This window comes from Ascaphus truei, chromosome 8 (assembly GCF_040206685.1).
Source record: "Ascaphus truei isolate aAscTru1 chromosome 8, aAscTru1.hap1, whole genome shotgun sequence".
Taxonomy (NCBI): Eukaryota; Metazoa; Chordata; class Amphibia; order Anura; family Ascaphidae; genus Ascaphus; species Ascaphus truei.
In genome coordinates this window covers 72,717,723-72,861,311 of record NC_134490.1, presented here as the reverse complement: position 1 = coordinate 72,861,311, position 143,589 = coordinate 72,717,723, and the positions used below count along the sequence as shown (strand labels likewise).

Sequence of the window (143,589 nt, the reverse complement as noted above, 5' to 3'; positions counted from 1 at the left end):
AGGGGGAGCAGAGCCTGTGTGGGTGTGTGAAGGCTGAGGGAGAGCAGAGCCTGTGTGGGTGTGTGAGGGCTGAGTGGAAGCAGAGGAGCAGAGCCGGTGTGGGTGTGTGAGGACTGAGGGAGAGCAGAGGAGCAGAGCCTATGAGGGTGTGTGAAGGCTGAGGGGGAGCAGAGCCTGTGTGGGTGTGTGAGGGCTGAGGGAGAGCAGAGCCTGTGTGGGTGTGTGAGGGCTGAGGGAGAGCAGAGGAGCAGAGGAAGAAAGGAGGTATAAGTGACAGCATTGATGTGTTTGCCTTTTTTTACCCACAACCAAAACTGTCAGCATTTAATCAGAAGCAAATAACTGAGAGAAACCCACGCTTCAGCTTAATGATAAAACAGTAGATGTATGATGGTGCTGATTTGGTTATGAATATAATGTAAACTAGGGAAAGTATACAACAAAAAACAAAAATGCCCAAAGCTACTTCCAATGTGACAAAAATACACAGTGCAATACCTATATATCTCTTGTAAAAAGGGTCATTTAGTTTAACCCTTTGGCCAAAGCGTCTTAAGCCTGCTGCCACTTACAAGGCATGACCGTAGCAGGTCCTAACACTCACCTGGGTTAAAATTCTTATTTACCTGTATAATTACAGGAAGAATGATCACATTGGATCTGTCGTAACCTGGCAAAATGAAACTGACCTGCCAGCTTGGAAAGTGGGGTGGGGCAAGCTTAAACCTCCCAAAAGCAACTGAGACCAGCTGCACACAGTTAACAAAATACACAGACTCCCAACAAGCTCTGAGAAACCCAACCATTACCACATAATACATAATTATACAGGTAAATAAGAATTTTAACCCAGGTGACATGTATACAGGCATACCCCGGTTTAAGGACACTCACTTTAAGTACACTCGCGAGTAAGGACATATCGCCCAATAGGCAAACGGCAGCTCACGCATGCGCCTGTCAGTACGTCCTTAATAGCAATACCGGCTCCCTACCTGTACCGAAGCTGTGCGCAAGCGGGGAGATTATAGAGCCTGTTACACATGCGTTATTTACATCAGTTATGCACATATATGACGATTGCAGTACAGTACATGCATCAGTAAGTGGGAAAAGGTAGTGCTTCACTTTAACTACATTTTCGCTTTAAATACATGCTCCGGTCCCATTGCGTACGTTAATGCGGGGTATGCCTGTATTTGGTTTGGCTGCCACTAGTTTATAACATAATTTCCTTCCATTTTATTGGAGCATACAGATCTATATTTAAACATCTATGATCTTATGATAATCATGTCATTTGTTCTTACTCGTAGGTCAGGATTAGTTCAAACGGATCCTCTGGGGATCAGTTTCATATTCATATGATTATGTATATTTTCAAATGTATTGTCAATTGCGCACATTGATTCCAGGTGATATATTATTATATAATACCAACTATAACTAGTAGTAAACAACTAGTCTGGAAACTTTGTTTAAATGGTGTCCTAATAACGAAACTGCAATCAATATTCTTAGCATTTTAAATGGTTATCGACAAAATGCTAATTATAGAATTTATAGGTATCTTATGTGTCTCAGAACGGCATCAGTATTACCTGTAATGAGTTTGTGTATTGTCATTTATCATCTCCCCTTTCTGCTATGTGAAGCCAGGTGCCCCCCAGGGCTACTAATCTGCCCTGCCTAACACACAAGACCGGGTAACAGCGCAGGCAGTGTTAGGGTTAATCTCGGCCCCACTGCAGTAAACAACTCCCTATAAGTCACAGGGGGGTGGTCCAAGGCCGAGGTACTGCCCATAATAGGGGCGGCGACCTGGGACACTCCCCACGGCACCAAAAAGGAGCTGCAGCTAAATGTGTTGGTTGTCCCGTCTCTCTCACTCCTCAGTGAGAGAGGCGTGTTCTATCCTCTCCCCTCAGGGGGGTGGGATGAGTTCTGTGCTGGACCAGGGCCTGGTGCCGGGCCTTCCCTCCCGCAGGGGAGTGGAAGCAGCTACCCCATACTCCACCAGGGAGCGTGGGAGTCAGGGATAGACCTTTGGGGCCTCAAGCCCTGGGGGTTGAGTCCAGGGACCAAAGAGAGAAGATTGTGCTGATGCATCCCGTAAGACCTTGTATGTTGTAATATGGAAAATAGCTGAAGCGCTCAAATGCAGGTATATCTCAAAATGATAATAAGCCAGACCACTGTACCAGGGTACTAACAATTGATATAGTACCTATTGTGTCATATAATGGGTACTATCCTCCTGAAGACAGGTGGTGTGTGGTGCAACCCACTCACCATCAGTCTCATTGGCAGGTTCCCCTGAAAAATATGCAAATATGTTGTAACTGAATAAAGACCCACAGTTATGTTTTTATACTTTTTTTTTATACATCTGGGTACCAGGACCCCCAGTATAGGTTACTGGGGGATTGCCTTGTCCCAGGAGGCAGAGGAGATGATAGTAGTCAGCATCCCAGGTGGTTTCTGGAATCCAGAAGTGATGCCACTAGGGGTGGGGACTGCCCTAGAGCCCGGGAGGAAGGGCATAGGTATAGCGGAGCAGCTACTGGTGGGCACAGGGCCAGGGCAGGTAGGGTCCCTACAGGATAGTGACATAGCTCTTTCCCAGACTGGTTTGACGGAGAAGCGACGGTCTGTGCTTGTTAGCTGGTCTCTCTCTGGTACAGAGACATGCCAGTCTCTGGGCAACATGCAGCCTGGTCTGCAGAGGTGCCCCTTCACAGTGGTCTTGGGTCACCAGGCACTGGGCTGGGGGCAGAGGGGGGCAAAGGAGAATGCCCGGTGGCCACGTTGGATTGTGAAGTCCAGATCCTGGACAATGCCGGAGGATAATTTTGCCAGGCCAACCCCTCAGGACTTATCAAGTGCTTCAAGGATGCCAGTAGTGTCCCAGTGCCAGGGTGGGCAGCTGGGTCACAAGGCTCCCATTGAGCAGAGGAGGTGTCATGGGAGAGGGGGTTTGGCCCGGTATTAAAGGGGTTACACCCAATTTGGCCACCCCCTGCTCTCACATGTGAGACGAGGGGTTAACTGGAATAATGTCCAGTACTGTAGTTATGCCCCTGCTTCAGCATCAACTGTGTATCCCCCTGTGAATATGTATTTTTCCCATTCCAGTGTCTGAACCAACACCTACACTGAGATCTATGCGAGAGGGTTAACGGTAATTTTGTGTTTATGGCCCTTTGTCCCTTTTCCCGCCTTTGCAGGCTCCATTTTGCAGTCTCTCCATAGGTCGTCATTACAGCCCATGTAACCCCTATGGAGATTCCGGCGATTTGGGCCCATTTTCAGAGAAGACCTGCAGGTGGCGCCCGAGGGGAGGAGCGGCGGTTCCCCATTGTAATTCAATGGAGCCATTCATTTCAATGGGGATTCCTCGACGCTGACCTCCAGGAACGAGTTGGCAGCCATCCAAACCGCAGAAGCGGATACAATATCTAAAAAAAGCTTTTGATCACACTAGTTCAAGTTCAAATACAATTGGCGTGGGAAGCTTAGGTTCTAGGGCACCCAGGAATAAAATTATTTTTGCCCCTAGACTCTAGGAACCCCCACACTCGACTAGCACCGGGTCCGAGAATTAAGGACCCCCGTAAAGGGTCGACCTCACTACGAGGGTCGCGCCATTGACTCTAATGGTAGCGGAGATCCCATTGAATCCTATGGCGGCGCCGGCCCATGCATTTCCTATGGAGGCGCCGGCCATATTGATTCTAATGGAGGAAAGCCGCGTGGCTTTGAAACGGCTAAGTCCGAAAGTGCGTAAAGGTAAAACCCATATCTCCGGTTCTGTGAGTATCAGAGGGCTGGGATTTTGGTCGCATGTAGTCACTGCTCCGGCATGACTGCATGGCCATTTCCAGCCCCCTCTCATCAACCAAAGGAGTATGGGCAAATGTGAAAATTGTGATTTCCCCATTGACTTAAATGGCGGAGTTGCTCCATTGAAAGCCTATAGCGACGGAGCCCATTCATTTCAATGGAAGAGTGAAATGCAGAGATTTCTTTGAGCTTATAGCGGAGAATCCTGCATTAAAGTTAATAGGGGATTTTAAACTTGTTTTTTTGTATCTCCGGTACTAGGGGTCGTGGAAGGCTGATATTTGGCCACTATGGCAAAGGTCCTTCGGCATGAGGACCTGGCAAATTTCAGCCCACTCAGACCCATAGAACGGATTATTTTAATATGTGTAGATATTAAAGAATATACTGTTTTGCAAGGCTGGTATAAAAGCCCGGGAAAGTTACTGGCTCTGCTTTATGTTAATGTTCAGGAGGGCGACACTTTGTCTACAACAGCCCCCCTGATCAAAGACTTGACCACTCTGATTGTGTACAATAGAGCGGCGAAACGCAGAGCCTGAGTGGTCTGTAAGTGCCATAATTCACACTTACAGACAAACGGGTTTCCGGACTAGATACACGTCTGGTAGACTTTCAGGCGCCCAAGGTTAGGGCATGGGGCTGAAACTCCATATAAACGAGTGTAAGCCCTATACCCAGTGTCTTTCGTGATGTCTTCATTTGAACCTGTATTGCTGAATGAATTGCCAATCCTGTACCTGATTGCTTCATTGTCCAACCCCTAAGTAAGTGCTATTTCTTGTCTGTTATTTGTACCATCTTGTGTGTTCTCCTTCTTTAAGGAATAAACTATATTTATTATATCTAAGTCGTGTTCAATTCAACCCAGATATTTTGTGTATATTATAATCTATCACTAGCTTCGTGACACTTATGCCGTTCAATAGCCTCATCGCGGTCACCCACAAAGATATTCACTGTGATATCTAGGGGACAGATACTGAAATTGCAATTAAAGTAAAATAATTAATCACGTAACCGTGGGCTTCTCGTGGTTTCCCCGGTAAACCGTGTCTTCTTGGAATTTCGCGCCTTGCCAGATACCGGGAACAGTAAATCCTGCTACAGTTTTAATACTGTAAAACTGGCGTTAACAACCGATCGGGTTCGTTAATGGTAACGGTGCTTGATGAATCTGAGGGTGAGCAAGAGACGGGGAGACAAGGTTAGTTAGTGATCGAGTAAGCTAGTAAAATAAGTGTTAGTGATATAAGTTTAGCACATGGAATTAGAATTGTATATGTTCTTTTAATAAAAGTAAATATTTTCGTTTTTGTTGTGTATATATTTTATATTGTAGTTTATTTATTTTTTTGCTCTGTAGTGGTGGGCCATTTCTCAGCTGCATACCCTCTGCACCCATTACAATGGCAGGATCGGGGTGCAGTGACATAGCTGTGTGTAGGTGTCAGGGCAGGAATAGCAGAGGGTGCTGCAGCATAAAGGTGCAGTGACATAGCTGTGTGTAGGTGTCAGGGCAGGAATAGCAGAGGGTGCTGCAGCATGAAGGTTCGGTGACATCGCTGTGTGTAGGTGTCAGGGCAGGAATAGCAGAGGGTGCTGCAGCATGAAGGTGCAGTGACATCGCTGTTTGTAGGTGTCAGGGCAGGAATAGCAGAGGGTGCTGCAGCATGAAGGTGCGGTGACATCGCTGTGTGTAGGTGTCAGGGCAGGAATAGCAGAGGATGCTGCAGCATGAAGGTGCGGTGACATAGCTGTGTGTAGGTGTCAGGGCAGGAATAGCAGAGGTGCTGCAGCATGAAGGTGCGGTGACATAGCTGTGTGTAGGTGTCAGGGCAGGAATAGCAGAGGGTGCTGCAGCATGAAGGTGCGGTGACATCGCTGTGTGTAGGTGTCAGGGCAGGAATAGCAGAGGGTGCTGCAGCATGAAGGTTCGGTGACATCGCTGTGTGTAGGTGTCAGGGCAGGAATAGCAGAGGGTGCTGCAGCATGAAGGTGCGGTGACATAGCTGTGTGTAGGTGTCAGGGCAGGAATAGCACAGGGTGCTGCAGCATGAAGGTGCAGTGACATCGCTGTGTGTAGGTGTCAGGGCAGGAATAGCAGAGGGTGCTGCAGCATGAAGGTGCGGTGACATCGCTGTGTGTAGGTGTCAGGGCAGGAATAGCAGAGGTGCTGCAGCATGAAGGTGCGGTGACATAGCTGTGTGTAGGTGTCAGGGCAGGAATAGCACAGGGTGCTGCAGCATGAAGGTGCACTGACATAGCTGTGTGTAGGTGTCAAGGCAGGAATAGCACAGGGTGCTGCAGCATGAAGGTGCGGTGACATCGTTGTGTGTAGGTGTCAGGGCAGGAATAGCACAGGGTGCTGCAGCATGAAGGTGCAGTGACATAGCTGTGTGTAGGTGTCAGGGCAGGAATAGCAGAGGGTGCTGCAGCATGAAGGTGCTGCAGCATGAAGGTGCAGTGACATAGCTTTGTGTAGGTGCCAGAGCAGGAATAGCTGAGGGTACTGCAGCATGAAGGTGCAGGGACATAGCTGTGTGTAGGTGTCAGGGCAGGAATAGCAGAGGGTGCTGCAGCATGAAGGTGCGGTGACATCGCTGTGTGTAGGTGTCAGGGAAGGAATAGCAGAGGGTGCTGCAGCATGAAGGTGCGGTGACATAGTTGTGTGTGTTTGTGCATCTTCTTGTGACACCTCATCACCCCCCCCCCCCCGCCTCCCCCCTCCCCCGCCTCCCCCCTCAGACACACACCAAACTCTGATGTCTCTCCCCACGCCGGATTTAGCCTGAGGGGGAGCACAGCTCCTGAGACGAGCAAACAGCAGGGCATAGGATATAAGTGGTAATTGTATGGGGGGCACATATTGGTAATTGTCTCTGGCAGGGTGGAGGTGTTTGTATCTGGGGGTTGTAGTGGTGTTTATGTGGAGTATAGTGCTGTCTGTATGTGGGATAGTGGTGTCTGCATTGTGTGTATATTGTGGGGATAATTTATTGTGTTTGTATTGCCAAGGGAGCCGGGGGATTGAGGGAGCGGGTTTGAGTGAGAGGGGGGTAATTGAGTGATAGCAGAAAGGGGAGGGTGAAAAGAGACGGGGTGTAAGAGAAGGAGGGCAGAGAGTGAGTAATTAAGAGGGAGGAAGAGTGAAAGACAGAAGGGGAGAGAAATACAGGTGTGAAAAGGGAGGGCTCGCTAGGCCGCCAACATGGGAGGGGGGGCGGGGGGGTGGGGGACCTGATCAAAACTCTAGTCCTGGGCCCCGGGAAGTCTGCCTGTGGCCCTGCTGACTAACATTTTGCAAACACAAGACAGTGTAAAGGTGATTGGATCCAATTACCGGACATAATGCACCTGTCCCCGGTGGCGTGTATTCAAGCATACTAACGAGCTCGGCTCAGGCATAGCCAGACCGTAATATTTAAGATTCAGGGGCTCCATTTCCGCAGGCTCACTACCACAGGACTGAAGTAAAGCAGATGTGGTGTCTATGGTTAAAAAGGGAGATCAATCACAACAAGGAATTATAGACCTGTGAGCAGTGGCGGACTTAAAAATATGCCACCCGCCCCAGTTTTATAACATCTGGGGGCCATGGCTAGACCGCTGAGGCCCAACTTCCCCATAACCAAGTTCCCGAGCCAATCTCACCATGCCCCCCCCGCCCCCAGACCTTCCCCCCCCCCCTCTGTTTGTCACTCCCCCGCCCCCCCCCCCCCCAACAAAAAACGAAAATGCCTTATTGGATTCAATGTCTGTACTTTAATTGTTATGTGCATACGAACGTAATGTACCTCTATATGTTCCCTGCCTGATTCCAATAAAGGAAAAAGATTGTAAAAAAAAAAAAAAAATATGCCACCCGTAGGCACTTACCTGGTGCTGCCCCCCTCCTCCAACGCCATTTGATGCCACGGCATCCCGTTGCCATGGCAACGCAATGCCGTGTGACATCATGTTGCCAGCCGCGCATGTGTACTGTACGAGCGGCTGGCAAGTTCCGATTGCGCAGGTGCGGGCAGCAAGCACTGATCTAGGCCGCCCCCAAATGTTGCCACTCTAGGCCCGGGCCTATCGAGCCAGATGAGAAATTTGCCACTGCCCGTGAGCCAGACATCAATAGTGGGGAAGCTTCTTGAAGGTTTATTAAGGGATAATATTCACAAATGCATTTTGGATAATAAAATGATTAGTAATAGTCAGCATGGATTTATAAAGGATGCGTAGGAATTTAGACCAGGGTAATGCAGTTGACGTGGTCTTCTTACATTTTGCAAAGGCTTCTGATAGTGCCACGCAGAGGTTAGTGTACAAAATGACGCAAATTGGTCGCTACCAGTGGCGTAGCTAGACATGCGCAGGCCCCCGGGCATAAAAATTTCAGGGCCCCATTAATATTAATACTGACTGCAATTATTTTCTCCCTTCCCATCCTCTCCCTGATCCTCTCTCTCATCATCCCTCTTGATCATCATCATCTCTCCCCCTCCTCATCATCTCTCCCCCTCCTCATCATCTCTCCCCCTCCTCATCATCACTCCCTCAGCTCTCTTTCTCCCGCTCAGCCCTCTCTCTCCCCCTCAGCCCTCTCTCTCCCCCTCAGCCCTCTCCCCCTCAGCTCTCTCTCTCCCCCTCAGCCCTCTCTCTCCCCCTCAGTCCTCTCCCCCTCAGCTCTCTTTCTCCCCCTCAGCCCTCTCTCTCCCCCTCAGCTCTCTCTCTCCCCCTCAGCCCTCTCCCCCTCAGCCCTCTCTCTCCCCCTCAGCCCTCTCTCTCCCCCTCAGCCCTCTCCCCCTCAGCCCTCTCTCCCCCTCAGCCCTCTCTCTCCCCCTCAGCCCTCTCTCTCCCCCTCAGCCCTCTCTCTCCCCCTCAGCTCTCTCTCTCCCCCTCAGCCCTCTCTCTCCCCCTCAGCCCTCTCTCTCCCCCTCAGCCCTCTCTCTCCCCCTCAGCCCTCTCCCCCTCAGCCCTCTCTCTCCCCCTCAGCCCTCTCCCCCTCAGCCCTCTCTCTCCCCCTCAGCCCTCTCTCTCCCCCTCAGCTCTCTCTCTCCCCCTCAGCCCTCTCCCCCTCAGCCCTCTCTCTCCCCCTCAGCTCTCTCTCTCCCCCTCAGCCCTCTCCCCCTCAGCCCTCTCTCTCCCCCTCAGCTCTCTCTCTCCCCCTCAGCCCTCTCCCCCTCAGCCCTCTCTCTCCCCCTCAGCTCTCTCTCTCCCCCTCAGCCCTCTCCCCCTCAGCCCTCTCTCTCCCCCTCAGCTCTCTCTCTCCCCCTCAGCCCTCTCCCCCTCAGCCCTCTCTCTCCCCCTCAGCTCTCTCTCTCCCATGCCTCCCTTTGGCGGGAGGAGATGATGAGAGGAGCAGCCGGTAGAGGAGTTAGGAGTTGCGCTGTGGCAGCAGACACCAGACACCAGTCCTCCCCGGCCATCCTGCTCTGCCTCTGCCTCAAGTGATGATTCTTCCCTGGCTATAGCTGTGCCCCTGGTCGCTGTGTGTGTGTGTGTGTGTGTGTGTGTGTGTGTGTGTGTGTGTGTGTGTGTGTGTGTGTGTGTGTGTGTGTGTGTGTGTGTGTGAGAAAGGTGTTCATAACACCCAGCTATCCAGCTAACTCACCTCCCTGCTCGGCACCAAAAACCATCACACTTGGGGTTGCCAGGTGGTGTCTTCAAAAATACTGGACACAATGGTAAAAGGTGCGACACACTCGACACACTCGACACACTCGACACACTCGACACACTCGACACACTCGACACACTCGACACACTCGACACACTCGACACACACACACACACACACACACCTTTCTCTCCACTGCATGCTGTTTTCTCCTCTCCTTGGGCACACCATTCAGGCTCCTGCCAACTCCTCCTAATTGGCTACATTACCCCAGAAGCAGCCAATCATAATGGAGAAAGCTGTCCAGCCCCCTAGCAACAGTGCTGCTCTCTCCCACGGCCCTCCAAGCTGGTCAGGTCACTATGTCCAGAGAGGTAATACCAGTATACACATACATGTCCAGTATTACCTCAAATTGTTTACTGGACAGAGTATCCAAATACAGGACAGTCCAGTTAAATACTGGACACCTGGCAACCCTAATCGCACTACACCCCAATTACACTGCCACCACATGAATTGAAGGCCTTAAAACCTCAAGAGTAGAGATGGGGGACTTGTTTACCATCACGATCACTGAAAATCTGCCCGACGGATTCGGAAAACAAATCTAAAAACATAATCCCCATCCGCAAATAGAATACGGATTCGCAAATTATAATGGGAGACATGGTATATAAATGGGGTGGCAGCCTCAAGTTCAAGCCATTGTGTTGTAGGCATAAGAAGGGTTCAGCTGTGGGTTAGTTAGGGCTGCTGCTGTCGTACTTGAAAATAGGTGTATCATCTCGGTCAATAAGTCCACGGATCGAATCCTTTCATTATATTTATTCAGAGAAACAGATAGGCAGCATCTTATACGTCTTTCACACGCATGAGCGGGGAACTACAGTCATGATGGGATCCGCAGGGGTGGAGAGCCCAGTGTCCCGGGCCCAGTGGCTACGGGGGGCCGGACAGAGCAGTTGGGCCCAACCTCTGGCAGGGCCTGGTTGCCGGTTCTCTTATTGCCGGGGGTCTCCGGTGCTGATATTAATGGATACCAGATCCGGAGACCCCGGCATCAATCCGATGCAGGAAAAAGGCCTGATTTTTTGTAAGTGCCGTCTCGCCGCTCATCGGCAGCTTCTCACCACCTTCTTGCCAACTTTTTGTGGCGAGGCGACTTGTAGAGAATTCTCCATTCTAGAGCGGCTATCAGCCGCGATAAGCTGATCGGGGCTACTAGAATTGAGCGAGTTTGAAAAGCTGGCAATGAGGGGCGAAAAGTGGCTTATCGCCGAGCGGGTGGCAATTTTTTTTTTCAACAATAAAAAACAGATTTTTGCTCTTATCACCAGCTTATCGGGGCTTACTGAATAGCAGTAGGCTTTTTTGGCGATAAACTGTCGATAAGGGGCTTATCGCTGCTTCTAGCATGAGGCCCTCTGTCCCATTACCAGTAGCACAAGACCAGGAGAGAAGCCAGCCAGGGGGCAGTATACATAGCTGAATCCTATCAAGGGGGTTACACGTCTGTAGCTTGTTGAAAACATTGATGTATTTGAGAGATTCTTTCATAACCCTCTTCTGCCGCCTTCCTCCTCCATCTCCACCCTCCCTCCATCTCCACCCTTCCTCCTCCAAGCTGTACACATTGAGGCCCTTTAGTCTTTCCTGATACGTTGCAACATTTTAGTAGCTCTTCTCTGCACAGCCTCTAATTTATTTATATTTAGAGCGGTTGTTGGTCGATGAGGGGGGGGTCATTGATGAGGGAGAGCTGGTGAGTGAGCTGCGGGTGAGGGGTGGGGGTCAGTGATGAGGGGGAGCCGGTGAGTGAGCTGCGGGTGAGGGGTGGGGGTCAGTGATGAGGGAGAGCCGGTGAGTGAGCTGCGGGTGAGGGGTGGGGGTCAGTGATGAGGGGGAGCCGGTGAGTGAGCTCCGGGTGGTGGGGGGGGGGGCAGTGATGAGGGGGAGCCGGTGAGTGAGCTGCGGGTGAGGGGTGGGGGTCAGTGATGAGCGGGAGCCGGTGAGTGAGCTCCGGGTGATGGGGGGGGGCAGTGATGAGGGGGAGCCGGTGAGTGAGCTGCGGGTGAGGGGTGGGGGTCAGTGATGAGGGGGAGCCGGTGAGTGAGCTCCGGGTGATGGGGGGGGGGGGCAGTGATGAGGGAGAGCCGGTGAGTGAGCTGCGGGTGATGGGGGGGGCAGTGATGAGGGAGAGCCGGTGAGTGAGCTGCGGGTGAGGGGTGGGGGCAGTGATGAGGGAGAGCCGGTGAGTGAGCTGCGGGTGAGGGGTGGGGGTCAGTGATGAGGGGGAGCCGGTGAGTGAGCTGCGGGTGAGGGGTGGGAGCACTGATGAGGGGGAGCCGGTGAGTGAGCTCCGGGTGATGGAGGGGGGGGGGCAGTGATGAGGGGGAGCCGGTGAGTGAGCTCCGGGTGATGGGGGGGGGCAGTGATGAGGGAGAGCCGGTGAGTGAGCTGCGGGTGAGGGGTGGGGGTCAGTGATGAGGGGGAGCCGGTGAGTGAGCTCCGGGTGATGGGGGGGGGGGCAGTGATGAGGGGGAGCCGGTGAGTGAGCTGCGGGTGAGGGGTGGGGGCAGTGATGAGGGGGAGCCGGTGAGTGAGCTCCGGGTGATGGGGGGGGGGGGCAGTGATGAGAGAGAGCCGGTGAGTGAGCTGCGGGTGATGGGGGGGGCAGTGATGAGGGAGAGCCGGTGAGTGAGCTGCGGGTGATGGGGGGGGGGCAGTGATGAGGGAGAGCAGGTGAGTGAGCTGCGGGTGATGGGGGGGGGGGCAGTGATGAGGGAGAGACGGTGAGTGAGCTGCAGGTGAGGGGTTGGGGTCAGTGATGAGGGGGAGCCGGTGAGTGAGCTGCGGGTGATGGGGGGGGCAGTGATGAGGGGGAGCTAGGATTACTTACTCACTTTCCAACCGGTTACCACGTCTTCAATGGGTGCAACTTGGAGCTTTTCCTCATTAAGTGGAAACACCAGCTGATCCGGGGGTGATGGGGGAGTGGGGGGTGCCGGTGGTTCCTATGAGGGGGGGAGCGGGGGCGGAGCCGGCGGTTTTGTGAGCTGGGGGTGATGGTTGGGGTGATAGGCGGGGGGGAGCCGGCGGTTCCTGTGAGCTGCCGGTGAGGGGGGGTGATGGGGGGAAGCCGGCGGTTCCTGTGAGCGGGGGTGATAGTGGGGGTGATAGGGGGGGGTCGGCGGTTCCTGTGAGCTGCCGGTGAAGGGGGGTGATGGGGGGAAGCCGGCGGTTCCTGTGAGCGGGGGTGATGGTGGGGGTGATAGGGGGGGGGTCGGTGGTTCCTGTGAGCTGCGGGTGAGGGGCGGTGATGGGGGGGACGGTTGCCTGTGAGCTGGGGGTGATGGTGGGGGTGATGGGGGGGGGAGCAGGCAGTTCCTGTGAGCTGCGGGTGAGGGGGGTTTTGGGGGGGGGGAGCCAGCGGTTCCTGTCAGCTGAGGGTGAGGAGGGTGATGGGGGGTGCCGGCTGGGAGGTGAGCTGCGGGTGATGCCGGCGAGTGAGCTGCGGTCACTGATTTTGGTGCGCAGGGGTGTGAGGCAGCCGGTGCCTGGCTGTGAGGAGGCGATGTGAGGGCTCGCGCTGGTTGCTGTTTACTGCGTTTCCTGGGTATGTGGCGGGTGGCTGGTGACGGCGGATGCTCAGTGACGTCACTCCACCTGCCAACCAATCATATATATATATATATTTCTTATCAGACATCCCGGATTTGCAGCACATGTTCCAATGGTGTGTGGTAATAGGTGCAATAATGGCAGAACACCTGTATGTGTGGGGGCCAGTGGCCCTCTAATATCAGGGCTGATAAAATGCAATTGCCCCCAATATAAAAATCCACCAGCAAACCCCTGGGGAGGAGGATAAGGGAGAATGAATAGCAGGATGGGAGGGGGCAGAGAATGGTAGGGGGGAGAGAATGATGGCGGGAGTGAGAGAGAATGGCGGGAGTGAGAGAGAATGGCGGGAGTGAGAGAGAATGGTGGGAGTGAGAGAGAATGGTGGGAGTGAGAGAGAATGGCGGGAGGGAGAGAGAATGGCGGGAGGGAGAGAGAATGGCGGGAGGGAGAGAGAATGGCGGGAGGGAGAGAGAACGGCGGGAGGGAGAGAGAACGGCGGGAGGGAGAGAGAACGGCGGGAGGGAGAGAGAACGACGGGAGGGAGAGAGAACGGCGTCGGGAGGGAGAATGGCGGGAGGGAGAGAGAATGGCGGGAGGGAGAGAGAATGGCGGGAGGGAGAGAGAATGGCGGGAGGGAGAGAGAATGGCGGGAGGGAGAGAGAATGGCGGGAGGGAGAGAGAACGGCGGGAGGGAGAGAGAACGGCGGGAGGGAGAGAGAACGGCGGGAGGGAGAGAGAACGACGGGAGGGAGAGAGAACGGCGTCGGGAGGGAGAATGGCGGGAGGGAGAGAGAATGGCGGGAGGGAGAGAGAATGGCGGGAGGGAGAGAGAATGGCGGGAGGGAGAGAGAACGGCGGGAGGGAGAGAGAACGACGGGAGGGAGAGAGAACTGCGTCGGGAGGGAGAGAGAATGGCGGGGAGAAGGAGAGAGAATGACGAGAGGGAGAATGAATGATACAGCATACATGGGGACGCTATTAGACAAATACCATTATAATATTTATTTTGTAGTGATGTCATTTGTTGCATAAATAATTTTTTAATGTGTCCCAGTAAATCTGGTCTGTGTGTGTGTGTGTGTGTGTGTGTGTGTGTGTATATACACATGCACATGCACAGTGACAAGAAAAAGTTTGTGAACCCCAATGATGCTGAAGAGAAAGGACCGAAATGTAAATTCTGTTTGCATAAAACATTTTTCCCCACACTATTTGTTCCTGAGAGTGCCTGGTTTCTATAACTTCTATATATTACTTACCTTCAACGCACCCAGTCAAGTCTTCCAATTTATTACAGCACGTAATTGCTGCTTTTTTGTATATGCTATAGTTACTGTATATTAAGGGAATAAATCAGACACTCTCAGGACTTAAGAAAAACATAAAGGGCTTAATAAAAGATCAACGGTGCCGATCAAATCAGAACCTGTCTCACGAAAGAGCATACTGTATAACAAAACAGAATCTAACAAAACAAGTTATAGGTGGGGATTGAAATAGATCAGTATTAAATATAACTTATCTTGCTGATTTAATAAATTACCTGCAACGGCAATAAAATATTGCCCTGCCCCCTGTTGATGTGGGAATGGTATATTGATGATGTAAATGAGAGTTATAGGAATAAACCATGCTTGGCATTGCTTGGATATGAATGATATGAGGCATAATCAGTTAATACATATTTTATTAACTTCATAATAGATACAATATCTCAGATCAAATGATATAAACGGGAGAAGAGAACTGATATAAGGAAGGGTTTGCGTTGAGACATGTTTTAGGCTGAGCAGAGCCTGTGTGGGTGTGTGAGGGCTGAGGGAGAGCAGAGGAGCAGAGCCTGTGTGGGTGTGTGAGGGAGAGCAGAGGAGCAGAGCATGTGTGGGAGTGTGAGGGCTGAGGGAGAGCAGAGGAGCAGAGCCTGTGTGGGTGTGTGAGGGCTGAGGGAGAGCAGAGGAGCAGAGCCTGTGTGGGTGTGTGAGGGCTGAGGGAGAGCAGAGCCTGTGTGAGGGCTGAGGGGAAGCAGAGGAGCAGAGGAAGAAAGGAGGTATAACTGACAGCATTGATGTGTTTGCCCTTTTCTACCCACAACCAAAACTGTCAGCATTTAATCAGAAGCTGTAAGCTGAGCTTGAGACAAGTCCCCTGCATTACAGCAAGCTCGAGAGAGGAAAAGGGGAGCAAGGGAGAAGGGAGGAGGTCTCAGCTGATTGGTTCATCGTGTCTTGAGAGCGTGACATCTGTGCCATCTCTGCATGTCAGTGTAGCATATTCAGTCTTCTTCACCTTGTTCCTTTCGATTACTATTTCCACGGGTATGGAGTAGCTGACGTCCTTCCTCATGACGTTGATCTTAAGCTTGGTTTTCGCAGGCACCTGCACGGGTATGCTGACCTTAGTGCTAACGGTGGAGCTTGTGCTCTCAGTGGTTCCTCTCTGCACAGATATGGTGTGAGACAGCTTGGTACTCAGTTCTCCAACCAGTTTGAGGCTTAAGGTGGCTCCGACCTCAATGGTGGTTTCATTGCCAAAGCTCATCTGCACTTCGATGCTGGAAGTGTAGTCCCGGCCAGTGGTGTGGGTGAACTTTTGGACAAAGTTGGATTTGTTCATGGCAATCAGTTCATCAAGCTGACTCACTCGTTCGCTCAGCACCTTCTTCTTGTCCCACTGGATGTTCACTGTGTAGTTGGGCTTCCCGGGGTTCAGAGGGCGAAGATAGATCACAGGTTTTTTCAGAGCTATTTTTGAATAAAGTGAGACTTGCTCACCAGCAATAGATACCTTGGCATTGGGGCTGTCTTCCGAGTCGTCGGTCATTCTCCAAGCACCGCTCAGTACTTGCCAAGAAAAGCCACCATTTGTCAGTATCCCATATTTCAAAATGGCCTCCTCTTTCACCACCACACTCATACCGCTGTAGTCTGGCTTTTCGAAGAACTTAATTGCCGGGTTCTCCAAGTTTGCAGAGATGAGCTTCATGGAGGAGATCTTGTTGTCAATGTCAATGCTGCTGTAGCTGCCTTCCTCATAGATACGATAATTACCACCAAAGAGCGTGTCCTCATATGCCACCCAGGGCTGGCCGATGACACGCAGCGAGGAGATGGCATCTTGGAAGTCCACCACTCTCATGTCACTCTTTGAGTCGGTGAGCTCCAAGCTCAGGCCTTGGAAGCCGGGCTTCTCAAATATTATTACTTTGTTTTCAGTCATCTTAGCTGTGGAACAGAGACAACAGGCACTTTAGGTCATTGAGGGAAATTTCATGTCGACGTGAGCAGGTGGTTCCCTGATAGTAACATATGGCACTTCTATTGGTTAAAGGAGCTGCTTTCCTCCTCACTGCGTAGTTATACCCCTCACAATATGCCTAACATCCTGCTGCCATACTCACAACCTTGTTATATCACTCCCTATCCACCTCACCATGTTGCTGCCCCTCCTTATACTCCCGCAAGAAGCCTGACAGTTAAAATGGGGGAGCTTGAATTAATAGCTGCAAGGGAGCAGTATGATATCATAGGCATTACTGAAACATGGTGGGATGAAACTCATGACTGGGCAGTTAATTTAGAGGGTTATTCCCTTTTTCGGAAGAATTGAGCAAATTGAAGAGGAGGTGTAGTATGTTTATATGTTAAACCGGATTTAACCCCTATTATAAGGGAAGATGTTTATGAAGGGAATGATGAAAATGTAGAGACCTTGTGGATAGAAATTAGCAGTGGAGGTAAAAGTATAAATAAAATGTTTGTAGGATAGAGGAAGACAAAATACTTTTGCATATGGAGAAGACATAAGTCATGTTTGCATAATGGGTGATTTTAATTATCCAGACATAGACTGGGGCAAAGAAATTAGAATTACAATGAAACAAAACAGGTTTTCGAGGGTGCATAAAGACAATTACATCACCCAAATTATTGAGGAACCAATAGGGGGGGGGGGGGAGAGAGGGGGCAATACAGCATTTGGTAGTATCAAAAAATGTAGAAGTAATAACAAATATTCAAGTCTAGGAACATTTGAGAAACAGTGATCCTAACATGGTCTCATTTGAAATAAATGAGCAAAAAACATATTACATGTGTTCAACAAATACTTTTTAGAATGGCAGATTTTAATAAACTGAGGACTAATCTACAAGGAATACATTGGGGTGATGCTTTTGCAGGGAAAATGTGGAAGATTAATGGACACGTCTTTAAAACATTGTTAGAAAAGCACACTTACTGGTATCAGTGTATATCCTTCGGTAATAAATATAAAAGAAACACGTTTAAACCAATGTGGCTAAATAAACAGGTAGGGGAGGAAACGGAAAAGAAGAGGAAGGCGTTTAGATTCTTTAAGTCAAAAGGGACAGAAACATCATATCAGAATTATAAGGGATGCAACAAAAGTTGCACAAAGGCAATCAGATTAGCAACATTTTAAACTAAAAAAAGGATTGCAATAGAAAGTAAGATCAACCCTAAAAAGTTATTTAGGAACCTTAATAACAAAAAAATTAGAACATAAATTATAGGACCCTTTCAGTGTGAGATGGGCAGACAAAGTATTGGAGATAAGGAAATAAATGATTTGCCTCTGTATTTACCAGGGAAGAATCAATTGCAATAATAGTGCGCAACAAACAACAAAGAAGCCCAAAGCTGCATCCAATATTACAAAAATACACAGTGAAATACCTATATACCTCTTGAAAAAGGGTGATTTAGTTAAACCATTTAAAGCCTGCAAGCCACATCAAGGCATGACCAAATTTGCAGGTCCTAACACTACCTGATTAAAATTCTTCGTATATGGGTATATGGAGAAATGGGTGGAGTGGGTTCCTGGGTTGCCTTGCCGTTTTGGCTGGTGAGATGAGCACGGCAGCCTGGTCCCTGATAGGCTGTTGTGCTGTCACTTAGCCGCATCGGCACACCTGGGCCCTCCCCTGGGGGTGGAGACTCCCTCCTCCCACTACCTAATCGTCACCATGCTCATGAGGACGGTCTGTGTAGCGCGATCTGGCATCTGCGAGGAGTTCCTGCCCGAGCATGCGCTATCGTGTGTGTTATGGACGCGACACGCAGGGCTGACACGCATGACGTCAGACCAGCGCACGGCCATTTTTGACGCCAATTTTGAAAGTTGTCATTGGTTATTTCTCATGGAGATGGTGTATATAAAGGTATCCCTTGCCCCTACCCCCTTATACTCCTTGATAAAGGACCCCTATGGTCCGAAACGCATAGGAGTTTTTGTTTCACCCTTTTGGGGTTATATTTGCTGAGTGTTACTGAATAAATAGATTTTTATATTTTGCTACCACCTGACTCCCTGGCAGTGCACTGTTTTTGCCTTTCTTTCTCCTGATTAAAATTCTTATTTACCTCTATAATTAGAGGAAGAATTATCGCATTGAATCTGTCCCAGCCAGCTGCAAGAAAATAGAGGTAAATAATTAAATCAGTTTAATTTTAAAACAGACGTGGAACCTATATTTACAAAGGGAGCTAGGTCACAACTGGGGAATTACAGACCTGAAAGCCTAATGTCAATAGTGGGAAAGCTACTTCAAGGTTTAGTACAGGATAATATTCAGGAATACCTCATGGATAACAAAATTATTAGTAATAGTCAGCATGGATTTATGAAGGATAGATCATGCCAAGCTAACTTTATTAGTTTCTTTGAAGAGGTAAGTAGGAATTTAGACCTAGATTATGCAGTTGATGTGATCTACTTAGATTTTGCAAAGGCTTTTGATACAGTGAGGCTAGTGTACAAAATAAAGCAAATTGGACTCGTAAAAATATTTGCACCTGGATTGAAAACTGGTTGAAGGACAGACAACAGAGGGTTGTCATAAATGGAACTTTTTCAGGTTGGGCAAAGGTCGTGAGTGGAGTACCTCAGGGATCGGTACTGGGACCCCTTCTTTTTAACTTGTTTATTAATGACCTTGAGGTTAGAATAGGGAGCAAAGTCTCCATCTTTACTGCTGACACTAAATTGTGTAAGGTAATAGAATCAGAGCAGGATGTAATTTCTCTCCAGAAGGACTTGGATAGACTGGAAACGTGGGCAGGTAAATGGCAGATGAGGTTTAATACAAATAAATGTAAGGTTATGCATTTGAGAAACAGGAATAAACAGGCAATTTACAAATTAAATGGGGATATATTAGGAGAATCCTTGATGGAGAAGAATTTAGGAGTGCTTGTAGACAGCAGGCTTAGCAATAGTACCCAAAGTCATGCAGTAGCTGCAAAGGCAAACAAGATCTTATCTTGCATTAAACGGGCAAAGGATGGAAGGGAAGTAAACATAATTATCCCCAGTATAAAGCATTAGTAAAACCACACCTTGAGTATGGAAAAGATGCGATATGATAGCTATATACAAATATATTCAGGAACAACACAAGGAGCTTTCAAAAGAACTATTCATCCCATGGGCAGTACAAAGGACTCTGGGGTATCCCTTAAGGTTGGAGGAAAGGATATTTCACCAGCAACAAAGGAAAGGGTTCTTTACAGTAAGGGCAGTTACAATTCATTACCCATGGAGACAGTGATGGCAGATACAATAAATATTTTCTAAACAAAGTTGGACATCTTTTTAGATAGAAAAGGTACAGTATACAGGGATATACCTAATAAGTAAGCATGGGAAGGATGTTGATCCAGGGAGTAATCTGATTGCCAATTCTTGGAGTCAGGAAGGAATTTTTTTGTCCCCTTTATGAGATATCATTAGATGATCTTTCACTGGGGTTTTTTGTTTGCCTTCCTCTTGTGCAATATACTGTAAATAAAAATATCTGTCATCTAAATTTATCATAGCTTGAACTTGATGGACATATTGTCTTTTTTGAGCCTCATCTACTGTGTAAACTCAACATCCTGTTGGGGGCAGTAATATGTGAGGTGGCCATTTGGTTAAATGGGAGCAGTTCTATTTATGTTGGGGGCAGTTGTACAGTGAGCGGGGGAAGTTTCTGAATGAGTGAAACCTTTGTAGGGCGAGTGATAATCTGGGGGCATCTGGAAGTCAGTGAGGCAGTTCCCGTCTCACAGGCTGTGCCCTTACTCACCCTCTTATCTGCAACTCCTGTCTGGCACAAGGTGTCCACTTGTCTGGGCATATATCGGTCTGCAACTCAGCTGTTCCTTGGGGAATTTATACCCTGATGCCCCTCCCAGAGAGCGTGGGGCGGAGGGGGCAGTGCTGCACTGTGCGCTTATCTCAGGAGGTATACTCTCCTCCAGGCGAGATCTGTCACAGCTAGAGATGCCACAGCTTGGTGTGTGATTGTGTTTGTATGAGGGGGGGGGTGATGGGTTGTCACAAGGAGATGCACAAACACACAGCTCTGTTACTGCCTTAATGCTGCATCACCCTCTGCTATTCCTGTCATGACTGCTATTCACACAGCTCTTTCACTGCACCGCAATACTGAAACACCCTATACTATTCCAGCACTTACAGCCCCATATCACAATTTAAGAGAAAAACATATAAGGTAGCGCTAATTTCTAAAAAACAATGTCTGGCTGCCTATGATATAACTCTGACCCCAGGTCAGAAAGATGGAGTGGAAAGAGTGTTATATCCCTGGCGCTCGGCACATATATCAAAACATATATAAAGGATATATACAACCAGAATTGATGGCACTGGCAGATCCAATGGAGTACTCCACGTGTTGATGCTCAAACATGGAATGAAAATGAATAGAATAACATAGCGTAACCAAAACAAATACACAAAATCACAATACAAACAACAAATGCAGAGAACAGACAAGTGACTGATAGTTATAAAATACACATTTAATAAAACACAAATATTATTGCTAAGAATGAGAATAAATAGGTCCCACTATTACACTCCTGCTGTAGCTGGAATACCCGCTTACTGGAAGCAAGAAGGTAACGGGCAGTGGATATTCAGAGAGCATCCCCTCTCATCATGGCCAGTCTGCTCCGAGCGTTCCTTTTGGCATCGGTAACGCGCTGTTATTCGGCGTCGGATCCCGGGTGGGGCACTCCCCTGCTCTCGCGGGGACAGACCTCTGCAGATCTGTGGCTCCAACCTCTGTAGCACGAACCGCCTGTAGATGTATAACCGCAGCTGCAGATTCGCGGCAGCAGAGTCTCTAGGACTCAGCTCAGCAGTGATGTACAGATGGTAGCGGCAGATTCGCTCATGCTCTGAACACTGTACTGGTCGAAATCGACACTCTATTGACGAACATCTAGCTGATACTCCTGCTGTTTATCGATTGTATATATCCTTTATATATGTTTTGATATATGTGCCGAGCGCCAGGGATATAACACTCTTTCCACCCCATATCACAATTTGTTACATTTTTGCAGCCCTCTCTGCTATTCCAGTTTTGCCTCCACCCAGCACACTTTGTTAGTGCACCTCTATCCTGCCCTACATCCCCACCACACGTGCACTGCAGGTCAATATAACTCAAGCCCTGGTTACTTTGTTTCACCCTTCAGTATTGATCCACCCAGTATGCTCACATCTCGGGGGACTCTGTGTTGGACCGGGGTATGATGGGTATGAAACATTGCAGGGCCCACTATTAGGGTATAACAGAAATATGTATATTTATTATTTATTTTTTTATGTTATGCCCACTTAGGTGGGGGGGGGGGAGGGGATTGACATGGGAATGGGGTGGAGAGTGGGTGACAGGGGGGGCAAGAGAGTGATGGGGAGAGCAACATGGGGTGGGAGAGAGAGTGACATCTAAGGGAATGCCATATGCAATGGAGATGTCACATGCGGGGAGAGAGCCATAGGGGAGAGGGGGGAGCGAAAGAGACAAAGAGGAGAGTGACATGCTGTGGGGAGAGCCCTGGGGAGGCAATGGGAGAAGTGTGATGGATGGGGGGGAGAGGGGGGGAGAGAGTGGTTGGGGGAAGTGCCATTGGGGGTGAGTGATGTGGGGGTGGAGAGTGATGTAAAGGAGGAGTGACATGTGGAGAGAGAGAGGAAGGAAGAGTGACATGCTGTGTGGAGAGCCCTTGGGGAGGCAATGGTAGAAGTGTGATGGAGGGGGGAGGGGAGAGAGTGGTGGGGGAAGTGCCATTGGGGGTGAGTGATGTGGGGGTGGAGAGTGATGTAAGGGAGGAGTGACATAGGGAGAGAGAGAGAGAGGGAGGAAGAGTGACATGAGGGGGATAGCAACATGGAGGAGAGTGTGACATGGAGGAGAGAGTGACATAAGGGAGAGAGTGATGTGGGGGGAGACAGAGTGATGAGGAGGGAGTGACATGGTGGGTGAAGTGACGTTGGGCTGGAGTGACTTGGGGCTGGAGAGAGAGTGTCATAAGTGGAGTGAGAGTGACATGGTGGGGTAGAGAGTTAAGTGGAGGAGGCTGACATGCAGGAGGAGAGAGTGATATGGAGAAGAGTGATGCAGGGGGAGAGTGATGTGGAGAGAAGAGAGTGACATGGGGGTGGTGACGTTGGGTAGATTGACATTGGGGGAAGCAATGTGGGGGTAGAGAGCATGACATTGGGTAGAGAGCGTGACATGGAGTTATGTGGAGGGGAGAGGGAGTAATGTGTGGAGGGCAGAAGAGAGTGATGGGGGAGTGACATTGGGGGGAGCAGTGTTAGGGGGGAGAGAGTGACATTGAGTGAGAAAGAAAGTGATATAGGGGGGGAGAGTGACATGGGGAGGAGAAAATGACATGGAGGGGAGAGAGTGACATGGGGGGAGAGAGTGACATGGGGGGGAGCGAGTGACATTGGGGGGAGCAGTGTTAGGGGGGAGATAGTGACATTGAGTGAGAGAGAGTGACATGGGGCGAGAGAATGACATGGGGGAGAGAGTGACATGGGGATTAAGTGACGTGGGAAGGAGTGATGTTGGGTGGAAAGAGTGATGTGGAGATGAGGAACATGTAGTGGGGTGACAGATAGGGGGAGAGATTGACATGAGGGAGAGATGGAGAAGAGGGACTTGGGTGGGGGAGAGAAGGATGTGGAGAGAAAGAGTGACTCGGGGAGAGAGTGATGTGGTGGGACAGAGTGACGTGGGGAGAGAGAGTGACGTGGTGGGAAAAAGAGTGACATGGGGGGGTGTGATGTGATGGGAGAGAGTGACATGGGTGAGAGAGTGACATGGGTGAGAGAGTGACATGGGTGAGAGAGTGACATGGGTGAGAGAGTGACATGGGTGAGAGAGTGACATGGGTGAGAGAGTGACATGGGTGAGAGAGTGACATGGGTGAGAGAGTGACATGGGTGAGTGTGTGACATGGGTGAGAGAGTGACATGGGTGAGAGAGTGGGTGAGTGTGTGACATGGGTGAGTGTGTGACATGGGTGAGAGAGTGTGTGAGTGTGTGACATGGGCGAGTGTGTGACATGGGCGAGTGTGTGACATGGGTGAGAGAGTGGGTGAGTGTGTAGTAGAAGGAACACAGGGCACAACAGATTTAGAATATCTAAACTCATTTATTGAGCCAACACAACGTTTCGACCTTAGTGGTCTTTATCAAGTGACATAGTGGCAGTCTTGATAAAGACCACTAAGGTCGAAACGTTGTGTTGGCTCAATAAATGAGTTTAGATATTCTAAATCCGTTGTGCCCTTTGTTCCTTCTACTACTGACGTAGAACTGACAACAGGCTTTTGTTCAAGCACGGGAGCACCGGTAATTGTATCATTGATATACTTTTCTAGGTGTGCAGCATTCACTTCATATGTCTGGATGGGCGAGAGTGCGACATGGGCGAGAGTGCGACATGGGCGAGAGTGCGACATGGGCGAGAGTGCGACATGGGCGAGAGTGCGACATGGGCGAGAGTGCGACATGGGCGAGAGTGCGACATGGGCGAGAGTGCGACATGGGCGAGAGTGCGACATGGGCGAGAGTGCGACATGGGCGAGAGTGCGACATGGGCGAGAGTGCGACATGGGCGAGAGTGCGACATGGGCGAGAGTGCGACATGGGCGAGAGTGCGACATGGGCGAGAGTGCGACATGGGCGAGAGTGCGACATGGGCGAGAGTGCGACATGGGCGAGAGTGCGACATGGAGAAGAGTTATGTGGAGGGGAGAGGGAGTAATGTGTGGAGGGGGAAGAGAGTGATGGGGAGTGACATTGGTGGGAGCAGTGTGGGGGACGAGAGTGACATTGGGGTGGAAAGAAAATGACATGGGAATGGGGGAGAGATAATGATGTGGGGGGGGAGTGATATGGTTATGTGGGGGGGGGGAGAGTGTGATATGCAGAGGAATCACATGATGGGGCAAGGAGTGACATGGGGTAGTGACATTAATGGAAGAATGTGAGGGAGAGAGAGGCACAGGGGGAGTGATATGGGGGGAGAAAGTTAAATGGGGGGCAATGATATAGGGGAGAGTGAGTAACAGAGGGGGCAGAGCGACGTGGTGGGTTGAGAGAATGACGTGGAGGGGAGGGTGTGTGACATGGGTGGAAGAGAGATGGGGGAGTGACACAGGGAGGGGAGGGACATGGGAGACATAGTGACATGGGCAGGGTAGAGAGGGTGATGAGGGGAGGGAAAAGAGCGACATGGGGGAGAAAGTGATGTGGGGGGAGGGAGAGACTGATGTGGAGGGGAGTGCCATGGGGAAGAGACATGAAGGAGAGAGTGACATGGAGTGGTGTGACATGGGTGGGACTGGAAATAGGGACATGGGGAGAACAGAGAGGGTGACATAGGGAGGAGTGACGTGGGGGGAATGGAGCGTGACATGGTGGGCAGAGCGTGACCTGTGATGGAAACAGTGGCATGCGGAGGGAGCGTGACATTGGGGGGACGCTACAAACCAGTGAGTGTGACATGTGTCATGGGGGTCAAACTGTTCAAGCAAAGTGTGAGCACTGGACCCCATGGATTTTAAAGTTTAAATGGATATCAGAGAAACCCATTGGGGTCTATGTACCACCAGGATATTTGTAAACTTATTTCTTTAATTGCAGTGTTATAAAGTAGTACAAACCTTAATAAAATGTGTGTGGTATGCATGCAGGTCGTTGTAGGACTTGTTACATATGATACATACAGTAGATCATTGTCTAAAGTGACACTTGATACACTGCATCATGGTGCATTCCTGATTGATACAATTTAAATTAAAACAGATGTATGTATTTTTTATTTTATAAACAAAAAGAACGATTCCTGCGCTCCTACCAATTAGGCTAAAATAAAATAATAATCTCATGAAAAAGTGTATTTTGTTAAACCCCTTGGCCAAAGCGTTATACGCCTGCATGCCACGACACACGAGACACACGCACACACAGTGAGACACACACACACAGTGAGACACAGGCACACACACACAGTGAGACACACACACACACACAGTGAGACACACGCACACACACAGTGAGACACACACAGTGAGACACAGGCACACACACACAGTGAGACACACACACACACACACAGTGAGACACACGCACACACACAGTGAGACACACGCACACACACAGTGAGACACACGCACACACACAGTGAGACACACGCACACACACAGTGAGACACGCACACACACAGTGAGACACACACACACAGTGAGACACACACACACAGTGTTTTCTGCGATATTCATCCACTTCAGAGGCTGAATTATATCATGGGAACATAGATTCCACAAAACTAACTGTATCCGTTGAATAAACTCAGACAATTCTACCCCTTCTTTCTGTCTAAGGCCCCGGACATGTTTGCTGCGTGCTTGCGGAAGCGTGCTGACGCGCGCTCCCGCTCAGCACTGAGCCCCTACAGCCGCAATTAGAGCAGCTTTAGTAGGGGCTCGCCTACGCTTCCGCGCTCTTGTGGAAGCGCAGGTCTTGGGGGAATTTAAAATTCCCCCGCTTGCCGGCGAGACAGGCCGGTCACGTGAGCGGTTCGCCCAATGAGGGCGAACCAGCTCCGTGACGTCACTGGCCCGCCCCCGGCCAGTGACGCGCCCGCCCCCGGACCGCCCCCTGACGGCTGCTGAGAGCGCTTGCGGTAAGCAACCGCAAGGCCAGGGAAAGCACCCGCTTTCCCTGCGCCTCAGCGTGCCTCAGCACGCCAGCAGGGACCATGGACTCGGCCTTAGACTGTAGAACTTAGACCAGAGTTCGCTTTCGTCCTCTTCTAGGCCGTAGATCCGCATCAATAAGTCCACTACCCTCTGTGCCATAACGTCTGCATTCTGGTCTCGGTGCATTGTCACCATCATAGTGGGGGGAGGGGGGGTCTTAGGCACTCCATTGATCATTGCCTCTTAACAGCTTCGGTGCAAAACAATTCCTCCAGTTCTTTCAGGGTATGTTCCCTCTATGCCTCAAACCCTTCTTCTCCTACGGGAGTGGGTGATATCCCATAGAAAGCTTTGAACTTGCGGTAGTTGTAGGACTGAGTACTGCACTAGGCCGTCCACCAGTTGCTGTAGTGCCCCCCCCAAGTCGACCAGTGACTAGGGCAGTCATGCCGGCAGCTATGGACTGACTCTGGGCTAGCTTCATCCCTTCTAGGGATATATGAGTGGTGTGGGAGGTCAGTCCGGTAAGGTAAAACAAAGAGATGGATTGGCACGAGACTGCAGCGTCCAAAAAAAGCACCCTCAGCTCACCAGATGTCAATGGATAAAAGCGTTTATTAAACTACATAAAAATGAAAAAAGGACAAACAAACTACAAAGAAACACAACCTCCTACGCGTTTCAGGCTCTAAGAGCCCTTTCTCAAAGGGGATAGGTAAGGTACCTCAGGTGTGGTCCCGGACTGAAAGTTACCATGGGTATTGGTAGATCTGGGTATATCAATGGGCAACCCGTGGGCAGGGCTTCTGGGAAATGTAGGGCTGGGGGCCTTATATATAATTACATAACTGATTAATAAATATTAATGAGAAGCTCGGGACGCTGAGGGTGACAGTCAATAAGGGACTGAGAGATAGACAGAGAGACAGAAGGGGTTATTAATCAAGCTGGGTTATGAGTTAGTGCACCAGAACCAGCACTAAGTTCCATTCAAATAAACTGGAGTTAACAACCGTTCGGGTTCGTTAAGTGGTAACGGTGCTTGATGAATCTGAGGGCGAGCAAGAGACAGGCGGAGACACGGTTAGTTAGTGATCGAGTAAGCTAGTAAAATACGTGTTAGTGATATAGGTTTAGCACATGGAATTAGAATTGTATATGTACTTTTAATAAAAGTAAATATTTTAGTTTTGTATTATATATTTTATATTGTAGTTTTTTAGGGGGTTTTGACTGTAGTGGGGGGCAATTTCTCAACTACATACTCTGTGCCCATTAGAATGGCAGGATTGGGGTACAGTGACAGCTACGTGTATGTGTCATAGCAGGTATAGTGAAGGGTGGAAATCATCAAGAAGCGCAAATCATGTGGAAAATAAAAGAAGACAACAAACTTATGGTGCAGTATTGTGTGAATTCAGTGTGGTAAATGGCACGGTTAAGTGTTCAGAATACTCACAAACGTGAGAGGTCAGTAGGCATATAAAGGTATCTTTAACCCATGGGATGAAGCCAGGTGTTGGAATAGGAACCGCGCTGATGATCAGGTACACTGTAGCGATCAGGTACACTTTAACCAGGGGCCCTTTAGGAATAAATTGAACCGGACATAGTGCAGACTGTACATAGGATATTTATAAAAGCAAGCAAAATCCAATCAACTCACATGGTGATGGAAATAAACAGGCATATAGATCACAGTGTGGATCTCTGCAAACCGGAAGAGTGGTGTCTCGACTGTTCCTCTGTTCTTGTATGCGTGTCACGGATGCGTCTCACCGCGGACCGGAAGTGACGTCATCCGCTTCCAGAGGCTCCGGTTTCGTCTTAGGGCATCACTCTACGCGTTTCACCTTGTAGGTTTCTTCAGGAGTGACGCCCTAAGACGAAACCGGAGCCTCTGGAAGCGGATGACGTCACTTCCGGTCCGCGGTGAGACGCATCCGTGACACGCATACCAGAACAGAGGAACAGTCGAGACACCACTCTTCCGGTTTGCAGAGATCCACACTGTGATCTATATGCCTGTTTATTTCCATCACCATGTGAGTTGATTGGATTTTGCTTGCTTTTATAAATATCCTATGTACAGTCTGCACTATGTCAGGTTCAATTTATTCCTAAAGGGCCCCTGGTTAAAGTGTACCTGATCGCTACAGTGTACCTGATCATCAGCGCGGTTCCTATTCCAACACCTGGCTTCATCCCATGGGTTAAAGATACCTTTATATGCCTACTGACCTCTCATGTTTGTGAGTATTCTGAACACTTAACAGTGCCATTTACCACACAGAATTCACACAATACTGCACCATAAGTTTGTTGTCTTCTTTTATTTTCCACATGATTTGCGCTTCTTGATGATTTCCACCCTTCACTTGTCCACGAGGATTGAAAGAGCAGTCCTGCATCAGGTCACAGCGGCATATATCACACGTGGTTGTATAAGTATCACTATTAATTACTTTATTTATGTATTACACTGTGGGTTTATTTGATGTTTATTTAAACCATATACACTGAGCGCCACCAATTGATAAGTTTTTTGTACTCATAGCAGGTATAGCAGAGGATGCTGCAGCATGAAGGTGCGGTGACATAGCTGTGTGTAGGTGTCAGGGCAGGAATAGCACAGGGTGCTGCAGCATGAAGGTGCAGTGACATAGTTGTGTGTAGGTGTCAGGGCAGGAATAGCAGAGGGTGCTGCAGCATGAAGGTGCGGTGACATAGCTGTGTGTAGGTGTCAGGGCAGGAATAGCACAGGGTGCTGCAGCATGAAGGTGCAGTGACATAGCTGTGTGTAGGTGTCAGGGCAGGAATAGCAGAGGGTGCTGCAGCATGAAGGTGCAGTGACATCGCTGTGTGTAGGTGTCAGGGCAGGAATAGCACAGGGTGCTGCAGCATGAAGGTGCAGTTACATAGCTGTGTGTAGGTGTCAGGGCAGGAATAGCAGAGGGTGCTGCAGCATGAAGGTGCAGTGACATAGCTGTGTGTAGGTGTCAGGGCAGGAATAGCAGAGTGCTGCAGCATGAAGGTGCAGTGACATAGCTGTGTGTAGGTGTCAGGAATTGCAGAGGGTGCTGCAGCATGGTGCAGTGACATAGCTGTGTGTAGGTGTCAGGGCAGGAATAGTAGAGGGTGCTGCAGCATGAAGGTGCAGTGACATAGTTGTGTGTAGGTGTCAGGGCAGGAATAGCAGAGGGTGCTGCAGCATGAAGGTGCAGTGACATAGTTGTGTGTAGGTGTCAGGGCAGGAATAGCAGAGTGCTGCAGCATGAAGGTGCGGTGACATAGCTGTGTGTAGGTGTCAGGGCAGGAATAGCAGAGGGTGCTGCAGCATGAAGGTGCGGTGACATAGCTGTGTGTAGGTGTCAGGGCAGGAATAGCAGAGGGTGCTGCAGCATGAAGGTGCAGTGACATAGTTGTGTGTAGGTGTCAGGGCAGGAATAGCAGAGTGCTGCAGCATGAAGGCGCAGTGACATAGCTGTGTGTAGGTGTCAGGAATTGCAGAGGGTGCTGCAGCATGGTGCAGTGACATAGTTGTGTGTAGGTGTCAGGGCAGGAATAGCACAGGGTGCTGCAGCATGAAGGTGCGGTGACATAGTTATGTGTAGGTGTCAGGGCAGGAATAGCACAGGGTGCTGCAGCATGAAGGTGCAGTGACATAGCTGTGTGTAGGTGTCAGGGCAGGAATAGCACAGGGTGCTGCAGCATGAAGGTGCAGTTACATAGCTGTGTGTAGGTGTCAGGGCAGGAATAGCAGAGGGTGCTGCAGCATGAAGGTGCAGTGACATAGTTATGTGTAGGTGTCAGGGCAGGAATAGCAGAGGGTGCTGCAGCATGAAGGTGCAGTGACATAGCTGTGTGTAGGTGTCAGGGCAGGAATAGCACAGGGTGCTGCAGCATGAAGGTGCAGTTACATAGCTGTGTGTAGGTGTCAGGGCAGGAATAGCAGAGGGTGCTGCAGCATGAAGGTGCAGTGACATAGCTGTGTGTAGGTGTCAGGGCAGGAATAGCACAGGGTGCTGCAGCATGAAGGTGCAGTGACATAGCTGTGTGTAGGTGTCAGGGCAGGAATAGCAGAGTGCTGCAGCATGAAGGTGCAGTGACATAGCTGTGTGTAGGTGTCAGGGCAGGAATAGTAGAGGGTGCTGCAGCATGAAGGTGCAGTGACATAGTTGTGTGTAGGTGTCAGGGCAGGAATAGCAGAGGGTGCTGCAGCATGAAGGTGCAGTGACATAGTTGTGTGTAGGTGTCAGGGCAGGAATAGCAGAGTGCTGCAGCATGAAGGTGCAGTGACATAGCTGTGTGTAGGTGTCAGGAATTGCAGAGGGTGCTGCAGCATGGTGTAGTGACATAGTTGTGCGTAGGTGTCAGGGCAGGAATAGCAGAGCGTGCAGTGACATAGCTGTGTGTTGGTGTCAGGGCAGGAATAGCACAGGGTGCTGCAGCATGATGCAGTGACATAGTTGTGTGTAGGTGTCAGGGCAGGAATAGTAGAGGGTGCTGCAGCATGAAGGTGCAGTGACATAGTTGTGTGTAGGTGTCAGGGCAGGAATAGCAGAGGGTGCTGCAGCATGAAGGTGCAGTGACATAGTTGTGTGTAGGTGTCAGGGCAGGAATAGCAGAGTGCTGCAGCATGAAGGTGCAGTGACATAGCTGTGTGTAGGTGTCAGGAATTGCAGAGGGTGCTGCAGCATGGTGTAGTGACATAGTTGTGCGTAGGTGTCAGGGCAGGAATAGCAGAGCGTGCAGTGACATAGCTGTGTGTTGGTGTCAGGGCAGGAATAGCACAGGGTGCTGCAGCATGAAGGTGCAGTGACATAGCTGTGTGTAGGTGTCAGGGCAGGAATAGCAGAGGGTGCTGCAGCATGAAGGTGCAGTGACATAGTTGTGTGTAGGTGTCAGGGCAGGAATAGCAGAGGGTGCTGCAGCATGAAGGTGCAGTGACATAGCTGTGTGTAGGTGTCAGGGCAGGAATAGCAGAGGGTGCTGCAGCATGAAGGTGCAGTGACATAGCTTTGTGTAGGTGTCAGGGCAGGAATAGCACAGGGTGCTGCAGCATGAAGGTGCAGTGACATAGCTGTGTGTAGGTGTCAGGGCAGGAATAGCAGAGGGTGCTGCAGCATGAAGGTGCAGTGACATAGTTGTGTGTAGGTGTCAGGGCAGGAATAGCACAGGGTGCTGCAGCATGAAGGTGCAGTGACATAGCTGTGTGTAGGTGTCAGGGCAGGAATAGCAGAGGTGCTGCAGCATGAAGGTGCAGTGACATAGTTGTGTGTAGGTGTCAGGGCAGGAATAGCACAGGGTGCTGCAGCATGAAGGTGCAGTGACATAGCTGTGTGTAGGTGTCAGGGCAGGAATAGCAGAGGTGCTGCAGCATGAAGGTGCAGTGACATCGCTGTGTGTAGGTGTCAGGGCAGGAATAGCACAGGGTGCTGCAGCATGAAGGTGCAGTGACATAGCTGTGTGTAGGTGTCAGGGCAGGAATAGCAGAGGGTGCTGCAGCATGAAGGTGCAGTGACATAGCTGTGTGTAGGTGTCAGGGCAGGAATAGCAGAAGGTGCTGCAGCATGAAGGTGCTGCAGCATGAAGGTGCGGTGACATAGCTGTGTGTAGGTGTCAGGGCAGGAATAGCAGAGGATGCTGCAGCATGAAGGTGCAGTGACATAGCTGTGTGTAGGTGTCAGGGCAGGAATAGCAGAGGGTACTGCAGCATGAAGGTGCAGTGACATAGCTGTGTGTAGGTGTCAGGGCAGGAATAGCACAGGGTGCTGCAGCATGAAGGTGCGGTGACATAGCTGTGTGTAGGTGTCAGGGCAGGAATAGCAGAGGGTGCTGCAGCATGAAGGTGCAGTGACATAGCTGTGTGTAGGTGTCAGGGCAGGAATAGCAGAGGGTGCTGCAGCATGAAGGTGCGGTGACATCGCTGTGTGTAGGTGTCAGGGCAGGAATAGCAGAGGGTGCTGCAGCATGAAGGTGCAGTGACATAGCTGTGTGTAGGTGTCAGGGCAGGAATAGCACAGGGTGCTGCAGCATGAAGGTGCAGTGACATAGCTGTGTGTAGGTATCAGGGCAGGAATAGCAGAGGATGCTGCAGCATGAAGGTGCAGTGACATAGCTGTGTGTAGGTGTCAGGGCAGGAATAGCAGAGGGTGCTGCAGCATGAAGGTGCAGTGACATAGCTGTGTGTAGATGTCAGGGCAGGAATAGCACAGGGTGCTGCAGCATGAAGGTGCAGTGACATAGCTGTGTGTAGGTGTCAGGGCAGGAATAGCAGAGGGTGCTGCAGCATGAAGGTGCAGTTACATAGCTGTGTGTAGGTGTCAGGGCAGGAATAGCACAGGGTGCTGCAGCATGAAGGTGCAGTTACATAGCTGTGTGTAGGTGTCAGGGCAGGAATAGCAGAGGGTGCTGCAGCATGAAGGTGCAGTGACATAGTTATGTGTAGGTGTCAGGGCAGGAATAGCAGAGGGTGCTGCAGCATGAAGGTGCAGTGACATAGCTGTGTGTAGGTGTCAGGGCAGGAATAGCACAGGGTGCTGCAGCATGAAGGTGCAGTTACATAGCTGTGTGTAGGTGTCAGGGCAGGAATAGCAGAGGGTGCTGCAGCATGAAGGTGCAGTGACATAGCTGTGTGTAGGTGTCAGGGCAGGAATAGCACAGGGTGCTGCAGCATGAAGGTGCAGTGACATAGCTGTGTGTAGGTGTCAGGGCAGGAATAGCAGAGTGCTGCAGCATGAAGGTGCAGTGACATAGCTGTGTGTAGGTGTCAGGAATTGCAGAGGGTGCTGCAGCATGGTGCAGTGACATAGTTGTGTGTAGGTGTCAGGGCAGGAATAGTAGAGGGTGCTGCAGCATGAAGGTGCAGTGACATAGTTGTGTGTAGGTGTCAGGGCAGGAATAGCAGAGGGTGCTGCAGCATGAAGGTGCAGTGACATAGTTGTGTGTAGGTGTCAGGGCAGGAATAGCAGAGTGCTGCAGCATGAAGGTGCAGTGACATAGCTGTGTGTAGGTGTCAGGAATTGCAGAGGGTGCTGCAGCATGGTGTAGTGACATAGTTGTGCGTAGGTGTCAGGGCAGGAATAGCAGAGCGTGCAGTGACATAGCTGTGTGTTGGTGTCAGGGCAGGAATAGCACAGGGTGCTGCAGCATGAAGGTGCAGTGACATAGCTGTGTGTAGGTGTCAGGGCAGGAATAGCAGAGGGTGCTGCAGCATGAAGGTGCAGTGACATAGTTGTGTGTAGGTGTCAGGGCAGGAATAGCAGAGGGTGCTGCAGCATGAAGGTGCAGTGACATAGCTGTGTGTAGGTGTCAGGGCAGGAATAGCAGAGGGTGCTGCAGCATGAAGGTGCAGTGACATAGCTTTGTGTAGGTGTCAGGGCAGGAATAGCACAGGGTGCTGCAGCATGAAGGTGCAGTGACATAGCTGTGTGTAGGTGTCAGGGCAGGAATAGTAGAGGGTGCTGCAGCATGAAGGTGCAGTGACATAGTTGTGTGTAGGTGTCAGGGCAGGAATAGCACAGGGTGCTGCAGCATGAAGGTGCAGTGACATAGCTGTGTGTAGGTGTCAGGGCAGGAATAGCAGAGGGTGCTGCAGCATGAAGGTGCAGTGACATAGCTGTGTGTAGGTGTCAGGGCAGGAATAGCAGAAGGTGCTGCAGCATGAAGGTGCAGTGACATAGCTGTGTGTATGTGCCAGGGCAGGAATAGCACAGGGTGCTGCAGCATGAAGGTGCGGTGACATAGCTGTGTGTAGGTGTCAGGGCAGGAATAGCAGAGGGTGCTGCAGCATGAAGGTGCAGTGACATAGCTGTGTGTAGGTGTTAGGGCAGGAATAGCAGAGGGTGCTGCAGCATGAAGGTGCTGCAGCATGAAGGTGCGGTGACATAGCTGTGTGTAGGTGTCAGGGCAGGAATAGCAGAGGATGCTGCAGCATGAAGGTGCAGTGACATAGCTGTGTGTAGGTGTCAGGGCAGGAATAGCAGAGGGTACTGCAGCATGAAGGTGCAGTGACATAGCTGTGTGTAGGTGTCAGGGCAGGAATAGCAGAGGGTGCTGCAGCATGAAGGTGCAGTGACATAGCTGTGTGTAGGTGTCAGGGCAGGAATAGCAGAGGGTGCTGCAGCATGAAGGTGCGGTGACATCGCTGTGTGTAGGTGTCAGGGCAGGAATAGCAGAGGGTGCTGCAGCATGAAGGTGCAGTGACATAGCTGTGTGTAGGTGTCAGGGCAGGAATAGCACAGGGTGCTGCAGCATGAAGGTGCAGTGACATAGCTGTGTGTAGGTATCAGGGCAGGAATAGCAGAGGATGCTGCAGCATGAAGGTGCAGTGACATAGCTGTGTGTAGGTGTCAGGGCAGGAATAGCAGAGGGTGCTGCAGCATGAAGGTGCAGTGACATAGCTGTGTGTAGATGTCAGGGCAGGAATAGCACAGGGTGCTGCAGCATGAAGGTGCAGTGACAGCTGTGTGTAGGTGTCAGGGCAGGAATAGCAGAGGGTGCTGCAGCATGAAGGTGCAGTGACATCGCTGTGTGTAGGTGTCAGGGCAGGAATAGCACAGGGTGCTGCAGCATGAAGGTGCAGTGACATAGCTGTGTGTAGGTGTCAGGGCAGGAATAGCAGAGGGTGCTGCAGCATGAAGGTGCAGTGACATAGCTGTGTGTAGATGTCAGGGCAGGAATAGCACAGGGTGCTGCAGCATGAAGGTGCAGTGACATAGCTGTGTGTAGGTGTCAGGGCAGGAATAGCACAGGGTGCTGCAGCATGAAGGTGCAGTGACATCGCTGTGTGTAGGTGTCAGGGCAGGAATAGCACAGGGTGCTGCAGCATGAAGGTGCAGTGACATAGCTGTGTGTAGGTGTCAGGGCAGGAATAGTAGAGGGTACTGCAGCTGTGTGTATTTGTGCATCTTCTTGTGACACCTCATCACCCCCGCCTCCCCCCTCAGACACACACCGAACTCTGGTGTCTCTCCCCACGCCGGATTTACCCTGAGGGGGAGCACAGCTCCTGAGACGAGCAAACAGCAGATCTCACACAGCGCAGCTCCTCACTCCCTCGCTCCCTGGGAGGGGTGTCAGGGTATAAAGACCCCAGCGTGCAGCTCTGTGTTCTATGTGGTAGACAGACAGACCCCTTGTGCCAGCCAGAAGCCGCAGAGAAGGTGAGTACGGGCACAACCTGTGAGAGGGGAACTGCCCACTGATATCCCCGCCACTCTCACTCACACCATGAACACCTCATATTTCCTATACTACCAACCTAGCCTAACCTAGCCTAACCTAGCCCTGCCTACCCCAAACTGCCCTTATTATATATACAAAAGGAAGAAAGCTCAGGCTTGTTGTCTGCTGCATGGAATAATCATTATTCATATTATCATCATCATTATTAGTATTATTATTATTAAACCAATTAGGGAAATAGGGGTAATACTTGACCTACTAATAACAATGTATAAATACTAATAAAAGTGAGGAAACACTTGGGGTACAGTGACCATATAATGTGACTTGGGGTCTCATTTCAAATAATGTATGTATGTCTTTATTTATATAGCTCCATTAATGTGCATAGCGCATCAGAGCAGTAATACACGTGGCAATCATATAAATAACAAATAATACAAATAACACATAATGGGAAGAAGCGCTTCAGACATAAAAGTAACATTTAGGAAAAGGAGTCCCTGCTCCGAAGCGCTTACAGTTGTGTGAAAAAGAAAGTACACCCTCTTTGAATTCTATGGTTTTACATATCAGTACATAATAACAATCATCTGTTCCTTAGCAGGTCTTAAAATTAGGTAAATACAACCTCAGATGAACAACAACACATGACATATTACACCGTGGCATGATTTATTTAACAAAAATAACGCCAAAATGGAGAAGCCAAGTGTGAAAAACTAAGTACACCCTTACTGCTTCCGTAGGAATTAAGATGCTAAGTAGCAGACAGGTGCTGCTAATCAAATGCCCTTGATTAATTGATCATCAGCAAGTGTGACCACCTCTATTAAAGCCGAAGTTTTAGCAGTTTGCTGGTCTGGAGCATTCAGGTGTGTGTTAACACAATGCCAAGGAGGAAAGACATCAGCAATGATCTAAGAGAAGCAATTGTTGCTGCCCATCAATCTGGGAAGGGTTATAAGGCCATTTCCAAACAATTTAAAGTCCATCATTCTACAGTGAGAAAGATTATTAAAAAGTGGAAAACATTCAAGACAGTTGCCAATCTTCCCAGGAGTGGACGTCCCAGCAAATTCACCCCAAGGTCAGACTGTGCAATGCTCAGAGAAATTGCAAAAAACCCAAGAGTTACATCTCAGACTCTACAGGCCTCAGTTAGCATGTTAAATGTTAAAGTTCATGACAGTACAATTAGAAAAAGACTGAACAAGTATGGTTTGTTTGGAAGGGTTGCCAGGAGAAAGCCTCTTCTCTCTAAAAAGAACATGGCAGCAAGGCTTAGGTTTGCAAAGTTGCATCTGAGCAAATCACAAGACTTCTGGAACAATGTACTTTGGACAGACGAGACCAAAGTGGAGATGTTTGGCCATAATGCACAGTGCCACGTTTGGCGAAAACCAAACACAGCATATCAGCACAAACACCTCATACCAACTGTCAAGCACGGTGGAGGATGGGTGATGATTTGGGCTTGTTTTGCAGCCACAGGACCCGGGAACCTTGCAGTCATTGAGTCGACCATAAATTCCTCTGTATACCATAGTATTCTAGAGTCAAATGTGAGGCCATCTGTCCGACAGCTAAAGCTTGGCCGAAATTGGGTCATGCAACAGGACAATGATCCCAAGCACACCAGCAAATCTACAACAGAATGGCTGAAAAAGAAAAGAATCAAGGTGTTGGAATGGCCCAGTCAAAGTCCAGACATCAACCCTTTTGAAATGCTGTGGCGGGACCTTAAGAGAGCTGTGCATAAGCAAATGCCCACAAACCTCAAGGAACTGAAGCAACATTGTAAAGAAGAGTGGGCCAAAATTCCTCCACAACGATGTGAGAGAATAATAAAGTCATACAGAAAACGATTACTTCAAGTTATTGCTGCTAAAGGTGGTTCTACAAGCTATTGAATCATAAGGTATACTTAGTTTTTCACACACGGCTTCTCCATTTTGGCTTTATTTTTGTTAAATAAATCATGACACGGTGTATTATGTTGTGTTGTTGTTCATCTGAGGTTGTATTTACCTAATTTTTAGACCTGCTTGGAACAGATGATTGTTATTATGTCTTGATATGTAAAACCATAGCATTCAAAGAGGCTGTACTTTCTTTTTCACACAACTGTACAAACTAATTGGTTGGTAGGAAGAACGTACATAGACAGTAGGAGGGCGTTCTGGTAAGTGCGTCTGCAGGGGGCCAAGATTAATGTATAAGGTGTTAATTATCAGCCTTGGAGCTATTCATATGCTTCGTTAAGCAGGTGTATTTTAAGATGGGTCTTTAAGGTGGCTAGAGAGGGTGCTAGTCGGATATTGAGGGGAAGGGCATTCCAGAGGTGTGGGGCAGTTAGTGAGAAAGGTTTAAGGCGGGAGAGGGCTTTGTATTATATTGTACGTCTATTTATATAGCGCCAAAAGTGTACTCAGCGCTTCACAAAGAATACAGTATAGGGATTTAAAATGATACAATAAGTTCAGCAAAATCAGACAATAGGAAAGGAAATCCCTGCCCGAAGAGCTTACAATCTAAGAGGTATGGTGGGAGACTTACAGAGACAGCAGGTGAGGGAATAAGTGCTGTGTATGGCAGTGCTTGGCCACAATGGGTGGTAGGAGTGGCTGAGTGTGGGACAGTAACCATGAGTGCAGGCTGTTGGGATGCTTAACTTGTGGGGTGAGTTTTAAGGTTAGTCAGTATTAAATCAGAAGGTTAACACCATTTACAGGGGAAGAGATGGCAGGCTGCATGGGTGATATCAGGTGTGTGTCTTGGTTCAGGCTTAGGGTAGATCCCAAGCAGTAGGAAGGAGTAGATAGAGGGTGTGAATAGAGGCTTTGGATACAGAAGGGGTAGAGACATCCTTGAGCAGAACGCAAGAGTTGGGATGGTGCATAGCGAGAAATTAGGGCTGAGATATAAGGAGGAGCAGAAGAGTGTAAAGCTTTAAAAGTGAGGAGAATTGAGTGTGAGATGCGGGATTTGATAGGAAGCCAGGAAAGGGATTTCAGCAGGGGAGATGCTGAGAGATTTAGGAAAGTGTAGGGTAATTCTGGCAGCAGCATTTAGCATAGATTGTAGGGGAGACAGGTGAGAGGCAGGAAGGCCGGACAGCAGGAGGTTACAGTAGTCAAGACGGGAGAGAATGAAGCTCTGTGTCAGTTTTTGTAGTCGAGCAACAGAGGAAAAGGCGTATCTTGTATTGTGTCATATTGCGGAGGAAAAAACAACAGGTTTTAGCTACTTTTGAATGTGAGAGATGAGTTGAGTGTGACCCCTAGGCAGCGTGCTTCTGCTACTGGGTGAATGATCATAGTTCCAACAGTAATGTGGAAGGAGGTAGTCAGGTCAGGTTTGGAAGGAAGTATGAGGAGCTCTGTTTTTGCCATGTTAATTTAAAGTCGGCGGAGGGATGATACAGGAGAAAGACATTCAGAAACTTTAGTCTGTACTGCAGGTGTAAGGTATGGAGTTGAAAAATAAATGTGTCTCATCAGCATAGAGATGATATTTGAACCCAAGAGATGCGATTAGGTCACCTAGAGAAAGTGTGTACAGATAAGAGGTCCCAGGACAGAGCCCTGGGGTACCCCCAGAGAGAAATTGATAGAGGAGGAGGTGCTAGCAAAAGAGACAATGAAAGTACGATGGGAGAGGTAAGAGGAGATCCAGGATAGAGCTTTGTTAAAAACAGGTTTATATCAAATTCACAAAGACTCTTATCTTAAAAATAACAGATTGTAGTCAACCACGGAAGATTTTAAAACAAATAAATTGGGATGGAAAAAAAGACAGACAATAAAAGGGCAATCTTTAAAACATTGTTAGATGAGTACAGTTGTATCAGTGTATACTATTGGGTAAATACCCAAGTGTTTGGTCTGAGGAAGGGACACATTAGTCCTGAAACGTAACCTTTATTAGCTCTGATGCTGTGAATATTGAAGTTTTTTCAAACTCAAAACAAGTCTCCTGTGTGCTCCTTCATATCCTCTATTTTGTGCCTAAATACCCAAAGTAAGGGAAGAAGCTGAAAGGAAGGGGCAGGCGTTTGGACAGCTGAAGTAAGCAGAGACAGAGGCATCATATCAGGTTCTATTAATGATAAGGAATGTAAGAAACGCTGCATACATTGAAAACAAGGATTGCAATGAAATGAAGATCAATCCTAAAAGTTCATTAAGTACATTAATAGCAAAAAGTGTTCAAGTGCGAGATGGACCAGCAAATTATTGGTAATAAGGACACGGCAGAAGTGCTGAACAAAATATTGCCTCTGTATTTACCGAGCCAATTCCCAAAAATACTGTAGGAAGCCACTATCTTATCATTAACTAACTTTTTGCTAATGTACAGAAATAGTACACCTGGCCCTGGTGGCATGTATTCAAGTTTACTTAAAGAACGCAGCTCAGTCATAGCCAGACTGTAATACAGTATTTAAGATTCAGGGGCTACATTTCCGCAGGCTCCCTACCGCAGGACTGAAGTAAAGCAGATGCGGTGTCTATGTTTAAAAGGGGAGATCGATCACAACAAGGAATTATAGACCTGTGAGCCTGACATCAATAGTGGGGAAGCTACTTGAAGGTTTATTAAGGATAGGCTATGCCAAATGAACCTTATTAGTTATTAGACCAGGTTGATGTGGTCTACTTAGATTTTGCAAAGGCTTTTGATATAGTGCTAGGGTTGCCAGGTGTCCGGTTTTGAACCAGACTAACCGGTATTTTGCCATTCTGTCTGGTAAAAAAAATGAGAGGTAATACCAGACATGTATGTGCACGGTATTACCTCTCTGAACATGCAGTGGGAAGCATGAGCAGGGCCGCCATCAGTGGGGAGAGCCAGGACAGGTTCCCAGGCCAGGTGGCTACGAGGGGCCTGGTGGCCAGACTGTAGAAGTTGCCGCTGGACCCGGCTCTCCCCCGCTGTGGGGCCTCCCTCACTCTTTCCCACGCTGATCTTCTGACGCTGGCGTGCACCGGACCTCTCTGATGTCAGCGCGCACCGGAAGTAAGCTGGGCTCAGCTTTGGGTGTGCGCCGGCATGAGAGGGAGGAGCGGCGTAAGGCAGCATTAGAAACTCGCGTGTGGCAGCCAGTTAGGGAAGCCCGCAACTGGGGGAGAGCTGGGACCCGGTGGCAACTAGAGGACCAGCAGCCGGGCACTCCACAACCACCGGGCCCAGCCAGAGGCCTGAGACCATCCCCAAGGTAAGTCTGTATTTTATATGTATTGGGGGGTACATTTTTAATATGTATTGAGGGGGGGTGTATGTAGGTGAGGGGTGTTTTAAAAAAAATGTATTTGGGGGATGATTTTTTATTTGTAATTGGGGTGAGGGGGTTTGGTATGTATTTGGGGGTGGTTTTTTTTGTATGTACAGTATTTGGGGTGTGGGGGGTTGTATGTATTTTGGGGGGTAGGTTTTTTTTTTAATGTATGGGGGGGATTGCGTGAGAGTGGGGTAATTGACAGAGGGTGGGGGCGAGTGAGAGAGGGGATGTAAGAGAATGGGTGAGGGAGTGAGCAAAAGAGGGAATAAGACTGAGATGCTGGGGAGAGAAACACATGCGAGGTGGGGGCTGGGGGATTGAGCGAGAGTTGGGTAATTGATGGAGGGGGGGAGTGAGGAAGAGGGAATGAGACAAGGGTGAGAAATACATGGGAAGAGGGGGAGGGGGGAAATAGAAAGGCTCGTGAGGTGTGGGGGGGGGGGGGAAGAGGGGTTTCGCAATACCGCCGATATGGGGAGTGGACGTAACTCTAGTCCTGGGCCACAGGAAATCTGTCTGCGGCCCTGAGGGTGAGTGCGAGGAGGAGGATGGTAGTGTGAGAGGAGGAGAATGTTGGGGTGAGAGAAGGATGGGGAGGATGGTGTTGTGAGACGAGAAGGAGAATGGTGGGGTGAGGAGGATGAGGAGGATCATGGTGTGAGAGGAGGATGGTGGTGTAAGATGAGGAGGAGTAGTAACAGTAGTAATGGTAGTGGTGGTGGGAGAGGATGATGAGGGAAGGGTGAGGATGAGGGGAGGGGGGTTAGAGGAAACAGGGAGGGTGAGAGGATGCCCCCCTCCCGCCCCCCCCCCCCAAATAAACGCGCTGCTCTAGGCAGGTTGCACATGCGGTCAGGATGTGGCCCGGGCTGTACTTTGCTCACCCCTGCCTTAGATCATTGTTGATTGCACCAAATATGAATGATCTTGCATAATGGGGATATTATATAAGTAATATGGTGACCCTCTTGTCATCTCTGGGTTATGGGTCAAAAAATGGTTTTAAGATTTTACGATGTCCTTTGAAGCTTAGTGTGGCGGATCTGTGGTATATCTGTCCATTGTCACAAGTCAGCTTAATGTAAGCATAGTATTTTTTTTGTTTTATTACCCTAATAAAGTCAGGCCCCGTGACAACCCATGTTACCCCAACAAGAGATAGGGAGGAAAAAAGTAGTTATTTTTAAATGAAAGTTAACCCCTTGGTTGCTGGATGGATCACACAATTTAACCAGGATATGGCTCTATCGTCTCAATAAATATATTTCCCCCTGGATTGAAAACTGGTTGAAGAATAGGCAGTATAGAGTGTCATAAATATAACTTTAGCCCAAATCTGAAAAGGTTCTAAGTGGGGGCCCAATGTTCAGCACTGAGGTCATTGCTTCTGAACTTGTTTATTAAACCTTTGAGTGGCAGAGGAGCCGCAGCACCAGATGCCACAACCTGCCCGGCACTTGTGACTGCTCTGTCACTGGTGACAGAATGGAAGTGTCCTTCCGTCCCGCCTGTAAAATCAGTTTTCAATCCAGGTGAAAATATTTTTAATCGAGACGATAGAGCCATGTCCTGGTTCAGTTCTCTTTCACGTCTTCGTCCTCTCACCTACAACCCTGTGTATCTTCACATCTCTCCCTGCCATCGCTCACCATCTCTTCTCTGTTACCTGGATCTGCAGAGTGGAACTGCTAGTGATTACCCCCCCTCTGACAGAAAGCACCCAAACACCGTAAGCTTTTGGGACATGGATCCCCCACCCTTCCCTTGTTGTTGTCATTTGTAAGTCACAGATAAATAAATAAACCTGACTGTACAGTAACCACTGCAAGCCGGGGAAAGACGTTTAACCCCTTCACTGCCCTTAAGACGTTTATAAATGTTGCAATCGCATGGCCCTTAGAACGTTTAGCAATGTCCTCCTGCTTCCCCCCTCTCCTGAATCTCACCAGATGCATGATGCATGTGCTACTCGGCTTCTTCCCTGGTCTCCTCGGTCTCTGGGTGATAATGTCATCATTTAGGCATAGAGGAGACCCCTGCTACAAGAGCACAGCAGGGATCACTGCCCCACATATCATCGTTACAGGTAGGGAGTGGGGTACTTATTTTGGGGAGGGTCCTTCTTACCTCCCTGCCCTACTATAAGTTATGTTTCCCCCTCCTCCCCGCTAGTCAAAGGGGATATTTAAACACACACACCATGAAAATGTGAACAATTATAGGTCTGTCACAGATTATTACATTTAATAATTATTTGATAATCTAATATTCTTTGGAATTGGTGACGGCGTGAGGACCTCATCAACGGCATAGTTTCAAAATGGTGTTTAGTCAAGATGATAATCACGTTATAAAGTTCTTGTAAATACAGAGAGAGAGAGAGTTATGGTCCAAAACGCTGACATAAAATGTGTTTCCTGACAAAGGATGGTCGCTATCAGGACTGAAAAAAATAATTTGTATTGTTCAGGAGCGGGAGCAGCTGGATCAACGCGTTATCGATTATACAATCAGACAGCGGCGTTCCCGTCTCCGGGCGTTTCAGCAGAAAGAGGACATTTTGAACACACACACAACTCAAACTTTATAGTAATCTTAGTGTTTTAGATCAGATTACAACAGTTTAAGACATTTACGAGCAGCGAAGGAAAAACTCCTATTTCTCGTTTAATGAACATGAACCTCCCGCTGCGTACCTGGCCCTCGTTGTCATAATACAGTGGCATCAATTTCATTAACATCAGTTGATTGTCTACAAATGTGCTTCTTATATAGTGTTTATCTACATAACAGACCTACAATTGTGCAAATTCTCATGATAATTGAGCGAGAAATATATGGTATGATAAAATAAAACGTGTCCCTTTCTTCCTAAACACGGTGTGTTTACACACATACGTTTGAAGGATCTTGTGAAAATCCATCTTTAAACACATGTTGCATATACTGTACAGTTGTAATTAGACTGTGTTTAGACAGTACTATATCCCAAGATCCCACTGGCACACTGCCATTCTTACAAATATGGGGTTACCCTTGATTGACATCGGTAGTGCTGCCTCCCCATTAGAATATCCCAATATTTATGAGAATAAAACTCTGCCTTAGGGGAGAGGGGGTCGAAGTGTACATTACTCTGGGACAGAAGAATCAAACCATTTCTATTTTATGTGCCATTAAGAGGGAAAACTTATATAGCCAGCCTTTGTGTGACAATTTAAAGAGACACATCGCAGGTTACCTTTGTCTTCTTGCAGAACACGCAAGTCGTGTCTGGGCGCATCATTGTTTCGTTACGGTAATTAAAAAAAAAACGGTCATGTCGTGCTGCTTTGGACCCACCACCCTTTCTTATATAAAAACAAACTACACAAAAAGGAAATGTATTAGATGTTATAATTCCATTAAGTTAAAAAAAAGAAATGACTGGTTACAATACATGGTATGTAATATGGGACTTAAAGCCATATTACATACTGCATGCTAATGACATTGATGAAGTCACATAATATAATATGCATTTGGCACCAATATCTAATATACGAGTGCAATCCTGTGTGTTACAAGGAATTACCACATAACGTTTTTAAACAATTATTTGTATTTCAGTTGTTGCAAAAATCATAACATTTCCTTGACCACACACGGGGAAAATCCCTTGTCAGTGAAGGCATTAAACTTGACTCTTTTTCTGTGCTCTTCTTTCGTCAGTGACCATGAACAAGATTATAGTTTTCCAGAAGACCAACTTTCAAGGCATCCAGAAGGAATTCACTGCCACCCAGCAGGACCTCCTGAAGTGGAACTTTAACAAGTGCATCTGTTCCGTGAAAGTGATTGGTCAGCCGTGGCTTTTGTATCAACAACCTAATTGCGTGGGTGATTACTGTGTGTACGAGGAAGGTGACCACCCTAACATCGACTGGGCCATGAATATCCAGAGCATAGATCTCATCACTGACGACCTGAGTGAGCCCCAGATGACCCTGTATTATGGTAAAGATTCTAAGGATTTCACCAGGGAGTCAAATTTAACCTACGGGCAATGGAACGACAAGTCCGACTATTGCCAGGTCCAGAAAGGGGCCTGGGTCCTCTACGCAGATGTAGACCTGGCCAAGTCAGATTACACCGTGGTCCGTCCGGCGCAAAAGAAACTGGACCTGAGCCGAGATGGGTTTAATCAAGTTGTGTCTTACGCGAGGCCTCTAAGGCCGGGAACAGCCAAGGTGACCACAAATGTTTTGTGGGATGAGATGATCAAAGGTGATGCCGTGGTGGATCAGGTCAAATCGCTGAGTGGGACCAACGCTTCAAATGAGGAAACTGAATTTGTGGTCACCAGCAGCAAATCAGTGGAGACATCCATGACCTACAGCTTTAACTACTCTCAGAGCACTACGGTGGAAGTTGGGGTGTCGGGGAACATCCCACTGATTGGAGAGGTCAGCTCCAGCATCTCATCCTCGTTCAACTTTGAGATGGGGAATTCAAAGTCTACCACAGTGACTACTGCAGTGGAGGTTGAAGTGCCTGCTGTCATACCGCCGAAGAGCCGTCTCCTTGTCCACGTCATGCAAAAGAAGTATGACGTGCGGGTCCCAGTTCAAATTATAGTGGAGAGGAACAACGCTAAAAAAATTCTGATGGGTGAGCTGTCGTGTAAATCAGGGCGCACGATCTACGCGGAGTACCAAACTGAGCCCATTTGAGCTCCTGCTATCTCTGCTGCTTCCCGCTCCCATGGCAAACACTCTCGCTTTGTCAATTTTTTTTTTTATAATTGTGTCCCCTTCCCCAAACTTGACAAAAAACAGAATGAACAGAATTTCATTCTAGCCCTTTCAGAGTCCTCAAAGATAGAAGTGTTACACATTTATGTTACAGCTACTATATAAGTATCTCCAATAATTGAATAGTGGGGTGCATACTAGAATAAGGGTTCAGGGCAGGATCCATAACCCAAAATGCAGTGTTAATCAAGGGGCCAAATTACATTTGCTTGTAGGTTTACACCAAGGCTCTTCAGCTGGCAGCCAAAGGGCCTTGATGTGGTCCTTGGACTGTTTGTCCGTGCTAATTTCATACTAGTTGCCTCGGTAGCCAAGTGACAATTTTCATACTGAAACTCATATGCAAGTTAAGGTAATATAAATAATAATTTCTAAGAGTTTAGATTGATCTAAAATGACATTACAATAAAGCTTGTGGCCTTCGATTCCTACGACTTCTGATCTGGGCCCCTCGGAGAACTAGTTGACGAGCCCCGGTTTGCACTAAATAATAAAGGAAAAACCTTTCCAACAACTTTCCTGTCAAATGTGCCAATAGAAATAAGAAATCTAGAACCGAAAAAAAAGTGAAAACATCAAGTAAATAATAAGGTAAACTAATGATAATGCACATTGTACACGGCACCGTTACACTTCCCCAACTGTGTCCCACCCCTGAGGTGGCTACATGTGCATCAGTACAGTGCACCACTTCTCACTCTGCCTGTTCCTTTCCAACCTATTAGTGTGTCTGAGATACAATGTTTCACTTTACCCCTTTTTGCTGCCTTTGTTTTGCGTATTTTGTGTATCAGGATCTTGGTTTACCCTCTGGTGTAGATCAATTTATGTGTTGAAATGCTGGGGGGGGAAAAATGACAATAAACGTACTTTACTTTGGCGTCATAACACAGAGTTCTTTTATGTGTCTCCCTGGTAGTGGGCCGGTACTAGGTTTGCAGAGGTGTACTGCTGACACTATTATGCCCCAGCTTCCTAACACAGCCACTAAGCACAGAACTATTTCCCCTGTTGCCATAATGCGTGTGTGGCTCCTAACCCTGCAGGGACTGTAGGATGGACGATGACAGCAGCAGAGAGAGAATCAACGCAAGTTTTACCCTAAAGGTAAAAAGGAGTTACATGAATAACTCAGAACCATGAAACAGATAGTGACAGACCCGCTAAAAGCTGCTACAATGAGGCTGTTTACCTGTATGTTTATTGCTTAAAGATTTATTCCCCTCAATGCACAACATGGTCTGTTTCCCGCTACGTTTTTCCCCGCTCACTTATTTTTAGACTGTAACTTGGCTGCTAACCCCTTCCCACTTTGTGACATTACAGGACGGTAGGGCTATATCCGAGCTCGGGATAACAGATTCTCCGATAGTTCTCTTTGTAGTCTGCATGGAAAGCAGGTCTGTGCTGCATTTGTTTCTGGGGAGGAGTGAGATTACACAGCAGAGGCCCCCATGTGGATGCTCTAATGCAGGCGTTAAACCCTGTTAAATAACAATTCAAAAGGAGGCAGAAAAAAATCCAAGTTAGTAATCTGCTCTGTAGGAGGTCATGTTGAGTTCACTTTCGAGGTGGGTCATTATTTTGGGTGGGGGGGGGGAGGGGCTGCATCTTTAATAATGGGCCAGAATAAGACAGATGTTCCCAACTCCAATCCTCATTACCACCAACAGTGCAGGTTTTACGTACAGTATACCCCGGCTTGAGCACAGGTGGTTCAGTCCCAATGATTGGGCCCCCTGCACGCGCGCTGCAGGGCTGGAGTCAGTACTGGAATAGCAGAGCGCGCTGCAGGGCTGGAGTCAGTACTGGAATAGCAGAGCGCGCTGCAGGGCTGGAGTCAGTACTGGAATAGCAGAGCGCGCTGCAGGGCTGGAGTCAGTACTGGAATAGCAGAGCGCGCTGCAGGGCTGGAGTCAGTACTGGAATAGCAGAGCGTGCTGCAGGGCTGGAGTGAGGTGCAGAGTCAGTACTGGAATAGCAGAGGGAGCTGCACTGAGGTGTATAAAACAGAAGTCACATTACACTCAGTTTATTGGCTTTGTTATATACACTTTGCGCCTTCATTTGTTCAAGTTCACAATATATTAAATATGTTTTCATGGTTACAAGACAAGATACAGACACATGATTCTAAGATCAGAGTTAACCATCTCAGTGCTGGAGGGTCCCCGGTACCACCCACTCCAGTAGAGGACAGGCTAAGGCTCTTACTAAAGAGTACAGGCTGTGGCAGCGAATACCATCCTTTATTAGGCCAGGAAGGAATCACACAGGAGAATGGGAAGCAGCAGTGCCAGTCTCTCCTCACATGCACTCCCAACCCTCTCTCTATACACAGTACCTGTACAGTGTGGCAGCAGCAGCAGCAGCAGCATTAGCAGCCTACCCCCACATGCACCCTGATCTCCCACATACACCATGCACAAAAGAAAGGCGGCAGCAGCAGTGGCAGCCTCCCCTCACCTCCCGACACACAGACACACACACACGCGCCAGACTCTGCATGGAGTGTAGAAAGCAGGGACAAAGTGGGCAGTGCCCACTCACATACACTTTGCTCCGTTAGCGTTATTAATACTGGCAGCAGTGACCCCGGTAAGGGTGTGGAATGATGGTTAATTGGCGGGAGATCTGGGACAGTCTTCCCAACCCTTGGAGGGAAGGAATGTTCACCAGCGTCAAGGTGTATAGAAGATCATAGAAAAAGGTATACAGGAAGAGAGGGGTGAGACAAGAGAATGGGAGCTGGGTGGAAAAGAGAGAGGGAGAGTGACAGAATGAAGGGGAGGAAGGGAGAGAGAGTGGGCTGATGGGACAGGGACACTGCCCCTCTGGCTCCATCACACATTGTCACCTCCCAGCCCCACACAGCCTGGTAATGATAAAACATCACAATGAAACGCGTCGCAGAGCTGCTGTGTCCCCCCGTCAACGCGAAGGGGCCGATCTGTCCACCGCAGGAGGGAAGGGTCTCACGTCAGCTGTTAGAACTGAACCCAGCTAGAAGACTGCGGAGCCTGAGGGGACGGACTGCTGGACAGGAGAAAGAGAAACAAGAGAGGGTAAGTGGGGGAGCGGTGGGAGAAGGACAAGACAAGGGGGGAAAAAAGGGAGAAAACAAGAGACAAAAAAAAGGAGAAGAATGAAGATAGGGGAGCGTGGAAAAGGAAGGAACAAGAGAATGAGGGGAAAAAAAGGGGGGGGAAAGAGATCAAATACAGAGACAAACACAAAGTGACTAGCAAAGGAGCAGACGAGTTGAGGCAGAGAAAGGAGTATGAAGGTGGGAAGAGAGAAAAAGCGAGTTATTTAGTGCACTCTCTGCAACTCCTTTATCGTTAAACAGAACCGGAGCTATTCATGCAGCTCATTCCTTCCGACACACATTCCAGATATTAACTTATTATTCAAACCTACGTCCCAGGACATGAAATCAGGGGAAAGGACCAGTCTCACAGGCACTTATCCCCTGCAGCTTCATTGTAGGTTGCGATCCCTGTAAATGGACTAACGCTAAGGTTCTTCACATGTGGAATTAGTGCGTACAGAGCTTTCCAAACCACTTCCTCATGTGTGAAGAACCTTAAATGTTGGATCATAGAAGGTATCAACCTAAAGTGAATGTCCATTTCTCTAGGACCAGTATAGCTACTAGAACTTTTGAACTACATCACTGTTCCCGTCACGTGTGTGTTAAACTCTACCCAAACTTTGGGAAATCTTTGCTCTGTGATGTTGAGCTTAGTAAGTGGAATATCCTCACCTTGTTGCCGTGTTGAAATCTCCCCACATGTCCGAGGAGGCGGCAGCTGCTGCTGATGCTGCTGCTTTAGTTGCTGGTACTGGGGAGTCCAAATCCAGCAGTATGTCTGAAGAAAGAGGAGAGGGGGTGACAGCCGAACTACAGTCTGCCAATACAGTAGGGCTACACAGACAGAACAAAGCAATCTGCCTCGTTCTAGTGGGTAGCTGTGAGCGCGTAACCCAGTGATTCCCAGCGCTGGGGCTCCAGAATGGGGGACCCCCTGATTGTTCCAATGGTAGACTCACCTGGGCTGAGGGGGTGGTTGCAGGGCTGCAGAGGTGGAGGTGTCACATGATTGGCAACAGGTACAGAAGTGGACACAGGGACGGGGGGTATAGTGATTTTGCCGCCTGGAGGGGGAGGGAGCAGGGTGACACCCCCAGATCCTGGGCTCCCTCGAGGTTTGCACGGACCGTCCCGCTTCATGATGTTCTAAAGGAGACAGAGGGAGAGGGTAAGAGGGCGAAAAAAGGGGAAAGGGGAGTGGGAGGAGAGATAAAGTGGGCATAAGAAGAAGTAAGGAAGAAGTAGACAGAATTGTGTTCTCTAATACTGTAGTAATACAAAGTATAGAAACACAGATGATCGCCACCCCACTTACCCCAATATTGAGCTTGATGGTCTGTCCTTCCTTGAACCCCAGATCCAGCTTGGGAAGACTGTCCTGTCCTACAGGTTCTTTGGAGAAGTCGGACTCCTGCTTCACCCACCTACGGGAGAAGGGGACGCGAGAGAAAGCTTAGCTCAGTCATTTCCTTGTCTGTGGGAAGGGTCTGATACGCAGGCCAATGATATAATGGAGAGATGGAGATATATATTGTTCGACAAACCTATACATTTGCTCGCCCCGGGCGAGTGGATTTAACCCCCGAGCGAGTAAATATTGGCCCAAGCAGCACACGTTTGGTACTAGGTGGCGAGTAGATTTTTTTGTGTGGCGAGTAGATTTTTTGGTGATTTGTCAATATATATATATGTGGATGCCAGAACGTTCACAGTTTGATCATATTGGGTACAAATTTTCATGGCACACTTCAGGAGTTATGAAGAGAAATGGACATTATAGACTCAAGCATTACTGACTGGACTTCGTCAAACTTTGACCATTTTGATATATGGCATACATGTTTTTCATTTCCTTTCCCCATTGTTTCTGTAATACACAAGGCTGGCTCAGTCTTGTTAGTCGTCCCCATTACTGAGGGCTTATAGTTCACTGTAAGATAACTATATGCAGGTATACTGCAGCTTCCTTTCATTTAGGTAGCGTTGTTGTAATGCCCAGACACTGGTGCTTTTTGTGGTACCACTTAGTTTCGTTTTGAATCAGGCTTGCTGCGGGTCTGTCTAACACATGTGTACTATAATTACATTGACTTTATCAATATCTTGTACATATGTGACAATAGACATCTGCTTCTGCCTCCATACTTATGTTAGACTGGTGTCATAGTGCAGAACCGCACGGATCTATAGATATGCCTAGCGCGCATGCGCGATGCGCGATCCTAGTTAACACACACCATTAGAGTATCGTGAGGCTCTATGCACTTGCATATTAGACATGGAGGGGGGCAGGCCGCCTTACACACATGCGCAGTAGATATAACTGTAGAACTCGGCATTTACAAGCCACGCATGCGCAGACTACACCGCGCGGACACTATGCGTGCCAGCATGACACGCAGACATGGCATACAGGAAGTAACTTTCCTCAAACACTCGCAGCTGCTGCCGCTCGCATCCGATTTTGGCGCGAATAATATCCCTACATAAACAGTCCCCAGCTTCAGCTCCCTCACCACTCCTAGTCAAAGTCTCTGGACGAAACGCGTCGGAGTGGGGGTGCTAGACAGGACCCCTGACCCATGGCTCACGTAATTATGCTACCCTGAACCTGTGCAACAAAAATTTTTTGGGACTGTGACAATTTATTCTTTATTTTCATTAGGGACACTGACTTCAAACACCAGGTTATTCAATAGGCGTTTATCAGGCATTTTCCTTTATATGCTATTAACACACTCTACTGCTCTAGACATCTAGGGTCATTCATTCATCTCACCACCTGTTCCTACAAGTGACATACTTATTCTGCTGGTATTAACCATATACACTGTATGTTCATGTAGATGTGGGACGCTTCGAGACTGTCATTAATATTTTGATTAGTCCATTTTTTGGTGTATAGTGTGTATAACTTAGCTTTGTATAGGTGCCTGAGAACCCATTAACCTGCTGTGACATTTTGATTTACCCTAGTGTTTTCTGAGTCACTATCCTTTTCATGCTTATGGTTGACGATTTTAACCGTTCCATAGTGTTGATCACTTGTATTTAAGGGTAGCACCCGTGACAGGGGTCCATGTCTATTTTTTAAGTGTTTTTAATCATTTACTGTTTATCTATCCCTTTTTGCACTGTGTCAAATTAAATAAACTAAATACATCAATTGCATACCTGAGTGCTCCCTTACGGGTTACTTTTTCTCTTTTTCACTCATATTACCCACAACCCGTGAGCACCGCCAAACCTTACTTATGAAAAGTTAATAATTTATTTTCTTTGGCTTATGGTGGCGTGAATTTTGCATAAGTAGATGCGAGGTTTTTCTTTCCCACCCCTCCCCCCGCCTTTCCCCCATTTTTGGAATATATATATATATGATACTGAGCTATCCTTCTCCCAGGTGATTGATAGCTCAGTAACTCCTCTCTGATCACACCTAGGGGTGAGAGAAAGCTCATTCCAACACTTGAAAATGTGCTCAGCGTTAAAATAAGTATCCCACTCGCCATATACCCATGAGTAATAGTAACAATAAAAGTGATACAGTAAATATATTTCCTAGAGGAGTATACAGTATGAAAAGCAATTAATCCAAATGCTGCCTGCAAGTCCCAGGAATCGCACAGGAATTCAAAAATCCTCGAACAGTTGCAAAAAAAGGAGACGTCTTAAGACGCAGATGGTTATTCTCACATATTGGAGAAAACAGACACACACAATGGTTAGTGTATGTCCTGACCAATGGTGCCCACTTAATAAAGAATACTCTGTACACTCACAGGGTTGGCTCTTTTTTCAAGCATGTCATAACAATACTTTCTTCATCAGATGAGGAGAATCAAATATATGCCTCAACGGGTGGTGTGATAGAAGTTTGTTCTTGTAAAGAGACAAAGATCACAATAGTGTGATACATCAACATTAACTAGGGGTCTAAATCTGGGCACTCACCATTTCCAAGAGAGTTCACACTTTCATACAGGATTTTCTCTCCAATAGAGTGCACACTTCCCTGGTCTGGTCTTCTGTATGTGTTTCTCTAGATCAAAGGACAACCTGACGGTGTATTAACTTATTTTATTAATATAGTATATAAAACCAGGTGCACTCACAAACATATGGACACATCAGCATCTCTGATCAACTGGGGGTCTGTTGGGCTGTAAAAACCTTGTTGTGCGGCGTTCACCTCCAACTTCACCCGATGGCGTCGTGTCTAAGCCCTGTCTAGCTGTAACATCACCAGTGTGTCCATCCAAAAGCTGCAGTCTCTCTCGCTCTGTCCTCCTCCAACTTAACAATAACTGCCACCTCCCTATGCATTTCGCATTGCTATTGGCCGCTTCCACAGGGGTCCTTCGGTTTTACAGACAGTCACAGTGAATATCCAAATCCCTGGGAGACCCACTACTGATCAGAGACACTCAATTTATCCATGTTTGTGAGTGCACCTGGTTTTTATGTACTATGTATAATAAAAAATACGTTGATACACTGTTAGGTTGTCCTTTGATCTAGAGAAAAACATACAGAAGACCAGACCAGGGAAGTGTGCACTCTATTGGTGTGAAAATCCTGTATGAAAGTGTGAACTCTCTTGGAAATGGTGAGTGCCCAGATTTAGACCCCTAGTTAATGTTGATGTATCACACTATTGTGATCTTTGTCTCTTTACATGTGAACAAACTTCTATCACACCACCCGCTGAGGCATATATTTGATTCTCCTCATCTGATGAAGAAAGTATTGTTATGATATGCTTGAAAAAAGAGCCAAACAAGAGTGTGCAGAGTATTCTTTATTAAGTGGGCACCATTAGTCAGAACATACACTAACCATTGTGTCACTCACACTTACTTGAAGTGATCCTGCAAAGTAACATTGAAGTCAAACGCGTCTCCCCGATCTGAGAAACCAATTCCAATGAATGCACTTCTTCCTGGGGGGCACAGAGGAATGGGGTTAAATGCCCTCTCCTAATACCTGCCCCCCTCCTCCCCTACATGATCCGCTGTCCCACTTTCTCCTCTCCAACCAATCCCTCCTTTCGCTATTCTCATCAAGCCCAAAGCTTGGCTGCCCCGCTCATCTAGTCCCGTCTCCCACTCGCTTCTCACCGTTTCCATCTTGAATGCGGAGCACGAAATAGCGGCTGGAGTCGGTCACTGTCTCCACCGCGATCCCAGGAAACTGATCAACAGGAGCCTGAGCAAAGAGCTCACCTGAGAGGAAGAGAGAAAGAGAGTGAGTGCAGAGGATCACTGAGGGAGAGAGAGACAGTAAGGGCTTAAGTAAAGAGACCCACAGCACGAGAAGAAGAGAGAGTGCAGAAAAAGGAGGGAGTGTTAGAGAATGAGGAGTGAGGGATGACAGCCGTAATCTGCGAGTCCGGATCTCCGTGTACCTGACACCTTGTCCTCCAGTTTTATAAAAGCCACTTTCCCTTTGGAGGTCAGTCTCATTCTTCCTGTCCAGTCCGGCTGGTCCAGTTTCCAGTCTGACGCCCTGCGGGTGACAGGGGCAGAGAGACAGGTCAGGAAGTGGGTGTAACCATAAGAAGATCTCTGGCTGTGATGCAGGCCTCCATGATGCTGAAGTAGTAGATGGATTTGCACTGCTCCAAGGGAGAAATGAGTGGGGAATCTCAACATGCTACAGTACCTTGCACGTCCCTCCAACAGAAAGGGGTTACAAAACCCCAAAGTGACATGTCAGGTTACAGTCACATAATGAAGTCAGAAGACAAGTTATGGATCCCTCACAGAGCGCCAATGTAGAGTGCAAGCCCTGTGGGTCAGTGGTTCCCTCTGCCTTATCATACTGTATTTACGTCAGTGCCGGAGGTCTGCAAAGCATGATGTTGCATGTTATTACATTGCACGTTATCACAGTTTTCTATGCGTTATTGCACTGGACGTTATCACACTGTTCTATGCGTTATTATTGCACTGTACGTTATCAGTGTTCTATGCGTTATTGCACTGCACGTTATCACACTGTTCTATGCGTTATTATTGCACTGCACGTTATCACACTGTTCTATGCGTTATTGCATTGCACGTTATCACACTGTTCTATGCGTTATTATTGCACTGTACGTTATCACAGTGTTCTATGCGTTATTACAGTGCACGTTATCACAGTGTTCTATGCGTTATTATTGCACTGCACGTTATCACACTGTTCTATGCGTTATTGCACTGCACGTTATCACACTGTTCTATGCGTTATTATTGCACTGCACGTTATCACACTGTTCTATGCGTTATTACAGTGCACGTTATCAGTGTTCTATGCGTTATTACAGTGCACGTTATCAAAGTGTTCTATGCGTTATTATTGCACTGCACGTTATCACATTGTTCTATGCGTTATTGCACTGCACGTTATCACACTGTTCTATGCGTTAGTGCACTGCACGTTATCACAGTGTTCTATGCGTTATTATTGCACTGTACGTTATCACACTGTTCTATGCGTTATTACAGTGCACGTTATCACAGTGTTCTATGCGTTATTATTGCACTGCAGGTTATCACACTGTTCTATGCGTTATTATTGCACTGCACGTTATCACACTGTTCTATGCGTTATTACAGTGCACGTTATCAGTGTTCTATGCGTTATTGCACTGCACGTTATCACACTGTTCTATGCGTTATTATTGCACTGCACGTTATCACATTGTTCTATGCGTTATTGCACTGCACGTTATCACACTGTTCTATGCATTATTATTGCACTGCATGTTATCACAGTTTTCTATGCGTTATTACAGTGCACGTTATCACACTGTTCTATGCGTTATTATTGCACTGCACATTATCACACTGTTCTATGCGTTATTGCACTGCACGTTATCACACTGTTCTATGCGTTATTATTGCACTGCATGTTATCACAGTTTTCTATGCGTTATTGCACTGCACGTTATCACACTGTTCTATGCGTTATTATTGCACTGCACATTATCACAGTGTTCTATGCGTTATTGCACTGGACGTTATCACACTGTTCTATGCGTTATTATTGCACTGCACGTTATCACACTGTTCTATGCGTTATTGCACTACACGTTATCACACTGTTCTATGCGTTATTGCACTGCACGTTATCACACTGTTCTATGCGTTATTGCACTGCACGTTATTACACTGTTCTATGCGTTATTGCACTGCACGTTATCACACAGTTCTATGCGTTATTGCACTGCACGTTATCACACTGTTCTATGCGTTATTGCACTGCACGTTATCACACTGTTCTATGTGTTATTGCACTGCACGTTATCACACTTCTATGCGTTATTGCACTGCACGTTATCACACTGTTCTATGCGTTACTGCACTGCACGTTATCACACTGTTCTATGCGTTATTGCACTGCACGTTATCACACTGTTCTATGCGTTATTGCACTGCACGTTATCACACAGTTCTATGCGTTATTGCACTGCACGTTATCACACTGTTCTATGCGTTATTGCACTGCACGTTATCACACTGTTCTATGCGTTATTGCACTGCACGTTATCACACCGCGCTGTGAGCTATTAACCCCCTGCTGCTTGTTCTCGCACCGCACATTATTCTGCCTGTTCTTGCACAGTACTACATGGCATTATATGGTTTTGAGTGTTATAACAAGACACTTTGGTCTTCTTAATAACAAGAAATGTATTAAGCCAAAATGATCCAACGTTTCGGCTACATCTTGCTGCCTTTATCAAGGCGAGGGCACGATACATCAAATATAAAAATAGACTTATATACCCTAAACAATTTAGCGTATATAGCCTCGACATCATATGGGAAGTGGCGTCCCCACAATGATGTCAGAGCGCTGACGTCGAACCGCGTGATGCAGAGACGCCACCCGGCATCAACCATAGCAATGGGAGACATTAATAACACACGTCTCCCGGTCCCACGGCAGCAGGAACGCCAGCAGGGCAGGTGGGGAACCCCCAGCACCAGTGACTCCCAAACAATGAAAGAGAATACAGCCACCAACTATTAACAGCACTACTGTATAAGGCCTCGGACATGGTCAAAAAGACCATGCTGAGGCGCGCTGAGGGGAAACATTATCCCTATCAGCGCGGCTTTAGACGGCGCTTCCGCACGCTTCCGCAGATGTGCAGAGGCGTGTGGAAATGCAGGAGACAGGCAAGTTTACATTTTGCCGCTCATGCAAGCGCAGGGCCAGTCACGTGACTGCCAGAAGCCAATGGCAGTCCGTGACGTCGGCGCCCTAGCCCCGCCTCCTGGGGCTACCACCCTGCACATAAGCGAGCTCGCTGACGCTCATGCAGGGACAAGAAAAATCTCCTGGGTGAGCAGGTGAGCACGAGCATCAGCGCTGCCCAGCGCCGCTCCCTGCACCATGTCCCAGGCCTTAGTATGCCAGCGCTGCCCAGCGCCGCTCCCTGCACCACGTCCCAGGCCTTAGTATGTCAGCGCTGCCCAGCGCCGCTCCCTGCACCATGTCCCAGGCCTTAGTATGTCAGCGCTGCCCAGCGCCGCTCCCTGCACCATGTCCCAGGCCTTAGTATGCCAGCGCTGCCCAGCGCCGCTCCCTGCACCACGTCCCAGGCCTTAGTATGTCAGCGCTGCCCAGCGCCGCTCCCTGCACCATGTCCCAGGCCTTAGTATGCCAGCGCTGCCCAGCGCCGCTCCCTGCACCACGTCCCAGGCCTTAGTATGTCAGCGCTGCCCAGCGCCGCTCCCTGCACCATGTCCCAGGCCTTAGTATGTCAGCGCTGCCCAGCGCCGCTCCCTGCACCATGTCCCAGGCCTTAGTATGCCAGCGCTGCCCAGCGCCGCTCCCTGCACCACGTCCCAGGCCTTAGTATGTCAGCGCTGCCCAGCGCCGCTCCCTGCACCGTGTCCCAGGCCTTAGTATGCCAGCGCTGCCCAGCGCCGCTCCCTGCACCGTGTCCCAGGCCTTAGTATGTTATCGCTGCCCAGCGCCGCTCCCTGCACCGTGTCCCAGGCCTTAGTATGTCAGCGCTGCCCAGCGCCGCTCCCTGCACCGTGTCCCAGGCCTTAGTATGTCAGCGCTGCCCAGCGCCGCTCCCTGCACCATGTCCCAGGCTTAAGTATGCCAGCGCTGCCCAGCGCCGCTCCCTGCACCATGTCCCAGGCCTTAGTATGTCAGCGCTGCCCAGCGCCGCTCCCTGCACCACGTCCCAGGCCTTAGTATGTCAGCGCTGCCCAGCGCCGCTCCCTGCACCATGTCCCAGGCCTTAGTATGTCAGCGCTGCCCAGCACCGCTCCCTGCACCACGTCCCAGGCCTTAGTATGCCAGCGCTGCCCAGCGCCGCTCCCTGCACCACGTCCCAGGCCTTAGTATGTCAGCGCTGCCCAGCGCCGCTCCCTGCACCGTGTCCCAGGCCTTAGTATGTCAGCGCTGCCCAGCGCCGCTCCCTGCACCACGTCCCAGGCCTTAGTATGCCAGCGCTGCCCAGCGCCGCTCCCTGCACCGTGTCCCAGGCCTTAGTATGTCAGCGCTGCCCAGCGCCGCTCCCTGCACCATGTCCCAGGCCTTAGTATGTCAGCGCTGCCCAGCGCCGCTCCCTGCACCATGTCCCAGGCCTAAGGATAATAACGACATTATGGTCATTTCAAGCCAACTACCAGAATCAAATTCACAAAATTCATACTTAAAAATCCCCCATCACATTGAAAGTATGAAACAGTAGTATCCCACATTAAAGTGAACAATCAAATTACCACACACCGCTGTTTAGCAGAAAAAAAGAACAGGCAACTCCCGTCCTCAGGGGCCACCAACAGGTCAGGTTTTCAGGATAGCCCTGCTTCAGCACAGGTGGCTCAGTCTTCGATGGGACTGGAGTTGCCCACCCCGGTTTTAAAGCATGTAAGGCAAAAGTCCACAGAGATGAGCACCAGCCCATAACGGCAAAGATCTCTGATCAAGGCGGGAGCTGAAACTCTGCTGTTCATCAAATCCTCCGCCATTACTAGTATGTACCGTAATACATGAACCCAAAGAGCTTCCCGCCTTAAGCGAGCGCTCCTCGGAATAGGACATGTGCTCGCAGCTATTTCGCCACGACCACATGACCGCCAATCGGCCACCGCTGATCCGCCGCTGGCCTCGCTTAAGTTTTACGGGTAGGGGGGTAATTTAAGGGGTTTTAGCGATTAGGGCAGAGATTTCCAACCTTTTTTGTTTGGAGGAACCCTTGAAGTATTTCGAAAAATATCGGGGAACCCCTATCTGGCTGACACATATTAGGCTCGACAGGGGTCAGTCACAACATTTCACACCTCACGAGCCACCTCTATTTCCCACAATCTACCCATGTTTTTTTCTCCCATCCGCCTCACTAACTCTCCCCCCTCCCGCCTCGCATGTATTCGTCCCTTGCATCTCACTCTTAAGCAGCTGTATTGATTGTAAGTGTCTATATGTAATTTTACCCATTAAAGTGATTTTGTCTAATACCACCTTTTTCTCTCTGGGCTCCAACTTTTTTGTATCATCTCACTCTTACTCCCTTTTCCTCACTCACTCCCTCCCTCCTGCTCCCCTCTCTTCTCTCACTCGCCCCTACCTTCCGTCAATTACACCACTCTCTCTCTCAATCCACCCTACAAAATACATACCAAAAAAACCCACCCCCGGGGGTGGGTGGGGGGGGGGAGGTCTGTGGTCCATAGGAGGAACCCCTAAGACTGCTTCAAGGAGCCACAGTATTCCACTGAACCCTGGTTGGGAATCACTGGGTTAGGGTAAGGGGTTTTAGCGGTTAGGGTAAGGGGTTTTAGTGGTTAGGATAAGGGGTTTTAGCGGTTAGGGTAAGGGGTTTTAGCGGTTAGGGTAAGGGGTTTTAGCGGTTAGGGTAAGGGGTTTTAGCGGTTAGGGTAAGGGGTTTTAGCGGTTAGGGTAAGGGGTTTTAGCGGTTAGGGTAAGGGGTTTTAGCGGTTAGGGTAAGGGGTTTTAGCGGTTAGGGTAAGGGGTTTTAGCGGTTAGGGTAAGGGGTTTTAGTGGTTAGGGTAAGGGGTTTTAGTGGTTAGGATAAGGGGTTTTAGCAATTAGGGTAAGGGGTGTTAGGCACTTACCTTAGTGGCAAACTGGCTGGCGGCAGGTCCCAGCGGCGGGATGATGCGGCGAAGCACCGGCGGTCATTTCGTCGTGGCGAAATGGCCACAACCAATTCTCCTAGGCCGGCACTCCTCGCCTAAGTGGTAAATGCTCAATACCCAGAACCCTTAAAGCGGAAACTGGATGTCTGACTGACACAATGCTGCACTGATCACATGGATTACACGCTAGTAGCGGCGGAGGACCACACGCTAGTAGCGGCGGAGGACCACACGCTAGTAGCGGCGGAGGACCACACGCTAGTAGCGGCGGAGGACCACACGCTAGTAGCGGCGGAGGACCACACGCTAGTAGCGGCGGAGGACCACACGCTAGTAGCGGCGGAGGACCACACGCTAGTAGCGGCGGAGGACCACACGCTAGTAGCGGCGGAGGACCACACGCTAGTAGCGGCGGAGGACCACACGCTAGTAGCGGCGGAGGACCACACGCTAGTAGCGGCGGAGGACCACACGCTAGTAGCGGCGGAGGACCACACGCTAGTAGCGGCGGAGGACCACACGCTAGTAGCGGCGGAGGACCACACGCTAGTAGCGGCGGAGGACCACACGCTAGTAGCGGCGGAGGACCACACGCTAGTAGCGGCGGAGGACCACACGCTAGTAGCGGCGGAGGACCACACGCTAGTAGCGGCGGAGGACCACACGCTAGTAGCGGCGGAGGACCACACGCTAGTAGCGGCGGAGGACCACACGCTAGTAGCGGCGGAGGACCACACGCTAGTAGCGGCGGAGGACCACACGCTAGTAACGGCGGAGGACCACACGCTAGTAACGGCGGAGGACCACACGCTAGTAACGGCGGAGGACCACACGCTAGTAACGGCGGAGGATTACACACTAGTAACGGCGGAGGATTACACACTAGTAACGGCGGAGGATTACACACTAGTAACGGCGGAGGATTACTGTCACGGTAATTTATGACAAGATATAACAAACACCAAATATCTGGGTTGAACTGAACGAGGCTTAGATATAACAAAATATATTTATTCCTTAAAAAGGTGAACACAGCAATATAGTACAATTAACAGACAAGAAGGTAACACTTACTTAGGGTTGGGGAATGGAGAAGTATCAGCTAGCAATTCTCCAGCAATCCGGTGACATTCAAGGTGAAATCAGAAGAACAAGAACTGTAGGGTTGACACAGTTTATATACCTTTGTAACCCTATTCTTAACATTGAATACAGACTATTGGTGAACAATTATCTGTATCCAATCCCCAACGTGGAAACACAGTTTAACCCATGCCCCCCAGCTAGTTAGCCCATGCCTACTGGGACTCTGAGGGTCTTATTTCTGATCAGGGGCGACGACCAGTCTACCAGATGAAGTATCTGGCAGGATCTTCATTGTTTGTAGGTGTAGATATAACACTTACAAACCACTCCAGTTTGATGCTTCTCCGCCCTCAGGTAAACAGAGTGGCAGAGTCTTTTAATCAGTACTTGGTTCCTAGGCTTTGGGTCGCCCCCCTGACCATTTGCATTCCTTTGTGTGAAGGAATCTGCGTGTGGTTTTTATCCCCGCCTTGGAATACAATATTAAAGTTAAAACACAGACATATTAAAAATATCCGGTTCCGTTAGGTCCAGCGGGTCCAAACTTTCCAGATCTTAATGCCGGAACTGGGACATCATATGATCCAAGTTTCAGCCTGCTGCGACCTTCAGAACTGGAGATACACAAATACCACTTAAACCGTTTCATACTTTAACACAAAATTCTCCGCTGTAAAATAAATCACAGTTTGTCACTAAATCCCCATTGTGGTGCAGACACTGACATTATAGTGAAACATGGGAACAGGGGAACATACAGTTTCCTGACATGTCAAGGTGTAAGCCACATTCCTGGACCGCAGTCCAATTAACCCCTTGCCTCCCTGGTGAGGTCAGGGGGTGGCCATATGGGGTGCAACCCCTTTAATACCGGGCCAACCCCCCTCTCCCTCTACAATTACACACTAGTAATGGCGGAGGATTACACACTAGTAATGGCTGATGATTACACACTAGTAACGACGGCGGATGAACAACAAGATTTGAGCAGCTTTCATAACCAGAGAGCACTTTTCTTTCCCGTTATGGGTTGGTGTTCACCTCCGTGGGAGTTTCACCTTATATCCTAAAAGGTTAGTTTTACATAGATTTACTTAGATTAGCTCTGTTATTGAACATAGTCACACTACTCTTTGTATGTCCCTTACTTATATAAAATTTGGGATTTGAGAACAGCAAGAAAGGACCCGGAATGTTCTTTGTTCTTTTTTCTACTAAACAGCTCTGTATGATTTAGATTTTCTGTTCACTTTAATATTGGATACAACTATTTCATACTTTCGATTTGATGGCTTAATACATTTCATGCTATATAAAAGACCGGAGTGCATTACTATTTCCCCTCCTTGTTCCCAGCGATTCTATGGAACGCTCAGGATGTCCCGTTACTAGCAAGTAAACAGCACGGCTTAAACGTATCGGTTGGATTTATCTTTGACAGAGCACCTGCATTATTCCTGTTCTCACTGCTATGTGTTAGCGCATTCTTCTGTCACTGCGCGTTATCACATTGTTCTGTGCGTCACTGCGCGTTATCACATTCTTCTGTGCGTCACTGCGCGTTATCACATTGTTCTGTGCGTCACTGCACGTTATCACATTGTTCTGTGCGTCACTGCACGTTATCACATTGTTCTGTGCGTCACTGCACGTTATCACATTGTTCTGTGCGTTACTGCACTGTGCTATGTAGTGCGTCATCACAGTTTCTAGCACTACTCTGTGTTCTCACACCTCCCTGCGTTATCGCATTGTTCTGCGTGTTCTCACACCTTGCTGTGTTATCGGATTGATCTGCGTGTTCTCACACCTGTGTTATCGCATTGTTCTACGTGTTCTCACACCTCGCTGTGTTATCGCATTGTTCTGCGTGTTCTCACACCTCCCTGCGTTATCGCATTGTTCTGCGTGTTCTCACACCTCGCTGTGTTATCGCATTGTTCTGCGTGTTCTCACCTCGCTTTCTTATCGCATTGTTCTGCGTGTTCTCACACCTCGCTGCGTTATCGCATTGTTCTGCGTGTTCTCACACCTCGCTGTGTTATCGCATTGTTCTGCGTGTTCTCACACCTCGCTGCGTTATCGCATTGTTCTGCGTGTTCTCACACCTCGCTGCGTTATCGCATTGTTCTGCGTGTTCTCACACCTCGCTGTGTTATCGCATTGTTCTGCGTGTTCTCACACCTCCCTGTGTTATCGCATTGTTCTGCGTGTTCTCACACCTCGCTGCTTTATCGCATTGTACTGCGTGTTCTCACACCTCGCTTTGTTATCGCATTGTTCTGCGTGTTCTCACACCTCGCTGCGTAATCGCATTGTTCTGCGTGTTCTCACACCTCGCTTTGTTATCGCATTGTTCTGCGTGTTCTCACACCTCGCTGCGTTATCGCATTGTTCTGCGTGTTCTCACACCTCCCTGCGTTATCGCATTGTTCTGCGTGTTCTCACACCTTGCTGTGTTATCGGATTGATCTGCGTGTTCTCACACCTGTGTTATCGCATTGTTCTGCGTGTTCTCACACCTTGCTGTGTTATCGCATTGTTCTGCGTGTTCTCACACCTCGCTGCGTTATCGCATTGTACTGCGTGTTCTCACACCTCGCTTTGTTATCGCATTGTTCTGCGTGTTCTCACACCTCGCTGCGTAATCGCATTGTTCTGCGTGTTCTCACACCTCGCTTTGTTATCGCATTGTTCTGCGTGTTCTCACACCTCGCTGCGTTATCGCATTGTTCTGCGTGTTCTCACACCTCCCTGCGTTATCGCATTGTTCTGCGTGTTCTCACACCTTGCTGTGTTATCGGATTGATCTGCGTGTTCTCACACCTGTGTTATCGCATTGTTCTGCGTGTTCTCACACCTTGCTGTGTTATCGCATTGTTCTGCGTGTTCTCACACCTCGCTGCGTTATCGCATTGTACTGCGTGTTCTCACACCTCGCTTTCTTATCGCATTGTTATGCGTGTTCTCACACCTCGCTGCGTTATCGCATTGTTCTGCGTGTTCTCACACCTCGCTGTGTTATCGCATTGTTCTGCGTGTTCTCACACCTCGCTGTGTTATCGCATTGATCTGCGTGTTCTCACACCTGTGTTATCGCATTGATCTGCGTGTTCTCACACCTCGCCGTGTTATCGCATTGTTCTGCGTTTTATAACACCATTATCACATTGTGTGACAATGAGCACTGCAGGCCACTATGGATATGCTGCTGCTATATCAGTATTATAATAAAGTATTAACATGAATCACATGACCACTATCATCTAGAAATCCCGAAGGATAATTATGTGGGAGAAATAAGGTGTAGAGAAAAACTAGATAGAGTGAGGAATCCGGACAACTCCCTCCCCCTACCTCTGTCCCTCTCTCTAACCCTCCCTTCCCTCTCTCTAACCCTCTCCCTCCCTCACCCCCTCTCAAACCCTCACCCTGTCCCTCTCTCTAACCCTCTATCCCTCCCTCACCCAGCCTCTATCCCTCCCTCACCCAGCCTCTATCCCTCCCTCACCCAGCCTCTATCCCTCCCTCACCCACCCTCTATCTCACCCTCACCCACCCTCTATCCCTCCCTCACCCACCCTCTATCTCTCCCTCACCCACCCTCTAACCCTCCCTCACCTGTATCCGCGGTTTGAGGCCCGCGGTGGAATCCGGTACACGCTGATCTCGGGCTTCACGCACAGCACCGATTCATACTCCGCTTCGGCCGCCATCCTTACCAACCCCAGGCAGGTGACAGATCGACTTCCGCCCGTCACCATGGAGACAGCATCCGGGGCGCCATCTTGGCTGCTTTGGAATGGTCCACGTAGGTACGTCACTTGACGTGAAGTGCCCTCGTGGCCCTTTTTGACCCGGGCAAACGGTCTACGTATTGGTCACTAATTTTTCCACAGAATTTACCAGGGAGGACTACAAACTCCCTTTTAGGATTGTATCGGTGCGACGAAGCCTTAGCCGCCTTTGTCTGCCCCTCCGTGGAAGTTACTGAATCTTTCCCAAATCAAATATGGCCACCAAGTCTTGAGTCTTACTTTCTGTGTATTTGAGCCTCTGAACGCCATATTTGAATAGGGCGAAGCTGTGACTGAAGTGAGCGACGTCCATCTTGAAAGAGGTCAGGCAGAGAGGCCTGTGACTTGCGGCCATGTTGGGCGATAGTGGTGCACAGGAAGGGGCGGCAATGTTTGAAAGTGACACAATTATGAGAGGCCATGCTGCTTCTTGTTGCTAGGTATGGACGGATTGAGGGCGTGGTACCACATCCAGTACCCCCTACTCACACCACATATCCTCTCACCAGAGTCATGTACCCCCTACTCACACCACATACCTCTCACCAGAGTCATGTACCCCCTATTCACATCACATACCTCTTACCAGAGTCATGTACCCCCTACTCACCCACATACCTCTCACAAGAGTCATGTACCCCCTACTCACCCACATACCTCTCACCAGAGTCATGTACCCCCTACTCACACCACATACCTCTCACCAGAGCCTCCTACTCACACCACAGACCTCTCACCAGAGCCCCCTACTCACACCACATACCTCTCATCAGAGCCCCCTACTCACACCACATACCTCTCACCAGAGCCATGTACCCCTACTCACACCACATACCTCTCACCAGAGCCACCTACCCCCTACTCACACCACATACCTCTCACCAGAGCCATATACCCCCTACTCACACCACATACCTCTCACCAGAGCCATATACCCCCTACTCACACCACATACCTTTCACCAGAGCCATGTACCCCCTACTCACACCACATACCTCTCACCAGAGCCACCTACCCCCTACTCACACCACATACCTTTCACCAGAGCCATGTACCACCTACTCACACCACATACCTTTCACCAGAGCCACCTACCCCCTACTCACACTACAGACCTCTCACCAGAGCCATGTACCCCCTACTCACACCACAGACCTCTCACCAGAGCCCCCTACTCACACCACATACCTCTCATCAGAGCCACCTGCCCCCTACTCATACCACATATCTCTCATCAGAGCCACCTACCCCCTACTCACACCACATACCTCTCACCAGAGCCATATACCCCCTACTTACACCACATACCTCTCACCAGAGCCCCCTACTCACACCACAGACCTCTCTCCAGAGCCCCCTACTCACACCACATACCTCTCATCAGTGCCACCTACCCCCTACTCACACCACATACCTCTTACCAGAGCCACATACCCCCTACTCACACCACAGACCTCTCACCGGAGCCCCCTACTCACACCACATACCTCTCATCAGAGCCACTTACCCCCTACTCACACCACATACCTTTCACCAGAGCCATATACCCCCTACTCACACCACAGACCTCTCTCCAGAGCCCCCTACTCACACCATATACCTCTCATCAGAGCCACCTACCCCCTACTCACACCACATACCTCTCACCAGAGCCATATACCCCCTACTCACACAACATACCTCTCACCAGAGCCATGTACCCCTACTCACCCCACATACCTCTCACCAGAGCCATGTACCCCTACTCACACCACATACCTCTCACCAGAGCCATGTACCCCTACTCACACCACATACCTATCACCAGAGCCATGTACCCCCTACACACACCACATACCTCTCACCAGAGCCATGTACCCCTACTCACCCCACATACCTCTCACCAGAGCCATGTACCCCTACTCACACCACATACCTCTCACCAGAGCCATGTACCCCTACTCGCACCACATACCTCTCACCAGAGCCATGTACCCCTACTCACACAACATACCTTTCACCAGTCATGTACCTTCTACTCACCCCACATACCTCTCACCAGAGCCATGTACCCACTACTCACACCACATACCTCTCACCAGAGCCATGTACCCCCTACTCACACCACATACCTCTCACCAGAGCCATGTACCCCTACTCACACCACATACCTCTCACCAGAGCCATGTACACCCTACTCACACCACAGACCTCTCACCAGAGCCCCCTACTCACACCACATACCTCTCATCAGAGCCACCTACCCCCTACTCACACCACATACCTCTCACCAGAGCCATATACCCCCTACTCACACCACAGTCCTCTCACCAGAGCCCCCTACTCACACCACATACCTTTCACCAGAGCCACCTACCCCCTACTCACACCACATACCTCTCACCAGAGTCATGTACCCCCTACTCACACAACATACCTTTCACCAGAGCCATGTACCCCCTACTCACACCACAGACCTCTCTCCAGAGCCCCCTACTCACACCACATACCTCTCATCAGTGCCACCTACCCCCTACTCACACCACATACCTCTTACCAGAGCCATATACCCCCTACTCACACCACATACCTCTCACCAGAGCCTCCTACTCACACCACAGACCTCTCACCAGAGCCCCCTACTCACACCACATACCTCTCATCAGAGCCCCCTACTCACACCACATACCTCTCACCAGAGCCATCTACCCCTACTCACACCACATACCTCTCACCAGAGCCATTTACCCCCTACTCACACCACATACCTCTCACCAGAGCCATATACCCCCTACTCACACCACATACCTTTCACCAGAGCCATGTACCCCCTACTCACACAACATACCTCTCACCAGAGCCACCTACCCCATACCTCTCACCAGAGCCATGTACCACCTACTCACACCACATACCTCTCACCAGAGCCATGTACCCCATACTCACACAATATACCTTTCAGCAGAGCCACCTACCCCCTACTCACACCACATACCTCTCACCAGAGTCATGTACCCCCTACTCACACTACAGACCTCTCACCAGAGCCATGTACCCCCTACTCACACCACAGACCTCTCACCAGAGCCCCCTACTCACACCACATACCTCTCATCAGAGCCACCTACCCCCTACTCATACCACATCTCTCATCAGAGCCACCTACCCCCTACTCACACCACATACCTCTCACCAGAGCCATATACCCCCTACTTACACCACATACCTCTCACCAGAGCCCCCTACTCACACCACAGACCTCTCTCCAGAGCCCCCTACTCATACCACATACCTCATCAGTGCCACGTACCCCCTACTCACACCACATACCTCTTACCAGAGCCATATACCCCCTACTCACACCACAGACCTCTCACCAGAGCCCCCTACTCACACCACAGACCTCTCTCCAGAGCCCCCTACTCACACCACATACCTCTCATCAGAGCCACCTACCCCCTACTCACACCACATACCTTTCACCAGAGCCATATACCCCCTACTCACACCACAGACCTCTCTCCAGAGCCCCCTACTCACACCACATACCTCTCATCAGAGCCACCTACCCCCTACTCACACCACATACCTCTCACCAGAGCCATATACCCCCTACTCACACAACATACCTTTCACCAGTCATGTACCTTCTACTCACCCCACATACCTCTCACCAGAGCCATGTACCCCTACTCACACCACAAACCTCTCACCAGAGCCATGTACCCCTACTCACACCACATACCTCTCACCAGAGCCATGTACCCCTACTCACACCACATACCTCTCACCAGAGCCATGTACCCCTACTCACACCACATACCTCTCACCAGAGCCATGTACCCCTACTCACACCACATACCTCTCACCAGAGCCATGTACCCTTACTCACACAACATACCTTTCACCAGTCATGTACCTTCTACTCACCCCACATACCTCTCACCAGAGCCATGTACCCCCTACTCACACCACATACCTCTCACCAGAGCCATGTACCCTCTACTCACACCACAGATCTCTCACCAGAGCCCCCTACTCACACCACATACCTCTCATCAGAGCCACCTACCCCCTACTCACACCACATACCTCTCACCAGAGCCATGTACCCCCTACTCACACCACAGACCTCTCACCAGAGCCCCCTACTCACTCCACATACCTCTCATCAGAGCCACCTACCCCCTACTCACACCACATACCTCTCATCAGAGCCACCTACCCCCTACTCACACCACATACCTCTTATCAGAGCCACCTACCCCCTACTCACACCACATACCTCTCACCAGAGCCACCTACCCCCTACTCACACCTCTCACCAGAGCCATGTACACCCTACTCACACCATGTACCCCCTACTCACACCACGTACCCCCTACTCACACCACATACCTCCTACTCACACCACATACCTCTCACCAGAGCCATATACCCTCTATTCGCATATCAAAGTGGTATTTTGTATTGTGTTGAGTCCATGGTCGGTGCTACATAAGGCCTCGGACATGGTGCAGGGAGCGGCGCTGACCAGTGCTGAGGCGCGCGCATACTTACCAGTGAGCCCCTGCAGCCGCAATGAGAGCGGCTTTAGCAGGGGCTCGCGCACGCTTGCGGAAGCGTGTGTCTTAACAAATCTTTAGTTTCGGCGCTCACAGGAGCGCAGGGCCGGTCACGTGAGCGGTTCACCCAATGAGGGCGAACCAGCTCCGTGACGTCACTGGCCCGCCCCCCAGACACGCCCACGGACGGCGCGCGCGCTAAGGCCAGGGAAAGCACCCGCTTTCCCTCAGCCTCAGCGCGCCTCCGCACGGCTGCAGTGTCTATGGACTAAGCCTAAGAATAAAGATGAATAATATGGGGATATTGGGGGGGGGGGGGAAAGGCAGAGGGGAGTTGTCCAGTTCTGATCTGTGCACACTGTGCCTCTCCCCAACCTTTAAGGTGACCCACACAGGGTGAAATCAGAGCCAAGTAGCTTGATCCAATGACACTAATAGGCTTATCCTATATCCGCTGAAGCGACAAATTTGCCAGTTTTCTGTCAAAATTCCCCATGGCAGTCATGGGGAATTTCGTCCGATAACGGCACGATTGGCTACTTTGGCAGATATGTATGTATATATATTTATATAGAGCCCACAATGTACTCCGCGCTTTACAAAAGAGGCAATACAATTTATGGAATTATTATACAATAAGTGCAAAGAACAAAATCAGACAATCGGAGAGGAAATCCCTGCCCGGAAAGCTTACAATCTAAGAGGTATGGTGGGAGACTTACAGAGACAGCAGGTGGAGGAATAAGTGCAGCAGGTGGCAGTGCTCGGCCACAATGGTTGGTAGGAGTGGCTGTGGGTGTGGGACAGTAGCCATCTGTCTGGGCTATTAAAATGCTTAATTTAGGAGGTGGGTTTTATGGTTTGACGTAAAGTTGAGGGAGAGATTGCTTGGTGTATACTGAGTGTGGAGAAGTTTGACAGGTAAGGGACAGTGAATAAAAAGGTTTAAGGCGAGAGAGCGCAGGAGATGAGCAGGGACATAACAAGAGATCAGAGCTGATCTGTAGTGAGGATCAGATGAGGGGAGATGACAAGATTGTGGAACAGGGTGGAGTGATATGATAAGACACCGCCAGTGCTGTGCGATGCATACAGTTTGATTGTGACAACTCTAATACAGAGTGCTTTTCCTGGTAATGTACAGGTTAATAAGAGCTTCAATCAGACTTAGAACTATGCAACTAATTGACAGATTTATTTTAAATCATTCTTCCTGGTAATGTACAGGTTATTAAGAATTTATATTAGTGTTAGGGCCCTTGAGACGTGGTCTGCCCTGGAGGGGCTCAAGGGCTTACAACACTTTGGCCAAAGAGTTAAACTAAAAGACCATTTTATTCAAAATATATCTTTATATGTGTATATATATGTGTGTGTGTGTGTGTGTGTGTGTGTGTGTGTGTGTGTGTGTGTGTATGTATGTATGTATGTATATATATATATATATATATATATATATATATATATATATATATATATACTGTACCATGTATCTGTGTTAATGGATGTAGCACTGAGCTCTGTCTGTGTTTCATGTTCTGTCTCTGGTTTTAAAAGGGAGGCCTGTTAGCAATATATATATAGACTAAGCCTCTAAGAGACATATGTTTAAAATGTTCTTACTGGTTATATATGGCTATGCGAGTTGTGTGCATATCAGTGTGATTTTGAATGAGTACCAGACTGGGGTGTGTGAGTGTGTAGAACAGTTGGCGTTTGAATGTATCCAGATGTCTGTATACATGTGGGGCGATGTGCGTGTCTTTATGCGTCAGTGAGTATGTGTGGTTGTATCATTATGTATGTGTCAGTGATCTATTATATCTTGGGTGTGTGTATAGTTGTGTATATCAGTGTGTGTGGGAGTTGCACATGACTCCATTTACAGGTTATGTTTAGGATCTATTATCCCGTGTGTGGGTGTGTCAGTATGTATGGGGGGTCAGATCTCCCCCTGTATATAGGTTGTGTCTATAGGTTGGGATGTGTCTCTCAGCTCCTCTCTTCCAGTAGTAGGAGGGTAGCCTAACCCCTGCACAGCTCTGTGCCACTCCCAGCAGCCCGTCAGTGATCCTCTATCTCTTGCAGTTCATGGAGTGGGGGGTTTGGCTTCTGTCGGACTTCAGGGAGACTCAGAAGGACACAGACTGGGAGCTGGACTCAGCGTTGGGGGCGCGTCGCACAGCACTGCCGGTGCCTTATCATATCACTCCACCCTGTTCCACAATCTTGTTATGTCCATGGAGAAGGGGCAGCTGAGTGAAACTGAAGAGGGGCTGTATGCGTGTGTCAATGGGACTGGCCGTGTGTAACTGTGACTGTGTGAGTGTGACTGTCTGTGTCTCTGACTGTATGTGTGGGATACTATGTCACTGCCAGGGTTGCCACCACTCCGGGTTTGACCCAGAGACTACAGGGTTTGTTTTAAAATTCTCCAGGTGAAAGGCGGCAGACGAATTGCACCGTCTTCGGGGGCGAGGGCGGCCGGGGAGGAGTGTGCGCCAGCGGTCTCACCCAGAAGTCTTCACTGACTTCCCGGGCGGCATCTCCCCCTGCATGATCCCATAAAATCGTGTCGCGTTGCCATGACAACGTGACGTCACGTTGTCGTGGCAACGAGGTACCATTTGCCGTCATGGAGCCATTTTGACGGGAGCATGCAGGGATAGATGCCGCCACCGGAGAAGGTAGGACATCATGCCATATGTTGAGAGTGTAACAGGATTCCCCTGCCTATCACCCTGTCGTATGGTAATGGGGGTAGAGGAGGTGACAGCCCCTGCCTCCTGCAGATGTACGTCCAGGAGTCTCACGGCTGTGACGTGCATGTCATGGTCATCGGAGGACATGTTGTGGCCACCGTTAAACACATGGCTCTGGGTGGCAGGCTGCAGAGCAACTTTTGCCGAGGTCAGGTGGCAGCCTGTATATATATACAGTACCTGACTTACCTCTGTATAGTACAAAATACATCTACCTGTCTCTCTTCCTCTCACTCTCATTCCTCTCCCAATCTAACTCCTCCCAGGTCCCATGTCAGAGGTTTACTCCCTGGTTGAGAGGGGCAGAGAGACATGTGTGCTGTTGACCTGCTGCTGTGTGAGGTAACAAAGCCATGACTAAGAGAAGAGTGACACGGTGACACTGAGACAGGACCTGTATCCCCCGCCTTGTGTGCAATGGAGACAGTTTCTTCAACCACAGTGAGATATAGTAACAAACAGGTAGAAGAAACTTGTGACTCATGGAATCAACAGGATGAGACAGAGGGACATGTAGTGAATTAATGTGTCTCTCCCACTGTAGTGTGATGCATTGAGTCTGTCCTTAGCAGCCCGCTCCTCTCAGCAGTATATGATTTCCCCTTTGTTCCAGGTAAACAGTAACCCTGGCCTCCTCAGCAGAATCTGTAACCTGGACGTCTCATCTCTGATCACTCAGCACATCCTGTCCCTGCTGCCCCATCATAAGAGAACTCTCCCGACCCCACCACGAGACACACTCCTGCTCCCACCAATTGCAAGAGACGCTCTGCACCCCCATTTTAGCAACTACCCTATCCCAAGGAGAAGCTACTGACAACACACTGATCCACTGTAAACATGACAAGGACCTTCTACAGTCAGCCCACACAACCCCTGCGTTGTTTAAAAAAAAACCTGTGAATGGGGGTCAAAATTTCAAACTCATATAACTCCCTTTATCAACACAATTACCCCCCCCCCCCCCCCCTATTTGACCAGATTAAAAAAGACTTAGAAACGTGGAAAAAAACACCAAATTTCCTGGTTTGGAAGAATAGTGTCCGTAAAAATGAACGTCCTCCCACGGTTACTATATAACTTCCATACCCTCCCCATCGTAGTGCCACGCCCGGCTCTAAAGAACATCCAGTCACTAATACTCCAATTCATTTGGAACGATAAGAGACCTAGGGTCCCAAGGTCAGTGATGCTCTCCTCAAGAGCAAGAGGAGGCATGGGGGTCCCCGACTTAGTCAGATATTACCTCGCAGCACAATTGAAGCAGGCTGTAGTTTGGAATTGCGACCCAGCCTCGGCCTGTTGGCTCGCAATAGAGTCACATTACGCACAGCCCCACTCCATCCAAGTGGCAATCTGGACCGCAGGAGGGAGTGGGCCACAGAGGTCCGGCCTCGGAGCAATGAGATGCACGTGGGACGCATGGCTCAAAAGCAAAGGAAAGTATGGTCTGCTAGCTTCCCCCTCCCAGCTCACACCACTCTTTGGGAACCCCAACTACCCGCCAGGGTGTTCCACAAGACAATTTGACCAATTCCAGGGTCACAATATTAGGATAGTTGCCGATCTACTGCAGAAGGGAGAGATCCTAACTTTTCAGGCATTAAAGGACAAATTCCAGACCCAAGACCTTCATCTATTTAAATATCTACAACTTAGGCACTTCCTACACTCACTGTCTCCAACCTCCAAATTCCCCCCGCTGACTCGGTTTGAAACCCTATGTCTTAAGGACACATACCAGAGAGGCCTGATATCACAGATATACAAAGCACGGAACCGCAATCAGACCCCCCGAAACACCGCTATATGCAAAAATGGTCGGATGAACTAGGTCTCCCAATAGACCTGGAAGACTGGGAGGATATTTGGGAGCAAGCTCCTAAAACCTCAATTTGTACGACAATTAAAGAAAACATCTATAAAATTATATTCCAGTGGCACCTGACCCCGGCTAGACTGAGCTAGGTCTACCCCGGCACACCGGACCTGTGCTGGAGGGGATGTGGTCAAAAGGGAGACATGGCCCACATTTGGTGGTCATGTCCGGAGATCCAGAGGTTCTGGACCAAGATCCAGACACTTATCTACGGTGTCACTGGAATCCCTCTTCCCCTGGACCCTCTGACCATGGTGCTGAGCAAACCCATTGACGACCTCCCCCTACCAATGTCCCGGCTGATCAGGGCCATGCTGACAGCGGCCAGATGCTCTATAGCGGCAGCCTGGAAACAGATTAAGGCCCCCTCGAGAGCCACAGTAGTGAGAAGGGTTAATGAGGTCATGACTATGGAGAAGCTTACGGCCATGCTCCAAAAGAAAATGCCCCAGTTCTGGAACACATGGGACCCTTGGATCGAGAGATAAACCCTCAAAAATTCAAAGCACCTAGGTCAACTAGCCCCCCCAAACAATCGGAGAGCAGCACGGGGACACCTCTGGGCAAGCCCACACCCCCCCCCCTCCCCCCTTTTCCCCTCCCTCCCATGTTTGTCTCCTCCCCACCCCCCCCCCTCCTCTCCCCTTTACTCTTTCTCCTACTGAAAACGGAAAACTGTTATTGGTCCCTCTCTGAAAGTAATGAGCCGAAATGTTGTGGGCCCACGACACCACTGTATGTAAACTTATCTATGACAGTGACCAATAAAAAAATAGTTACTAGAAAAAAACACCTGTGAAGGGAAACGCGCAGCTGATTATAACCAAGGGCCAACTGTTGTACCTTTACAGAAATATTTTCTGCCTTATAAACACAGGGACCTGGAATACACTTGTCAGTAGTTAACGTGTGTGTGTGTGTGTGTGTGTGTGTACATATATATATATATACACGTTATTATAGACACGCCATTTACATTGCATGTATGCCCCTCCAGGGATTTTATGTAAATACATCTGAATTTTAACAAACTGATGCTTTGTTTTATTTAACATTTTGACCTGTTGGTGTTGAGAATCCTTGCCTTACACATATTCCCTCATGAAGAGAACTTCATTCTTGAAACGCGTTGGGACAGAGTATGCTCGCCAGAAAGAAAATGCTGAGGTTTGTGTTTGCGCTCTGATTCTTGTTCGTCATTTGAACAGTCTCCTCGGTATCCAGGGTTTGCATCTGACCTCTGGAGAAAAGATCTAAGTTCACAGCATGACCCACTGGGACCGTTGTGATGTTATATTTTGGACTTGGAGCTACCCAATATGCACAATGGGTTCCCCTCTTATACATTGAAATAAGAACCCCACTCGTATCACAGATTTGATATGGAGTGTAGCACTGTAGCACAATTCTTTTTTAAATTTTATTTCTTCAGGAAAAACGCTTCTTATCTTCCATAATACTCCTGTAACTTTTATCCCTTCCCCCAAATAATATTTGTTTTTAACTGGGTCTAGCACGTGTGTGCTGAGTACCATTGTCCTATATTAGCAGTTGTATAAGGCCTGGGACATAGTAAAGAATTTGGTGCTCTTGCTTGCTGCCGCTCGCTCTACCTGGAGCTTTTTGCTGTCCTGGCAGAGGAGACAGCAAGCGCGCTTGGGAGGCGGGTATCACTGTGTGTGTGTGCCACTTGGAAGCTGTCAGTGTGTGTGTGTGTCATTGGGTAACTGTGTGTGTCACTTTGAAGTGGTCTGTGTGTTTGTGTGTCACTGGGGAACGTGTGTGTGTGCATATGTGTGTGTGTGTGTATATTATATAATATTTTAAAAATTAAAAAAAGGACGTGAGAATAAATTATTTATTAACATTGTGCAACTTTGATAAATATATTCACACACATACACACACACACATACATAAATCACACACACAGTGACACACACTCACACAGTGACACATACACACACAGTGACACACACACACAGTGACACACACACACCTCTGTGCTGCCTCAACTCTGTCTGGTCTGGTGGCTCTGCTATCTCACCGACACAGTAGGTAAAATGCCGGCTGCAGCCCCATTGGATGGGAGCGGTCACGTGACCGCTCCCCCAAGCGGCAAAATTTCAAACTTGCCTGTCTCTTCTGATTTTCTCAGCCTCCGCACGCATCAGCACGCATGCGGAGGGAGAAACTATAGCCGCGCTGATTACAGATGCTGGGGCTTTGTGCATCTGTTCAGCGCGGCTCAGCCCGCCTCAGCGACGCTGATTCCACTATGTCCTGGGCCTAAGACTAGTATTCTGACACAGGCAATGACATTGTGAATATAACCGCTCAATAGATTTTGTGTATCTGTTTGTGTAGATGTTTTCCCCTCGCGCTGCCTCTTGTTTCCTTAGAGCATTATTCCATCCCTTGCTGGTTCACACTGGCCCCGTTTCAGACAAACACAATCTCTTATTACCCAGATTCATCTTACTGTACAGTCCAGAGTTACCAGGTCCAACACTTCCCCTCTTTGGTCCAAATCCAAATAGGGCCATATTTTTTCCTGACTCCTCTTCTTGGGCGGGGTATTGATCCAAGAATCACAACTTTCACAGGCCTAGGTATACTAAATATGATTAGTTATTGAGGAGTTTATGCTTTATACGTTAACCTTCATGTGTTTACAAGGTACAATTGAATTTTTCCAAAGATGAAAACACGCTCTGTCCTGTCCGAGGCCATAAACAGGGTCAGTAACACGCTCTGTCCTGTCCGAGGCCATAAACAGGGTCAGTAACACGCTCTGTCCTGTCCGAGGCCATAAACAGGGTCAGTAACACGCTCTATCCTGTCCGAGGCCATTAACAGGGTCAGTAACATGCTCTATCCTGTCCGAGGCCATAAACAGGGTCAGTAACACGCTCTGTCCTGTCCGAGGCCATAAACAGGGTCAGTAACACGCTCTGTCCTGTCCGAGGCCATAAACAGGGTCAGTAACACGCTCTATCCTGTCCGAGGCCATAAACAGGGTCAGTAACACGCTCTATCCTGTCCGAGGCCATAAACAGGGTCAGTAACACGCTCTGTCCTGTCCGAGGCCATAAACAGGGTCAGTAACATGCTCTATCCTGTCCGAGGCCATAAACAGGGTCAGTAAGATGCTCTTTAGCTTCCATAACACAACTTGTATGCTTTACCCAACATTGTTCATCTACAACCTTGATGTATTCCACAATACAAAAGAAAGTTTTCTTTATGATAATAACGCATTTTTCGCTTATTCGAGGTTGATGTATCAAAGCCTAAAAGGGCACTAAAGGAAAATATTATATAGGCATATGGCCAACACATATTATTTGAATTCTTCCCCCATAAAATAGCATATACTTCTCTCTATATATCCTATCACTATTGGGGCTTTCATTTTAATTATTGAAACGATTACAAATGCCTAAGCAGTTTGCAGTTTCTTTAACCCAAGGCCTCGGGCATGGTCAGCGCTTAGGCGCGCTGCTGCTCGGCAGTGAGCTCCTGCAGCCGCAATGAGAGCGGCTTTAGCAGGGGCTCGCGGAAGCGTGTGTCTTAAGAAATCTTAAGTTTCTGAGTTCGCCGGAGCGCATGGCCGGTCATGTGAGCGGTTCGACCAATGAGGGCGAACCAGCTCCGTGACTCACTGCCCCCCCCCCCCGACACGCCCCCGGACGGCGCGCAGTCTAAGGCCAGGGAAAGCACCCGCTTTCCCTCAGCCTCCGCGCGCCTCCACACGGCTGAAGTCTGTATGGACTCAGCCTAAGACATTATTTCATTTATGTTGCACTGTCATGCTGGAACAATTTGGGTGGTAACTTCACCAGCTTTAAATGACAATCCTACTTCTAAATCAGCCACTATATATATATATATATATATATATATATATATATATATATATATATATCAACCCCGTTATAGCGTGATCCGCTACAACGCGGATCCACTTATAACGCGGTCAGAATGTCAGAATAAAAAAGGTACCACCTAATACTGAAGTACTCATTTATTCTGCAATATATATATATATATATACAGAGAGAGAGAGAGAGAGAGAGAGAGAGAGAGATACACTGCATGATGTATTTTTCTGACCTTATCGTAACAAACTCAAATGTGATTTTACATTTCTCACTTTAGGATGTTTGCTGAGTGAAGAGTTTGCCGTTTTAAACTTCCTCTTACACTCCATCTGTTTCTTATTACATTTTTACATTGTTGTTGCAACCATCAAAACCGATCAACAGCAGCAGATGTGGAATCCGCGGGGAATTGCCAGTCACTGAAACATATTTCCAAAAGCAAAACAGAAGTTCCATGTTGTCCGGTGTTTGATTTTTTACAGTGATCAGTTCCGCAGAATACAAATACCCCGTCGGATCGGTCACAAACCCCAAATCCTACGTATTCAGGGCGCAGTTTTTATACCTTTTGCAAAAGGTAGATACACTACACCAGCGGTGCGCAAACTGGGGGGCCCCCCGTCACTTACCTGCTCTCAGCCAGCTCTTCCCTGATGCGTCGCCATGACAACGTGACATCAAATGACGCCGCAGGGTCAACTGGCAACGCGTCACGTGACGTTGTGACGTCATATGGCGCGTGGAGCCCGAGAGCAAGTAAGGATGGGGGCGTAGGCATGGGGGAGCGGAGACAGGGGGGGCGCGAACTTAAATGTGTGCGCATCCCTGCATTACGCCTCTCATCCCACATTCTGTGCATGCCCCACCCCGTCCCTACCTTCTTATCTTTTATAATACTGCTGTAACTGTTCTCCTTTTCCTTCCCAAGCATAACGTTCTTCTTTGCCTGGGCCTAGTATGTGTATCACTAGTATGCGATGAGTATCACTGTCCTGTGCCAGCAGGACAATGCAATGTCCGACTAGCATTCTGTCCTGGGCAAGGGCATTGCAAAGATACTGTAACAGCTTAAAGCTGCAGTTCTAGCAATATCCTAATGTGTATTTTTTTTTTTTTTTTTAAATCAGTTCTGTACTATGAGAAAATACTTAATTTAAAAAAAATTAAAGACATTTTTAATGTATTCTAATGTAACAGGCATTTTTGTTCCTATAGCAATCATATACAAAGTCACATCCCCTTCCCCTTCTGAAACAGCATCATCGTTTTGAGCCCTGCCCTCTCTAGCAGTGAACCAATTGAATCTAGTGCCTGCCTGGTCACATGATATTCCTCACAGAACTATGGCTGTCAGTGCAGCAGAAGAGGACCCAAGATGCATTTAGTCAACCCCCAGCCAAATTTCAGCGATCGATTAAGGGAGAACAGATCGATCAGCAACTTAGCTAATCACTTGTCAGTGTGTAGATTTTTATTAGAAAACGACAGCTTGAACTGCAGCTTTAATAGAATTTGGGTAATTGTTCCCCCTTTAAACCTGCCTCTTGTATCCTTGGAGCATTATTCCATCCCTTGCTGGTTCACACTGGCCCAGTTTCAGACAAACACAATCCCACAATTCTTACCCAGAATCCTCCATGGGTATGAGGTCCAACACAGATGTACTGTAACAGTCCAGGTTCTTTGCACTTATCCAATGTACCACCCACAGACCTAATATATACCAGAGATCCCACAGTAGAATTAATACAATACGGCGGTGCCTCCCCCTGGAAGGAAACTAATCACAAACTACGGTGTTGGCAAATAAATCCTGCCATGGGGAGGGTGGTTAGGTTCCTGGGGGTGGTGGTAAGGTTTAACCTCATGTTCACCTTAGCGGTTAGTAAGGTTTTGCATGGCAATGCCTTCCTAGCCACTAAGGCCGTGCGTATAGTGCCCGCGACGGGCGACGCAATGCGACGGGTGACATCACCCATCGCCGCTAGTGAAAGTTATATTTCGCGTCGCGGGCGTACCGGCAATGCATTTGTTTTTGGGCGACATCACCGTCGCCCTTCGCGGGCACTATATGCGCGGCCAAAGGTAGGCAAGGGGAGGTAGCGTCGTCTTAGTTCTGTCCCTTAGTGGTCAGCTAGTCATGGAAACCCATAACGAGCTGACCACCTGGGCTAATAAGGGGTTAAAGCAGCAATATGGGTTAACTTAAAATTATATATATTTTATTACATGTTTAAAGCAGGGAAACTGTTCCTTAATCTAATGGTGGCGTTTAAATGTCCCGCGTCACACGGGCCAGTAGGAACCGTTACGTAATTCCGTGCAGCTTCCTATTGGTCCACGTAACTTGGACCTTTAAACCCCGCAGAGATACTGTCACCCGATACGGAGGTAAGTATCTCTGGAAGCAGGGGGTCCACAGAGCTGGAAAGAGCACAGTTCAGCTCTCCAGAGACCCCTGCTGCAAACTTGTAATTAAAAAAATATATATATATATATTTTTTTTTTAAGTTAACCCAAATTGCTGCTTTAATATATAGTTAAATGTGTAATAGTTAATGTTTAATCACCTATCCCATGTTGGTTTAGCTTATCTTGCCCTTATATATAATGGCCATTACATACATAGCACACAGGAACCCTATAAGCTTATAAGAATTTATATTAGTGTTAGGACCCTTGAGACGTGGTCTGCCGTGCAGTGGCTCAAGGGCTTACAACACTTTGGCCAAAGAGTTAAACTAAAAGACCATTTTATTCAAAAGATATCTATATATATATGTAGCCCTTTTTCTGACACTCTAAAGAGACTACGGGTAACTGCACGCGCCTGCGGCTCCAGGAGATCTGAGCCTCCGCTAGCTGGGAGCCTGGGGTAACACTTATAGCGCAGCGCCTCCACTTACCCAAAATCCCCGTGATGTGAGATTCCCCTGGGCAAGAAACATATACACACACATGTATGATGCAACCAACTTTACTGTAACGCAACAGTACCTTAGCACTCTATCATATTAATTCACACCCAGCATATAACCTAACACATAATCTATAACGCAATATAACCTTAACTCAGCTAAATGATAATGTACTTATAACGTGAGTGGCTCGGCCACGCTCTTAATGAGTATTGTCCTGTACAGCAGTGGCTCAGCCACGCTCTTACTGAGTATGTCTCTGTCCCGTCACCGCGTGCCCCACACACCGTGTCCTTACACTAATAGAAAGAAGGGCTCCGTGTATTAGGCCTTTGGTCACTCACTAGTGTCCTCAAAGAGTTACGCCTAAGGCGGGATCAGCGCCTGTTGACCGGTGTTGGTGCACTTAATGTAAATACCTTCCGGTCACGGCGGTGACCGGTAATGCTTTGAAAAGGGTCAGACGAATGCTTGCTTGTCTTTGATGTCTGCAGTTCAGCTGTCTGGTCCCAAGCAGCCCACCAGCAAACCTGCTCCGCACGCTTGTCCCTAACTGTCTACACAGTAAGGTGACTGATCGCTACCACTATGGGCGTCCCTGCAGCACAGCAATTTACTGTGGCTCAGGAGTTTTTCCTAAGGGCCTGCGGGGTAAAGCTAGCCTATGCAGGCAGGTCACGGACCCCCTGCACGCATACACCCTCCTCCTTTACCTTCCGGATCCCCTCTGGCTAGCGTGGTCTTTCCCCCACGCTTCCCTTTCCTCCACCCGTAATCCTAGCCTTCTGATTGGCTCCTCTCATCAGGTGACCACTCTAGAGCTCATGGGAGTTGTAGTTCCTCAACGGAGCCTTTCTCTTACAGGCCCGTCGTTCGCACGCTTCCATTGCGCATGCGCACGCTTCCATTGCGCATGCACGACCTTCCCACTCTCTCAGTGCCCTCTGCAAGGTTGCGCAACAACATGGCGGCGCCCTATACTAGCGTGCCGCCGCGGAACCTGCCACACTCCCACCGAACGCACAAGGGAGGTTTCTAACACATCCCTACATATATATATTTAGGCACTGCACTGTGTATTTGTGACTTTGGATGTAGCACTGGGCTCTGTCTGTGTTTCATGTTCTGTCTCTGGTTTTAAACATTACATATATAGGCACGATAGGGCTAAGGTCAGCCTGGAGTAGGGACTAAAAATGTTGGCATTTTGATGTGTTTGATGTGTATCCGATGTGTATCCGATGGACTAACAGTAATTTTATTTTGCGGTACAACATTGATCACGTGCACCTTAAAAATAACACCTTTTTGTTGCTATAATGCCACTTTTTGGGCTAATGCAGTTTGACTCCAGTCTGTGTCTTTTTCTCTCTCTCTCTCGGGTTAATCACACTGCTGTTCTCCCCGTATCCACATACAGTACGCATCAGATTGCCATGGCAACCTGACGCCACCGTCCTGCATGTCTGAGCGAGACAGGCGTCCCCGTGCCAACCATCCCCTAATTCTAGAGTCCTAACAAAATAAAGTGTAGGAACGCTCAGCCGACGCAAGGTATTGTGGATAACCACTTGAAAAGACACTGCGTTGAGTGACAGCTATGCCACCCACACTGTCTGTAACTGCAGTGCATTTTGGTACTTTTTCTAAATTCACTCTCCCCCGCCAGGATGAGGAACCAAATCATGCGTCTGAGACTTGTCAGGTTCAATTAATAAACGTTAAAACAAGTACAATTCTTACAGTTTTTGCTACCCCGCCCTAATCCCTAATTTTTCACTCATAAGACGAGTATACAAGAGCATTTTTTGAGCTGTGATCATTGCTAACTCCTCTTATTATTACTGACACATACTGTATATACGCTTACATATAATAGTGTCACCCTCCCTGCCCGGCTCCCAGGGAGTTTGCATCAATTCTCTCTGAACATGGCTTGCTCAGAGATGATTACCCTGTCAGGGTGCTGGATACGTGCAGGCTGGGGGCGTTGGTAAAGCAATGGTGGGCACCAGGAACTTTATTCATACAAACAGCATCTGTATTAATCACCATGGATAAAGTCTCGTTTACACGTCACTTTGTGTATAGTCCCATCCATATTCTCTGTATTTGCTGCCTGTATCCTCTTCCCTAGCTGCCCCCTATCTCGGCCCGCTAGGAAGGTGCTGAGGCGTGACTAACTCCTGTTACCTGAAGGATCCCTCTGCTTTGTAACGTCAATACTGCTCCATCTCCGTTGGACCCTTTTGGGGCCTCTCTGTCTGTGGTCAGGACCCTTACTCTCTCTCTCTCTTTCTGTGGTCAGTACCCCCATCGTGGGTACTGAATGCCATCATGTGGCATATCGTGTGGCCTTCTGGGAGGCAGTCAGCTATGGGCCCTCCCAATGGGGCTGGTCTATGCTTCGGGGCTGCGGCCTGTGGAGCCCCCTCTGGGTACAGGCTGCCTCTCTGTGAGTCTTTATAGTGTGGAGCTATTCCTGGGAACGCTATCTAAACAGGGCACTGTCCCTAGCTAGAAAACAATAAAGGGAATCCTTACCCTATGTTAGACAATCTGTAATCAAGCAGTTGAATACAATGAATAATGCAGCATAGAATCCGGTGTACCGGATTTGGAAGTGCTGGTGCTACACCGGCACCACCGAACAGACTGCACCGGAGAGCCGCCATTGCAGGAGAGGATCTCCATGCACCCCGCACCTTTGGGCGAGAAGCCAGGGGGCCACGGGGAGCGTACAACCCCGTGGTCGTGTACTTGCCCTACCCCAAGGACTGCGAGGAACCACACACATTGCGTGTGGAGACGCCGCGGCGCCAGACGAGCCGACACAGCCGGGCGGGAAAGCATTTTATTTAACTGCTTGATCAAAGAATCGTCTGTGAGCGCAAAGCCGCACTTTTCTTTATAATCATTTAATAAACGTTATTATGCCGTGTACTTTCTTCTATTTTTCTAACCAAGATGCAGTAGATTATTGTACAAGCCGCGAAAGGAAAGAACAGAGTACACAAAGCGCCCTACTTTATAGAGCCCACTACTAAAGTCACATTAAGTGCACTTTAATCATTTTATGACCAATTGCCGCATCAAAATGTTGTGGTTCTATCGCCTGTTTCCTCTTTCCCATGCAACCTGTTCAGTCCACGTGCCGCAGACGGACGCCGTTCACCATAACCGTCATTTTTTGGAAGGGACGTGGAAATCGCCACTCCTCGGACTTCGGCAGCAGGACTGGAATTTGCGCATCGGAGACTCCCTAGATTGGAGTTTTTTCTTTCTTCATTTTTATTGTATTTTACACTTATCTATATCTGTGATTCTTGGTATTTATATGGGTTACATTTGTACCTATCAATTTTGTAGTATTAGCGCTTTCTTTGTCTCTTCAACCCCAAAAGGTAGGTGCCTACATCTAGCAAAAGTGTTTGTCCATATGTATTGCTCCTATGGATTTCTGATCATACAGTATACATTTACTGGGGAGTCTTTGTACAATACTTTACAGAAACATAAATGTCTATGAACTGAGCATCGCAAACGGCTTTTTCAGCACAAAATGTACGCATCTCTTACTCCATTTCAGTTGCGCATGCGTGCTCACATTTACTAGCGTCAAATTCGTCCATCTACACCCAAAATGTGTTTTTTTTCTTTTGCTTTGGCAGAAATGGAGGGTGCTAGGCGTACAACTGAAAATGGTACGTACTAAAAAAAATGTTTCTGAGCGCCCAAAAAAAGGAGAAAGTGCAGCAAAATCGTCCGCCATGTTAAACAAGACACTTAATAATGTTAGAGCATTTGCTATGCTATCAACCCCAAACATGTATGTGACGCAGCACGTATGTACATTATATAAGTTAACAAAATGTATTATATTATATTCACTGTGACAATTCTAAATAATATTTCACTAATAATTGATATTTCCTAACAATAGTTATACCTGAAAATATTATGTCAAAATAATATGCTAAAAATCATTTCAAACAACAAATTATGCATCATATGTATATAAGGTTTTCATACATACAACATATTTTTTTAAGGTTTGTACTTTTTAGCACTTTTGACTCAACACAAATTATAAAAAAAAAACATGTTCGAACATAAGCCCCAAAGTGTTTGTGCTTTTCTGTCTTGTGATCATTGTGAGTGTAAACTCTGTGTGGTGCTGGTCTTGTACTCAGCGCTGAACTGAATACGAATTTGAATCAGTCACTGGGGTTCACTAAGCGCCGATGTAATTAGCACACCCCGATCTGGCGTTAACTGCGACGACTTGCCGCCCAGATTGGGGTTTGATTCCCCACATCGGCGCTTGGTGAATCTCCACGACTGAGCGGCGATAGTGCCGGAGATTTCACTTCCTCACTGTCCCATATCGCTTTCGGCAGAGTAATCACATTTTGCCTTGTGAAAAAAGGGAAACGTCAGGATGGGAAGCGTGATAAAATGACTTTACTGAAATAGATAGTGAGAAAATAGATTCATACTCATATAAAGAACTTGAGACCGGAAGGAAGTTGGCTTGATTTGTTAATAAATAGAAGGCATAAGTATGTGTAGTGTCAGATCCCCCGAGAGTCCCGCACTCAAATAATAGCATCTCTGCAGCTGGAAATCAGAAGTGGTAAGGTTCTCCCTTCTCACTTACTATATCCAATAGCTTTAAGTGTACGGACATGCCTAACTATATTACTGATCTAATCGCACCATTGGTGATGATAGAAGTTGCTGTGCATTATTATATCAAAATTATACATACATGTGTATGCGTACGTACACATATGTTATAAAGGTATATATGTATATAAAACACACATTGGTGATAGATTGTGGGCATTATTATATATACACAATTATGGGTGCGTGTGTATATAGGTCATAAACAAGTACATGTATATAAAACACGTGTGTGTATAGTGTACGATAGACAATTTGTAAAACATTGACATAAAAAAAGACAAATGTAGACAAATATTATGCTTGCGATATGGATATATATATATTTAGAATCTATATGAATTGATACACAATATTTTGTAACGTAATCATTAACTTGTTTTATTCATGTGAAGTATACTGATATACACTATTTCATGTGCATTGCTAAGTGAAACTGTCTTTAAAAATGTATTACTCAAAGTCACTTACACATAGATTCCCCCCCCCCCTTCCCCTCTCAAAGATAAAACCCTGTTGCTAAACAGGCGATGATGAAATAATGTGTTTTCTATACTTCCTTAAAGAAACAATCCAAGCAGTTAAAAAAAACAAAAACTTTTTAATATATTCAGCCTTTGATTACCTTTTTATTGAAAGCCAATTACCTAACCTGCCGATCGATTCATTCTCCCGTGATCGATCAGCAAAGATCCTGCTTCCCAGGGTCCATTAAATGGCCGCCTTTCAGTTTCAAAATAAATCCTTCAGTCAGTGTAACTCAGCAGCTACAATGTATACTAATATTACTAAGGTAACGTTATCTATTGTTACAGTTTGCAGCTCAAACGGCTGGGAATATTGGCAACAAATGATTACAAACAGGAAAGTGTTACAAAGATCTTGCACTGCTGGGGAGGTGGCTAAACCTGCTATAGAAATCAAAGGATGCTCAGTATATTAAAACTTATTAAAAATGACATCAAGAGTTGAATTTTAAAATTAAAAAAAAACATATTAAGTATGATCTAATACAGAACCGATTCGTTTAAAAAAACACACATGTAGAATATTGCTTGGATTTCTCCTTTAACATGTACACATGTAGTAAGCGTGTCCCCCACTTCTCTTCAAGTTCCTGGCAAGATCTTCACCTTTAAATTAAATATCCAGATAGTAGGGCCTGGAATCGTCTGACTGAGAAGGTGTAGGGTTTCTGTATGGCACATGCGGGATATCACACCCGTTCCGGCATTAAATCCCAAATGGGTGCGATAACCCACCCCGGCACTTTATGCATCCTGCCCTATATACTAAGATTTTATTTAACATTTTTATTTTGTGCGTCAAAATGTTAGTGCTGAAAATGACACATCTATTTGTGGCTTGAAATGATTTGATGCATCGATGTTGAATACCATATTGATACAATTTGGAAACAGCATGATGTGTATTGTTTAGTTATAACTAGGGTTGGTAAGTATACATTGTTAGTGTGTTATTATATATAGGAGGCATCCTATGGAAATAATACATTTTGTTAACCTGTTTAATGGAAAATCCGTGCTGAGTGAAAGACAATTTTTTGTTCATTATACATAGCAACTTCATTCTGCGTTAACATTATTTAATAGTCTTTTAGGAGTTCCTGGGGTAACCAACTCCAGTCCTCCAGGGCTACCAACAGGTCAGGTTTTCAGGATATCCCTGCTTCAGCACCGGTGGCTCAACCAGTGGCTCAGTCTTTGCCTGAGCCACCTGTGCTGAAGCTGGGATATCCAGAAAACCTGAACTGTTGGTAGCCCTGGAGGACTGGAGTTGGTTACAACAAAAGACACAAATACCCAATGCTACAACCAATGTGACCAAATACAGTTAAATACTTCAATGTTCGTATTCTCATGAGTACGGGTTATTTAGTTAAACCCTTTGGCCAAAGCGTTATAAGCCTGCAGCCACGTCACGACCAGTATGCAGCCACGTCACGACACGACCAGTATGCAGCCACGTCACGACACGACCAGTATGCAGCCACGTCACGACACGACCAGTATGCAGGTCCTAACAGCACCTGTGAGTATTCTCATTTACCTCTGCTGTGGAGGGAGAATGGGCTCAGTGGGTCTGTCCTGCACAGGTACATGGGAAACCTGCTACTGCTGGGGAGGGGTGAGCTTAAACCCTGGGAGGAGGGGACACCAACCTACAGCCAACTGATACCAGTTGAAAATTAAAATGAATAAACATCTCATCCCAAAAATCTCTAACCCCAGAACACACCACGTGATATACAAACCCTGGTTTATCCCAAGTTGGACTTGGCTGATTTAGATTTGTTTTTTTGAGCACATATTTAATTGTTTACAAAGTACACAGAGGTCCATTAACATCTTTACACTCCCGCAGTCCGGTTCTGTGTGGCAAAGTACAATATGCTCGGCACTGCTGGCACAGATGGAGACAGGCATTTCAGATTAGTACAAACGTAAAATTAAAACAATAAGATTTCCCTGCACCAAAAAAGCAGTTTACAAGGCTCTTAACATTAAACAAATTAAAGAGTGGCAGCTAAATGAGTGCAATATGTAAACAAAATTGCCCATAAATACATGCAACTATCACTAGACAGCTTCTGTTCTACAAGTATACACACATATGCAAATATACATCAACCCATTGTTGTAAGTCACTTTATTCTTGGCTAAATGTGATGCTATAGTGATGGAGCTCAAACTGGTGGAACGTTGGGTGACTCACGGATTTATCTTTCCAGGGTCTGATGATGTCACTGGAGCTGAATGAAAGTCATGTTGGCAGAGGCTCTGGGTCAATGGATCACTACAGCCCAGAGTCAGTGGTCACCATGCTGCTATTAATTGTCACCTTCCTCCTGGGTGTGCCTGGGAATGGCCTAGTGATGTGGGTGACCGGTGTGAAGATGACACGGACGGTGAACACTGTGTGGTTCTGGAACCTCGCTGTGGCTGACATGACCTGCTGCCTGTCCCTCCCTTTCTCCATTGCCCATGAAGTCCTACATGGCCATTGGCCCTACGGTTCTTTCCTCTGCAAGGTTTTACCTTCCATCATAGTTCTCAATATGTTTGCCAGCGTTTTCACGCTGGTGGCCATTAGCGTGGACCGCTGTGTTTTGGTGGTCAAGCCCGTGTGGGCTCAGAATCACCGCAACACTCGTTCGGCTGGGCTCGTGTGCCTGGGAATCTGGCTACTGGCCTTCCTAATGTGCGTCCCTGTCTTCCTCTACCGGGAAACCTTTATATACGAGACAGAAACTCACTGCAGCTACAACTACAAGAAAGCTGATGACTACCAGTATAATAGCGCCAATGCTGACTATGATGAGAGCCTCAATTATTCTTATGATGTTTATGAGTCTGCCACAGAGCTGAATATGACCCAATATTCCCCTAATTCTGATGGGATGGACTTTGGGGCGGCCACACAGGCCCCAGCACTTTCCACTGTCATTACTGTCACCCGCTCTGTTTTGGGGTTCTTCCTACCACTACTGGTTATCTCTGCCTGCTACATGCGCTTAGCCTGGAAGGTGCGAGGTACCCGGTTTGCCAAGGTGGGCAGCAAAACCCGCAAAGTGTTACCAGGCATTGTGCTGGCTTTTTGTGTGTCCTGGGCTCCCTATCACATTATCGGGCTCGCCATGGTGTATCTGGACAGCACTGCCCTGAGGCGTTTAGACCACCTCTCACAGGGACTGGCGTACACCAACAGCTGCGTCAATCCCGTGCTTTACGTCTTCATGGGTAAAGCTTTCAAGGCCAAGATGCGCCAGTCCATGCAGAAGCTCCTCGAGAGTGCATTCAGCGAGGACGTTACACAATCCACCTGCCCCAGCAAGAGCAGAGACAGTGGCCATGGAAACACGGTTGTGTGAGGAGAGGGCTACCAGCATCGGACGCTGGTCATCTGGCAATATGAGGAAGGAAGAATCGGCAATGACTCTGCTGTGCAGGGAGGCTACAGGACCTTCAGGAGTTGAAGACAAAAATGGAGACACAGATACTGAGTTGAGGACTCAATAGAAGATGAAGCACGTAATGTAGCCTTCATCAAGGAGAAGCACCTTGCTATGTAACCAAGGATTTGTAATGTAGGCTTCATCAATGAGAAGATATCACCTTGATAAAGTCCAAAATGTATGGATTTGTTATGTAGCCAAGGATTTGGCGATACGCTATGATGCAATTCCATCTGCGGACCCAACAACGGGTATTTAAACCCACGCTTTCAACAACCTATCACACCCCTGATGAAGTCATGTGTGTGACGAAAAGCATAGGGCTACGTCTTCTGACGCCGCACGCCGGCCAATGCGCAAGTGATTGATGACAGTTCTTTTAACTTTTGAACCATCCAGCGGCATTTACCTCCCTTGAAATCAGCTGGCCAAGCTATTTTGCTAATTGTAGACGTGCGGTTCCCTTTACCATTGCAGTCGTGACTGCTGTGTGGATCCCCGTCCTCTTCCTTCCTGTGAGCTGGGTGTCCTGAGCTGCAGAGTGGTTACTCAAAATGCTTTTTATAATGCTCCACTTGTGAGTGTATTTCCTGTCGACTGGGTTTTTTCTTTTTTCTATTAAATTCATTTTAAACTGAGTTAAGCAATGGATAATTATGTATATCTATATAATCTATATATCTATCTAACATTAAAATCTAAAAGTATAGTGTTCAAATAATATCAGCACCTGATCCAAAGGGGATATACAGATCCAATCTGTAATGTGCATTCTTGGTAACCCGCCTGCAGCCAGTGGGGTCAGCTTTACATTGCTTTGCAGTGAAGCAGGGTGGCGATATTTGCATGGAGGAGAAATGAGCAATCCTGAAACCTGCCTAATAAAGTCAAGTTTCTACTTACGTTTCCTTGTGTGTCCTGGCTGATACATGTACTTTCAGTGTGCGTGCAAAACTACTAACACAGGTGTAATGCAGAGGGGAGACGGGTGTCAGGACTACAGGGCCCAGAATGCATTGCAAATTTAGACCCACAGAATATCCACCAACTATACATATTTAGCAGGTCGTGTATCTGTTTTTTATGTCTTGTACATATTAATGCAGCTGTACTTATTTCTGACAGTACAGCTCCCGCTAATTAAATATCACTGTGTGTGTGTGTATATGTAAGTAATATTATATATATATATATATATATATATATATATATTTATATATACTGTCGCGGCCGAGTTTATTCTAACTTTTGCCTGGTCTCGGCCGCGACAGAAACCGGGCGTTCGCCGGGGTGTCCCGTGCACGCGCCGGAGCCTCGGAGGATCGGTCCTCCGATCGAGGCACCCCCCTCCCCTCTCCGGGTCCACCGGGACCCCCGGAGCCCCCCACCGCCGTCCCCCACATTAGAGGACACCAGGGCTCCCTTCGGGGAGCCCTGGGCACGCGCGCATGGCGCGCATGCACCCAATGAAGCGTGACCTCCGATGAAGCGTGACCGCGCATCGGTGACGCGCGGCACGCCGAGGGGATTCGTTTAGAAAGCCGGGAAACCTCGCGGCTTGCGGCTCGAGCCGTTTTAGAATAAACTTGGTCGGTACTGTATATATATACATGCACACACAAACACACACACACACACAAGTCTAACCCTCCTTGCCCGGCTCCAAAGGAGTTTACCACAATCCTCTATTTACATGGCTTTTCTCAGCCTCTCGCATGCTTGTCGGGGTGCTGGACCCGTGCAGGGGGGTGTAGATGAAGCGATGATGGGCACCAGGGACTTTTATAGTACAAACAAAATCTTTATTTGAACATCAGGTGTCTGGTCTCTGCATGTTACACTCTTATTCTATGTACATTTGTCTGCTAGTAGTTTACGGCATCTTCCCTAGTTACTTTCATCGTATACATAGGGAGGTATCTGAATAGTACACTGGACCTGTTCCTCTTCTTGGCAACACCTATGTTAACCCATTCCAGTCGGGCCCCTTGCGGGCTCCGACTCTCGGGGCGGGATCCTAAGGTTTTGGTCCCGCTGCGGCCGCGGGCCACCAGCTGCTTTCCCCCGTTCTAGTTGCCCCCTCTGGCTCCTTCCGGCGTGGCTGACTGCGTGCTGTGAAGCGTCAGCCAGCCGGAGCAACAAGGAGCTTGTGATTTTGGCCAGTGTCGCATCACGTGACATCCCAGCAGCCAATTCGATTCCCCCCCCCGCTCCGATCCCTCCTTTGCCCGACCCCCCTTCCGTTCCCCGTTCAGATTTCCCCCCTTGCTCCGATTCACCTTCCCCCTGTGTGTATTTGCGTGTGTGTGCGCGTGTGTGTGTCTGTGTGAGTGGAGGGGAGCAGGGAAGGAGCTGCGTGTCTGTGTCCTGGTTTTTTTTTTCTACTTTGGCCAGCTCGGGAGGAGGAAGCAGTGACGCGCGAGAGGCAGAATCTTGACAGAATTTGTATTTCCCGCCCCCTTCCGCCCCCCTCTCGCTCCGGCTCCTGGCTCCCTGCAGACCGCATAACGCGGTCTGTGCCAGTCAGCGCGCCGCCTGTCTGCAGTCGGGCGCGCTAACTGAGGGAGCGGGGCCTTAGCCTTATCCCAGCTCCGTGCTCTGTTACTTCTGAGCATACTGGGTCTTAATAAGCTACGGACCGGCCACGTGTGCCAATCCCAATATGCCCTGGGTTCCCTATCTGTGGGACCTCTATAGGACACCGGCTTCCTCGTGCATACACGCACAGTGTTTCTAGGGGTTGTGTTTCATGGGCGCTATTTTAGTGGGGGCTTTCCCTGACTGAAAAACAATAACCAGGAACAGATCTATTATAACTCATGTACACAAGATAACAGCGAGCGCACATGAAAAAAATTATATTGGTAAGAAACATATTAGATGTCTACTAATGATACATCATCAAACAAGTTGGGGTATAGAGATGATGTATGGGAAATGATCATATAAACAAACACTCACACGGCCAAATGTGAGCGACAGTCACATCTGCTGCAAAGTATAGATATCTCCGATATCGTCACTAATGTACTCACGACTCCCAATCGTCAGGTCTTCCTTCTAGGGTACATAGACAGTAGACAGTGTATATGAATCTTCTAAGGTATTCCCGCTGTGCCTCTCCTCCGATCGTACCTCAAAGAAAGGGTAAGAGTGGCAGGGGTTGGTCCCAGACAACCAGATAATAGGTGACTGATAGGGAATATGGGTAAAATCAGATATATTATTCACTCACATGGGCATATGTGAGTGCCCTTGTGTAAGGGATGTGCAGATGGTCTCTGATGCTCCTACTGCGTATCTCGTCCAATGGTACCTCAGACAAAGGGGTGAAAACAATGGGGGTTGGTTCCAAAACAAAATGGCAGGGGATGACTTATATGATGAATGAATATATTAAAATGAATCACTCACATGGGATTATGTGAGTGCCCTCATATAATATGAAAGATGATTGGCTCCAGGTAAGTTATTTCACACTCCGCTTCTCTCAGTCATGAAGTAGAAGACGGAGAAAGGATGGTGTCAGGGTTAACAGTGAACCTGAGGAAGGATTGTTATCGGAAACGCGTTGTTCAAGACTACAAGAAGTTTCCATCCAGTCCAGTAATTTGCCAGAAGACCTCTGCGTTAGACCTCCGGATGCGGAGAGATTAACAACTCTAAGCAGGAGCCTGACAGCATTTCAGACACAGGACATATTCGTTTTTAGTGCAAGTTATACTTTTTATTTGTTTTTAATCACTTGTTTGTGAATAAAGCTGTTACCCCTGACATCATCCTTTCTCCGTCTTCAACTTCATGACTGAGAGAAGCGGAGTGTGAAATAACTTTCCAGGAGCCGATCATCTTTCATATTATATGAGGGCACTCACATAAGCCCATGTGAGTGATTCATTTTTATATATTCATTCTAGATCTGGTCTAGGATGCAGCCACGTCTTGATTGTGTCCCTCACTCTAATGCTACAGGGCAGTGTCCCTATCTCATGGGCCGGCCCCTGCAGCAACCACAAAGCTGAGGGGAGTCGGGGCCTAGCTGGGGTCTAAGGGGGTCTCTGGCCTAGTGCTGGGGTCACAGACACCCTGCACACACACCCTACTCTCTTCTTGTCCCAGCTCCGACTGGCGTGGTGTCTGAAGCGCCAAATGTATCAACTGCAGTCCTCTGTGAATGCTGCAGCCCTACCGGCTGTGTCCTTGCACCTGACTTGCTGCCCCTGTGCATTGTGGGGCTTGTAGTCCCCGCGAAGCCCTATGTTTGTAATGGCCGCCGCCACTACTAGCACCTCTCTGCGCATGCGCGGCTATACCCAAGATGGCGGCGCCCTGTCCCTCCGGCCACCGTGGGACTCTGGCGACCCGGTCACCGCAGCTCCTGCACACCTCACGGGTTGCGCACACCCCACCACCAGCACCCGCAGCGCCACTGCAACCTCCCCACCCTGCTCCACATAGTAAGGGACCTATAAGGGGACCTGGATATATTCTCCCCCTGGTGAAAAGACCAACGTCCCCGCTTGAGAACATTGTAAATAAGTACCAGTGTTGATCAAAAGATTGATCAAAAAGAATCCCCTTATATATAGCACTCAGATGTCATACATATTATATTAGTGGACACAAATGGTCCTGCAGTAATATGCTGCAAGTCTGACAAGTTCCCAGAATCACCGAGGATATCAAAAATAATAAAATTTTATTAATTCTAGATAGATAATTAAAAACACAGATACATTGTTAAAAATCCCCATACTATTGTGGCTGATATGTGTAAGTCAAATTGGGTAAGTATAATTGACAATTAGGTATATTAACATATCATGACTTCCAAAATATTCACTACTGGTAATGATATCTCTTACCATCAGGTTACATACATATATTGTATAGTTCAATCAAAGAGCAGACCTGATAGGGTAATGGTATATCTAAGTATTATCATGGTCTCTGTAGTCATACAGCAATTATGTTTCTAGGAGCATGGTAGCGATGAGTATGGTATACATCACTCCTATGTGGAATCGGTAATTGATAGGTCAAAAAGTTTTTTATCTCTCTCTGTATGTCATATAAAACACAACAGTAAAATAACCTTATTCCTATATCCGCTGTTTGTGCCAAGTTAGCCTTCACAGCGGGTTAATAGTGCAGTGTGTTGCAGTATATCACATCTGCCACATATGGTAAGTAAATGTGCAATATTGCATCCAGGTTTTCACCAACAGCCCTGCAGTCTTAGGCCGAGTCCATGGAAGGACAGGTCGTGCTGAGCCGTGCGGACGCTCCGCGCTGAGCCCCTGCATCCTCAATGAGGATGCCTTGAGAGGGGGCTCACGCGAGCGTCCGCAGGCGTGCTGATGAGATGGAGGTTTCAGCCGAGCGCCAAGCTGTTTTTCAGCGCGCTGTCAGCTGAAAACCTCCAATTCCAGCACAGCAGCGTCAACTTCACGGCGCTGTGACGTCGGCGCCATGACGTCGACGTCAGTGCGTCGCGGGCGATTGGCCCAGCGACGTCACTGCCCCGCCTCCAACCACCTCCCCCCGGCTCCGATCGCGCCCGCTGGCTCGCCTGTATGGGCATGAAATCGCCCAGATTTCAGCAGGCGAGCCTCAGCATCAGAGCGGCTCGGATCGCCTCACCCCTCTATGGCCCGGGCCTAACACAATGTATCGCAGTTGTAGCAATATAGTACATAATAGTCCTCTATTGTAGCCAAAACTCCTAGAAAAAATATAACCGCCACCGCTTATACCGATTGACTATGGTTAACACTGCGAAATAACACAACCTGTAGCAGTTGTAACAGGTGGTACACGAATAACCTATCTCAGCGTTTCCCAAATGGTGGGTCGCGACCCGGCACCGGGTCACGGAAGCAAAATTGCCGGGTCGCAGCGAGGCTGGCCGCACGGCGTCCCCCCCTCCCTCCTTGCGGCGGCCCCTCCTCCCTCCTTGCGGCGGCACCCCCTCCCTCCTTGCAGCGGCCCGAGGTGAGGTGCAGGACGGTGCTGAAGTGGTGCAGGCTGCTATCGCTGGGGTGTCAACGGTGATTCGCTGACTCGGGCTCCTACTGCAGCCCCGCATCATGATGTTGCCGCCCATGACATGCTCCGCCCCCCCACAGGACACGATGCCCGGCGTGGTAGGAAGTGGTAGCGGGGGCGCACCTGTGCCTCCGTTCCTGGCGCTCCCTTCCCCTCAGTCCCCTTGGTGCGGGTGCGGGAGATAGGCGCGGGGGTGGGCAGTGGTGGCTGCGCGGTCGCTGGCGGGCAGAGGGAGGCGTGGAGCCGCCTGCTCGGATCGCAGGCCTTTCCTCTCTCCCCCGCCCCCCCCCCTCTCCAGTCACTCACATCCGTCGCTGCCTCTGTAATAAATTGTGTGTGTGTGTGTGTGTGTGTGTGTGTGTGTGTGTGTGTATAGGGGAGTGTATCTGTGTGTGTGTGTGTGTGTGTATCTGTGTGTGTGTGTGTGTGTGTGTATCTGTGTGTATCTGTGTGTGTGTGTGTGTGTATCTGTGTGTGTGTATCTGTGTCTGTGTGTGTGTATCTGTGTGTGTGTGTGTGTGTGTATCTGTGTGTGTGTGTGTGTGTGTGTGTATATGTATGTATCTGTGTGTATGCATGGGGGAGAGTGTGTGTGTATGTATCTGTGTGTGTATGTATCTGTGTGTGTATGTATCTGTGTGTGTGTATGGAGGAGAGTGTGTGTATGTATCTTTGTGTGTGTGTGTGTGTGTATGTGTATGTGTATGTATCTGTGTGTGTGTGTGTGTATGGATCTGTGTGTGTGTGTGTGTGTGTGTATCAGCCACAGCCACTGTGTGTATCAGTGGCTGTGTGTGTGTCTGTGCAGGCCAGCAGTGGCTGTGTTTGTTTGGTCTGTCTGTGTGAGTGTCTGTAGGTCAGTGACTGTGTGCGTCTGTGCAGGTCAGAGAGAGGGTGGGGGGGGGGGGGAGAGAGAGAATAGAGGGGATTGGGAGAATATATGAAATCTGTATGGACATTCATAACGGTTTTATTTTACCTATAGGCGATAAAAATTTTAGTGGGTCACGAAGGAGAAGTTCAAAAATAACCGGGTCACGGAAAAAAAAGTTTGGGAAACGCTGACCTATCTTATAACCAAGTCTTCTAGGTATCAGAGAGACATTTAAGCCGCCATGTATGCTGCTTTGATCGATACAAGCCTGCTCGTGATTTCCAGTAGTAGGATGTCGCCACTCGAGTGACGTCACAGCTGTGACGCCCTACGTCCCAACGTACGTTTCACGTGTCCACCACGCTTCATCAGGGGGAGGAGGGATAAGAGTAGGATGTCCCCGGTGATGGTTTTATACTCTCAGACAGAATAAAAAGGTTCAATCCCTATGCTGCAATAGGTGGGATATGAACCAATCAGTTCGTATCAACACAGGAGGTGGAACGAACCTTAAGCTGTATTGCTGTTACCAAGTATTGTTGTAATTGTAATAACAGGCCAAAGATAATTAACTAATTAAATGTATTTGTGTATTTATTGGTATCTAGTCGTTATTATACCACCTAAACCACTAAAAGCTGGTTATGCTTGTGTAGGAATGTGTTGACATAAATATAAATATAACGACCTGCCCGTAGTGGTCAATGCAGGTCAAGTTAAAGCCGAATTTAATCTATTGAATATTATAATATATAAGTGTAGGAGTGATAATTGGGTCCAAATAAACTCGTGATGTATCCCACATAATAAATAACCTAAATCAAAAATAAAAAACATATACATACATAATAAATAATTATATAGTGATTGTGCTTTGTTGTTCAATATAAAGTGATGTAGGAGTGTTACTCAAGTAAGAAAGCCTGCCCCTAATGGTCAATGCAGGTCTATTTAAATAAACACTTAAAATAAAATGTGTTATGTGTAATGTACTGTGTAGAAATGGATGAATAAGGATTCTAGTTACAACCAATTACATAGATACATATTAGTTGGCGTTATACAGAATCCAGAGTAGATCTAAATAAAAGGGGAAAAGATAAACCCTTCATTTAGTCCCTGTGGTGCCATGGTTTGCAGCTGGAATATCCACCGGCTTTCTTGTTGTAAAAGACGTTGGTCCCAGTTGCCGCCTCTTTGGTCTCTGGATATATGCTCTATTCCACAGAAGTGCATCACTTTGGTGTCCCCCTTGTGTTGTTCTATGACATGCCTAGCAATTGGGGTGTCTGTGGAGTTACGAACATTACCAATGTGTTCCAATATCCTCGTCTTGAGAGGTCTGTGGGTCTTCCCCACATACATGATACCGCAATCGCACGTCATAAGATAAATAGTTCCGCAAGTAAGGCAATTTATAAAATCTTTTATCTTAAATGTAACAGGATTATTAGAGCTCCTAAATTGTTTGGTGACTGCCATGAAGGGACAAGCCTTACATCTTGCACATGGAAAAGAACCACATGGTTTTGTGCCCAACCACGTTTTTGTTTGATTCTTATCAAAATGACTGTGAACCAGCCTATCTTTGATGTTCTTATTACGTCTATACCCTGTTGTGGGTATATCTCCTAGGACTTTACATAGATCGGAGTCTCTAAGCAGGACATGCCAGTGTTTTTGGAGGATGTTTTTAGTCATTTGTGATTGACTATTGTATGTGGAAATGAATCTGATAACATCCTCTTGAGGTATGGTTTGCTTAGGTGCCAAAAGTTCTGCTCTTGGAGATGTCAATGCCCTATAGTAAGCTCTTTTGATTAGTTTCTTGCTATAACCTCTAATCTGAAATCTACTGGACATGTCTCCTGCTTGTACGTTGAATTCTTTCGTGGAGGAGCAGTTTCTTCGCAGTCTTAAAAACTGTCCTACAGGAATATTGTCTGTGACATGTTTGGGATGGTGACTATTGGCTTTTAATAAACTGTTCGTCGAGGTCGGCTTTCTATAAATGCTCGTCTCAACAGTGCCACTAATAGTCCTAGATATGGTGATGTCTAGAAATTCTATCCTGTTTTTATCAAACTGGGTAGTCAATTTCAAATTAAAGTTGTTGTTATTCAGACAATCAATGAAAGTATGCAGAAGTGTCTCTGTACCGTTCCATATCAGGAAAATGTCATCGATGTATCTGACCCACAACTCTACATGTTCAGTGTAAGTTTCCTTCTCCTCTATGAAGACCACTGTTTCCTCCCACCGGCCTAGGTATAAATTGGCATAGGTGGGAGCACACGTGGTCCCCATAGCTGTACCCTGTATTTGATGATACAGGGCATTATGAAAAATGAAAAAGTTGTGGGTCAGTACATAATCCAAAAGTTTCAGGACTAGATTGTTATGCGATGTACAGTCTGTATTTCTTGCTCTCAAGAAATACGCCACGGCATCCATACCAAAATTGTGGGGGATGCTAGAATACAACCTCTCCACGTCGAGACCAACTAGAATAGAGTCAGAGTTTAGATAGACACCTTCCAATTTGCGTAGCACATCTGTTGTGTCTTTTACATACGATGGCAAAGTTTCAACAAATGGGCGTAAGACTCTATCTAGATGCACACTAATGTTGGATGTAACATTACCTATGCCTGAGACTATGGGTCTTCCCGGTGGAGGTCTTTTCTCTTTATGAATCTTAGGCAAATGGTAAAAGGTGGCAATTCTAGGTGTCTTTATCATCATGAAATCATATTCTTTTTTACCAATGAGTTTTTCTTCTAGGCCTAAATCTAGTATCGTTTTCAGTTCTTTCAGATAGGACACAGTGGGGTCTGTTCGTAAGATAGAGTAACATTGTTTATCCGAGAGGAGACGTTTGGATTCTTGTATATAGTCTTCCTCATTAAGAATGACAATGTTGCCCCCTTGTCTGATGGTTTGACTATGATGGTCTTATCTGTTTCTAAATCTCTCAGAGCTAATCTCTCTTGATAGGTCAGATTCTGTGGTCCTTTAATGCTTTTTAATTTAATAAGATCCTTGGTTACAAGTTGGTTGAAAACCTGAACACTGGGGCAACATTCAACAGGTGGAGTAAATTTGGATTTTAGTTTGAGATCTGTAAATGGGCCCTCACCCGGTGATCTCAGACTTTCTTCCTCAAGTCCTTCTAGATTTTCTAAATTTAAGAGGTCTTGAGTATTTAGGAATTCTAGGGGGGTATTTGCTATTTGCCACTGTTTCCATTTTTTGAAAAATGTATGTAGTAATAACTTTCGACAAAACAGATTTAGGTCTTTTATACAGTCAAATAGATCAATTTGGCTGGTAGGGCAAAAGGACGGTCCATTGGACAAAACATTTATATGGTTGGAGTTAAGGACTTTGCTTGATAAATTAATTATCTGCGTCGTCTTGTCTTCCCTCGAGGATTCCTCCTCCTGGATGGTTCCTGATAGGCCCATCTCTCCCGATCTCTCAAATCTCTTTTGAAAGTTTTCCCTTTCCCCTCCTTGTTTTCCTCTTGTAGTTGGAATAGGGAAGAGGCCTGTATTCTCTAAAAAAGAGGAAGGGCCTGACCTTTGTGGTAAGGGGAAAGGGGTGTCAGTGCCAATGTTGAGGACTTCTCGTCCTTGTATACCAGTGTCCTGTTCTAAATCGCTGGCTGAGGCTTCCCAATCTGTTGAGGAATCTTGTGCTTTAGAATATGTTTTCTTTGCTTGATATCTAGATTTAAACCGGAAGATTTTCCCTTCCTTAAAATCATCATCATCCCTGATAAATTTCTTCTGTTTTCTCTCTTTGAGATCTTTTGTGAATTTGTCAATGTTGGATTTCAATTTGTCTTCCAACTCTACAAAAAGAGGGTCTGACTGCCATTTGGGTATATCAGCTCAATAGTTTGGTCTCATAGTCAACAAGAAGTTGCATCAACTGTGATGAGCAGTGAAGCAAGATTTGTTGCCATTTGGCAATAAAGTCTGTGTCTATTATCTGATGTGAGGGGGGGAGTTTGACTCTAAGTCCCCTTGGGACTAGTTCGGTTTTTAAATAATTTTCCAAACTCGCCACCTCCCACCAGATTTTGGCTTTTGAGCTGTATACCCTGTTTAGTTCTCTAAAATAGCTATTTATATCAATAGATGTACCTTCTTCATCAGGTTTATGTGTGGTAGAAAATATTTCCAAAGCCTCATTCAGCCAATGATCAATGTCCTGTCCCTCAGTCAGAAATTTGGACATAATGTCCAAAACCAAGAAAAGGTCTCTATAATTATGTACACACCCTGTTTGTTTAAATATCTCCTATATAGGACGGCAGCAGGTCGCAAAATATAGAACAATAGCTGTTCCAAGATTCACATTAGATATGTGAATGAGACCGCAATCACCATATGGTGATTGCGGTCTCATTCACGTATCGAACATTGTACATAGTCATAACAACAAACATCAGTTATATAATAAAAATGCATAAATGTATATACAATGTTAGCACTTGCCATGACTTTACATGAGATTGTACATTTCTGTAAACATTACAATCACAGATTTGATTTTGCTGCGAGACCACTGCTGAGCCTCAGTCTTCTACTGCCTTCTTCGGCTATATCATCTCCAGCCAAGGCTTCTCCATGGATCCAGAGAAACTGAAAGCTGTTCTTGATTGGCCACTGCCTAATTCACTCAAGGCTGTGCAGCGTTTTCTCAGCTTTGCCAACTATTACAGGAAATTAATCAAAAAAATTTCTTCTTTTGCTCTTCCCATTACCGCATTGACCAAGAAGGGCGCCGATATTTCCTCCCGGTCTCCAGAGGCTATTCTTGCTTTTGAGGTTCTCAAGAAGGCTTTCGTTTCTGCACCCATCCTTCGTCATCCAGATACCTCCCTCCCCTTCACTTTGGAGGTCGACGCCTTGGACGTAGGAGCCGGCGCAGTCCTTTCGCAGAGGACTTCTCCCCAAGATGAAACTTCACCCCTGTGGTTTTTTTTCACGGAAATTTTCATCTGCCGAAAGGAATTATGATGTTGGTAATTGTGAACTTTTGGCCATAAAACTGGCTCTTCAAGAATGGAGACCCCTTTTGGAGGGTTCCAAAGAACCAGTTGCTATTCTCACTGACCATAATTTTTTTTTTATATATTGAGGGGGCTTGTTGTCTGGGATCCCGCCAAGCTCGCTGGTCACTCTTCTTTTCCCGCTTTAACTACACTATCTCGTATATTCCTGGTACCAAAAATGTTAAAGCGGACACTCTCTCTCGTCAGTTCGCCACCGCAGCTAATGAAACCACGGAGCCTATTCATCCTGCCAAATGTATAATTTCCGCTAACAACTTCGATGTGTTGGACAAAATCAACAAAGCTCAAGCCCACATTCCCAGCAGGTTCAGGATACCAGAAGGACGCCTATACGCAGCTCCACGCTTTCGCCATAAAATTTTACTTTGGGGTCATTAATCTAGAGCAGTCGGTCATCCAGGCTTCAAAAGGACAGCAGATCTCATTAAATGGACTTTTTAATGGCCAAAGATGAACCAAGACATTCTTGACTTTACCTCCGCCTGTCCTCTATGTGCCCAGAGTAAGACACTCCATCACAAACCTTCGGGACTTCTCTTACCTCTTCCCATTCCGGAACAACCCTGGAAACATATTTCGATGGATTTCATTGTTGAACTGCCCATTTTCAAAGGGATGAACACCATTCTGGTCGTAGAAGACAGGTTCTCTAAACAAGCACACTTTATTCCCCTCAAGGGCCTTCCTAACTCTGCCACGTTGGCTGATGTCTTCTCCAAATAAATTTTTAGGTTACATGGCATTCCCATTTCTATTGTCTCTGACCGTGGATCACAGTTCATCTCAGAATTCTGGCGGGCATTTTCCCAAAGACTCTGTATCTCTCTCTTGTTCTCCTCAGGTTACCATCCCCAAACCAATGGTCAAACAGAAAGGATGAATCAAACCCTTGAACAATATCTAAGATGTTTCATATCGGACTCACAAGACAACTGGGTGGACCTTTTGCCATGGGCCGAATTTGCTATAAATTCCCTTATAAACGAGTCTACTCAGGAGTCTCCCTTTTTTTATTAACTTCGGTTTCCACCCCAGAAGCCTTCCTCTCTCGCCCTCCCCTTCGGGCGTTCCTGCGGCCGACTCTCATGTTATCAATCTACAAGAATCTTGGAAAAGGATCCTCAAGACGTTACAATCTTCGGTTGCCAAACAAAAGACCAAGGCAGATCGTCATCGTCAACCTGGGCCTTCTTTCAAACCTGGCGACCGGGTGTGGCTATCCTCAAAGAATATCAGGCTGAAAACACCATCACCTAAACTATCTCCTAGATCCTTTCAAGATTTTGGAGAAAATTAATCCTGTGGCTTACCGTCTCGACCTGCCTCCTACTATGAAGATTCCTTCTGTGTTCCACGCTTCTCTTTTTAAAACCCTTTGTACCCAGTCCTCATTTTTCTGTCCGCTCTCGGAAACCCAATCCAGTATCCACTCTAGGACAACAGGAGTATGAAGTCCAATCACTTATCGATTCCCGCTGGTCCAAAAACAAACTCCAATTCCTGGTCCACTGGAAGGGCTATGGTCCGGAAGAACGTTCGTGGGTACCAGCACGTCACATCCATGCCCCAAGACTACTCCTGCAATTCCACCAAAAGTTCCCCCTCAAGCCTTGGTTGGATCGCTCGGAGATCGATCCTCAAGGGGGGGATACTGTGACGATTCAGGGGATTCCTTCCCCTTCTTTCTCTCCCTCTGTCCCATCTCCTGCCAATCCCTCTACCCTTTCCCACTCCTATCCCGTTCCGTCTATCTCTCCCTCTACCCCACTGCCTCAGCGCATGCCCCGCAGGTCTCGCGGTCCCCGAGCCCCTGCAGTGATGCTCCCCGCTCCCAGACACCCGCTATGCCCGCGGCCAGAACCTCACCTTCCCTGGCGGTCCCGTCCGCTCCTTTGCCTCCCTCCAGCCGAGTGCCCACGGTGCGGTGCTCCGTGCGCCTGGTGACGCGGTCTGTGCGCGCGCTCCCTCAGCTGGCAGAGGGCGCGCGCGCACGCTCCTCCTCTGGGCTCTGTCACCCTTCTGGTGCCTCCTCCCGGTCCCTGCGGGCCATCTCCCTGTCACAGCCTGTGAGCGCGCACCCTCAACTTACAGAGGGCGCTCGCACACGCTCCTCTTCTTTGGCCTGCCATGTTCCTGACTCCTCCTCCCAATCCCAACAGGCCATTCCCCTGACTGCCCCTTCTGTCGCCTCCTCTTCTCTCCCTGACCTATCTCTGTTGTCTCCCATGTCTCTCTCTGCTCCTCCCCTCTTTCCTATTGGTGTGTCTCCCTTTATAATCCCTGTCTGTCCTCTTCTTCCTCGCTCTGCATAGTTCCTGTTTCCCTGTGTGTGCTGACCTATGCTGTGCTCCCTCTGTGTCCCTGCTGTATCCTGCTCCTGTGTTTACTTTGGATTTCCCTGGCTTTGACCCTTGCTTGTCCTGGACTACCCTGCTCTCTGTACCCCTTTGAACCTTGCTGCGAACTCTACCTTGTTTACCTCTGGCATCCTAGGACCTGGCTTTGTACCCCGACGACTCTACTCTCTGGACCCCAGGACATTGGCACACGGACACGACGATTCTTACGCTTACACCATCAGACGTTGCAAGTATCATTAACCACTCTCTCTACAGGCCCAGCAACGCTATACCACATTCTGGGCTTCCTCCCCCTGCTGTGGGTGTGTGGTGTAATACTGTTCCCAACTCAGTACTGGGGTCTGCCAGGTCTGCGGGCATACAAGCGTGACAGTGTCTCACTTAGGTCACCGACAGAACCGGCATTTGTCCAGGGATAGTTTCAGGCCTTCTTGCCCCAGACGGTCCAGCACCTTCAGCAGCCATTCTTCATGTTCCTCCAAGGTCTTACAAAGACGATGATATCGTCCAGGTGGACCAAGCATTCCCGAGGGTTCATGTCGCCGATGGTTTTCTCCATGAGGCGCTGAAATGTAGCGGGAGCTCCACAAATGCCCTGGGGCATGCGCGTAAATTGATAGAAGCCCAGGGGACAGATGAAGGCGGTCTTCTCCTGATCTTCTGCACTCATCAGTACCTGGTAGTACCCAGATAGCAAATCTAGCACACTGAATCACTGGCTGCCATTCACCGCTTTGAGTATCTCCTCTATTTTTGGAAGAGTGTACTGATCAGGTACGGTGCGGTTGTTCAGCGTCCTATAGTCGAAACACAGTCATACCGACCCATTCTTCTTCCTCACCACCACTATGGGCGAGGCGTAGGGAGTCCAGGATTCGATCACAATCCCACTGTCTCCATCTCTTGCAAGACATCCCTTACATCATCCACATCCCTGAGCGGCGTCACATAGCCGGATGGTGTATTGGGCGTTTTGGCTGCAGCCCACGTCCTTCTCACTTGTGAAGAATACGTCCCGGAGTACTTCCAGTTTGTCCGTTAGTCGATGTTTCCACTCGGCCGGCAGGCCTGACTGCTCGGATGCTGCAGCCGCATTCACGTGAGGCATCTCTTCCACAGGTGTGACGGGGGAAATATGCACCCCAATTTACATCCCTGACAAAGACCACTGGATATGGAGAGATATTTTGGACGAACACTTTAACTCGTCCAGGAACCTTGGAGGTCCACTCCCGCAATTCAGGCACCAGCTTGTAGCCTTGCTGGGCGTCCTCCTCGAGCGTACTCTACAGGGAGAAGAGGTGATCGGCTTTATCTCGGTCGGGGTAACAGCACAGTGCGACCATGCGTTTCACTCCCCCTGGTGGAATCTCTTTTAGTCCCGTTTGCAAGTTGAAGAGATCTCCGTGACGGTCTAGGGCAGATATCTTGCAACACTCCTCCAACAGGATGGGATGGATGGTTAGGCTATTCAGGGGCAGTTCGCCCGCTTCTTGCAAGTAGGCCCGTATTACAACTATGTCGGTGTTGGTTACCAGTATGATCGGGGAACTGGGATGCTCTCTGGTTTCGGGGCATATCAACGCCTTCACATCCATAGGGTGCATTTTGTCAGTGTTCAGCTGCAGGATCTCCAGCCGAACCTTCACTACTCCGTTGACAGGGTAATCTTCATTATTGAGTCCTCGCAGTTTCATGTGCTCCGCCGACTGCAAGAGTCGGTTTTGGAGATGTTGGTTGTAGAACTCTCTGTACACAATGGTCACTTGTGACCCAGTGTCCAGCAACGTTGATGAATAAACACCATCCCCAACGACTGCAAGCATCCAATGGTGGGGTTCCATCGTTGAGGCTTGGCTCAGAAGGGGTTTCGGCAGGTACGGTCGGTGTTTCTGCCATCTCGACTCCACAGATCATTACGTTAGAACGGACAGTCCCGGTGGGGGAGTTTGTTTTTATGGGCAGTCCCGTGACGTGACCCTTCTGGCCACAGAGGTAGCAGATGACGTTACCAAGGTCCCCTTCACTCCTATGGGTAGGAGTGACTCTCCCGGACGTCCGGGACTTGGCTATCGGTGACTTGGGGGGAAGGATGGTCTTTCGTACGGTAGGTCTCTTGGACTTTTGGAGCGGACGACCCTTTGGCTTCACCCTTGAGGGGCTCTTTGGTCTTTTTAGGGGCATGGAAGTGCAGCTGAACGTCTTGTTTTCTGACCTTCCATATCAAGTCCATATAGCTAGGAGGTACGGTGGTTGCCGGGGCGGCCAGCATCAGAAGGGCTACCAGATGTGAAGGTAGGGATCCCTTCAGCAGTTATTTGAGCCGATACCGGTCCACTTCTGAGGCAGAGATGATCTTCTTGGATAGCAGTGTCCACAGGGATAGTTGGAGCCTGCAGACGAATGTGGACAATTCTTCCCCCTCCTTTTGGCGGAGAGCCTTGAACTGAGCCAAAATCTCGTCTTCGTTGTCTTCGCTGGTGTACGATTGAGTTAAAAGTTCCACTAACTCATGAACGGTAACGTCTCCTTCGGTGTCCCGGTGCATCCGTACCAGTTGTGCGGCCGGTGGCCAGAGACATTCGACCAGCCTCTGTCTCTTAATGGCTTCCGAGCACGACCACTCATCTATCACCTGGAGGGCGTGTTCCCTCCAGGTCTCGCCCTTCTTCTCCTAGAAGTGTGGGCACTATTCCCCGGAGAAGGCCTTGAGCTTTCTGTAATTTTGTGACCCCCCCCCAGTGAGATGGGAGAAGGGGGACGTTTTAGCTTGGGAAGGGACCGCTGAGGAGGGTACTGAGGTGAACATTTCTTGGATTTCTGGTAAATCAGAGTATATGAGGGGGTAGCCCTCTGGCTGGCCTCTAGGGCTTGTAAAGTCTGAGGGGCCTCTTCCCGGCATATTTCCCGACCCGCCATCAGTAATATGGTACTCCACTGGAAGGTGGTGTCAAACTCTCACCCTCTTATCCACACTTTGTCTAAGCCGGGGAGTCGTCTTAGGTGGTCCCGGATCTCTGTTTGGTCCAGGAGAGTGGGAACGTTCCCTACTGCAACTACATGGCTGGGTGGTTCTTGAACCTTGATGGCCCAGGCATGGACCTCATGGCTTGAGGGTACTAGCATGATGACAAATGGTAGGTATCTTAATTTGGCTGCCGAGTAGGGCACCCCAGGTCTGAGATCTCAGCAGCGCCTCCAAATGTAGCGCACTTTCCCCCACCCCCTGGGAGAAGTGTGGCTACAGTGTGTGTGGTGCGGTGCAATATCTATGGCTCACAGGAAACCTGAGCCTCTGCTACTGGGAACCTGTAGTGTACCCGAGTTGATGACCGGTAGCGCCTCCACCTGTACGGGATTCTACTATGTGGAATTACCCCGTTACAGGAACCCCATGCAATAAAACACACTTGTGTAAGAATAACAGTTTTACTGCACAGAATATTAGTGATAACACTCCAAAACATACAAGCCTCGCAGGGTCGTGCCCCTTCATCGTGCTTCCCTGTGCACCATGTCCTCACCCTCACAAGGTTTACTCCCAAGTACTAAGGTGCTCCTGGGCACCCAACACCCTGATGTCCACAGTCACTCACCCTCCCACGTGTGTGTGACAGCGCTGCTCAACTAGCCCGTATATGGTTGGTGCACTTGCTGAGATGAAGTACCTGCCGGGTGCGTCCACACCCGGGCGAGCAGTGATGAAGATGGGATCCACGGATCCGAAGCGATGAACCATGAGGCCTCCACCACTACATTGTGTGGGCCCCACATGGACTGTACCACCATGTACAATGTCTCTTAGTCCAGGATGCAGCCACGTCCTGGCTGTGTCCCTTGCTTTAATGCTACAGGGCAGTGTCCCTATCTCATGGGCCTGTTCCTGCAGCAATCACAAGCTGAGGGAAGTCAGGGCCTAGCTGGGGCCAAAGGGGGTCTCCGGCCTAGTGCAAGGGTCACAGACACCTTGCACACACACCCTACTCTCTTCTTGTCCCAGCTCCGACTGGCGTGGTGTCTGAAGCGCCAAATGTATCAACTGCAGTCCTCCGTGAATGCTGCAGCCCTATTGGCTGTGTCCTTGCACCTGACTAGCTGCCCAGTGCATTGTGGGGCTTGTAGTCCCTGCGAGCCCTATGTTTGCAATGGCCGCCACTCTAAGGTGCTCCTGCACAAGCTTTGTAATGGCCGCCGCAACTACTAGCACCTCTCTGCGCCTACGCGGCTATACCCAAGATGGCGGCGCCCTGTCCCTCCAGATGCCGCGGGACTCCGGCGACCTGGTCGCCCCATCTATCAGCCCGCAGCTCCTGCACACCTCACCACCGGCACCCACGCGCCCCCGCAGCGACACTGCAACCTCCCCACCCCGCCCCACATAGAGGTAAGGGGGACCGGGGAAACCAAGGGGGGGGGGGAGGGAGGGCCTATAAGGAGACCTGGCCACAGACAGAACCAGAGAGATCAGTGTTACAGGGAGCTGAAGCAGAGAGATCGGGGTTACAGGGAGCTGAAGCAGAGAGATCAGGGTTACAGGGAGCTGAAGCAGAGAGATCAGGGTTACAGGGAGCTGAAGCAGAAAGATCGGGGTTACAGGGAGCTGAAGCAGAGAGATCGGGGTTACAGGGAGCTGAAGCAGAGAGATCAGCGTTACAGGGAGCTGAAGCAGGGAGATCAGCGTTACAGTGAGCTGAAGCAGAGAGATCAGGGTTACAGGGAGCTGAAGCAGAGAGATCAGGGTTACAGGGAGCTGAAGCAGAGAGATCAGGGTTACAGGGAGCTGAAGCAGAGAGATCAGGGTTACAGGGAGCTGAAGCAGAGAGATCAGGGTTACAGGGAGCTGAAGCAGAGAGATCAGGGTTACAGGGAGCTGAAGCAGAGAGATCAGGGTTACAGGGAGCTGAAGCAGAGAGATCAGGGTTACAGGGAGCTGAAGCAGAGAGATCAGGGTTACAGGGAGCTGAAGCAGAGAGATCAGGGTTACAGGGAGCTGAAGCAGAGAGATCGGGGTTACAGGGAGCTGAAGCAGAGAGATCGGGGTTACAGGGAGCTGAAGCAGAGAGATCGGGGTTACAGGGAGCTGAAGCAGAGAGATCGGGGTTACAGGGAGCTGAAGCAGAGAGATCAGGGTTACAGGGAGCTGAAGCAGAGAGATCAGGGTTACAGGGAGCTGAAGCAGAGAGATCAGGGTTACAGGGAGCTGAAGCAGAGAGATCAGTGTTACAGGGAGCTGAAGCAGGGAGATCAGGGTTACAGGGAGCTGAAGCAGAGAGATCAGGGTTACAGGGAGCTGAAGCAGAGAGACCAGGGTTACAGGGAGCTGAAGCAGAGAGATCAGGGTTACAGGGAGCTGAAGCAGAGAGATCAGTGTTACAGGGAGCTGAAGCAGAGAGATCGGGGTTACAGGGAGCTGAAGCAGAGAGATCAGGGTTACAGGGAGCTGAAGCAGGGAGATCGGGGTTACAGGGAGCTGAAGCAGAGAGATCAGGGTTACAGGGAGCTGAAGCAGAGAGATCGGGGTTACAGGGAGCTGAAGCAGAGAGATCAGGGTTACAGGGAGCTGAAGCAGGGAGATCGGGGTTACAGGGAGCTGAAGCAGAGAGATCGGGGTTACAGGGAGCTGAAGCAGAGAGATCGGGGTTACTGGGAGCTGAAGCAGAGAGATCAGAGTTACAGGGAGCTGAAGCAGAGAGATCAGGGTTACAGGGAGCTGAAGCAGAGAGATCAGTGTTACAGGGAGCTGAAGCAGGGAGATCAGGGTTACAGTGAGCTGAAGCAGGGAGATCAGGGTTACAGTGAGCTGAAGCAGAGAGATCAGGGTTACAGTGAGCTGAAGCAGAGAGATCAGGGTTACAGGGAGCTGAAGCAGAGAGATGAGGGTTACAGGGAGCTGAAGCAGAGAGATCAGGGTTACAGGGAGCTGAAGCAGAGAGATCAGTGTTACAGGGAGCTGAAGCAGAGAGATCAGGGTTACAGGGAGCTGAAGCAGAGAGATCAGGGTTACAGGGAGCTGAAGCAGAGAGATCAGGGTTACAGGGAGCTGAAGCAGAGAGATCAGGGTTACAGGGAGCTGAAGCAGAGAGATCAGGGTTACAGGGAGCTGAAGCAGAGAGATCAGGGTTACAGGGAGCTGAAGCAGGGAGATCGGGGTTACAGGGAGCTGAAGCAGAGAGATCAGGGTTACAGGGAGCTGAAGCAGAGAGATCAGAGTTACAGGGAGCTGAAGCAGAGAGATCAGGGTTACAGGGAGCTGAAGCAGGGAGATCAGGGTTACAGGGAGCTGAAGCAGAGAGATCAGGGTTACAGGGAGCTGAAGCAGAGAGATCAGGGTTATGGGGAGATCAGGGTTACAAGGAGCTGAAGCAGAGAGATCAGGGTTACAGGGAGCTGAAGCAGAGAGATCAGGGTTACAGGGAGCTGAAGCAGAGAGATCAGGGTTACAGGGAGCTGAAGCAGAGAGATCAGTGTTACAGGGAGCTGAAGCAGAGAGATCAGTGTTACAGGGAGCTGAAGCAGAGAGATCAGTGTTACAGGGAGCTGAAACAGAGAGATCAGGGTTACAGGGAGCTGAAGCAGGGAGATCGGGGTTACAGGGAGCTGAAGCAGAGAGATCAGGGTTACAGGGAGCTGAAGCAGGGAGATCGGGGTTACAGGGAGCTGAAGCAGAGAGATCAGGGTTACAGGGAGCTGAAGCAGAGAGATCAGGGTTACAGGGAGCTGAAGCAGGGAGGTATGGGTTACAGGGAGCTGAAGCAGAGAGATCAGGGTTACAGGGAGCTGAAGCAGAGAGATCATGGTTACAGGGAGCTGAAGCAGAGAGATCAGAGTTACAGGGAGCTGAAGCAGAGAGATCAGGGTTACAGGGAGCTGAAGCAGAGAGATCAGGGTTACAGGGAGCTGAAGCAGGGAGATCAGGGTTACAGGGAGCTGAAGCAGAGAGATCAGTGTTACAGGGAGCTGAAGCAGAGAGATCAGGGTTACAGGGAGCTGAAGCAGAGAGATCAGGGTTACGGGGAGATCAGGGTTACAAGGAGCTGAAGCAGAGAGATCAGGGTTACAGGGAGCTGAAGCAGAGAGATCAGGGTTACAGGGAGCTGAAGCAGAGAGATCAGGGTTACAGGGAGCTGAAGCAGAGAGATCAGGGTTACAGGGAGCTGAAGCAGAGAGATCAGTGTTACAGGGAGCTGAAGCAGAGAGATCAGTGTTACAGGGAGCTGAAGCAGAGAGATCAGGGTTACAGGGAGCTGAAGCAGAGAGATCGGGGTTACAGGGAGCTGAAGCAGAGAGATCAGGGTTACAGGGAGCTGAAGCAGGGAGATCGGGGTTACAGGGAGCTGAAGCAGAGAGATCGGGGTTACAGGGAGCTGAAGCAGAGAGATGAGTTACAGGGAGCTGAAGCAGAGAGATCAGGGTTACAGGGAGCTGAAGCAGAGAGATCAGTGTTACAGGGAGCTGAAGCAGAGAGATCAGGGTTACAGGGAGCTGAAGCAGAGAGATCAGGGTTACAGGGAGCTGAAGCAGAGAGATCAGGGTTACAGGGAGCTGAGGCAGAGAGATCAGGGTTACAGGGAGCTGAAGCAGAGAGATCAGGGTTACAGGGAGCTGAAGCAGGGAGATCAGGGTTACAGGGAGCTGAAGCAGAGAGATCAGGGTTACAGGGAGCTGAGGCAGAGAGATCAGGGTTACAGGGAGCTGAAGCAGAGAGATCAGGGTTACTGGGAGCTGAAGCAGAGAGATCAGGGTTACAGGGAGCTGAAGCAGAGAGATCAGGGTTACGGGGAGATCAGGGTTACAAGGAGCTGAAGCAGAGAGATCAGGGTTACAGGGAGCTGAAGCAGAGAGATCAGGGTTACAGGGAGCTGAAGCAGAGAGATCAGTGTTACAGGGAGCTGAAGCAGGGAGATCAGGGTTACAGGGAGCTGAAGCAGAGAGATCAGGGTTACAGGGAGCTGAAGCAGAGAGATCAGGGTTACAGGGAGCTGAAGCAGATAGATCAGGGTTACAGGGAGCTGAAGCAGAGAGATCGGAGTTACAGGGAGCTGAAGCAGAGAGATCAGGGTTACAGGGAGCTGAAGCAGAGAGATCAGTGTTAAGGAGCTGAAGCAGAGAGATCAGTGTTACAGGGAGCTGAAGCAGAGAGATCAGGGTTACAGGGAGCTGAAGCAGAGAGATCAGGGTTACAGGGAGCTGAAGCAGAGAGATCAGGGTTACGGGGAGATCAGGGTTACAAGGAGCTGAAGCAGAGAGATCAGGGTTACAGGGAGCTGAAACAGAGAGATCAGGGTTACAGGGAGCTGAAGCAGAGAGATCAGGGTTACAGGGAGCTGAAGCAGAGAGATCAGTGTTACAGGGAGCTGAAGCAAAGAGATCGGGGTTACAGGGAGCTGAAGCAGAGAGATCAGGGTTACAGGGAGCTGAAGCAGAGAGATCAGGGTTACATGGAGCTGAAGCAGAGATATCAGGGTTACAGGGAGCTGAAGCAGAGAGATCAGTGTTACAGGGAGCTGAAGCAGAGAGATCAGGGTTACAGGGAGCTGAAGCAGAGAGATCAGGGTTACAGGGAGCTGAAGCAGAGAGATCAGGGTTACAGGGAGCTGAAGCAGAGAGATCAGGGTTACAGGGAGCTGAAGCAGAGAGATCAGGGTTACAGGGAGCTGAAGCAGAGAGATCAGTGTTACAGGGAGCTGAAGCAGAGAGATCAGGGTTACAGGGAGCTGAAGCAGAGAGATCAGGGTTACAGGGAGCTGAAGCAGGGAGATCGGGGTTACAGGGAGCTGAAGCAGAGAGATCGGGGTTACAGGGAGCTGAAGCAGAGAGATCAGAGTTACAGGGAGTTGAAGCAGGGAGATCAGGGTTACAGGGAGTTGAAGCAGAGAGATCAGGGTTACAGGGAGTTGAAGCAGAGAGATCAGGGTTACAGGGAGCTGAAGCAGAGAGATCAGTGTTACAGGGAGCTGAAGCAGAGAGATCAGGGTTACAGGGAGCTGAAGCAGAGAGATCAGGGTTACAGGGAGCTGAAGCAGAGAGATCAGGGTTACAGGGAGCTGAAGCAGGGAGATCGGGGTTACAGGGAGCTGAAGCAGAGAGATCGGGGTTACAGGGAGCTGAAGCAGAGAGATCAGAGTTACAGGGAGCTGAAGCAGAGAGATCAGCGTTACAGGGAGCTGAAGCAGAGAGATCAGGGTTACAGGGAGCTGAAGCAGAGAGATCAGGGTTACAGGGAGCTGAAGCAGAGAGATCAGGGTTACTGGGAGCTGAAGCAGAGAGATCAGGGTTACAGGGAGCTGAAGCAGAGAGATCAGGGTTACAGGGAGCTGAAGCAGAGAGATCAGGGTTACAGGGAGCTGAAGCAGAGAGATCAGGGTTACTGGGAGCTGAAGCAGAGAGATCAGGGTTACAAGGAGCTGAAGCGGAGAGATCAGGGTTACGGGGAGATCAGGGGAGTTGGTTACGGGGAGAGCAGGGTTACTGGGAGCTGAAGCAGAGAGATCAGGGTTACAGGGAGTTGAAGCAGAGAGATCAGGGTTACAGGGAGCTGAAGCAGAGAGATCAGGGTTACAGGGAGCTGAAGCAGAGAGATCAGGGTGGGTTAGGGAGCTGAAGCAGGGAGGTATGTATGGGTTACAGTAATGAGGTCGTGAATCTCACTATATCAGGGTCTCTCTCTCTCTTCAGTCACTTGCTCCAAATTCAATCATGCATGCGCTAGCTCACTAAGAAAGACTCTGACACAAGGTTCAGCTTCAATCTCAGTACATGCGTTATCCCGGGGGTAACACAGGAACTGCTCCTTTATTGAGTACACAACATAGTTTATATAGCTCATAGCGGGGAGGGGCATGGGAGGGGTTAAATCATATGTATCTTTATTCCGGGACACGCTGTCTTCCTTGATTGGTTAAGTCATATGTATCTTTATTCCGGGACACGCTGTCTTCCTTGATTGTAGCAATACATTCTCCCGGGCTCATGCAGCCCTCGTGCATAGCTGCGTCATCAGTTCATGGTTTAATCATCTGGTCATGTGTTTACCAGGATATCTGAGACAAAGTTCGGGCGTATAACATAACAAAAGAAGAAATATATATTCACACACATTTCTACCTTCACAATCCCCCCTTGAATAGATATTTCTGACTTGCCTAAGGGAGTAAGGCTGTCTTGCGATGGGGAAAAAGGAATGGGATACTTCACTCGATTACTGGCACAGGATATCTCTAATAGACTCCTATACCTTCCATCGAGACTTAACACACCGCAAGAGTCCCTTCCCTTCCGTATAGCCTTAATAGTCTACAGCAATGAATTACAAATAAAATGAGGAGTCCTAGAAGGACTGTGGGTAGGCATATCTTTGTGAATTTTGGAGCTAAGCAGAATTTCCAATTCACTTCCGGTGTTTATCATCATGTCGACACCACCAACTTTGAGCATCAGTTTGCGATAGAGAGGAATAAGGCAACAGAGAATAAGAATACCAAATATAAAAATACATAAAATAACTAGGCCGATCGTGGTAAGAATCGATTTCCATCCTCCCGCCCAATCTGCTATCCAATTATTACATTAGTTAGTAGAAAAAAGGCACAATGGGGGCGGGGGTCTTGTCGGCTGATGCAAGTTTCACAGGAATGCCGTGTGTCCTTGCTTTCTGAAGTTATGTTTCGTTTTCTCTGTAATCAGTCGGCTTTAGGTCACTTTGCTACTTCCTTATTGCGTGGGCGTGGGCGAGAGTCTGTGCAAGCGGAATTTCACAGTCACCTCGGATAGAAAACAGTATTAGTAAAAAAACACAGCAAACAGATATAAAAATGGAGACGAGTGGTTTCTTCAGAATATAGAGATATGACACCCATATTCTATCCTTCACAGTCCCCCCTAGAAACCACGAGACAAACATAATCTTATAAAAGTATTAAAAAAACTAAACCAAAAAGGATATACTTTCCCTATGACTAATCTTAACCTTAGAAAAACTACCTGAGGGTGTTGGTCGGCTGTTCATGAGCTTCTCTCATCCCCGACAACTGCTTGCTCGCTAAACTCGAAGACCTACAGAACATACACAAGGAGTCCCTTCCCTACCGAAAAACAAACTAGGGTCTGGGAACTTGATTGGTCACCCCTGTCACTCCAGAGTACTATAATGGACTGGTCTTATGTTCTCTCGTTTTTGTAATGGCATATTTTCATAACATTGGCACATTGCTCTTGTTCTCAAGGTTTTTGGCTTAGCTGAACCGCTCAATATCAATTGGAACTTCAGAAGAAAAAAATGTATTTTAAACTAACATTCATTCCAACTTTCATACAGACAATAGACAATATCAGGCACCTAAGATGGATGCTGACTCAAAATGGTTGCTTAGATCCCAGTGCTGTTATGTCAGACCCCCCTCCCTTACGTCATATTCTCACTTTGTCACTCCCTCCCTTTTTATTCTTAAAACATAGCTTTTGAGAATAAAGTTCATGATGATAGGCCAGGGATAACTTCAGAGGACAAGGGCGCGTGCCCTTCATTGTCATAGTCTCGGAAGGCGCTGCGGCCAATATGTCTTTTGATGAATTGAATAACTGTGGTCGGCATCTTCTTTCTTCACGGGACTGCTGTTTTCTGGCATCTGTAAAGAGTGGCATCCGAATGGGGGAGGGGGTCGCACACCTGTGGATCATACCTTTGCAACACGTGACACCCACATATATGACAACAAGTAACACTCCCAAACACATCAAAACATTCAAAAAAAAAAATTTGCTCCAAGTGATCTAAGCCATTCACCTAACCCCAAGGGTGATAATCTGTCACTTCCCTTTGTAAACCTCTTTTGAATCTCTTGTATTTAATCAAGTTCATGCTACACATTGCTACACTGATCTGAAATAAAAACACAACATTGTCTTTAATCAAACAGATAACCCTCCTTTTGAAGCTAAAACATAGTCTAAAGCAATTCTGTTTTGTAAGGCCATAAGCCTAATCTGAACCTGTTCTTGGATTTTCAGAATCATCACAACATTCTATTACTGAGAATTGAGGGGGTTTGGTATCTGTGGAAGCGAATGCATGATCCTCACCCCTGCACGCATTGTATACATCAATCACTCAGAATATCAGAACAGACAATGTCTGCGATGGTCAACATGGCTGACTTATGATCCTTTCCTTGTGGCTGACACACGCCCCTGGGTGACCCCCTCCTTTCGGTGGAGGTGCAACACACTTCTGGATCAAAGTTTTGCTGCACATGACACATACATAGAGAGTGAAGAGTACTGCCAAAACACATACAAGAGCTTTCACAAGCCACGCTTCCAGGAAACCAATCCTCCCATCAAGTCTCAATTCTACATACACCTTAAATTTCTAACTTAACACACTCTAAAGAATAAAAATATTGAGTCTCTGAAAAAATGAAATGTTCTGATAAAACCTGGCCTTAGCCTGGTGTCTTATTTTCCTCGTTGGTTAACGGTTAGAGTTTTGACTCGGCAAGACGTTAACTTGATGCGGCTGTGCTTTAGGTGACTTTGGTCTTTCGTGGCGCTGGAACGTTTGGTGGAGCTGGAACGAGCTTTACGTGCTGTGGGCCCAGGAAAATGACTCTGCCGCTTTAATTGCTGTTTTGGTGATTACTTTAGGCCTTTTCACCTGAGATGAAAAGCATGCTTGCGCAGGAAATATGTGACTATTAACCCCATCCCGAGTAGGTGCACTTTCAACGTTGCCTAGAGAGACTCAAAAAATGTATTAGTTGCATACAACTTATTGTTTTATTACCAATAACATGGTCCTTAATTCTTTCCTTTGGACTGCTGATAGTCATAAGTCATCCCATATGTGTCTCATAGGGAGATAATTTATACCTAGGACTAAATTCTTGTATCAATGTGTTTACTCCTGTCTTAGCATCCACATATAGACAGAGGTATTCCCTATTAATGTTCCTCAAATTAAAACTAAGTAGCCAATGTGAACTTGACTTTGATACAATCTAAGTTCCTGAAACTTTAGGGCCTCATCCCTTGCTAACCACTTGTTTCCATAATTAATTCTATCCTGTCTGCAGGCCATATCCCTAAGACCTGGGAAACTACCAGAGTTTGTCCCAATCTTCAAAAGTGGGGACAAAAAACACTGTCTCAAACTACAGGCCAATATCCCGTTTCCCAATACTATCCACTGTTATGGAAAAATATTCCCTCCCAATTAAGCCATTATTTTACCCATACAAATTTCCCTAGCCAATCCCTATTTGGCTTTTACCCCGAACACTCCACTGTAACTATTCTGCTAAGAAATTTGAAATGCCTTCTACATAATGCATACCTTATTCACTTATGTAACTGCTTTTGCAACGATGTATCCCCTGTATTTAACCCTATACACACGACACACCCACAAATGAGAGGTGACTCCCAAATTCACCACCCTCTAGCAAACCCATTCTAGATTACACAGCAATTTTTACAATAACCACTGCTTACGGACACGTTTGGAAAAAATAAATGGTTAATTCGTTATAACATACATCACATATTCAGTTAATAGACAAATGATTTTGTATAAGACTTCACACTAATGTCTTGCTTTATATAATCTCTTTGCACAGTGCTGAGCACATGGTCAGCTTTATAATTTTAAAGACACTCTGCATATTCATCTGACTAAAGAAAAAATATTTTCTATAAGATTTGTTTCCGGGCAAAGAGCCATCTTGTTTCTGGGCGTTTCGCCAATTGACCCTGAAAAGATAAGATAAAGGTACACCACAGCTTCTTCCTTAAAAATAATAATTATTGGATTGGAACTTTTGCTTAAAGTTTAAATACATGGAGCTTTATCCAGAGCCCTAAGAACTACATTTTTTATGACCTTTCAAAAATTAACCAACAGGCTTTTATATAGCTGACGTTCATATAACTTCTTAACACACAAATAATGCCACACGCTCATGCTATTTCCCTCCACTCAGTTTTTTTTTAATGCTTTCTGTTTTGAACTTTCATAGTTTCACTGACTTCATTCACTACAAATTTATGCTATCTTGTTGCAATTCTGTCCTTTCTCCAGCTACACAAACCTATTTCTCTCCATTAGTCAACACTCACAAGTCTAACCCTCACTAACTCTTCCTTCATCTCACCTCAGGACTTTTCTGACTATTTTGAGGATATGGCGGGGGAGGGTCAACTTTAGGGGTAGAAGGTGTAGTTTTGTCACTTTCGGGTACTTTCATATAACAGTAACTTTTCTTATCTTTCCCTCCACATTCTATTTCAGTGAAACCTTCCTTTTGAAGCTCAATAGCCACACTCAAAAATTTCTCAGCATTCTCCCACAATCCTCCATCTTTCAACATTCCTTTACATGCCTGGATTCTATCTTTCAACATTTTTGGTTGCAATCTTCCCGTAGAGGGTAAATCCAATACTTTAAACAACAATTTACATTTCTAGGAGACTCTTGTCTTCCAGCGTTCCCCGGGATTCAGTTATTATTTTAGACCATAGACTGGGTTGCAATCTCCCCGAGGACGGGACTCCAGCCAGTTTATATAGATTAGTAGCATGTTTGGTATATTTCTTTCCTTCTCGAGTGCGGACTAAATCTAGTGCTGTCTGTGCCCCTTTGGGTAACACATGTTTTTTCTTAAATAAGTGCAACATCTCTGAATTCTCTGTTCGTCCCACCAATATATCGTGGCCGGTCCTGTGTCACCGTCTCGAGGGAACCACTGTTTGGTTACCGCCCTCAGACGCTGGGTCCCTGACCCCAGACACCCGGTACCGGAGACAGAGTACTATTTCTACGTCTCGAGGGAACCACTTTTCCAGGTTACCGCCCTCAGAGCATCAGTGCCTGTCCTGTTCCCCTTTACTGGGCTGACAGCCTGCACTTCTTGGTGCCTGTCCTGTTCCCCTTTACTGGGCTGACAGCCTGCACTTCTTGGTGCCTGTCCTGTTCCCCTTTACTGGGCTGACAGCCTGCACTCTCATTCAGGGATTTTGCAATTACTGGTCAGAAAATCAATCAGACAACCCGCAGTCTATTTCCCATTAATACCCACTCGGTCTCTTAAGTTCCCAACACTAATGCACTAATACACCTACATATACGAACTCCAGTCAGTCGACAAAAATCCCACTCCACTTCGGGCTCCCACTTGCGGCACTGACTAGCATATATAACATGTAAACATTCGTACAATTTAGCAACTTATAGGTGACCACAAGCAACTGAAGAGTATGATATTTTTAACAGTTCTAAACAGAGAGCGACTCTAAAGATCACACCGTTGTATCACATCAACGTGAGTGAAAGACCTAAACAGATTATACTACCTAGGCAGCAACCCACCGACTTGTCATAGGCAAGATAACACACAAAATGTATGCAAGAGCTTACCTTGACAATGAGGGTGATCAGTCCTCGGTTCGGTGTGTCACGGTCTCTGCAGCAAAATCAGCGACAGGTCAGTCTCTCGTGGTGAGCCGGAGTCACGCTCCCCCCCTCACACGTTGGGCGCCAAATAATGAGGTCGTGAATCTCACTATATCAGGGTCTCTCTCTCTCTTCAGTCACTTGCTCCAAATTCAATCATGCATGCGCTAGCTCACTAAGAAAGACTCTGACACAAGGTTCAGCTTCAATCTCAGTACATGCGTTATCCCGGGGGTAACACAGGAACTGCTCCTTTATTGAGTACACAACATAGTTTATATAGCTCATAGCGGGGAGGGGCATGGGAGGGGTTAAATCATATGTATCTTTATTCCGGGACACGCTGTCTTCCTTGATTGGTTAAGTCATATGTATCTTTATTCCGGGACACGCTGTCTTCCTTGATTGTAGCAATACATTCTCCCGGGCTCATGCAGCCCTCGTGCATAGCTGCGTCATCAGTTCATGGTTTAATCATCTGGTCATGTGTTTACCAGGATATCTGAGACAAAGTTCGGGCGTATAACATAACAAAAGAAGAAATATATATTCACACACATTTCTACCTTCACAACAGTGAGCTGAAGCAGAGAGATCAGGGTTACAGGGAGTTGAAGCAGAGAGATCAGGGTGGGTTAGGGAGCTGAAGCAGAGAGATCAGGGTTACAGGGAGCTGAAGCAGAGAGATCAGGGTTGGTTAGGGAGCTGAAGCAGGGAGGTATGTATGGGTTACAGTGAGCTGAAGCAGAGAGATCAGGGTGGGTTAGGGAGCTGAAGCAGGGAGGTATGTATGGGTTACAGTGAGCTGAAGCAGAGAGATCAGGGTGGGTTAGGGAGCTGAAGCAGGGAGGTATGTATGGGTTACAGTGAGCTGAAGCAGAGAGATCAGGGTGGGTTAGGGAGCTGAAGCAGGGAGGTATGTATGGGTTACAGTGAGCTGAAGCAGAGAGATCAGGGTGGGTTAGGGAGCTGCTAAACACTTCAGTCGCTTTATCTCCTGTTTCAGATTTCTTATGATAGTGATCTGGTTGCTAGGGGAGGTCTCACTATGTCACGTGATCGCAGAGCAGGAAGTGGTTGGTCAGGAAGGGGTAGCTGAGAGGTCAGAGGTCACCACAGAGGCAGCAGACGGAGGGAAACTGGAGGGAGATTCAAAATGGGGTGAAGCGAAAAATAGGGTGAGAGAGGGGGGAAGGGGGACGAGAGATAGATAGAGATGTGTGTGAGGAAAAGGGACACATCTTCTATTAATAAGATACCCGGGACGGGTTCTGTGCATTGGTTGGAAACCTGCTCAGTGCCAGCGTGGTTCGCAACACAATGCACAGCGACATAACACGCGCATAGTAATCACATTCACATCCGTATAACAGTGCAGCCCCGGGCAGTGAAGGGTTAATTCTATATTTGTACTAATTAAAAACCTGAATTGTGTGTGTGTGTGTGTGTGTGTGTCACTGCCTCGTTTGTGGGTGAGAGGGAGGGGAGGCTGGCACTACCTGGTGTGTGAGAGAGAGACTGGCACTGCCTGCTCTGTGTGTGTGAGAGAGAGGCTGGCACTGCCTGCTCTGTGTGTTTGTGTGTGTGTCTAACACCGCCTGCTCTGTGTGTGTGTGAGAGAGACTGTGACTGCCTGCTCTGTGTGTGTGTGTCTAACACTTCCTGCTCTGTGTGTGTGTGTGTGTGTGTGTGTGTGTGTGTGAAGGGGAGGCTGGCACTGCCTGCTCTGTGTGTGTGAAGGGGAGGCTGGCACTGCCTGCTCTGTGTGTGTGTGAAGGGGAGGCTGGCACTGCCTGCTCTGTGTGTGTGTGAAGGGGATGCTGGCACTGCCTGCTCTGTGTGTGAGGGGGAGGCTAACACTGCCTGCTGTGTGTGTGTGTGTGTCTAACACTGCCTGCTGTGTGTGTGAGGGGGAGGCTAACACTGCCTGCTGTGTGTGTGTGTGTGTCTAACACTGCCTGCTGTGTGTGTGAGGGGGAGGCTGGCACTGCCTGCTGTGTGTGTGTGAGAGGGAGGCTGGCACTGCCTGCTCTGTGTGTGAGGGGGAGGCTGGCACTGCCTGCTCTGTGTGTGTGTGTGTGTGTGTCTAACACTGCCTGCTGTGTGTGTGAGGGGGAGGCTGGCACTGCCTGCTGTGTGTGTGCGAGAGGGAGGCTGGCACTGCCTGCTGTGTGTGTGCGAGAGGGAGGCTGGCACTGCCTGCTCTGTGTGTGAGGGGGAGGCTGGCACTGCCTGCTCTGTGTGTGAGGGAAGGCTGGCACTGCCGTGTGTGTGTGTATGTGTCTAACACTGCCTGCTCTGTGTGTGTGAGGGAGGCTGGCACTGCCTGCTCTGTGTGTGTGAGGGAAGGCTGGCACTGCATGCTCTGTGAGGGTAGGCTGGCAATGCATGCTGTGTGTGTGTGAGGGGGAGTCTGGAGCTGTCTGCTCTATGTGTGTGAGAGGGAGGCTGGCACTGCCTGTGCTGTGTGTGTGAGGAGGAGGCTAGCACTGCATGCTCTATGAAGGGAAGGCTGGCACTGTCCACTGTGTGTGTGTGTGTATGAGGGACTGGCACACACTCCTGCTGCCCTCTCTGAACATGTGCTGTGTATGTGCTCTGGTTTAGATGGACACGGGTGACATTGGCACAGGGATGACGCAGGGGGCAGAGCGTGGCAGAGATTGGCTGTCCCTGCACAGGGAGCTGCAGGGCTCATTGGACGCTCAGAGGAGGCAGGCAGTGCTAGTGGAGAAACTGCAGGCAAAGGTAACATGTTTTAGAGAGAGGTGTGTTTGTACAGGTGTATATTTAAGTATGTTTGTATTTATACATATGTATGTATCTATGTGCTTATGTCTTTTTGTTTTTTGTGTGTCATAACTCTATTTCAATCGCACCTCATTTAGTTTGAGATTCAACCAGCTCCAATATGGGGTATGGCACGCTGATCCAGCATTGAAGTCTATGGCAGTTAACGCTGGAGTACGGTGTGATACCCAGCATCAGAGATTGATGAACCTGGCATCTGTGTCTGCCTGTGTTTCAATCACAGTTTATTCTGTGCTTGTGTGTGTGTGCTGCAGTCACACCACATTCTGTAGATGTCTGTGTGTTGCAGCCACACCTTATTCAGTGTGTGTGCTGCAGTCACACCACATTCTGTAGGTGTCTGTGTTGCAGTCACACCTCATTCAGTGTGTGTGTTGCAGTCACACCACATTCTGTAGGTGTCTGTGTGTTGCAGTCACACCTCATTCAGTGTGTGTGTGTTGCAGTCACACCACATTCTGTAGGTGTCTGTTTGTTGCAGTCACACATTTTGTGTCCTCACAGGTTGTGCAGTACAGGAATCGGTGCCAGGAACTACAGCAGAGTCAGGAATGGAACCTGGTACAGACAGAAAGACAGATGGTTAGAGAGACAGACAGATGCAGACAGCTACACAAACGGACAGAAACACAGACACATACACAGATATTCCATATGCACATACTGACAGACATACAGTATACTCACTCACACCCTCACTTTCTCACATACACAGACATATATACCCTCAGAGACATACAGTATACTCACTCTCTCACATACACAGACATATATACCCTCACAGATATACAGTATACTCACTCTTGCACACTCACTTTCTCACATACAGACATACCCTCACAGATATACAGTATACTCACTCTCTCTCCCTCACATTCTCACATACACAGACATATATACCCTCACAGACATACAGTATACTCACTCTTGCTCCCTCACTTTCTCACATACACAGACATATATACCCTCACAGACATACAGTATACTCACTCTCACACCCTCACTTTCTCACATACACAGCCATATATACCCTCACAGACATACAGTATACTCACTCTTGCACACTCACTTTCTCACATACAGATATACCCTCACAGACATACAGTATACTCACTCTCGCACACTCACTTTCTCACATACACAGACATACCCTCACAGACATACAGTATACTCGCTCTCGCACACTGATTTTCTCACATACACAGACATATATATACACTCAGACATACTGTATACTCGCTCTCGCACACTCACTTTCTCACATACACAGACATACAGTATACTCACTCTCACGCCCTCACTTTCTCACATACAGTATACTCACTCTCGCTCCCTCACTTTCTCACATACATACATATATACCCTCACAGACATACAGTATACTCACTCTCACACCTTCACTTTCTCACATACACAGACATATATACCCTCACAGACATACAGTATAGTCACTTTCGCACACTCACTTTCTCACATACACGGACATATATATACTCTCAGACATACAGTATACTCACTCTCGCACACTCACTTTCTCACATACACAGACATATATACTCTCAGACATACAGTACACTCACTTTCTCACATACACACTTTCTCACATACTCAGACATATATACCCTCACAGACATACAGTATAGTCACTCTCGCACACTCACTTTCTCATATACACGGACATATATATACTCTCAGACATACAGTATACTCGCTCTCGCACACTCACTTTCTCACATACACAGACATATATATACTCTCAGACATACAGTATACTCACTCTCACACCCTCACTTTCTCACATACACAGACATATATATACCCTCACAGACATACAGTATACTCACTCTCACACCCTCACTTTCTCACATACACATACAGTATACTCGCTCTCACGCCCTCACTTTCTCACATACACAGACATATATACCCTCACAGACATACACTATACTCACTCTCGCACACTCACTTTCTCACATACACAGACATACCCTCACAGACATACAGTATACTCACTCTCGCACACTCACTTTCTCACATACACAGACATATATACCCTCACAGACATACAGTATACTCGCTCTCACACACTCACTTTCTCACATACACAGACATATATACCCTCACAGACATACAGTATGCTCACTCTCACACCCTCACTTTCTCACATACACAGAAATATATACCCTCACAGACATACAGTATACTCACTCTCGCTCCCTCACTTTCTCACATACAGACATATATACCCTCACAGACATACAGTATACTCACTCTCACACCCTCACTTTCTCACATACACAGACATACAGTATACTCACTCTCACACCCTCACTTTCTCACATACAGACATATATACCCTCACAGACATACAGTATACTCACTCTCACACCCTCACTTTCTCACATACAGACATATATACCCTCACAGACATACAGTATACTCACTCTCACACCCTCACTTTCTCACATACAGACATATATACCCTCACAGACATACAGTATACTCACTCTCACACCCTCACACCCTCACTTTCTCACATACACAGACATATAAATACCCTCACAGACATACAGTATACTCACTCTCGCACACTCACTTTCTCACAGACACAGACATATATACCCTCACAGACATACAGTATACTCACTCTCGCACACTCACTTTCTCACAGACACAGCACCTTTCTCTTTTTTCCGCTGCAGAGCCGCGGAGAGGGTGAGTTGGAGAGATCTCTGCTGAGGTTGGAGGATGAGCAGCAGAGGTGAGTTCAGGAGAGGGGGAGATGTGTCCTCTAAATCTCAGGAACCCCACACAGCACGTGCTGCCCTCATTAGGGGCTCATCAAGGGCTGAACAGCAGCCATATTTACTAGAGCTATAAAAAAAGAACTCAAGATAATGCTAATGAAGGAAAAAAGAAACATATACCCAGGGCAGTGTGAGCAGGAGTAGAGGGTTAACTACTGTGACCCCACTTCCCCAGGTGTGAGGGTCTGGCCACAGTGAATGCTCTGCTCCGGGAGGACCTGGGACGCACACAGGAAACCAATGAGGTGCTGGGGGAAGATCTGCACAAACTGACTGCGGACTGGACTGGAGCAATGCAGGAACTGGAGCGCAAGGAGAGGGACTGGAAGGCAGAGCGAGAGGTGAGGGGGGTGAGTGAGGGAGAAGAGAGGTGATGGGGGAGAGGGGAACAGGGAGGAGAGAAGTGAGGGAGGGGATACACACAAGAGATACATATTATGGAGGGTGAAGGGAGGTGTGGGAGAGAGGTAGGGTGGAAGCGGGTGGCATGTACACAAAATTGACCGCCCAACCCTGCTCTCAGCTCTATACTAGCTGTATACAGGGTGAGCGCTCTCGTCTCCTGCGAGTCTGGACAGAGGTCGTGACCTTTCACCGTCACTTCCTGGAGCTGAAAACCGCCACGGACAGGTGAGGGTGCGGAGTCAGACCAGGGTAGGTGCTGCATGTTGTGAGAGTACAGTCTGGGTAGTTGATTGACAAGCAAAGAAATGAGATATGTACAGGTTATAGTAGCTGTTTGCTGATAGAAGTTTGAGGCAGGATTAATAGTAGATTGCTGGACAGAGATGAGATAGGCTTAGTAGCTTATTATATACACATTAGATCCCTAAGCGATTGCACTCAGGGTACATGAAAGATATTAAGTAATACTCAGTAAGTCCCAGGGTTCAAATATTCCCGGAGAGTATATAATGCCTGTTAGGTGTAACTCATATGTATGTCATCCGAGGAACTAGGATATACTCCAAAAGTATCAATAAAGAACGACGAAAGTGATAAATAGTGATGTTTAAAATCCCCAATGGTGAGGCGGCTATTATGTTCTGGATATATATATATATATATATATATATATATATATATATATATATATATATATATATATATGTAAGTAGCGATACACGTGTGTATTTGCTAATATTCAGAGCGGTTATATATATCACTTGCGTCGTTGTCTAGTATTATTAAAACTTTTTTTTTTTCTTTATTGATACTTTTGGAGTATATCCTAGTTCCTCGGATGACATACATATGAGTTACACCTATGTGGCTTTATATACTCTCCAGGAATATTTGAGCCCTGGGACTTACTGAGTATTACTTAATACTGTATCTTCCATGTACCCTGAGTGCAATCGCTTAGGGATCTAGTGTGAATGCTCTGTTTCACACACTTGGTGCAAAGACGTTATATATATTATCCCTCTGCACCTCTGTATTTTTTGCTCTGACATTGGACTTAGGCTGAGCGGTTGGTCACAGATAGTGGTTAGTAGTTGATTACCAAGCAATGGGGAGAGACAGGACAGGTTTGCTAGCTGATCGTGGTACTGAAGAGTGATGGGATAGGTTTTTCGGGATTGCCGTGCTGAAGAGAGACAGGATAGGTTTGCTAGTTGATTGTTGAACTGAAAAGAGACGGGATAGGTTTGCTAGCTGATTGTTGAACTGAAAGAGAGACGGGATAGGTTTGCTAGCTGATTGTTGAACTGAAAAGAGAGACGGGATAGGTTTGCTAGCTGATTGGTGAACTGAAAAGAGAGGGGATAGGTTTTCTAGCTGATTGGTGAACTGAAAAGAGAGACAGGATAGGTTTGCTAGCTGATTGTTGAACTGAAAAGAGAGGCAGGATAGGTTTGCTAGCTGATTGTTGAACTGAAAAGAGAGACAGGATAGGTTTGCTAGCTGATTGTTGAACTGAAAAGAGAGACAGGATAGGTTTGCTAGCTGATTGTTGAACTGAAAAGAGAGACAGGATAGGTTTGCTAGCTGATTGTTGAACTGAAAGAGAGACGGGATAGGTTTGCTAGCTGATTGTTGAACTGAAAAGAGAGACAGGATAGGTTTGCTAGCTGATTGCTGAACTGAAAAGAGAGGCAGGATAGATTTGCTAGCTGATTGTTGAACTGAAAGAGAGATGGGATAGGTTTGCTAGCTGATTGGTGAACTGAAAGAGAGACGGGATAGGTTTGCTAGCTGATTGTTGAACTGAAAAGAGAGACAGGATAGGTTTGCTAGCTGATTGTTGAACTGAAAGAAAGGCAGGATAGATTTGCTAGCTGATTGTTGAACTGAAAAGAGAGGGGATAGGTTTGCTAGCTGATTGGTGAACTGAAAGAGAGACGGGATAGGTTTGCTAGCTGATTGGTGAACTGAAAGAGGCAGGATAGGTTTGCTAGCTGATTGGTGAACTGAAAGAGGCAGGATAGGTTTGCTAGCTGATTGTTGAACTGAAAAGAGAGACAGGATAGGTTTGCTAGCTGATTGGTGAACTGAAAAGAGAGACGGGATAGGTTTGCTAGCTGATTGGTGAACTGAAAGAGAGACAGGATAGGTTTGCTAGCTGATAGATGAACTGAAAAGAGAGGGGATAGGTTAGCTAGCTGATTGGTGAACTGAAAAGAGAGGGGATAGGTTTGCTAGCTGATTGGTGAACTGCAAAGAGAGACGGGATAGGTTTGCTAGCTGATTGTTGAACTGAGAGACGGGATAGGCTTGCTAGCTGATTGGTGAACTGAAAAGAGAGACAGGATAGGTTTGCTAGCTGATTGGTGAACTGAAAGAGAGACAGGATAGGTTTGCTAGCTGATTGTTGAACTGAAAGAGAGACAGGATAGGTTTGCTAGCTGATTGTTGAACTGAAAGAGAGACGGGATAGGTTTGCTAGCTGATTGGTGAACTGAAAAGAGAGGGGATAGGTTTGCTAGCTGATTGTTGAACTGAAAGAGAGACGGGATAGGTATGCTAGCTGATTGTTGAACTGAAAGAGAGACAGGATAGGTTTGCTAGCTGATTGTTGAACTGAAAAGAGAGGCAGGATAGGTTTGCTAGCTGATTGTTGAACTGAAAAGAGAGACAGGATAGGTTTGCTAGCTGATTGTTGAACTGAAAAGAGAGACAGGATAGGTTTGCTAGCTGATTGCTGAACTGAAAAGAGAGACAGGATAGATTTGCTAGCTGATTGTTGAACTGAAAGAGAGATGGGATAGGTTTGCTAGCTGATTGGTGAACTGAAAGAGAGACGGGATAGGTTTGCTAGCTGATTGTTGAACTGAAAAGAGAGACAGGATAGGTTTGCTAGCTGATTGTTGAACTGAAAGAAAGGCAGGATAGATTTGCTAGCTGATTGTTGAACTGGAAAGAGAGGGGATAGGTTTGCTAGCTGATTGGTGAACTGAAAGAGAGACGGGATAGGTTTGCTAGCTGATTGGTGAACTGAAAGAGAGGCAGGATAGGTTTGCTAGCTGATTGGTGAACTGAAAGAGGCAGGATAGGTTTGCTAGCTGATTGTTGAACTGAAAAGAGAGGCAGGATAGGTTTGCTAGCTGATTGTTGAACTGAAAAGAGAGACAGGATAGGTTTGCTAGCTGATTGGTGAACTGAAAAGAGAGACGGGATAGGTTTGCTAGCTGATTGGTGAACTGAAAGAGAGACAGGATAGGTTTGCTAGCTGATAGATGAACTGAAAAGAGAGGGGATAGGTTAGCTAGCTGATTGGTGAACTGAAAAGAGAGACGGGATAGGTTTGCTAGCTGATTGTTGAACTGAAAAGAGAGACGGGATAGGTTTGCTAGCTGATTGTTGAACTGAAAGAGAGACGGGATAGGTTTGCTAGCTGATTGGTGAACTGAAAAGAGAGACGGGATAGGTTTGCTAGCTGATTGTTGAACTGAAAAGAGAGACGGGATAGGTTTGCTAGCTGATTGGTGAACTGAAAGAGAGACAGGATAGGTTTGCTAGCTGATTGGTGAACTGAAAAGAGAGGGGATAGGTTTGCTAGCTGATTGGTGAACTGCAAAGAGAGACGGGATAGGTTTGCTAGCTGATTGTTGAACTGAAAGAGAGACGGGATAGGTTTGCTAGCTGATTGGTGAACTGAAAGAGAGACAGGATAGGTTTGCTAGCTGATTGTTGAACTGAAAGAGAGACAGGATAGGTTTGCTAGCTGATTGTTGAACTGAAAGAGAGACGGGATAGGTTTGCTAGCTGATTGGTGAACTGAAAAGAGAGGGGATAGGTTTGCTAGCTGATTGTTGAACTGAAAGAGAGACAGGATAGGTTTGCTAGCTGATTGTTGAACTGAAAGAGAGACAGGATAGGTTTGCTAGCTGATTGTTGAACTGAAAGAGAGACAGGATAGGTTTGCTAGCTGATTGTTGAACTGAAAAGAGAGACAGGATAGGTTTGCTAGCTGATTGGTGAACTGAAAGAGAGACAGGATAGGTTTGCTAGCTGATTGGTGAACTGAAAGAGAGACAGGATAGGTTTGCTAGCTGATTGGTGAACTGAAAGAGAGACAGGATAGGTTTGCTAGCTGATTGTTGAACTGAAAAGAGAGACAGGATAGGTTTGCTAGCTGATTGTTGAACTGAAAGAGAGATGGGATAGGTTTGCTAGCTGATTGTTGAACTGAAAGAGAGACGGGATAGGTTTGCTAGCTGATTGGTGAACTGAAAAGAGAGACGGGATAGGTTTGCTAGCTGATTGGTGAACTGAAAAGAGAGACGGGATAGGTTTGCTAGCTGATTGGTGAACTGAAAGAGAGACGGGATAGGTTTGCTAGCTGATTGTTGAACTGAAAAGAGAGACGGGATAGGTTTGCTAGCTGATTGGTGAACTGAAAGAGAGACAGGATAGGTTTGCTAGCTGATTGTTGAACTGAAAAGAGAGACAGGATAGGTTTGCTAGCTGATTGGTGAACTGAAAGAGAGACAGGATAGGTTTGCTAGCTGATTGGTGAACTGAAAGAGAGACAGGATAGGTTTGCTAGCTGATTGGTGAACTGAAAAGAGAGACGGGATAGGTTTGCTAGCTGATTGTTGAACTGAAAAGAGAGACGGGATAGGTTTGCTAGCTGATTGGTGAACTGAAAGAGAGATGGGATAGGTTTGCTAGCTGATTGTTGAACTGAAAGAGAGATGGGATAGGTTTGCTAGCTGATTGTTGAACTGAAAGAGAGACGGGATAGGTTTGCTAGCTGATTGGTGAACTGAAAAGAGAGACGGGATAGGTTTGCTAGCTGATTGTTGAACTGAAAGAGAGATGGGATAGGTTTGCTAGCTGATTGGTGAACTGAAAGAGAGACGGGATAGGTTTGCTAGCTGATTGTTGAACTGAAAAGAAAAACGGGATAGGTTTGCTAGCTGATTGGTGAACTGAAAAGAGAGATGGGATAGGTTTGCTAGCTGATTTTTGAACTGAAAGAGAGATGGGATAGGTTTGCTAGCTGATTTTTGAACTGAAAGAGAGATGGGATAGGTTTGCTAGCTGATTGTTTAACTGAAAGAGAGATGGGATAGGTTTGCTAGCTGATTGTTGAACTGAAAGAGAGACGGGATAGGTTTACTAGCTGATTGTTGAACTGAAAGAGAGACGGGATAGGTTTGCTAGCTGATTGTTGAACTGAAAGAGAGACGGGATAGGTTTGCTAGCTGATTGTTGAACTGAAAAGAGAGACGGGATAGGTTTGCTAGCTGATTGTTGAACTGAAAGAGAGACGGGATAGGTTTGCTAGCTGATTGTTGAACTGAAAGAGAGACGGGATAGGTTTGCTAGCTGATTGTTGAACTGAAAAGAGAGACGGGATAGGTTTGCTAGCTGATTGTTGAACTGAAAATCGAGACAGGATAGGTTTGCTAGCTGATTGGTGAACTGAAAAGAGAGACGGGATAGGTTTGCTAGCTGATTGTTGAACTGAAAAGAGAGACGGGATAGGTTTGCTAGCTGATTGGTGAACTGAAAGAGAGATGGGATAGGTTTGCTAGCTGATTGTTGAACTGAAAGAGAGACGGGATAGGTTTGCTAGCTGATTGTTGAACTGAAAGAGAGACGGGATAGGTTTGCTAGCTGATTGTTGAACTGAAAAGAGAGACGGGATAGGTTTGCTAGCTGATTGTTGAACTGAAAATCGAGACAGGATAGGTTTGCTAGCTGATTGGTGAACTGAAAAGAGAGACGGGATAGGTTTGCTAGCTGATTGTTGAACTGAAAAGAGAGACGGGATAGGTTTGCTAGCTGATTGGTGAACTGAAAGAGAGATGGGATAGGTTTGCTAGCTGATTGTTGAACTGAAAGAGAGATGGGATAGGTTTGCTAGCTGATTGTTGAACTGAAAGAGAGATGGGATAGGTTTGATAGCTGATTGTTGAACTGAAAGAGATGGGATAGGTTTGCTAGCTGATTGTTGAACTGAAAAGAGAGACGGGATAAATTTGCTAGCTGATTGTTGAACTGAAAGAGAGACAGGATAGGTTTGCTAGCTGATTGGTGAACTGAAAGAGAGACGGGATAGGTTTGCTAGCTGATTGTTGAACTGAAAGAGAGAGGGGATAGGTTTGCTAGCTGATTGTTGAACTGAAAGAGAGACGGGATAGGTTTGCTAGCTGATTGGTGATGTTCGTCCCTTCTTTTCCTCTCTAGGGACTTGTCTGTGGTGCGTGCAGATTGGGCGCGATGCTCCCGCCTCCTCCAGACAACCTGCTCCCCGCTCATCTCATGGAGACAACGGCGCCCAGACACTATGACATCACGAGCCCCCGAGCCACCCAATTATCTGTTGGTGACGTGGGAGCCGGGTCCAGCGGGGGGGACTAAGAAGGAAGGAGGGACTCGGAGCGAGCAGGAAACAGAGATTGTGGGGTCAGCTCTTGAGACATCTAGGCAGGAATTGGAGTCGATGAGGTCACTTATTGAGACACTGGAACAGCAGGTGGAAACGATGAGGTCACAACAAGAGACATCGCAACAGGAATTAAGGTCGATGAGGTCACAACTAGAGATGTCTGAACAGGAAATAGAAACGGTTAGAGCACATCTGGAAGTAGCAGAACAGGAAGTACGTTCTATGAGTTCACACCTAAAAGGCTCTATGCTGGAGGCGGAGTCTATCAAGTCACAGCTTGCAATGTCAGAGAAGGAGGCCGAGTCCATGAGGTTACAGCTTGTGATGTCACAGGAGGAGACGGAGTCCATGAAGTCACATCTGGAGATATATGAGAAGGAAATAGCATCTATAAGGTCAGATCTTGGGATATCAGAAAAGGAATTGGAGTATGCGAGGTCACAGTTTGTGATGTCACAGGAGGAAACAGAGTCTATGAGGTCACATCTGGAGACTTATGAGGAGGATGTGGAGTCCATGAGGTCACAGCTTGTGATGTCAGAGAAGGAGGCCGAGTCCATGAGGTCACAGCTTGTGATGTCAGAAAAAGAAGTAGAGTCTATGAAGTCACGCCTGGAGACATGTAAGAAAGAGGCAGAGTCCTTGCGGTCACAGCATGTGATGTCAGAGAAGGAGGCGGAGTCAAAGAGGTCACAGCTTGTGATGTCAGAAAAGGAGGTAGCATCTCTGAGGTCACGTCTGGAGATGTATGAGAAGGAGGCAGAGTCTTGGTTGCATGAGAAGGAGCGAGAGCTTCGAGTCAGTCAGAATGTGTAAGAAGTCACATACACATCCTCCTCACACTTTCCCTCTCTTTGTTTCTCCTTTACACAATGCCTCTCTCCTACCTCCTTCCCACTCTCCTCTCTTATTTCTTTTTCTTTCTGCCTCATTCCCTCTTAGTTTTATCCTTACACTGGTCTCTCTCCACTCCCCTGTCTTTATCGCTTTCTCTCTCCCACTCTCTTGTGCCCCTGGTTGTGTCTCTAACTTAGTCTCTCCCCTCTCTTCAGCCAGCAGTCTCTGGACACACTCGAGAATGAGCGCTCTGCTCTTCTGCAGGATCTGGTGCTGTCTCGGGAAGAGCTGCTGCTCTCTCGCCTGGATGGTGATCTGTCTCGGGAGGAGAGCCGTGGTCTGCAGTGTGCTCTGCACAAGGTAGGCCTGGCAGCAGAGCACCAAGCTTACTGATCCCAAGGGAGGTGTGGCAGGATTAATAGTTGAAAAACAAAGAGATGTTTCAGGAATAATAGTTGATAGCAGAAATGACGTGTGGCAGGATTAATAGCTGATGGCAGTAAAGGTGTGTGACAGAATTAATATCTGATAGCAGGATAGATAGCTAATTGCAGAGGAGTGGTATGGCAGAATTAATAGCCGCTATTTTAAAAGAGAGATGTAGCAGATTAGAGAGGAGAGAGGGTTGGTGGAATTAATATCCAAGACCAGAGGAGAGAGGTGTGGCAGGAGTAGTAGTTGATAGCAGAGAGATGGGAGATGATCCTTGCAATTGTGAGTTCTTTCTTCTCCTCATCAAGGCAGAGAAGACGAATGCTGACCTGGCTGTGACACAGAGCAGACATAAGGCAGAAGTAGAAGATCTTCGAGATGCGGCAGCCAAGATGGGAGACTTGAACCGGGCGCTGTCTTTGGATAAAGTGGAACTGAATCGTCTGTTGTTGCAGGTGAGGAGTCTCTCTGCGCTCTTCCCCATTGTGTGGTTTCTCTGACTGCTTCTTTAACCCTCTGTTACTCTCACTGTTGTACTCTCCCTCTCTCGCGCTCCCATAATGTATCTCACACACTTGCTCTCTCTTCCACTCTCTCGCACTGTGATGCTTTGTGCTCTCCCTCTCTTTCTTTCCCTCCCTGATTCTTTCTCTGTTTCTCATGAGTTGTACTCTCCCTCTCTCTCACTAGGACACTGTGAATTTCTCACACTCACGCTCTCTCAGTCTCTCACCTATTTTCCCCCTCCCTCCCGGATCTGCAGATGGAGAAGGAGTCGGAGCGAGAGACTGCCTCAGTCCGAGAGCAGCTTCAGCGGTGTGAGAAAGAGCGTTCAGAGCAGAGTGCGGAGATTGCCAGAACAACGCTCTGTGTGCAGGAGGACAGGAAGACTAGAGACCACCTGGAAACCGAGCTGAGAGATATCCGGGGAGAGAGAGACAGGCTGCAGGAGGAGTTGAGACAGGTGATGGGATTTAGAGTACGCAGGACACAGTGTGTGTAGCGTGAGCTGATAAACCTCTGCACTGTAAGAGGGTGTCCAGCCCTGCATGTTATTACATGGCCCTGCAGGCCGCTCTGTGCATGCATACAGGGCTGAGACATGCAGACTCTGACCGGGTGCGGCCATCTTGGATTGTGCTGTAATCAGTATCAAAGTGTGCACCAGGGAAGGGAGGATTCCTAATGTGCAGGGATCTGGGTTAGAAGTTTTTTATGCTGGTGGACATATTTTACAGTCTCCGCAGGTCTTATTCTGCATCAGTTTTTGTTCTAGGCTATATATCGTGGGCATGTGGTGCGGATTATGGAAAACAAAGTGTTATCAATAGCGCTTAAGTACTAAGTGCAATTTTTAATGAATTGTGTTCAATAAGTGACTTATTAGTGAATGGGTTAAACCACTAATTAGCATAAAAGTGAACTACGAGTGTTGTAAAAAGAACACACCTGCAGGTGTGTATAGCAAACCTGTATATAAAGATATATGTTGATTGCAGCTCAGCCCTGGTGTGGATTGCTTTTTCCAATCCCACATGTGCACGTTTCCAGGTCATGGGGAGCGCAGGTTAATATAGAAATATAGAAGAAAATACAATGTGTCTGTAATATGGTGAGTCAGTAAATCCCACAGGGGATATACTCGCATATTCCCCAGTCTTTTAAGCATGTCCCACTTCAGTGGCAGTGATGTACGGGGATAGACTGGTTCATCTTGTGTATGAAGAACCTTTATAAAATAAAGGTAGGGGAGCCAGTATAGCAGACTGTCATCAGTGTTATCAATATAAACAAGTGACAAGCGAACACTCACATGGGGTCAATTCTTTAAAAGCATTTAGCCACACAGGGGAGCAGGATCGGCCTGCTTTTAAAGAATTGACCCCATGTGAGTGTTCGCTTGTCACTTGTTTATATTGATAACACTGATGACAGTCTGCTATACTGGCTCCGCTACCTTTATTTTATAAAGGTTCTTCATACACAAGATGAACCAGTCTATCCCCGTACATCACTGCCACTGAAGTGGGACATGCTTAAAAGACTGGGGAATATGTGAGTATATCCCCTGTGGGATTTACTGACTCACCACATTACAGACACATTGTATTTTCTTCTATATTTCTATATTAACCTGCGCTCCCCATGACCTGGAAACCTGCACATGTGGTGAGGATGGAGGGAGCTAGGGACGGGGATATTTGTATACTGCGGCTGAGGCTGGCAGGGCTGAGTGCAGGCTCCCTCTTTCTCTTCTCCCTCCCTCGCTTGCTCGCTCTCTTCTTTGGTCTCTTTCCTCGCTGTCACTCTCTCCCTCCTCACTCTCCTATTCCCTCTTGCTCCCTCCCTCGCTCACTCCATCTCTTGCTTGCTCTTCCTCCCTCTTGTTTTCTCTCTCCCTCCATTTGTCTCTCTGTCTCTCAGGAGAGGGAGCGCCTGGAGGAGGAGCAGGGAAGGCGGTCTCAGGATGTGGGGCCCCTCACCAGAGAGCTGTCTACTCTGCATGTGCAGCTCAGCGTGACCGAGAGAGAGCGCCAGGAACTGAGGGAGCAGCTGAGAGACACCCGGTAAGGGGCGGACAGTCTGTGTAACCACATGAGTCTTCTGTCTTTTTCTTCTTTATCTGTCTTTCCATCTCTGTCTCTTTTACGCTCTCTCTCTACCTCTGACTCTCTCACTGCCGCTTTCTCTATTTCTCTGTCTCTTGCTTGTATGCCTGTCTCACATCAATTTTTCTCACTCCGCCACTCTCTCAGGTCAAGGAAGCAGTCTCTTGAGAGTGCTCTATTTACAGTCCAAGAGAGAGCGTCACAGCTGGAGATCACCTCCAGTCAGCGAGAGGTGGAAGTTAAGACAGTCACACAGTCCAAAGAGACCATCCAAGGTAAGAGACGGACAGCCACACACGCGCTCTGTGGGTGAGAGAGCGAGGAAGAGACAGCTTGCTTACACCCACTGTGTACTATGTATTTTTGTCAGATGAGGTTTCCCTTCTGCATGCTGAGAGAGAGAGATCGGAGGAGAGACTGCTCGCTCTGTCCCAGAGACTGTCTGATATGGAGCGAGAGTACCAGACAGAGAGAGCGCAACGAGAAGCACTGGAAGAAAAGGTGAGCGAGAGACTGGTGTAGTAGGAGGGAGTGAGAGAGAGACTGAGAGCAAAGTGGAAGAGTGAGGGGTCACACGCAGGAGAGCGGTTATTGGAGCGATGCTCTGCAGAGTTCTTTAAGGGCTGTTTCTTTTCCGAAGGAATTAGAGAATCTGCAAGACATTCTGGAGAAGGAGCGACAGCTGCATCAGACCTCCGAGGGCCAAGCACAGAGAGCGCTTGAAGTTCAGCGGTCTCTTCAGGAGAAAGTCAAGAGAGAGCGAGAGATGTCTGAGCAGCTTCAGAGCAACCTAGAGGGAGTGACTGTCTCTTTGAGAGAGCTCGAGAGAGAGGTGTCAGATCTCCAAGCCAGCCTGCGAAAGAACCAGAATGAGAAAGAGACTGCTCTGGACACTGTAGAGTGTCAGATTCTAATGGTGAAAGAGCGAGACCATGAAATTAACGTTTTAAAAGAGGCCATAAGAGAGTGCCTTGAAGAAAAGGAGACGGCTCTTAATGCTTTGGAGAACCAAGCTCTGGCTTTACAAGAGCGAGACAGGCAAATTACAGAGCTGAGAAAGACTGTTGAAGAGTGCAACGAAGAAAAAGAGACTGCTTTAACTGCGCAAGCGTGTCTGAGCATTACTGTGCAAGAAAGAGAGCGTGAAATCAGGGCTGTGAAAGAGAGTATGAGGCAGAGCCAGCAAGAAAAAGAGACCGCTGTCACTGCCTTAGAGCATCACATCCAGACTGCTAAAGAGACAAATTTGCAGCTTGCAGCCCTTAGAGAGTGTATCAGAGAGTGCGGAGAAAAGAAGGAGACGGCTCAGAAAAACTTAGCGCGCTGCGTTCTGACTGTAAAAGAGAGAGAGGGTGAAATTGATGCTTTGAAAGAGAGAGTTCAAGAGTGTCAACAAGAAAAAGAGACAGCTATGGAAGGCCTTTCTCTTTCAGCTAGAGAGGCAGAGATGGAACTTTTAGCTCTACAAAAGTGTGTGAGAGAGTGCCAGGTTGAACGAAAGACTGCAATGGGTGCTCTGGAACAAACTGTAAAAGAAAGAGACAGTGAAATTGTGAGATTGAGAGAGAGTATACGAGAGCGACAGGATGAGAGAGAGCGCACACTGGAGGAGTTACAGCATCAAACTCTGACTTTCAAAGAAAGAGACAGTCTGATTGAGGCTTTAAGAGAGAGCTTGACACAGTGTCAGCTAGAGAAAGAGAGCGCTCTTGAATCTTTAGAGGGCCAGATTCTGGCATTAAAGGAAAGAGACAGAGAGTTTGGCATTTTGACAGAGACTGCACAAAAAAGAGAGACTGCTCTGCGCTCTTTAGACAGCCTGCGGATGACCCTAGAAGAAAGAGACCGTGAAGTACTGTCTCTAAAAGAGAAGTTACAAGTGTGTTGGGAAGAGAGACAGACTGCCCTGAAAACTGCAGAGCATCTGACTTTAACACACAGAGAGAGCGATCGGGAAATTATGTCTTTGAAGGAGGGACTTCGAGAGTGCCGGGAGGAAAAAGAGACATCCCTGAGTTTATTAGATTCCCAGATTCTGAATGTGAAAGAGAGAGATATTGAGATTGGAGTGCTGAAAGAGACCGTTTGGGCCTTGCAGAAAGAGAAAGAGACCGCTCTTGATGCCGTGGAGTGTCAGAACAAGGCTTTAAAAGAGAGAGATGCAACTCTTGCAGCCTTACAGGAGAGTGTCCGAGAGTGCCAGAGGGAAAAAGTGAGTGCATTGGAGCAGAAGGCTTTGACTGAAGACGAGAGAGAGCGAGACACCAGAGCCTTGCAAGAGACCATAGAAAGATGCCAAAGGGAAAGAGAGGTCGCAAAGACCACTTTAGACCGCTGGGAGTCTCAGAGAGAGACAGCTGAGAGACAGAGAGAGATAAAAGAGAAAGCTTTGAGGGAGAGGGTTGCAGAACTTTCCCAGACTCTGAGAGAGAAAGAGAGAGAGGCCGAGGACGTGAAGAGGCAGTCTGAGAGAGAGGACAGAGCTCTGAAAGAGAGTGTAAAAGAACTTTCCCAGGCTCTAATAGAGAGAGTGCAAGAGGCAGAGGATGACAAGAGAGAATCTGAGAGAGAGAATAGAGCTCTGAGGATGAGAGTAACAGATCTCTCTCAGGCTCTAAAAGAGAGAGAGACAGTTGAGGAGGATGCTAAAGCTCTGAAAGAGAGGTTAAAAGAACTTTCTCAGGCTCTGATAGAGAAGGAGGGGGAGGCAGAAAAGAGAAGGCAGTCTGAGAAAGAGAACAAAGTTCTGAAAACGAGCATAACAGAACTTTCCCAGGCTCTGACAGAGAAGGGAATTCAAGAAGAGAAGAGAATGGGGGAGGTGAAAGCGCAGAAGACAGAGATATCAGAGCTTGGGCAAGCTCTGATAGAGAAGGAGAGAGAGACGGAGGAAGAGAAGAGACAGAGTGAGAAAGAGAAGGAAACTCTGAGACAGAGGTTGACAGAACTTTCCCAGGCTCTGATACAGAAGGGGATTCAAGAAGAAGAGAGAGAGGGGGTGGTGAAAGCTCTGAAAGGGAGGCTAGAAATGATTGGCCAGGCTCTGACAGAGAAAGAGAGGGAGGCAGAAGAAGAGGAGAGAGGGAGGAAAGCTCTAAAGAAAAGGATAATAGAACTTTCCGAGGCTCTGATTGGGGATCTGTCTGAGGGGCAGGGAGAGGGCAACGCCCTAATAGAGAGAGTGGAGGTACTTGGAAAAGCTTTGAGAGAGAAGGAGAAACAGAGTGAGGAAGAGGAGAGAGAGAGGAAAGCTCTGAGGAGGAGAGTAACAGAGCTTTCTCAGGCTCTGGTAGAGAGGGAGAGAGAAAAAGAGGAGACAGAAGGGGAGATGAATGCTCTGAAAAGAGAGATTGGAGAACTCGGACAAGCTCTGGTAGAGAAGGAGCGAGAGATCGAGGCGGAGGAGAGACAGAGTGAGGAAGAGAAGTCAGCTCTTAGACAGAGGGTAACAGAGCTTTCTCAGGCTCTGAAAGAGAAAGAAGCAGATGAAGGAGTGAAAGGGAAAGAAAATGAATCTCTAAGGAGGAGGGTAACAGAACTTTCCCAGGCTCTGACAGAGAAGGAGAGAGAGGTGGAGCAAGAGGGGGGAGAGAGAGAAGCTCTGAGGAGGAAAGTAGTAGAACTTTCTGAGGTTCTCACCAGCAGTGAGATGGCTGAGATACAGAAAGAGGGAGAGAGGAAAGCTCTGAAGGACAAGGTTGGCGAACTCTCCAAGGCCATAAGAGACCAGGAGAGAGAGACTGAGAAGCAGAAGAGGCAGTCTGAGAGAGAGATCCAAGCTCTGACAGAGAGGGTAACAGAACTTTCCCAGGCAATAACAGAGAAGGAGAACGAGACAGAGGAGAGGACACAGTCTGAGAGAGAGAACAAAGCTCTGAGGCAGAGGATTACAGAATCGTCACAGGCTCTGGGGAAAATGGAGAGAGGCATGATGGAGAAAGAGGGAGAGATGAAAGCCCTGAGAGAGAAGATTGGAGAACTTGGACAAGCTCTGATAGTTAGTGAAGAAGAGAAGGGAGCTGTGAGACACAGAACAATACAACTTTCCCAGGCTCTGAAAGAGAGAGAAGCAGATGAAGAATTGAGAGGACGAGAAAATGAAGCTCTAAAGAGGAGGGTAACAGAGCTTTCTCAGGCTCTGAGAGAGGAGGAGAGAGAAAAAGAGGAGACAGAAGGGGAGATGAATGCTCTGAAAAGAGAGATTGGAGAACTCGGACAAGCTCTGGTAGAGAAGGAGCGAGAGATCGAGGCGGAGGAGAGACAGAGTGAGGAAGAGAAGTCAGCTCTTAGACAGAGGGTAACAGAGCTTTCTCAGGCTCTGAAAGAGAAAGAAGCAGATGAAGTGAAAGGGAGAGAAAATGAATCTCTAAGGAGGAGGGTAACAGAACTTTCCCAGGCTCTGACAGAGAAGGAGAGAGAGGTGGAGCAAGAGGGGGGAGAGAGAGAAGCTCTGAGGAGGAAAGTAGTAGAACTTTCTGAGGTTCTCACCAACAGTGAGATGGCTGAGATACAGAAAGAGGGAGAGAGGAAAGCTCTGAAGGACAAGGTTGGAGAACTCTCCAAGGCCATAAGAGACCAGGAGAGAGAGACTGAGGAGCAGAAGAGGCAGTCTGAGAGGCAGATCCAAGTTCTGAAAGATAGGGTAACAGAACTTTCCCAGGCAATAACAGAGGAAAACGAGAGAGGGAGAGAAACTCAGGCTCTAAATATGAGGGTGGCAGAACTTTCACAGGCTCTAAAAGGGAAGGAGGCCAAAGTGGAGAAGAAAGAGGGAGAGGTGAAAACTCTGAAGAGAGAGAGGGCAGAACTCGGACAAGCTCTGATAGAGAAGGAGAAAGAGACTGAAGAAGCAAAGAGGCATAGTGAGAGAGAAAATAAAGCTCTGAGACAGAGGGTAACAGAACTTCAGCAGTCTCGGATAGAGGAGAGGAGGGAGACAGAAGGGGAGACAAAAGCTCTGAAGATGGAGATTAGGGAACTTGGACAAGCTCTGATAGAGAAGGAGCGAAGGATAAAGGAGGGGGAGGGACAGAGTGAGAAAGAGAGGGAGATTTTGAGACTGACGGTATCAGGCCACTCTCAGGCTCTGAAAAAGAGAGAATCAGACGAGGGAGGGAGAGAAAATGATGCTCTAAAAAGAAAGGTTACAGAACTTTCTCAGGCTCTGACTGAGAGAGAGACAGGGGAGAGAAGACAGCAAGAGGAGGGAGAGAACAAAGCTCTGAGGCAGAGGATTACAGAACTTTCACAGGCTCTGGTGGAAAGGGAGAGAGCGATGATGGAGAAAGAGGGAGAGATTAAAGCCCTGAGACAGAAGATTGGAGAACTTGGGCAAGCTCTGATGGAGGTGAAAGAAGAGGGAGAAGCTCAGAGGAGGAGAATAGCAGGATTTTCCCATGCTGTGACGGGACGAAATCTGGAGGTTGGGATTAGAGCCCCGAGTGAGAGAGCACAGCAGGTGGAGGCTCTGCTCGGAGATACAGAGGGCAAGCTGGAAAGGGGGGAGCGAGAGACGGGAGAGGAGGATGGAGGGGACCATGAGGAAAGAGAGATGGGTCTTCATCAGGAGGGGAAAGGCAGGAACGGAGGATTGGTCAGGGAGGGTGAAGTCGAATATGGGGAGAATGTGAGGCAAGATCAGGAGGAGGCACACCGAGAAAGGGAGGCAGGACTGGAACAGTTGCATGAAAAGGTGGAGGCTCTACATCGTGAGAAGGCGGAGGCCGAGTGGAGGGAAGGGGCCCTAAGACGGAGGCTGGAACAAGCAGAGGCCGTGCTGAGGAGCACAGAGGCCGAAGAGATTTCCTGGAGGGAAAGAGCCCAAGACCTTGAGGCCGAGCTGAGGAGAGGAGGGGTGAGAGGGAGCGCACGGGGGGAGTCACACACAGGGAGCACATGGGGAGTCACACACAGGGAGCACATGGGGAGTCACACACAGGGAGCACACGGGGAGTCACACACAGGGAGCACACGGAGTCACACACAGGGAGCACACGGGGAGTCACACACACAGGGAGCACACGGGGAGTCACACACACAGGGAGCACACGGGGAGTCACACACACACGGAGCACACAGGGAGTCACACACGGAGCACATGGGGAGTCACGCACACAGGGAGCACACGGGGAGTCACACACACAGGGAGCACACGGGGAGTCACACACAGGGAGCACACGGGGAGTCACACACACAGGGAGCACACGGGGAGTCACACACAGGGAGCACATGGGGAGTCACACACACAGGGAGCACACGGGGAGTCACACACAGGGAGCACACGGGGAGTCACACACACGGAGCACACAGGGAGTCACACACGGAGCACACGGGGAGTCACACACGGAGCACACGGGGAGTCACACACACAGGGAGCACACGGGGAGTCACACACACGGAGCACATGGGGAGTCACACACACAGGGAGCACACGGGGAGTCACACACAGGGAGCACATGGGGAGTCACACACACAGGGAGCACACGGGGAGTCACACACAGGGAGCACATGGGGAGTCACGCACACGGGGAGTCACACACAGGGAGCACATGGGGAGTCACACACACAGGGAGCACACGGGGAGTCACACACACGGAGCACATGGGGAGTCACACACACAGGGAGCACACGGGGAGTCACACACAGGGAGCACATGGGGAGTCACACACACAGGGAGCACACGGGGAGTCACACACAGGGAGCACACGGGGAGTCACACACACGGAGCACACAGGGAGTCGCACACGGGGAGTCACACACGGAGCACACGGGGAGTCACACACACAGGGAGCACATGGGGAGTCACACACACGGAGCACATGGGGAGTCACACACACAGGGAGCACACGGGGAGTCACACACAGGGAGCACACGGGGAGTCACACACACAGGGAGCACACGGGGAGTCACACACACGGAGCACACAGGGAGTCACACACGGAGCACACGGGGAGTCACACACAGGGAGCACACGGGGAGTCACACACAGGGAGCACACGGGGAGTCACACACAGGGAGCACACGGGGAGTCACACACAGGGAGCACACGGGGAGTCACACACAGGGAGCACATGGAGAGTCACACACACAGGGAGCACACGGGGAGTCACACACGGAGCACACGGGGAGTCACACACGGAGCACACGGGAAGTCTCACACGGAGCACACGGGGAGTCACACACGGAGCACACGGGGAGTCACACACGGAGCACACGGGGAGTCACACACACAGGGAGCACACGGGGAGTCACACACACAGGGAGCACATGGGGAGTCACACACACAGGGAGCACACGGGGAGTCACACACGGAGCACACGGGAAGTCTCACACGGAGCACACGGGGAGTCACACACAGGGAGCACACGGGGAGTCTCACAGAGGGAGCCCACGGGGAGGCACACATACAGCAGGGAGCCTACGGGGAGGCACACATACAGCAGGGAGACACACACAGCAGGGAGCCCACGGGGAGGCACACACAGCAGGGAGCCCACGGGGAGGCACACACACTGCAGGGAGCCCACGGGGAGGCACACACCCAGCAGGGAGCCCACGGGGAGGCACACACCCTGCAGGGAGCCCACGGGGAGGTACACACCCAGCAGGGAGCCCACGGGGAGGCACATACACTGCAGGGAGTCCACGAAGAGGCACACATACAGCAGCGAGCCCACGGGGAGGCACACACACTGCAGGGAGCCCACGGAGAGGCACATACACTGCAGGGAGTCCACGGAGAGGCACACATACAGCAGCGAGCCCACGGGGAGGCACACACACTGCAGGGAGCCCACGGGGAGGCACACACACTGCAGGGAGCCCACGGGGAGGCACACATACAGCAGCGAGCCCACGGGGAGGCACACACACTGCAGGGAGCCCACGGGGAGGCACACATACTGCAGGGAGCCCACCGGAAGGCACACACACAGCAGGGAGCCCACGGGGAGGCACACATACTGCAGGGAGCCCACGGGGAGGCACACATACTGCAGGGAGCCCACGGGGAGGCACACACACTGCAGGGAGCCCACGGGGAGGCACACACCCAGCAGGGAGCCCACAGGGAGGCACACATACAGCAGCGAGTCCACGGGGAGGCACACATACAGCAGCTAGCCCACGGGGAGGCACACACACTGCAGGGAGCCCACGGGGAGGCACACATACTGCAGGGAGCCCACGGGGAGGCACACATACAGCAGGGAGCCCACGGGGAGGCACACACACTGCAGGGAGCCCACGGGGAGGCACACATACAGCAGGGAGCCCACGGGGAGGCACACACCCAGCAGGGAGCCCACGG

The 143,589-nt window shown here is 48.3% G+C and overlaps 5 protein-coding genes and 1 long non-coding RNA gene across 16 annotated transcripts in view; 4 read left to right on the top strand and 2 right to left on the bottom strand.

Moving 5' to 3' along the window:
- Positions 1-14,748: 14,748 nt before the first annotated feature.
- On the bottom strand, positions 14,749-20,325 carry LOC142501965 (epidermal differentiation-specific protein-like). Of its 3 annotated transcripts, none has more exons than XR_012803609.1 (3): positions 20,169-20,325; positions 15,000-16,299; positions 14,749-14,918 (listed from the first exon to the last, which is right to left on the bottom strand). XR_012803609.1 is itself a non-coding variant. In XM_075612607.1 (3 exons), the coding sequence occupies exon 3, from the start codon at positions 16,292-16,294 to the stop codon at positions 15,281-15,283; it is 1,014 nt and encodes a 337-aa protein (XP_075468722.1). In that variant the 5' UTR covers positions 16,295-16,299; positions 18,463-18,509; positions 20,169-20,220; the 3' UTR covers positions 14,749-15,280. The 3 variants fall into 3 exon arrangements, 1 of the variants encoding a protein (XP_075468722.1); XR_012803610.1 differs by having other exon boundaries at positions 14,749-14,874; positions 15,044-16,299; XM_075612607.1 differs by adding an exon at positions 18,463-18,509 and having other exon boundaries at positions 14,749-16,299; positions 20,169-20,220.
- A 14,799-nt stretch (positions 20,326-35,124) lies between these two features.
- On the top strand, positions 35,125-46,270 carry LOC142501962 (epidermal differentiation-specific protein-like). 2 transcript variants are annotated; one of them, XM_075612604.1, is made up of 2 exons: positions 35,125-35,283; positions 44,301-46,270. In XM_075612604.1, exon 2 carries the CDS (start codon positions 44,306-44,308, stop codon positions 45,299-45,301), a length of 996 nt encoding a protein of 331 aa, XP_075468719.1. In that variant the 5' UTR covers positions 35,125-35,283; positions 44,301-44,305; the 3' UTR covers positions 45,302-46,270. The 2 variants fall into 2 exon arrangements, with proteins under 2 accessions (XP_075468719.1, XP_075468718.1); XM_075612603.1 differs by lacking the exon at positions 35,125-35,283 and adding an exon at positions 42,531-42,675.
- A 1,128-nt stretch (positions 46,271-47,398) lies between these two features.
- NECAP1 (NECAP endocytosis associated 1) lies at positions 47,399-64,670 on the bottom strand. Of its 2 annotated transcripts, none has more exons than XM_075612606.1 (8): positions 64,301-64,670; positions 53,884-53,984; positions 53,597-53,701; positions 53,337-53,418; positions 49,792-49,900; positions 49,436-49,622; positions 49,149-49,254; positions 47,399-48,415 (listed from the first exon to the last, which is right to left on the bottom strand). In XM_075612606.1, the coding sequence occupies exons 1-8, from the start codon at positions 64,441-64,443 to the stop codon at positions 48,370-48,372; spliced, it is 879 nt and encodes a 292-aa protein (XP_075468721.1). In that variant the 5' UTR covers positions 64,444-64,670; the 3' UTR covers positions 47,399-48,369. The 2 variants fall into 2 exon arrangements, with proteins under 2 accessions (XP_075468721.1, XP_075468720.1); XM_075612605.1 differs by having other exon boundaries at positions 47,399-48,418; positions 64,301-64,669.
- Positions 64,523-74,451, top strand: LOC142501964 (uncharacterized). The gene is made up of 3 exons (XR_012803608.1): positions 64,523-64,916; positions 72,049-72,124; positions 72,396-74,451. It is a non-coding gene; the product is annotated as an uncharacterized LOC142501964 (long non-coding RNA).
- A 10,596-nt stretch (positions 74,452-85,047) lies between these two features.
- C3AR1 (complement C3a receptor 1) lies at positions 85,048-89,989 on the top strand. The gene is made up of 2 exons (XM_075610228.1): positions 85,048-85,099; positions 87,905-89,989. Exon 2 carries the CDS (start codon positions 87,911-87,913, stop codon positions 89,042-89,044), a length of 1,134 nt encoding a protein of 377 aa, XP_075466343.1. The 5' UTR covers positions 85,048-85,099; positions 87,905-87,910; the 3' UTR covers positions 89,045-89,989.
- Positions 89,990-120,042: 30,053 nt separating this feature from the next.
- Positions 120,043-143,589, top strand: part of LOC142501960 (uncharacterized) — a 48,904-nt gene continuing 25,357 nt past the window's right edge. For 2 of the 7 annotated variants that reach the window (XR_012803606.1, XM_075612596.1), the window contains exons 1-14: positions 120,043-120,119; positions 121,549-121,689; positions 122,257-122,334; positions 124,455-124,513; positions 124,735-124,900; positions 125,083-125,189; positions 131,202-132,215; positions 132,456-132,600; positions 132,981-133,127; positions 133,436-133,636; positions 135,097-135,239; positions 135,429-135,556; positions 135,652-135,782; positions 135,922-141,135. Coding sequence is in view for 6 of the 7 variants with exons in the window: in XM_075612596.1 (XP_075468711.1) it covers positions 121,549-121,689; positions 122,257-122,334; positions 124,455-124,513; positions 124,735-124,900; positions 125,083-125,189; positions 131,202-132,215; positions 132,456-132,600; positions 132,981-133,127; positions 133,436-133,636; positions 135,097-135,239; positions 135,429-135,556; positions 135,652-135,782; positions 135,922-141,135 (7,674 nt within the window). In the remaining variant the exon portion in view is untranslated. Of the gene's footprint in view, positions 120,120-121,548; positions 121,690-122,256; positions 122,335-124,454; positions 124,514-124,734; positions 124,901-125,082; positions 125,214-131,201; positions 132,216-132,455; positions 132,601-132,980; positions 133,128-133,435; positions 133,637-135,096; positions 135,240-135,428; positions 135,557-135,651; positions 135,783-135,921; positions 141,136-143,589 lie in introns of those variants that run through there. The other 5 variants (XM_075612595.1, XM_075612600.1, XM_075612597.1 and 2 more) reach the window with 5 other exon arrangements.

Excerpts from the sequence above, each read along its gene's own strand:
- LOC142501965 (XM_075612607.1), bottom strand. The coding sequence starts at position 16,294 with ATGACTGAAAACAAAGTAATAATATTTGAGAAGCCCGGCTTCCAAGGC.
- LOC142501962 (XM_075612603.1), top strand. The coding sequence starts at position 42,543 with ATGATGCATGTGCTACTCGGCTTCTTCCCTGGTCTCCTCGGTCTCTGG. Across the intron at positions 42,676-44,300 it reads CCCACATATCATCGTTACAG|TGACCATGAACAAGATTATA; the intron begins GTAGGGAGTGGG and ends TTCTTTCGTCAG.
- NECAP1 (XM_075612605.1), bottom strand. The coding sequence starts at position 64,443 with ATGGTGACGGGCGGAAGTCGATCTGTCACCTGCCTGGGGTTGGTAAGG. Across the intron at positions 49,623-49,791 it reads CCATCAAGCTCAATATTGGG|AACATCATGAAGCGGGACGG; the intron begins GTAAGTGGGGTG and ends TGTCTCCTTTAG. Across the intron at positions 48,419-49,148 it reads GATTTCAACACGGCAACAAG|CAGTCCGTCCCCTCAGGCTC; the intron begins GTGAGGATATTC and ends TCTCCTGTCCAG.
- C3AR1 (XM_075610228.1), top strand. The coding sequence starts at position 87,911 with ATGATGTCACTGGAGCTGAATGAAAGTCATGTTGGCAGAGGCTCTGGG.